This window comes from Heloderma suspectum, chromosome 6 (genome assembly GCF_057233095.1).
Source record: "Heloderma suspectum isolate Gila_16-S chromosome 6, 16-S_ref, whole genome shotgun sequence".
Taxonomy (NCBI): Eukaryota; Metazoa; Chordata; class Lepidosauria; order Squamata; family Helodermatidae; genus Heloderma; species Heloderma suspectum.
This window is the reverse complement of record NC_139463.1, coordinates 32,091,725-32,235,903: the sequence shown is the minus strand read 5'-3', so window position 1 is coordinate 32,235,903 and position 144,179 is coordinate 32,091,725. Positions and strand designations below refer to the sequence as shown.

The window sequence follows — 144,179 nt, the reverse complement described above, 5'->3', positions numbered from 1 at the left end:
CTGGTTCCTTTGGACCCTTGTTTCCCTCCTTAGGAAGCTGACCATTGCCAGAGACCACATTGGACCCAGCAGTATGACCCTCACATTCTTCTTCCCAACCAGTCAACCAGGTGACCTGTGTGCCTCACCCAGTCTGCTGTCCAGCTGCTGTTGATGGGCAACTTCAAGGCCCAGCTTTTCCTTCCAATCAGTGCCAGCTCCAGGTTTTGGAGGGCCCTTGGGAAAGACACCCTCAGTGGGTCCCTCTCCCTCAGTGAATCTACCTGGTCACCAGCATTGTCATCAGCTTCAGCAGATCCTCTTCCTCATGATTGTTCCTCTTCCTCATTGCCTCTCTTCAGGCAGAGAGGAAATGACTCTGGCCACCCACAATCCTGCAAACCCTCTTGCTCCCATTGCTCTACCAGAGGCAGCAAGCAGAAGAGAGGGAGGGAGCTCTCTCCCTGCTCTGGTGCCTGGTGTGCTGCTTCACAGTCTGCCCAGCACACATTCACCTGGGAAATGTAGTTTTTCCAAGGGCTACTGACATCCAGGGGCAGCTGGCTGGGTAAGAGACTAGGGTAAGACCCTGTTACACACCCCCAAACAATGGAGGACAGTTGCTCTGATTTTGGTGGGACTGTGCATCCCAATAGGTTCAGCACCTTGGATAGTTTCTTTACAGTTCTGGCTGGTTCTGACTAAAACCCAGAATGGATTTTAGTCCCCACCAAAATTGGAGCCACCAGCCTCCACTGCCCCCAAGCAAGGCTATGATTTATTTATTTATCTGAACTATTTTTATGCCACTTCTCAGCCAAAAAGACTCCTCAAGTGGCTTACGTATAATCAATTAAACAAGAGAGTCCCTGCCCACAGGCTTACAATCTAAAATAGGAGACAGCACACAAGGAAAAAGGAATGGGTATTTCCCTGACTTGTCTTGGGAAGCAACCATCACTAATGTTATGGGGCACAAAGGAGATACAGCTGTTCAAAACTAGAGAGAAGTCTCACTGCATATGGATTTAGTCTACACCCCTAAACACATCTACTAAGGGGTAAGCTTCAATGAACACAGTGGAACTTACTTCCAAGTAAACATGCATAGGATTGCACTGTTAGGCAAACAGTTCTGTTACATGGTCTTGAGAACCTGAGGCCAGATATAGATGTAGATAGATGATAGATTATTAGATAGATGACAGACAGACAGACAGACAGACAGACAGACAGATATTGTGCAGGGAGTAACTGTTGGGAAAGTAATCAAAAGTGATAGAAATTAGTCATAAAAATTAATAGTGCATCTAATGAAAGAAGTATGAACTCATTTGTTATTTTTTTGGGGGGGGGAGTTAATGTATACACAATACAAGTTGAATAAACACCAAATTAACACCCAGCCTGTCAGAGCTAAAATAATAACAAATTACTGTTTTCAGGATTCAATCTTGCCTCTTTAAGCAAACATTGTCCTTTGTTCAGCTTTAATTGAAAAAATGCATTGTTTTAAACCTAATGAGACAGAACACAGGCATTTATGTAGTCTAACATATTACCATGCTGAGAAATTCATTATAAGTTGTATCAAACAACAACATTTTATGACTCAGAGTTCTTTCCCTGGCAATTAGGCCAAGGAGCCTAATTAAAAATTAAATCAGTGTTCAAATAAGCATAATAGAATATTCTACTAAAAAAAAAGAAAAAGAAAACCCCTCTAAGCTAGTAAAACACTAACAGCTGGAATACTGTTTAGTTTTTCTATGTTTAAAAATATTGATGAAATGTTCAGTAAAATGTGCTAGATGTTTTTTTTTTTAAATAAAACTATCACCTTTGAATGACTTTCACTGCTTCCTTCAGGTTTTCTCTTTTGCAAAATGTAGAAAAAGGAAGTGGCATAGTTTAGGAAGAGATTTAAAAGCAAGGATCTTATGGTTCATAGGAACCAGTTGACTGGTTTGTACTAGGGCTGTACACTGTTTTGGTCCAAAGCCCGAATAACGAGACAAAGCAGGCTGATTCAGAGGTGCCTTGTCTGGCTACAAAGCAGATCAGAACAGCACTGAGGTTCCCCAAACTGAAGCGGGTCACCTACAAGGCGCCTCGGTCCACCTCGTATATTCGGAGCTCTTCTTATGCCTTCTGAGCAGCCCAGAGAGGCTGTCTCCAGAATGCATCAACTTGTGAAAGATCAAGCTGGAGGGGCCAAATGTATCAATTTGACAGAGATCCGGCCACCAGGAGGGACAGAAGATGAAGAGGAAGGGGGGAAGGGGAGGGGAGAGGAGGCAGAGGAGGAGGGACTGAGCTTTGCTGTGAGTCATCTTCCATTTGCTCATTGTGAGAGAGGTGGTGGTACTGGAGAGGAGAGGACTGTCTGAACATTATTTGGCTAGAGCAGTGGTCTCCAAAGTGGGGTGCATGCACCTCAGAAGGTGCACAAGGCGATCCATTGGGGTGCGTGAGCTGCCTGATAATTGAGTAGCCTCCTGCTGCCCTGACAAGCTGCCATTGTGTAAAATGATGGGGGGGTGGCGGTGGCAGTGACACAGTGTGATTTTATTTTTCCTATTTCTCTCCAAGTTATCTTTCTAATATCTGCTCATATCCACTTATATCTTCTACTATTGCCCTTATATCTTATATTATCGCTTTTATTAATTTTTCTTACTTCTTAAATCCACCTTTACTTGATTTTTGTCAATAAGGATTGCTTCTTTCTATAACTTCTCTCCCTCCTTCTAGTAGGTAACCTTGTAGACTTCAGGCACCACAATGTACTCTTGTTTTCTTTGCAATGTAACAAATGTGGTGTGAAAAGAAATAGAATGCAAAGTTTGACCCTGAATACAAGCCTGAATTGTAAACATCCTGAAATTAATTCTGTGACCCAAGACATCTGAGTATTAATTTAGAACACTATGAAATGTAAAAAGGTCAACATTCTAAACCAGTCCATGTCATGTGAATAGCCAAGATCAGGAAGGGAAGGTGTGAATGGAGAATTAATGGTTTTATTGCAGGAGGGCCAAATGGGGATGCTCTGCTATGTGCTGAAGACTGCCAAAGTATCAGTTACAGAAGATGGAAATGGGCCAATAAAAGAGAGGTATCAGTAGGTGTTTTGATAACAAGGACAACACTTGATGACCACAAAAGCAACCTTGAGAAATGTTGGGGAGTCAGAAGGAGGTGCCAGGCCGTCTACAACAGACGCCAGTCTTGGAAATTGGGAACATGATGTATTTATCAGCAAAGAACATAATGAACCCCTCTTTGATCTCATGAGCCCCAATGAGGGAAAAGGGTATAAAACCCCTGAATCCGCCATTGTTCAGGAGGGGCGTGGTTGCATCAGGATCATTTGTATGTGCACATACCAACAGTACCCTTGATCCACAGGACACATATTAAGTGCTCTGGCCAAGTACTTGATAGCGTTGTGGTGAGTATGTGTTGGGTAAAATTCAGGGAAAGGATTTTACTGTCCAGGGCTTAGATAAGGCACAGTTATCTTTGTTCTGTCAAACTTAACCGTTTGGGTTTAGGATATAAGACAGCAGACTTAGGCTTGTGCCTAGCTGACACTGTATCACTGTTGCCTCAGTGGGCCATTTGTGGTGTGGACTGATCTGGAGCTGAGCAACAAACAGGGGCTAACTGTATACTTAATCATTTAATGCACCACATTTGGGTAACTAGGTTTCTACCTAAGAGGCGTGCAACCTCTTAAGCCTCAGAGAAGGATGCAACTTCTTGAGGATTGTTAGTTTGGGGCTCTTATCTAAGAGGTGTGCAACCTCTTGAGCTTCAGAGAGCTTGAAACTCTTTGAGATTTCTTTGTAACTAAGTTTGCATCTGAGAGGCATGTAACCTGTTCAGCCTCAGAAAGCATGCAACTCTCTGGGTAGGTTCTACTTTTGCTTATTTCTTTTATTTCAATAAATCCCCTTTTCTTCCATCTACATTGGTTGTGTGCGTGTTTTTCTCCACCTCATAAGAGCCCAAACCTCTCAGCCTGATCAACTGAGTGGTTCTGGGTAAATTGAAATCCATATTTCACAGCAACAGGATGGGATGGGACCTGAGAGGGAGCTTCATGGCATTCCTCTCTCAGCTCCAGTCCTATCCTGCTTCTGCTGCAGCCACCGAGAGCAACTGCACCAGTCTCTGCCAGGCATGGCAGGAGAAGCCTTGGCACTGGAGCAGCTGCCATCTTGCTGAAGGAGAGCAAGAAGGAGATTAACCCTTCCCACTCTCCTTTGGCAGAACAAAGCCATGAAGAAACCATGTGCTATGACAGCTATGTTAGTGTCTCCCCACCCCACCCTTCTGTAATAGGTTTACTGATCATTCCTGTTGTTTGTTCCTTAAAAAACCCAGAAAATTTCACTGTGGTTGCTTACCTTCCCCACAGACACACACACACGTGCACACACGTGCACACACACACACATCTTTTCATTTCTCCCTCAACCATTAGTTTGCCCTTACTTTGAATCTGTTTAGAATTGATAGACAGACAGAACTTTCCTTGTTCTTGGCTCCCCTCCACCACCACCCTTCTCAATTCCTGTATTCCTTCTCTTCCCATTTTTGATCTCTTTTAAATTAAACACCCGTTTCTCTTCTGTTAGTCCCCCCCACTTGCTTGTAGTTTAGTGTTTGCTTTTCTTTTGCGTGTGTGTGTGTGTGTGTGTGTGTGTGCGTGCTTGTGCTGTGGTGTGGTGTGGTCAAGCAAACAGTGTATGTCAAAGGAGTACACAGTCCACATTTCCAAAAACAGTGGGCAAAGCACTACACACATCAACAGCTATTATTTAAACAATATAATACTACACTGTGTGTTGCAAAGCAAGCAAGCCCAATAGGAGACAGCTAGTGAGCTGCGGGGACATGCGCTGCTGTGCTGGCTCAGCTGACAACTAGAGAGCAGTGGGGATGTGTGCCTCACCTTCTCCTCCTGCCTGGGCAATTCACAGCGCTTTTTGCACACATAGACTTATATGCAAAAAGTGCTGTGAATCGGCCATATACTCAAGATTCACTGCATTTTTTGCATATAAGTCTATGTGCACATAGACTTCCAATCACCATGTTTTTTAAAAACATGGTGACTACGGCAGAGGGACCAGCGAGCAGTGCAGGGGCAGGGTGGGGCAATCCAGAGAACCCAGACGGGATGGGTTCTCACATCCCTAAGTAACACCACCAGAATGATCTCTGAAACGCAGCTGTTTTGCTCCAATTATTCAATCTCCCCCCCCCCCTCCACCACTGTCTCTGACTGGAGATTGCTGGGTTACATTCAGCCCTGATTTGGCTGACTAGAGTTTCTATTCACCAAAGCTCCCTCCCTCCCTCGTCCTCCTCCTCCTCAACCCCTTGCCGAACTTTCTGAAGTTGATATTTTTGGTGCTAGGCTGTCCGGGTTGCTCAGGACAAATCACCAAGTCAGATGAGGCGCTTTGTACACTGCTTCGCTTCGAGGTGCCTCGTTGCTAGTCTGCTCTGCCTCATACCACATGGAGGCACCTCTAAAGCAGCCTGCTTCGACTCATTATTTGGGCTTCGGACTGAAGTGGTGCACAGCTCTAATTTGAATCTAGCTTTCTCATATCTTCCCAACTATACTATGCATTCTATGCATTCTATGGGAAGCCTAAAACAAGTTTCAAGGATTCATCTTCCCCTTCCCTTCAATTAATGTCGATTTAATTAACCAGAATGGCCCTCAATTTAACCATTAGTTTCTACACTGCACCACAGAGAAACTGTGGCAGAAGACAATTTACCTGGCCATTATAGCCTTTTAAAGATTTTTTTTTTTACACTTTAAAATAAACATTGAGACCAAGTTTATTGAGGTTATCAAATCCTAATGTTCAAATGATTAAAGGACTGCATTTTGAGCTTTAATATTTATGAGGCATTAGTCAAGTGGGATTATAATTAACTCAAAATTAAAGGTGCAATTACAATCTTCACCATTGATTAAAGCGCCAACGTATATTTAGGCTCTAAAGCAAACACCAAGGCACCTGTGGCAGGTTAATAGGAAATCAATTAGCTGGAAGTAGGTTAATTGCCATACCTGTCTTGTTTCATTTTAGTAAAATTCAATTTCAGGAAGATAACCCTTTCTGAACACACAATTTTAATGTATTGACAGGAGTGTCAATAGACATTTGTTTCTTATACAAATGTGTGACCTAGTAGCAGGCTCCATCACCGCCTTTCTTTGGCTGAGCCAATTCCCATGTAGAATTGTTGCTGTTTTTCTCCCTCCCAAATATGGTTAAATGCACTCTGTGACCACCTATTATAACACCTGGTCCAGATGGGGATGGATGCATCTGTCAGTTTTGCTTTCTTCCCCATTTAATTATTTTAAAACTTTCCATCCCAAATATGAGGAAAGGTGCACATTTTGGTAAATTCTCATCAAAGGCTCTTGGAAAGGCTCTTCCTCCTCCACCATCAAGGGGGGTGGCTTTGTCAGCTCCCCCAGCTTCAATGCCTCTGCTGCCTCTGATGACAAGGATCCTGGAGCGGGGAGTAGGAATGCCAAGGGCCCTGCCAAACCTAGTGCTGTCCCTGATCCTTAATCTAAGATTTAACTACTTTGGGAAGGGATATCAACCCTGAAATAGGGATGTTGCAGAAATCGACAATGGATTCAAATGTCTTTGGATTTCCATGAATCTTTCCTGCAGATTCCGCAGTGGACTGGCTTTTTCCAAGTTGCGAGGATTCCACTGACTTCTTTTTAACTTTTTTTGGGGGGGATTTGTGCAAATACATATTAGCGCAAGTGCGCACTTGTGCTAATGCACATTTGTGCATGTGCGCTGTAGTGCTAATGCTCATTTGCAATCAGGAAAGAAATACATCCCTAGAAACAACTGGATTCCATCAATGAGCAGACAAAGGAACAAAAGATACCGGACAATCCACGAAACACAGACGGAATGGATTCAACAAAAACTGTTCATCCCTATCCTGAAGAACAGCAATTCCAGCTACTCATAGTAAACAATAACAAAGCATCCCCCAGAAGGCAAGCAAAAGCACAGTGATTTACTAGAGAGAAGGACCAGAAAATAGAGACTTGTCCCTGCAAGTAGGTGTAGAATGTATGTCCTTGGTGGAAGGGAGCACAACACCAGGCCCAGGGACCAAATCCAGCCCTCCTGGGGTCCTAATACTGCCATTTAGGGCTCCCGAGAAGGCTATCCCCTAGCTCTGCCTGTTTTCCCTTGACCACCACCACCAGCAACCACTGAATTTTGTTGCCCCATTCTAAAAGGTTGAAATGCCTCTCCTAAGGCTTGGTTACTGGCAGGAAGAGCTTTAAGCTACCCCAAAGTTGTGAGCCTTCAAACATTACAGCTATGCCATGGGATGAACCCAGAAAATCTGCTCTCACTGCAGGACTGTACCATGTAGAGTGCACCTGAGAGCCATGAGAAATAGAGAAGGGATACAATTCCAGTTCTGAGTAAATCAAATGGCCCCAAGGGCTCATCCATAAAAGCTTGACCAGGAGAAGCTGTCAACACAATAAGAAATGTAAAATCACTCTGGAAAGTGGAAGTATTGATTGGCCTGGTATAAATCCTTGATGCATTAATTTTCCCAACGCTGGATGGCTTTTGGTGAGTCCCCAGGTAGCTGCACTTGAGATTGGCCAGTCACAACTGCCTCGAGAGTTCCATTTGTCAAGGCTTTTTTCTCCTTGATTGACGAGACAGGCTCAGCAATAAGAAACTCCACCACATGAATAATCAAAATTTGGCCTGCCTTTTGATGGAGAAAATGATGCATTGATATGCAGTCTTTGCATTGACCTAATAACAGGATCACTAACCATCTGAGGGTTTAGCATTCTCCCTTCCCAAGTTCCAAGGGCAACCTTTTATGATAAAGAGTTGTGGGGGTGTAATTTAAAAAAATATTGTCATGGTACAGAGCAGGGATGGGCAACTTGTGGCTCTCCAGATGTTTTGGCCTACAACTCATATCATTCCCAGCCAGTCTTCCCAATGGCTGGGGAGTTGCTAGGCCTTGGTCTGAATCTATTCCCCAGGGCATTGTTGGGAATATTGCAACCTCATCTGCAAGTTATGGGAAGGGGGCAGTGTTTCAGTTAGTTAATGCATGGGAATTTGGGGCATAGCTAGCCTTAGGATCTCTATAGCCTACAGTGTGGTTTCCTGCTCCTCCCCTTCCTTCCCAACCACCCCCCTCTCTCTCTCTGACCTCCTCCATTGCTGGGAGTAGTTGTGTTTGCTTGCGCTCTTGCCTGCCATGTTATAGAACACAAAGAAATGGACTGACCAAACTTTGTCTGAAAGTCTACGCTGTACCTGCATTTATTTGCAAGAATATTGTGAGTAAACCATTTTACCTTTTCTTGACTAAACAAGGGTGTGGTCTCCTGTTTTTAGCCTTGTGTGTATGTGTGACTGGTAAATGTTCATTCTGTTCTGCCTTTTGTTTGTTTTTTTCTCTGCTAAACTGCCTTTACAACAGGAAGCATCAATAACAAATAATTCCCATCAGGCACCAGATCCCACAGCCTTGAGTGTCTATTGATACCAATGAAGATTTTCAAGGTTTGCAGCTGGGGAGTTAACTCTCCACTCCACATGCTGGAACATCCCACAGCACCCTCCTGCATGATAATTAAACTTAGGGGTGGGAGGGGAAACCCTTCTGTCTGTTCCAATGGAAGTTTTTCTTCTAAGTTTAGTTGCATGGGGTGAGGGGAAATTTTCTTCCAAGAAGCAAGGATGGGCAATGTCAGAGGGTACTGGGGCCAACTTCTGCCCCTTGGAACCCACGAGGGGTTGCATCACCACCCCCGCCATTGAAAAATCATTGCCAAATTGCCACCAAAAAAGCCACATTTTCACTTTAAAACAAGGCATGGGGGGGGTCATGCACCATGTTTTAATGCAAAATCACAGCCCCAGAAGCCCCTAAGTAAAGCACATTTGCATTAAAGCCAAGCACATGCTCCCCACATCACTTGCTTTAAAATGGAAGCGCAGCTTTTTTGCTGTCACTGAACTGCTGCTGCCAAATTTTGCCACAAATTCAGCAGCGGTGGCAACGTGGGGACAGTAGGGGTGCAAAAAATGCCATTTGAGAACCATTGGCTGCATGTTGCCCATGCCTGCCTAAGGGGGATAGAAGAAGAAGGGGAGAGAAGTAGATTGCAAATTAATTGTAACTGAAGGGAACTACCGATCTGGGATGATCTGGGCCAAGGTGCAAATTAATTGAAGAATTTATTTCATTTTGAGGTGATGACCGCTCCTTAAAAAAGAAAAGAAAAAGAACACCCAAAAAACTGAATTCTGGATAGCAGAAGCTGAAAAGAACTGGTCTAAGACTGGAAGGCTAATGTTTTTTACAAATTCTAATTAAAATAAAATGAATAGCCACTATAGGTCATTCATTAGTTTTTTCTTTTTTGTTTAATCAACTCTGTCTTCTAATTTTGTTGTAGATTTTAGCTCAAAGTGTAATTTAGCTTACTATTCAGACAGGGCAATGCTGTGCAGGTCTACTCAAAAGTAAGTTCCACCTAATTCAATGGGACTTACTCCCATGGAGCTATGCATAGTATTGCAACCTAAATCAGAAGACAGGACTAAAGTGAGAGTGATATTTTATTTTATTTCTCTCTCTCTCTCTCTCTCTCTCACACACACACACACACACGTTGATTTTTGACTTGATTACACAGATAAACAGTCATCCCAGTTTCACTTTACTGGTGATGCAGACAATGAGGTAGGAAGGACACAACTAGTAAAGTGCTGAATTCCTCAGCAGGCACGTCACGTGGCTGTTAACAAGCCGCAATTGCATGGGTGATCAATTATCCATATGAAAGAACCATTACAAGTTTTTCAGACTTGGCATTGTCTGATAAAATTCATTCTCACTGCTCGGCATGCACCTACACAAGGTTTTTACCATTATTCTTTCCTTTTAAAAAATCCACATCTATATTTTTACAGAGCTGAAGATATCATGTAGATGCTACGACGTGAGCATTTGCAAAGCAGTGCTCCTTGGGGCAAGCTATGCTAATTCCACATAGACTACAGCCCTGCTCATACCATCCCTTCTGCACATAGTCTCAGTGAATGGAAGGAAGCATGGGATCATGCCAGTGGAGGCTGGTGGCTCCAATTTGAATGGGGCTGTGAATCCATTCTAGGTTTCAGTCAGAACCAGCCACAGCTCTAAAGGAGCTACCCACCCAAGGTGCTGAACCTATTTTGGGGATAGAGTTCAGCACCTTGGATAGTTCCTTTAGAGTTCTGGCTGGCTCTGACTGAAACTCAGAATGGATTCATAGCCTCACAGAAATTGGAGCCACCACCCTCCACTGGACCAAACCAGTGGTCCTGACCCTGATGTCAACCCCTGTAGGCTCCCAGCTCCAACAGCTTCATGTTTGCTGGAACATTCGTAAAGGAAGGCCTATGTATGTGCAGCTTTAAGCACGAAGGGACTCCACTGTTGTGGGCTAGGACAAGGAGCTCTCAGAGATTGAAGGCTCCAGTGACAGTGACTCCAAGGAGGCACCAGATCCATGAGAAGCAAATGCCTACAGCATCCTCCCCCCTCCCAACCTGGTATCTCTTGATGTGTTGGACTACAACTCCTAGCGTGGTCGATCTGGAAGGCTGACCTACAGGAAAAGGCCGCTGACCCTTTAACAGCCAGATACAGCACCTGAGGGGGCGGAGCTTCCAGAAAGAGCCTCCTGGCCTGGCTATAAAACCCTGCCAGTTGCTCCTTGTCAGTGCTGGAGGAAGTTGTCAGTCCTTTTGCTCCAGGATTGTTGTCTATGGTCCTGAAATGAACCCCCAAGTCCCAGATCATGCCTCCTCACCTGAGTCATCACTCAGAGCAGACGATGGAAGCCTCAGTGGAGCATGATATCCACATGGGTTGGAACCCTGCATGATCAGGGTTCTGGGACACACATTAGCCCTGTTCATGCATTATTCATGTGAATGTGCTAACCGTGGTGAAAAGGGGCAGTAGGGCTGTGTGTTTAGCCCTGCCCCCAAAGTCACACCGCTCCTCTCACCCCTGAAGTTACTGTTGCCATGTTTGGGTTAACTTCTGCAGTAGTGTCCTCCTGTTCTCGTTGAGGCGCCTTCACAATTTAGAATTGTGCGTAGTCAGAGTTCTAAAGCATGCAAGGAGCTCCTGGTAGTACACCAGGCTTCCCACTGCAGAAGTTATTTATTTATTTGCTTGTTTGTTTGTTTATTACATTTCTATACCACCCAAGGGCTGCGGTGGCTTAGTGGTTAAGACGCTGAACTGCAGACTGGAAGGTCGGCAGGTCAGCAGTTCGAGACCCGAGTGCTGCGTGACAGAGTGAGCTCCCGTCTTCAGTCCCAGCTCCTGCCAACCTAGCAGTTTGAAAGCAAGAAATTGCAAGTAGATAAATAGGTACCGCCTCGGCGGGAAAGGTAACAGCGTTCCGTGCACCTCGGTGTTCAGTCATGCTGGCCACATGACCACGGAAGCGTCTTCGGACAGAGTTGGCTCTTCGGCTTAGAAATGGGGATGAGCACCGCACCCTAGAGTCGGACACGACTGGCTGGGGACACCTTTTACCTTTGGGCAAATACATGAGGGCCACATTTGCCAATGGCTATTATCATGGCTGCCAGCCTTAATGGCTGTATGGAATTTCCATGTTCAAAAGCAGTAGGCAGATGGATACCAGCTGCTGTGGGGAAACAGTGAAAGCGGGCTATTGCTTTCATATGGGGAGAACGCTGCCCTAGCACTTTGCCTAAAGACTATTTGAGCATGAGGGACATTGCAGCCAGGAGCAAAAGTTTCCAGGCAGTGAAGACTGGTGGCTCCAATGTCAGTGGGTGGTGAAGCTGCTTCAGCACCTTGGATAGTCCCTTAAGAGTTCTGGCTGGTTCTGACTGAAAGCTAGAGAGGATTCACCAGCCTACTGACATCAGAGCCACCAGTCTCCAATGGTTCCAGATGATGGTATGTAAGCTACTATCTTCTAACATAATCAGAGTTTCTAACCTATGCACCCTCTACTGTAATAGAATGAATAGGAATCACCCTCATCTGACTATGCAAAGCATGGGAACTCCATATATATGCAGATACTTTCCTGACCATCAAGTGAGCACCACCCTAGCTGAACCATCCACGTGGCAACTTAAATTCACCATTCTTAAGTCTTGGCAGGTATTATGTTCCAATCCTGGAGTATCTTTACCTCTGGAAAAGCCATTAGTAGTCATTGGAAAGCATCAAGGTTAAAACTCCTCCACTGGAGGCATGGCCTTGTCATGAATAATTGTCCAGCTGAAACTCAACCAAGAAACCAGATGTCTCTAGAAGGTTTCTGTTCACTCCAGGAGCCAGGCTATAGAATCTTTTGTTTGGCCCCAGCTCCAGTAGACCCAGAGTGGTGTTATCTCCCTTGTGTCCTTTGCTTATACCTTATACTCTCAGTGTGGTTGCAGGACCTGGAATAAACAGGAACCCCATTGCATTGACCTATGGTTCTGCTACGTCACCTGGCATGCTGTCCATTCCTTGTGATCTTCTTGTGGCACAGTTAGGGATGTATGGAACAGTTACCTGCCATTCCGGGACAGTTACCTGCCATTTGCATCCAGACTGGAGTCAGCATCAGCCAGCGATACGGCAATGGCAGCCGTATCACTGGCGCTCCGGAGCCAGTGGTGGGCAGGATCCAGCCAGCGAGGACTTCGATGGGAGGTGGAGGTAGGTAGTCCGATCCTCCATGGACTCCAGAGGCCGTATGCTTTTGAATATGGCCTCACTGGGGTCTGTGGAGGAATTCTCCATCATCCCTAGGCACAGTCCTTTACTCTGGGGCTGAACCTACTTTCTGGGCCAGAGCTTTCCTATTTGCTTTTGCCACTTGGCTGCTTTGTCTGCCCCGATAGAGCTTCACTCCATGTGAAACATCCGTTGCTGCAACTTCCATGTCAGTGGTGCTGCACACTGGGAGTTTGGCTATCCCCTAGGGTGTTCAGAGGGGTTTCCACCCTGTGTGTGCAGTCAAGTCATAATATTGGGACTTAAACCTTTGTGACTAGGCCCTCATGAAGCTAGAGGGAGGACTATGTCCCACAATGGGAGTAAGTAGAAGGATTGTTTTGAGTTGCTGGTTTTAAGGTCAGTGGAATACCTCTTCTGTGGACAAGCTAAGAGCCTAGGGCATTTTGACAAGTCATTGCTAGGTCCCAAGCTGGGCACCATTTCATGTTCAGCTGCATAGACTGTTCCATGGTGGTTCAGTCTGTCCTGCACCTAGCCAGCTTCCCTTCTTTTCCTCCTGTTCTCTGTACCCTTGCCTCTCCTCCATGTTTGTCACTTTCTAGATTAGTCAGGATCTGAATGGAAGCATTGTTTCATTTCCCTCCAGCTTAAGTTCTATTTAAGCAACTGAATTCTGCATCATGCAATCAGAAGCCTGTAGGAGCTGGGATGACCATTGCCCCCACCAAGTAACAGTGAAGACACAGGAAATGAAGTCGCTATCTCCCCACCCCCTGCCCGCTGTCACCAGAAATTCTTTGAGCTTTTCTGAACTTCTTTGAGCTTTTCTGCCTGAAGCATTTATTGTGCACTTGTCATTCCCTACACATGGTTGTTTATTGGTTCCTTAGATGATGACATGACCCATCAGTTTTCTTTCTGTTTTTAAACAGCACTTCCAGTGAATTTTTTACAGCAGGGAAAATGAGGTAGTCTTTGTGAACGTGAAAGAAATTGCTTTACCATTTGTGTAGTTGCACTATTCCACTATACCACAGTGCCACCTAGAGGTTATGTAGCAGAAAAGCAGGAAAGGAAATGCTCTTCATGTAGTGCTCAGATCTCAATTCTGCGATGAAACTGAAAGTAGATACTGCAGATTAACAGCCTCGTGTAGAAAAGGCTGTTTCTCTTTTTCTCTCTCTTTTGCCTGATATTGCTCTAAATCTTTCCATTCTGCCCCTCCTCTGGCCACTGAAACTGAAATTTTCCCATAAGTATAGACCTCCAAATACTACCCTGACATCACCCTAGCTCCCTTCCTGCTCTTTATGTGACAAGCCATAATTTACTATCTCCATCTTCTCTTGCTTTATTGCTACTGTTAGAAACCATAAGGCAGGGGTGTTGAACCTCTTTAAGTCTGAGGACCAAATTCCATTTCGGAGAAGCTCTCGGGGCTGCATTCCAGTGGTGGATGGAATTGAAGGCAAAATGGGCAGGACCAAAAACCAAAAAAGGGTGGGGGCAAAAATGCCAGTATATTTTAGCTTAAAGTGCTTACTGCCAATAAGCCTTAGAGAGGCATAAGGGAATCAGCTGCCAGTCCATGGTTAAAAGTGGTGATCTGACTAATCTTTTCTTTCTGTAATTATTTTGGATAAAATAAACATATTTTTTATTGCATTTATATCCTGCGTATTCTTCCTCCTCAAGGAACCCGAGGCAGCATACATAATCCTCCTCCTCTCCATGTTATCCTCACAACAACAACCCTGTGAGGTAGGTTGGGCTGAGAGTCTGTGACTGGCCCAACATCACCCAGTGAGCTTCCATGGCCAAGTGGGGACTAGAACTCGGTCTCCCGACTCCCAGTCCAACACTCTAACCACTACACCACACTGGCTCCCTTTACACTTAAGCTTTGGCTGTGTTTTTAGTCAGTTACCCTATGAGATCTAGTATGGGATATAGTCTGCTGTGTCTGTGCCATGCTTCTGCCCAGGATCCTTGTTTATAAGGATGTGCAAACCCACCCCCATCTGGGTTGTCCGGGTGCCCACCCAGTCCCTGCCCCTGCTCGCCATGGTAGGTGAGCAGCCCACACTCACCCCAGCAGTCTCATCGAGCTCCACAGTTGCCATTTTTTGACAAACAAAATGGCAATTGCAAAAATGTGCATATTTGCATATGCATGGCAATGTGCATTTTGCGAATGCACATATTGGTGTATGCGTGACGTGAAAATGCTTGTTTTTGCAAAATGCACATTTTTGCATGTGCAAATATGTGCATTTTTGCAATCATGGTTTTATTTTTCAAAAACTGGTAACCCCAGAGCTCAACGAGGCTGCCGGAGTGATTGTGGGCCGCTCACCGAGCACGGGCAGGGGGCGAGCAGGTGCAGGGGCTCAGCGAGCAGGGCTCGGGGGTGCGGGCAAAGGGGGTTCTGCCAGATTCCTGGACAGAAACAAGCGCTTGCACCATCCCTACTTGTATATCTTTGTTGGTCGAGTACATGTGACCAGATACGTGTGTATGCATTTATGTGTGATCGGGGACATGCAGTAACGTTGTGGCCTTTGTGGTAGGGATGCACAAATCTGTCAATGTCAGTTTCGAAGCCATCCATCTGCAGCCATTTCTCAACTGTTTTGCTATGGGCATGTTAGCAGCTCAGGTGAAGAAAGAATAATGGGGGAAAAGACCCTTCAGTTTCACAGCTGAATGAACCTTTATTGAAGATCCGAATTAATTCTGCTGCTCAGCTCCTCTCGTCCCCAAATACATGGCATTCAGGTACACAGACAGCATGGCTGGATCCTTTTCTCCCCTGCTTTTCCCCTTTTTAAGTCTGCTAGCAATTTAATCAGTCAAGTGGCTAGAGATGCCCTTGTTCTCCCAAGTCTGACTGATGTGTAATCAAACAAATATTTGCGCTTCAAAAATTGTTTGGCTGCTGCTTTCTCCCAAAGGCTATGGGGGAGTTTAACCCTCAGAACCTCTGCCAAATCAGTCTTACTGAACCGCCAATCCACCAAGCTCTGAATGTCAGACAAAACATAGGGGTTCTTTGAGAATCACAGCGATGGCCAAGCTGCATGAAATATCTTTGTTCTCTTAAGATACAAGAATGTTTGCAGAATTTGTCAGATTCACAGCATCCCATGCTATGACACAGATTATTTACAGGCTAAAACAATTTAAAAAAAAAATACCTGGCTGCAAGATTCCTCCAACCACCCAGGTATTGGCTAAGCTCTGCTAACATCACTTGAAAAAGCTGGGAAAACAGAGGCTGTAGATTTGCACGCTGGCTTGAATTAACGAAGGAAATATTTTGCGGCAGGTCACACTACCTGTTGGGAGTTTAAAAAACAAAACACAGCCTTCCCCAACCAGCTGTCCTCTAGATGTGTTGGGCTACATTTCCCATCATCCCTACCCAATGGCCATGCTGGCCGGGGATTATGAAGACAGTAGTCCAGCATATCTGGACCAGGTTAAGAAAGTTGGAACATTAGCACATCTAAGTCCCACTGTATTTATTAGTAGGGCTGTGCACAGACCCCCCCAATCCACTTCAGATGCCTCTTTGGAGCCTCTGAAGTGACCCCTATCTGCCTCGGATTGATTTGGACCCCCTCTGCTTCAACTTGGATTCAAATCTGAAGCGAGATTTGGATATCCGGATCACTCGTTTTTGGCATTTTCCCATTGACTTGCATGGGAAAACACAAACAGTCATAACATTTTTAGTTTTTTTACAATACAGGCATGAAATTTGGGGACCTCTCCACCCCCCTGGAGAGGAGGCCACCTGCAAAATTTCAGACAGTTTGGCCCAGTGATTTTTGTGCTAGGCGGAGTTAAACTCTGATGTTTTCCACAGAAACACAGAAGCAAAGAGCTGTAATTTCTCCCTGTTTCCACACATGCACGTGACATCTTGGCCTCTCCCAGCCCGCCTCGAGGGCATTGCACACACACACCCCAAAGTACAGGCAGTTTGGCCCACTGGCTTGTGTGCTAGGCGCAGGTTGAATTTGATATTCCCAGAAACTCAGTCCAAACTCAGAAGGGAAAATGTGTTGAAGGAGAGGTCACTATCCTTAATCTCTGCTACAGGTTTCTTTGAACTGCAAAACAACCCTTATTCAGAAGAATCACCAGCTCAGCCTATTTATGCCTGAATACACACATTACGTGGCAGGCAGGCTGGAAGTAGGGGTGTATGAAACCCCCTTACCTTGCATCCACTGGGGAGGGGGTGGGGGGAGGCGATCCGGTCCTCCCCCCCAGAATCCTCCCTGGCCGGCTCCGCTCCACAGTGAGTTCACGGAGCCGCCTGCCGGGGCCAGCCACTGCTGGAGTTCCGGCCACAGCCGGTCTCCGGACGCGAATGGCATCCAACCTAGCAGACGCCATTTGCGTCCTTTCCCCTTCTGTGATAGGCTACGTAAAGTTTGACGTAGCCTATCACAGAAGGGGAAGGAACGCAAATGGCATCCGCTAGGCCGGATGCCATTCGCGTCTGAAGACCAGCCATGGATGGACCCGGCCGGATCCAGAGCTGGCAGTGCCAGCCTGTCAGGTAGGATCTGGCCAGGTCAGACTTTGCAGGGTGGTGGGGTGGGGTTGTTAGAAAAAAGGAGACTCCATAACCGTTGGCGTCTCAAGTTACCTAAGAGCCCGAGTGGCGGGAAAATATAGGTGGAGCAAAAAGGGAATCATACTGACGCGCTCATGACTAACGGCTTGGTAAGCTGATAGTGACTGTTTATTGGATATTAACTTAGTGAGCCAATGTACTAACTGTTTCATTGGTTACTGGTAAGAACAATAGAAGCGATATGATATAAAGGGCTTTTGCACACGTGTCTCGGGGTCCAGACTGCTCTGCACCCGTTTTGCAAAACGTTCAATAAAATAGTGTTGGATCCACTGCTGCCTGCCTGGCATTCTTTTCTTCTAAACCGAAAGCAAGGACTTTTTATCTAACAATTTGGTGCCGTGACTCGGATCCTGCTTCGGGGCGCGTCCTCTTCGCGCTGAGCCGAGGGGCCGCGGAGGAGAAGTGGCCACAGGCAGTTGTTTTATACTGCCTTCTCACGACGGTGGCGGAGGAAGCACCTGGGGACCAACACCAGAGGAAGAGGGAGACGTGATCACTCCTTTTAGGCACCGGCAGTGGATCAATAAGCAGCTGGATGCAGCTGCGGGCGGGACAGAAGAGGCTTTTGGGGTAAGTGAAACAGCTTACATTAGGGGATAAACGCGGGACGGTGGTGTGTTTGTGATTGTGTGAGACGCCTACGGGCGAAGCGAGTGAGAAGCCCCGATCTGCATTTCCTTACCCCAGAGACGGGCTAGGTCAGAGGAGGGCGAAGTGCAAGAATTGCTGACTGAAATTCCCACCGTCATGGGCGGGTCCCAATCTAAGTCTGCGAAGAAGTCCCATACGCCCTTGGAGTGTTGTTTGCGCAATTGGTCACATTTTAAGCAGGATTATGGAACTAAGATGACAAAGGATCGTCTTGTCTTTTTTTGCACCTGGGAATGGCCAATATTAGAACCCAAATGGCCACCCGAGGGGTCTTTTGACCCAACCTTGGTATCTGATGTGCGAACAATAGTAGCACAGAGGGGAAGTTGGGACCAGTTCCCTTATATTGATTCATGGGCAACTTGTGTGCCCCTTGGCGGCAGGCCTGCTCCGTGGGTTGTTAAATGCATGTCCCTTGCCCTTCCCATGGTGGTCAAAAGGAAACCACCAAAAGAAGGACCACCCAGGGTCGTGGCCACGGCACCGGAGGACCTACTGCTTCCTCCTCCCTACGGGACAGCCGTCGCAGGGTGCTCATTGCAACCACCACCCTCTCCTGAGGGGCCCGCCCAGCGGTTAGATGCCCCCGAGAAGGACCCCTCTCATGAAATAGTACCAGAGGACCCCACCCCTCTAGTTGAACGCCAGGACACTCTCCAAGATCGTCTATATTCCCTAGAGGAAAGATTGGAGGTCCTACAGAGAGAGGCAAAAGGGGGACCTAACTACAACCTGCGAAAGGAAAGTTCACCTTCCCCATCAGAGAAGTCCCCGACCCTACCGCCCAACATCCTCAAGGGACGATGTTTGTTTATGTCCCATTCACAACATCTGATTTGTATAATTGGAAACAATTTAACCCCTCCTTTGAAGAGGATCCCGGGCCACTCCTGTCTCTGATGGAGAATGTGAGGCTTACTCACAACCCCACATGGGACGATACACAAATGCTATTGAACACCTGTTTTCTCAGCCAAAAGCCAACCATCCTTGCGGGGGCACGAGCCAAGTATAGGGAGGAAAATCCCCAGGCAACTGAGGAGGAGATGGCGGAGGTTCTGCCCACAGGGCAACCCAATTGGGGGGTGGCCACAGCGGCACATAGACGCTTACATGCTGACTATTTTCGACTCATTTTAGCAGGCATGAAGCAAGCCGCGAGAAGGGCCCCCAATTTGCAAAAAGTCCTGACTCTAAAGCAAGACAAAAACGAACCTCCTGCTGTGTTCCTCCAAAGGCTGAGGGAAGCCTTCGCTAAATATACTGACATTGACTTGAATGATCCAAATAATTTAAGGATCCTCACGACTCAGTTCGTGGGAAATAGCTGTCAGGACATCAGAAAGAAGTTGCAAAAAGTTGAAGGAGGGTTGGCAGCTGACCTAGGAGTTTTAGTTGAAGTAGCTCAAAAGGTTTATGAGAGGCGAGAAGAAGGAGAAGAAGGAAAAGAAAAAGACAAGAGGCAGGCCAAGCTCCTTGCTGCGGTTCTTAAACCTGACAAGGAGGGAGCTAGGAAGGGGAGAAAAGGGGGAAGGAAAGGATCTCCCCTGGGGAAAGATCAATGTGCCTTTTGTAAGAAAATGGGGCACTGGAAGCGTGACTGTGAGGCTTTGAAGGAGAAAGAGAGAGGGGAAAATACGGGAGAAGCGCAGAGAGTTCTGTATGAACAGGAAAGAGATTAGGACAGACCGGGGCCCGGCCCCCTCTTAGCCATCTCTGAGGCAAGACGGGACCCCATGGTCAAAATAAAGGTTGGGGGCCGCTCCTACAAAGCCCTTGTGGACACAGGGGCCGCCCTGTCTGTCCTCCCCCTCAGTGAGCCCCCAACGGGAGGTGGGGGGTTCACCACCATAATGGGGGTCGAGGGAAGGGCAACCCAAGTGCCCCTCTCTCGTCCCCTGTTCACCAAGGTTGGGAAAACACACCTAGAACATGCATTTGTCTGTACCCCCTCCTGTCCGGTGGCATTGCTAGGGAGGGACTTATTGACTAAACTCCAAATTGAGATTGCTTTTACTCCTGACGGAAGGATGGAGATACGGCTCCCTAAACAGCAGAGTAGTAACTACCAAATGGCCCTTTTGAAGGTTGCAGAAGAATCCACCCCAGAGGCCACTGAGGACTGGAGCTTAATAGAAAACAGAGTCAACCCTCTAGCTTGGGCCGGGATTGGAGGGGCCTCTCGTGCCAAGTCGGCAGCACCATACAAAATTCCCCTCAAGGAGGGAGCAAGGCCTATTCATGTGAAACAGTATCCCCTTTCCCGCCAAGGAAAGGAGGGCCTACAACCAGTAATAACAAAGCTCTGAGAAGAAGGCCGGCTCATTGAGATAATGTCCCCCTATAACACGCCCATCATCGCTGTGCCAAAAAGGGGAGGGGGGGCAAGGGCTTTCGCTTAGTGCAAGACCGCCGGCTCATTAATCAGCAGATCGAGGCCCCCCATCCTGTGGTCCCCAACCCACACACCCTCCTTGTAGGAATTCCGGAAGAGCACGCCTGGTTCACTGTCATAGACCTAAAAGACGCCTTTTTCAGCATCCCCCTCCACCCTGATTCAAGGCCTTTGTTCGCCTTTGAATGGGAAAGCCCAGGGGGGGGTCAAAAGTTCAATTAGCATGGACAGTCATCCCTCAGGGGCTGAATCTCTCACCGGTGGTCTTTGGCCAGCAGCTCCAAAAGGATCTCGAACCCTGGGTCCAGCAGCACTCAGAGGTGCATCTCCTCCAGTACTGTGACGACCTCCTGATTTCAGCCAAGGCCAAGAATGCATGCCTGAGTGGGACGGTTTCCCTCCTCAACTATCTAGCGGGGGGGGTATAAAGTGTCAAAAGAAAAAGTACAGTTGGCCCAACCAACTGTAAAATTCCTAGGCTACCACATAACTAAAGGGACTCGGAGCCTAGGGCAAGAAAGAGTTGAAGTCATCCGTGACACTCCTGTCCCTAAGTCCCCCCGCGAATTGAGGGCCTACCTGGGGTTGACCGGATTCTGCCGACTATGGATAGCAAACTATGGGGAGACAGCGTGGCCGCTGTATGAGGCGCTGCAGAAAGATAGACTGGATAAATGGAAATGGACTAAGGAAATGAATAAGTCTTTTCTCAGTCTTAAAGCTGCTCTTGTGTCACCACCCGCACTGGCCATACCAAATCCCAGCCGGCCATTTAGACTATATGTGCATGAAAATAAGGGCATAGCTTCGGGAGTGCTTTGCCAGCGAAAAGGGCCCTCTTGGAGACCAGTGGGATATTACTCCAAGGTCCTAGATGTCGTAGCACGAGGATGGCCAAGTTGCCTGAGGGCAGTAGCGGCAACAGCTCTGGTTTGTGCTGAAGCCGAGAAAATGACAATGGGAGGACCCATTGAAGTTTGGGTGCCGCATGGAGTGCCGCAAATTTTGGGATCAGGAGGAGGAAGCAAATTTCTCAACCCAGCCCGGCATTCCCGATATGAAATAGGTTTACTAACAAACGAAAACCTCACTTTTAAGGCTTGCTCCAGCTTTAATATCGCCACACTACTGCCAACATTACTGGGCACAAACGGATCAGGACTCCCAGATCATGACTGCCTTGAAGTATTAGACCTAGACACCAAAGGTCAACCGGACCTTGAGGATGAACCAATAGAGGGAGCCAGAGATCTGTTTGTAGATGGATCTAGCTATATGCTGGATGGAAGGCGCTACACAGGCGTGGCTGTCATTACTCTAGAGGAGAGTGTGCGTGAGGAAAGGCTGCCTCCTCATTTCTCCGCCCAATCCGCTGAACTGGTAGCCCTGACAAGAGCCCTGAAAGCCAGCAAGGGAAAGCGAGTAAATATTTATACCGATAGCAAAAATGCCTTCGCCATTGTGCATGCTCATGGGCAACTGTGGAAAGAGAGGGGATTCCTTACAGCAAACGGATCTCCAGTGGCTAATGGCGGCCTAATAGTGGATCTTCTGGATGCCCTCCAGCTACCCTCACAAGTAGCTGTTGTCCACGTCCGAGCCCATGGGAAAGAAAAAGAGGAAAAATGGAGACAGGGAAACCAGAAGGCAGATGAGGCCGCAAAAAGAGCAGCCAGAGAGGGAATCCAAGGAACATTCCTCATTCTACCCAAAAGAAAAGAGCGCCCCACATACTCCCCTGCTGAGTTACGGATGGCACAAGAACACAGAATAAGTCCCTGCGATGACGGATGGATCCAGATGACAGATGGAAGACTGCTTCTTCCACAGACCCTGCAGAGGGTTGTTCTAGAGCAAGTTCACCATTCTCTTGGACACCCTGGAGCATCAGCCATGATCGACTATTGCAAGAGGCTGTTTGTCTCCCCTGGCTTAACTGTATGCGCCCACTGACTAGCCGCAACCTGTGAAGTCTGCCAGAAAACCAACCCTCCCAGGGCACCCCCTCCTCCAAAAGGAGGGCGACCATGGGCCTACTATCCTTTCCAGAGGGCGCAGATTGATTTTGCTGAGATGCCACCATGTAGGGGTTACAGGTATTTGCTTGTAATAGTATGTCAAATGACAGGGTGGGTAGAGGCGTTTCCATGTAGGAACTGCCAAGCTAAAACTGTTGTTGCTAAATTGTTACAGGAGGTGGTGCCCCGGTTCTCCCTGCCCGAAGTTATAGAGTCCGATCAGGGCTCACATTTCACCTCAGTTATTACACGGGGGATGGCACAAGCTCTGGGAGTAGAGTGGCATTTACATTGCCCCTGGAGGCCCCAGGCAAGTGGACAGGTTGAAAGAATCAATCGGAGCCTCAAGGAGACTTTAACCAAACTCCAACGAGGGGTGAAGCTCACTTGGGTTGAGGCTCTGCCAATAGCTTTAACGAAGCTTCGAAGGATGCCAAGAAAGGACATAAAATTGTTCCCCTTTGAACTGATGTTTGGGTTCCCGCCTCGGGTACACTGCGGAAGGAGGGAGGAAGTCAAGTGGGAGGTGGGTGATCAGATGCTAAGGGATCAGTTGACTTCTCTACAGTCTGTTCTTTCACAGCTACGAGCTTATTCCGTTCCGTTTCAGAGACTGCCGTTAGATGCACCTATCCATCTCTTCCAGACGGGAGACGAGGTGTTGCTGAAAAAGTGGAATAAAGAAGCTTTAAAGGAAGGGTGGGAGGGGCCTTATTTGGTGGGACCAACCAGCCACTCGTGTGTAAAGCTTGTGGGTTCTAGTAAATGGACACATTGCAGCTGGATAAAGCCATTTAAGCGACCCTCGCTTCCTTCTGTCACTTGGAAAGAACAGGAGGACACAGGCAACGGTCCTTTGCTCCCTGGCACCCCTCTGGAAGCTGCCAAGGACACAGGCAAAGAAGCCATCCAGGAGCCACAATCGCCTGTAATATACAAGTCACAACATCTGGGAAAAGCTCGGGTTCGAATTACAAAAAACTTGTAATATGAAGCAAGTATTGTGGGTGGTGTTGGTAATGTTAGTTAAAGAAATATTAACGTGGATGGTGATACCTCAAGGACTTGGGCTTGACAGCTTTAAGATAAAACCCCGAAATGTCACACCAACACCCCTCAGACCACTTCTGGTACAGATCCCTGAGAAAGAGAGGCGTCCCTGGAGAACCAGGTTAGGGATCCCAATAACAGAGGAAACTGATAATGTGTGGTTAGAGTGGATAAAGTATACAGCCAAGTCTTTAAATAAGTCTGACTGTTTTGTTTGTGCCACAGGGAGATCTGTAGCAAAGGTGCTGCCCTTTCCACTGGGATGGGACAATCCTTCCCTCCTCACCTGCGTGATCCGTTTGTTCCAACACCCTGATGCATGGGGAGAGGAGGAATGCCAAACCCTCAATAAATTATACCCCCCACTCAAATCAAAGGATCGTGTCAGACCTTCCACAGTCTTCCTGCAAAGAAGAAACCATACCGGATGCATACACCGAAACCTTGCAGACACAGAGGGGCGTATAGGGAACCTGACGAGTAAAGTAAGATGTGTTAATTCCACCCGCTTTAGGAATAATTCCCTTTCAATCCCACGAGCTGATCTCTGGTGGTATTGTGGTGGCCTAGAGTTGTATGAGGTATTGCCCTCCAATTGGTCCGGAGCTTGTGGGTTAGTTCAGTTGGCAGTCCCCTTTTCAATTGCATACCATCCAGCAGAGAAGGCTGGCCAACCCCGGCAGAAACGATCAGTAACCCCTTTTGATGATCAAATATATATTGACTCCATAGGAGTACCAAGGGGAGTGCCAGATGAGTTCAAAGGAAGAAATCAAATTTCTGCAGGATTTGAATCTACCCTGTTTTGGTGGGTGACCATTAACAAAAATGTAGATTGGATCAATTACGTTTATTATAATCAACAGAGGTTTATAAACTATACTCGAGATGCTGTAAAAGGATTGGCTGAGCAGCTAGATGCCACCAGCCAAATGGCTTGGGAAAATCGGCGTGTTCTTGATATGATGTTAGCAGAAAAAGGAGGGGTTTGTGTCATGCTAGGTGGACGGTGTTGCACCTTCATCCCTAACAACACTGCCCCAGATGGCACGGTAACAAGGGCTTTGCAGGGTCTCACCGCCTTGTCTGAAGAATTAGCCGAGAATTCAGGGATTAACAACCCCGTGACTGACTGGTTGGAGAGATGGTTTGGAAAATGGAAACACCTAGCAGCCTCGATCCTTATTTCGCTTGTAGTGATGATAGGAGTTTTAGTGTTATTTGGTTGTTGCATTATCCCCTGCGCTAGAGGCTTATCCCAGCGGTTGATTGAAACCGCTCTGTCAAAACAGATGCTCTTGCTTTATTGTGCTGATAAAGAAACTCCGTTTTAAATGCTTTAAGACGTGAATAAAGACTTAAAGGAGGGAATTGTTAGAAAAAAGGAGACTCCATAACCGTTGGCGTCTCAAGTTACCTAAGAGCCCGAGTGGCGGGAAAATATAGGTGGAGCAAAAAGGGAATCATACTGACGCGCTCATGACTAACGGCTTGGTAAGCTGATAGTGACTGTTTATTGGATATTAACTTAGTGAGCCGATGTACTAACTGTTTCATTGGTTACTGGTAAGAACAATAGAAGCGATATGATATAAAGGGCTTTTGCACACGTGTCTCGGGGTCCAGACTGCTCTGCACCCGTTTTGCAAAATGTTCAATAAAATAGTGTTGGATCCACTGCTGCCTGCCTGGCATTCTTTTCTTCTAAACCGAAAGCAAGGACTTTTTATCTAACAGGGTGGTCCATTCCTCCACAGACTCTGGGGGGTGGATTCTTAGAATCTGGCCCCCCAAGAATCCATGATGGAATTCTCTGCCATCCCTAGCTGGAAGAGGTTGGTTTTTTATCTGCTTTTGTTTATTTCTAGCACACACTATGAGTATTTTGAATGTATCCTGAATGAACACGGTCAGGGCCTAGCCCAGAAGGGCCACTGATTTTTGAACGCTGGAAACCTCCACCTGGTGGACCCATACTTCCCCCACCCCACCTCCTCCATGGCGGCCTGCCTAAGCCTCTTGGGGGTGAGGGACGGAGAGCTTGCAGGAGTTCTGGAGGCACTACCAGCCTTGCACTTGCCCCTGCTGCCGGCCTGCTGGGATGTGGGGCCCTCTTCCCTGAGCAAGACCAGTTGGTGCTGCCTCCATCAGTGCAGGAGCAGGCTGCTGGTGCTGCAGTGCCCTGGCTGCCTCCCCCTGCCCAGAGACGCCTTGCAGTGGCGGCACACGGCACTGCTGGGATCCACTCCCACCTCAGATTTGTCCCACACAATGCTGATGTTTCGGAGGAGGAGGAGACACAGACTGCCTGCCTTGATTCTGGGGTGCACCGCACAAGCAGGGGAAACAACGGAAGAGGGGTCAGATGCTGGAGCCCTGCCTGCTGCTCCTCCTCCAACACACCCTGGAGGATCTCCCCCTCCTCGCCCTCCACCACACTGAGGACGTCGGACACCTCTGACCTAACGGCCATCAGCCGGCTCCCCTCTTCCACCACAGGAGGAGATGCTGCTCCGCCTTGGGCAAGAGTGCAACTACTGCACCTGCCTGCTCCAGGCTCCTTGAACAGTGGCCTCTGAGCACAGCAACTGGCCTCTGCGCTCTGCTGCCCTACTGCACTGGGGTGCACTATCTGGACTAGGGGACAGACAACTTGCCTAACGGTGCTGCAAGTGACAGCAGCACCTCGCCCACCTCTGCCCCGGCCAGCACCCCAAGGATGCCTCATATTGCGCTGGATCACTTTGTCACACAGTGGACTGTTATTGGAATAAGGAGGTAATGAATATGAATTGTATGGGTCTCGTGCTTTTTCCACACTGCCTTGAAATTTGGACGTATACTGTTGGTGGAACAACAACCTAGCATGCACACACACATGGACACAGACACACAAGAGCTAAAGAAAAGCAGAACTACCTAAGCAAATGATGAGTGTATTCAATTTATTGTTTTATATTTCATGTACTTTTATGGAAGGCAGCTTAACTTCAAGAAATACAGGATGACAGCGGAGGCAATAAGATAGGATCCAAGAGCAAGCAAACAATAATTTAAAAAACCCTTCCTTAATTTCTGTTTTGGGAGGATCAACACAGAGAAGATACAGATGGGTCACTTCAGCATGGAGTGAAGTGTGATTCAACACTACACACATAGGCCTCTCTTTAAGAATTTAGAAAGAAAAAAAACTAAATGGTTGAATATGACTTAAAAGTTGTGTGGGGGGGAACATGCCCAGAAGTCAATGTTAGCTTTAAAAATTGAAATAAGACTGGGTTTTTAAAAATCTAAAAGAGACGGAGTTGACAGACAAAAATGACAAGGAAATAGAATGGAGAAAGCAAAAGTAAGGGTTGACGTTACACAACAAACGCAGCCTTTTCCGGAGTCCAAAATCAAGATAAACAAACATAGGAATGACCGGGGGGGGGGCGTAGCAGCAACAAGTGAGGAAAAGCTATATTAGTTTGAAAAAATACAGAAAGGAGAGATTAATATATTTAATACAAATAACAAATGAGTCGGAGGTGGAAAGAAATAGGAGAAGGTGGCTGGAAGGGGTGCTGCAAAAGACACCATCCCAAAGGGGACGGTCGAGCAAGGAGCGAGGGAACGATACCACTACAACCAAACTGTTTCCTTTTAATTTAAATATTGAGGAAAGCCTAATGGTGATCAAAAATGAAGAAAAAGAAGGAACATCTCCAAGGAATGCATGTGCGTACATACACACATGTTCCTCTACCCATACACCAGCCCTCTCCCAAAGACACAGCTAGTGCAATAACTGAACACAGCCTTTCACCGAAGCATATATATACCCCCTTCCCTATCTCTCTGATAGGAGACAGCTGGCATTGGTTCTAGCTGAGAGTTCCTACTTGCCAAAGCACACTCCCTCCTCCTGCACTCACCTTCCAGCCTCCCTCCGCCTTCCCGCATCTGCTCACCTTTCCTCCCTCACCCTGTCCCTCCACATGAGCTTTCAAAAGTTGATACATTTTGGAAACAGCCTGTCTGGACTGCTCAGGCATTAAGTAGAGTTCCAAATATATGAGGCGGAGGAGGCGCTTCGGAGGGGGGCACTTGGGTACTGCTCTGACCCACCTCGTATCGTGAGGATTTTGCTCTGAAGAAGACTGCTTCGCCTCATTATTCAGGCTTTGTGACGATGGAGTGGACAGCCCTGTTTATTAGCAGACATGCTCTGAAGTAAATAAGCATAGGATTGCTGCCACTGGGCCCATTCTGAAGTCACCTTCACAGTGCAGGAGCTACCCTAGCATGGCTTATTCTTGTGCAGTTTGTAGGTCATGCCAGTGTCACTTCCCCTGAAATGCTGGTGTGGCAACAGAGCTACCATGTGGTACAGACCTCCTGACATGCTGTCTCCCTTTTTTTAATCCTTCACATCAGCTGATTTCAATGAAGTTTGTCATTCCCTGGCTCAGAATACGAAACTCGGCAACTCATAATGCTCATTTTCCAAAAGAATAGATGCATTAAGGCCCCTGCGTTCTTGTCCTGTTTGGATTTTCATCTGGGCCAGAGAAGAATTCCTCCCCACCTCACTCCCCCATGATCTATACCAGGGCAGCATGGGGAGGTCCAAGGGCCCCTGTGCTCCCTCCTCCCCCATGGGCCGCACTTTTCCACCACCAGCAGCACCCTATAGATTTCCATGGGGCAGTGGCAAAATAAAATTGCTGATTTGTCACTGGTTTTTGGTGGCAACAAGTGAAATTTAGCCATCAGAACATTCTGTAGTAGCTTGGTGCCAGTTTTTGGTGGCAAGTCGGTGGGGGGGTTTGCTGCCTCTATGCAGCCCAGGGTCTACATATTGCCTATGCCTGTTCTATATTGTGTCATGGCAATGTGCCAGGGTGGTTAGCAGTGGGGAACAGTTATTTCGTGGGCGAGGGTGTTCCACAGTGGAAGAGATTTTCCGTCCACAAATTCCATCAGTGGTATAACGTTTCACTGTGATCAGGGGAATGGTCAGGTCATGAAGGGGTACAGGAATCTGTGTAAATCCGCTTCTCTCTGAATGCACCATGTCCTGCCCACATCTCCACAGTTTTTTTTTGGCGGGGGGCCTGCTCCACTGACAGAGTTGCCCTGGCAAAATGTATATGCCAATGTAGTGTCACACCAGCTCTGCTGGTGTAGTGGGGCTTCAATCCTATCCTGTAGCCATGGTGTGCAAAAAGTGTGGCCCACAGACCACAGGTTCCCCCCCCCAGCCCTGTCTGGCAGGCCTTCAATCCCCAGGGGAAAAAAAAACAGCAGAAGAAAAGTGTTCTACAAATGGGCTCTATGGTTCTTGCCATAGAAACCTCATTCCTAAACCATCCCCAGAGTGTCCTAGGAAGCAGTGCTTAAGGGCTCCTGCCTGCTCCTAGGATGCTCTCGAAATGAGACTGCTATGGCAGGAACCATAGTAGCTTGTGAACAGAGGCTTCTGGGAGGAGTGTTGGTTTTATCTCATCAAAGAACTTGCCAGGCCTCTGAAATGCTGTTGGGAAGGAGTTGGATTTGAGTGTGGGGGGGTGCATGCGCTGTATGTGCATATGTGTCTGTGACTATGCATGTGCACAATGTTCACCTGCACACATGTATGGCCCCCGCCACTCCAGAAAACAGCCAATGCCACTTTCAGGGCTGATATGTTTGTGCACCCCTGCTATAACCCTTCAACTGGCATATCTCAAGTACAGGATTGCACTCTAAGGCAATCCTTGTTGTTGTTGTTTATTCGGTCAGTCGCTTCTGACTCTTCATGACTTCATGGACCAGCCCACACCAGAGCTTCCTGTCGGCCGTTGCCACCCCCAGCTCCCCCAGGGTCGAGTCCGTCACCTCCAGAATTTCATCCATAAGGCAATCCTTAGGCAATCCCAATTGCCACCCTAAGGCAATCCACTGCAGTGGATGTCATCTAGGGATGTTGGAGAAATCTGCAATGGTCAATGGACTCAAATGAGTTCAGATTTCTATTAATCCAGCCAGTGGATTCCACAGAACACCAACTTTTTCTCAGTCACACAGATTCTGTGGACTTCCAGACCGTTTTTTCACTTTGGGGAAGGATTTGCACTTGCACACTTTGACAAAAGCCCTAATGCACACTAGTTAATGTGAATTAGCACAAATCCCCCCCCTCAAAAAAATGAAAGACCTGCCTGCAACTAATGCGAATTAGCACATTTGCACAAGTGCGTAATAGCACTAATGCAAATTAGCACAAATAGAATTTGTTATCCTCATTCTGGTTAAAAACAAAACAATTCCATCACTGAGCCTGCCAATCTGAAAAACACAGGCAGAATGGATGTAACAAAATCCATACATCCCTGACATCATCCCAGCAACATGGTTGAACTCTGATGATATTGCAGGAATTTGGAACAGCAGCTGCTAAAGCACATTACTCAAATGTCCATTGTGCAATTTGCATGTTAATTGCAGTGGGTAGGAGGGGATAATAATCCAAATATTTAAGCATTGTTCTAGTTTGCAACATAAACTAAAATTAATTGGAAGCTCTGTTTGCCAGAAACACCTTCACGTCTGCCTGCTATTTACCCAAACAGACCATAGTAGTTATACAGACTCTATCTATAATATTGTTACTTCCAGGAGCAACATGTAACACCTAAGGAAAGAAAAGTCATGTTTCATTTTTTTCACCATGGGGACAAATTAGATGTTCGGTGTGGTCCCATAGTCAGAATTGTTTAGTGAAAGAACTTACAGGGATAAAGAATGACCGCAGAATTATTCTTCGGCTAGAACCTAACTACAGTTCGCCTAATAGTTATTTAATTGTATTAAATATTAAAATAAATTTTCAGTGGCAGAGTGGTAGAGCTGATCTGTCTGTTCCCAGATTTGTCCATTCACTGGAATAGACTCATGGAGTCCATGCAACTGAAGCTGTCATACATCTGCAGCTACTGAGTAAACCCCATATATACCTTGGAGTGGGGTGGGGTGGGGTGGGGTGGGTGGGTGGAGACAGACAATACCTGTCCAACTACTGGTGGGCACTCATCACATTTCAAACTCCTATAAAACAGCTATTTCTTGCCTTTTCTTCCTTGAAATTGGCATGGACGATCCTCAAGCCCACCTCTTTTAAAATGTTAATTTTCATATCAGTCTGCTGAGCCATTTCCTCATTATAAGCCATAGAACCTACTCCCCCCACCATTTCTGGTTATGATGGTGAGATTCAGTTGATTCACCCTTAATACAGGGCATTGAATTTAGCCCTATAATTACAGAGTTAGAAAGAACCTTAGAAATCATCGTGTCCACAGAACAAACTCTTGCATTCATTTCAGGGTTTTGTGAGGATAACTTTGGCCAGGAGGCCATGTCTACATTTGAAGGGTCTGCCCACAATGCCACATGCCTGTGGAGATAACATTGACAGTCATGTGATCTGTAAAGCAACGACAGCAAAGTTTCTTTGGGAAGATATATTTGATGACTGTCCCAGGTTTTGATGGGCTTTTCACCCTGAAAATGGAATCATATGTATTTGTCCCATGGGCATCATTGGGACTTACCGATCCATTTGGGTGCAGTTGTGAGAGTGTCTCTTGGCCGATTTGCAAACTTCCTTATGTGTACAACTTTTACTGGCAATATGCAGCTGGAAGTTAAATATTTTGGCCCTACCTAGTCCTTGACTTTTTTAGTACTTGATAGCCAGTGTGGTGTAGTGGCTAGAGTGTTGGACTGGGAGTCAGGAGATCCGGGTTCTAGCCCTCACTTGGCCATGGTAGCTCACTGGGTGACGTTGGGCCAGTCACAGACTCTCAGCCCAACCTATCTCACAGGGTTGTTTTTATGATGATAAAATGGAGAGGAGGAGGACCATGTAAGCCACTTTGGGTTCCTTGCAAGAAGAAAAAAGGCGGGATATAAATGTAATAAATAAATAAATGTCATGCTTTGCTTTCCACACATGCTTTGCTGGAATGTAGCCCAGTATATGGTTACTGGGGGGGAAAAAGTTGTCGGGTTAATATGTGTTTTGATCTCATGGTAGAACAGGAGTCAACTACCGAAACAAATACAGAAGTCTTACCCAAGGTGGTGCCCAGGATAGGTATACTTGGGCACCTGCTGAGGACACATGCCCCAGCAAGGGCCCACTGATTATTATTATTATTATTATTATTATTATTATTATTATTATATTTATTAATCACCCATCTGGCTGGTCACCCAGCCACTCTAGGCGATGTACAACATACAATAAAACAGTTTAAAACAATAAAATTATACAGTAAAAACATTTTCTAAAATTACCCTAGCCCACCCCAAATGCCTACCTGAACAACCACGTTTTTAATGCACGACGGAAGCTCATTAAAGAGGGGGCATGGCAGAGTTCCCTAGGGAGGGAGTTCCACAGAGTGGGGGCCACCACAGAAAAGGCCCTCTCCCTCGTCCCCACCAGTCTAGCTGTCCTGGCTGATGGGACAGAGAGAAGGCCATCCGAGGCTGATCTTGTTAAGCGGCCTGTCTGGTGCTGTTGGAGGTGCTCCTTAAGATAACAGTCCACCGGACCTGCTTCTCTTCTTCACCACTGCAACCTGCTTGTTCACATAAGAACCTACCTCTCTCTCTGGCTCAGACAACAGTGAGAAGGAGGGGCAGAAGATGCTGCTGCCTACTCGCTCCCTGGCTCTCTGCCTGCCAAGCAAGCAAGTGGCAGCAATGATAAGAACGAGGATGAGGAGCAATAGCAGCTAGTGACAAGGGGGGGAGAAGGTAGAGTCACTGAGGGAGGGGGGCCATTGAGTGTGTCTTCGGTCCAAGGACCCTCAAAAACATGGAGCCAGTATTTTAGACTACAGCGCCTATCATCCCCAGTCAGTATGGCAAGGGGTCATGGCTGATGGGAACTGTAACCCAAACCATCTGGTGAACACCAACTTGGGGAAGGCTGCCCTAGTGGTTTGCTTCTATCTCTGGCAATCAGGACCAGCTCAAGGTTGCAGTTGGTTTGCCTGCTTGTTGGTTTGCTCCCTAGACAAATTTAAAATATCACTCGCCCCTTTGCCTCTTATCATAGCATACTATTATTAATTATTATTTATTACATTTCTATACCACCCCATAGCCAAAGCTGTCTGGACAGCTTACAGAAGTTAAAACATTAAAATACAATATAAAGTTTAAAAGCCATTTACATTAAAGCGCACAGCCAATATACACAAACAACGTATAACTAAAAACAACTTTGAATAGTCAGTAATAACTAAAGACACATCCAGGACTGATTAAAACTCATCATGTGCTGCCAAATGCCTGGGAAGGAGATAGATGTTAACCTGGCACCGAAAAGATCAAAATGTTGGTGCCAGGCGGACCTCATTGGGGAGCTCGTTCCACAGATGGGGGGCCACCACTGAGAAGGCCCTCTCCCTTGTTGCCACCTTCCAATCTTCCCTCAGAGGAGGCACCCAGAGGAGGACCTGAGATGCAGAACATAGAGTTCAGAATTGAAGGGTGTATGTGTACAGTTAATGGGTGCATGTGTACAGAAATGAATACATTTGAAAAAAAATAAGCCACAAAAAAAAATGCATACAAATTTCTCTCTGTGTGTGTGTGTGTGTCTGTGTGTGTTGGTGGGGGGGCGGGATACATATGGAACCAAGCTTGGTAGTGGAAAAATGAGAAGTTTGATGGAATCAGGTTTGACAGATCAACCCATCCCTCCTAAGAAGGATGTTTTCAGTGGGACTTACTCCCATGAAAGTGCAGCCCAAGACTTAACCAGGATACTAATTTCTCATTATTATTTTTAATGGCTGTCATATCTTTTACTTCTTCTTTCTTCTAATAGCATTTCTGCCCTGGGTGGCCGATGGAGGTCAGAGGGCTTTTGATTGTGCCTGCTGGAATGCAGGAGATATCATGCAGCTCACAAGCTGCTAAACTGGCCCTGTGTCCCTTCTCGCAAGTGTGTATGCACTGGCTCACTCTCCCAAAGACATTTCCACAGCTGAGACAGGCACCTCTGGAATTTTGGCAGCCTAGGCAGTCATGTAGTTTGCCTTGCTGGCAGTTACAATTTTTATCTTCCCACTTGTGGCAATGTTAATTGGTCGTTGCAACAACACTCACTGTCACCTTGTTATACATGTAAAGAAAACATGAGTACAGATTAAAAATATTATTTGTCTTATCATCCCTTCTTTCTTTTGGGGTGAGCAGGTAGACTCAAGGGGTCTGGAATTGTGCATTGAACCAGAATGCAATACATTATGCAATTTGAATATATTACATAATTTAGGGTTCAATAATTAACCACTTTCTTTGTTTTGACAGCACTATTCGTTCTGTTTGTGTAGCATAATCTGGAAGTTCATTTTGTCATCGAAATGACTATAATAGTATAATGTATAACATTTGTGCCGACTTTTGACTGTAAAATTTGTAGGAGGAAAAGGTTAAACCACCCAGACTCTGGTATCCTTTGTTCCTGGGAGGTATGTTAGAAACATTCTCACCTTCAATCTGAATTTTCCAATCAGAAATCTCTACATTAATAGTTATAGCAATATGGTCTAATTATGTTAATATGTTTTATCAGAGTAATGATATAGAGAAGGAGTGCAGAACCTCTGTTCTGGGAGCCAAATCTGGTCTGCCTGGTGTCAAGTCTGAACCCCATCCCACCCCCAAGCAGGTGTGTAGTCAGAATAAGAAGTCAATCTCTAAGTAAATAGTCTTTATTATGCTAAACAATCAGTCCATCAGCAATTCAGGTTACAGACTTGGTCATCTTCAGACAACCCAATGCAAAGATCTGGATTAAGCTGACACCACTCTAATAACTTATCTAAAGACCCATTTTAGGGATGCACAATAATAGAAGAGACAATTGTGGCAATATTGACACTATGGAACTCCCTGCTTCTGGAGGTCAGGCAGGCACCAACATTGGGTTGTTTTCAGTGCCTGCTGAAAACAGCTCATTTGCAGGAAAACTTCCTTGGTTAACCAGCCTTGGTTTTATTGGCACTCCATTTTTTAAAGAACAATTTTAATATCATGTTTCATTCTTTTCATCTTTTGTTCATTTTATTTCTTGTTGTTCACCACTCCAGAATCTGTTTAGATGTGGAGCAATATACAAATGTTGTAAATAAATAGTCATCTACAGCACAGACCCTGAAAGGCTTTCTTAGTCCCACCCTCAGGATGGGTCTTCCCCCAGCGACCTCCTGTGATGAGCTAACCTGGTGGAATGCCTTACTTCCTTGCACCGCTCCTCCCTCTTGACTTTACATCTGACCCCTGCATCTGCCACACCCACCTCCTCCCCCTCTGACAGTTTCTGGGTTCCCACAGAAGGAGAAGTTATGGCTGGGCTTTGATCCAACTAATTAGCCTGCCCTTGGGAAGACTCTTCCCTGTCTCTGTCTCCTTTAGCTCCTTGAAGCTTAGGTTCCTCCCCTTTGTCCTCTGACTCAACTTCCACATTCTCTGCAAGGAGTCTGGGCCCAATCCTGGCACCTCGGGACCAAATCCAGCTCTCTGGGGTTCTGCAGAAAGCCACCCCCAGCTCCCCTGGCCCCACCCCCTTTCCCTCAACTGCCAATCGTTTTCCCAGGTTTTGTGCAGTTTTTTTTTATGCCTCTCCTAAGGCTTAATTGTTGGCAGTAAAAGCTTTAAAATATGCTGGTGGGGTGGTATTTTGGCCCCACCCCTTTTCCCTTCACCCCATCCACCACTGGAATGCAGCCCCCCAAATGCTCTCCAAAATGGAATTTGGCCCTCAGACAGAAAGAGGCTCTGCAGCCCTGATGTAGGCAATCAGACTGGCACAGGTGAAGCAGTTCTTAGTTCAGTATAATGTGTTAGAGTTCTTTGAACAAAGAGAGTTGTTGTTTCTTTAAGCATCCATCATGATTGCAAACTATAGTTTCTGCCATGCACAGCTGAAATTGTAAACTGGCTGTTCTACCCATCGTCATTTGCACAATCGCTCATGGCACCCATACATGTTTCAATGCAAAGCAAATTAGGCCCCAGCATTTCTTATGCCAGGCAAAGCACTTGGAACAAATTTGTCAGGAAGCAACGATTCAGCCAGCAGAGCAAAGGGAAATTTTGTTTATGAGACACCTGCCCAGAATCTACGTCCCTTTGTTCAACTGCTTTTGCAGTTGTTTCTGCAAATCCCAGTAGAACACATGGCAGCAGTAAAGAAGTATTTCCCTCCCATTTAAACAGCAGGGGTGCTCACTTTGAACACTTTGCTTGCATAGGAAATGAACCCTTTGATTTCTGTTGACATTTGCAGGCAAGGTGTAGGTGGTTCTGGTAACATTTTTTTTCAAAGCTCCTCAGTTGTGTTTGTTCAGACACTTCACGCAACTGTGAAATGCAATAACGCCAGGCAGTGGGTGCAGGGAATGGCACCATTGTCCCTCCAGGAAGCCACAGGTTTTAGACATCTGTGCATGGATAGACATTTCATTTCATTTGTCATTATAAATCCCCACTCCCATGCCAGAGAAGCTCCTGTATGCATAGTGCCGTAATTACCGAAGCATCGAGCTGTTTCCCTGTGTATTTTCTCCATATTTTAAACAAAACCACTAAATTGGCTGCTGTGGGTTGTAATTGCAAGGAGGTTCATAAGATAATGTGAAGGATGTTTCCCCCAGCTATCGCAGCAGCGGGAGGCTTAGAAAAGTTTCTAAGCTGATTCTCAAAACGATTCTACCAGGTGTCAGAGTATGTAGAAACCATTATCTCCTCTCACATTAGGTAAGCCAGTGAAGAGCATAACGTACGGAGGAACGTAGAAGACATTCTCCAAGATTATGTTTCCCTCTGTCACTGACTCATATGCTCCATTGTTTCATAGCTTGCAGGGGTAGTAACTATTTTGTGGTACTTGTCTGTGGTGAATCATCGCCATCCCTATTACAGAATCCTCAAGTTAAGAACATAAGAAGATCCCTGCTGGATCAGACCAAGGGTCCATGTAGTCCAACATTCTCTCCACACAACAGCCAACCAGCTGCCCACAGGAAACCCACAAACACGACAGAAGTGCAACAACATCCTCCTGCCCATGTTCCCCAGAAACTGGTGTACATAGACATACTGCTTCCAGTACAGGAGGCAGCATATGGTCATCAGGACTAGTAGCCATTGATAGACTTCTCTTCCAGGAATTTGCCTAACCCCCTTTTAAAACTAGGGATGTACGAATCCTTTACCTTGCCATCCACTGGGGGTCTGCCGGGGGGGGGGAGGCAATCCATTCCTCCCCCCTGGAATCCTCGCTGGCCAGCTCCACTCCACAGTGATTCCATGGAGCTGCCAGCCAGCTCTGAAGGGCCAGCGATACGGCCACCATGCCGTATCGCTGGCTGAAGGGGACGTGACGTACTGCTGCCACAAATGGCATCCAGGATGCCAATTGCAGCCGTAAAGGCCTTAGTTTAAGGTAAATGCAGCTGTAAATGACTGCATTTACCTTAAACTACAGCATTTATGGCCACAAATGGCATCCCAGATGCCATTTGCAGCTGCAATACGTCCCCTTCAGCCAGCGATACGGCATGGCAGCCGTATCGCTGGCAATCCGAGCCGGAGGATCTGGCTAAAGAGGATTCCATACTGAGGCAGGGGTAAGCAGTATGCAAACCAAGAACTACTGGAAGTACAAGCTGGGTTTCGAAGAGGCAGAGGAACTAGAGATCAAATTGCCAACATTCGCTGGATCATGAAGAAAGCAAGAGAATTCCAGAAAAACGTCTATTTCTGCTTCATTGACTACGCTAAAGCCATTGATTGTGTGGATCACAACAAACTGTGGCAAATTCTGAAAGAGATGGCAGTACCAGACCACCTTACCTGTCTCCTGAGAAACCTGTACAAGGGTCAAAAAGCAACAGTAAGAACCAGACATGGAACAACCGATTGGTTCAAAATTGGGAAAGGAGTACGACAAGGCTGCATATTGTCACCCTGCTTATTTAATTTATATGCAGAGTACATCATGAGAAATGCCGGGTTGGATGAATCACAGGTCAGAATTAAGACTGCCGGGAGAATTATCAACAACCTCAGATACGCAGATGATACCACCCTAATGGCAGAAAGTGAAGAGGATCTAAAGAGCCTCTTGTTGAGGGTGAAAGAGGAGAGTGCAAAAGCTGGTTTGAAACTCAACATTAAAAAAACGAAGATCATGGCATCTGGCCCCATCACTTCCTGGCATATGGAAGGGGAAGAAATGGAAGCAGTGACAGATTTTATTTTCTTGGGCTCCAAGATCATCGCAGACAGTGACTGCAGCCATGAAATTAAAAGACGCTTGCTCCTTGGGAGGAAAGCTATGGCAAACCTAGACAGCATAGTAAGAAGCAGAGACATCACCTTGCCGACAAAGGTCCGTCTAATCAAAGCTATGGTTTTCCCAGTAGTAATGTATGGCTGTGAGAGCTGGACTATAAGGAAGGCTGAGCGCCGAAGAATTGATGCTTTCGAACTGTGGTGCTGGAGAAAACTCTTACGAGTCCCCTGGACTGCAAGGAGGTCAAATCGGTCCATCCTAAAGGAAATCAACCCTGATTGCTCATTGGAAGGACAGATACTGAAGCTGAAGCTCAACTATTTTGGCCACCTAATGCGACAAGAAAACTCTCTGGAAAAGACCCTGATGCTGGGAAAGACTGAAGCTAAAAGGATAAGGGGACGGCAGAGGATGAGATGGCTAGATAGCATCACCGATGCAATGAATATGGACTTGAGCACACTGTGGGAGAGAGCGCAGGACAGGAAGACCTGGCATGCTATGGTCCATGGGGTCACAAAGAGTCAGACATGACTGAATGACTGAACAACAACAAGTCTTCCATTCCGCCACGGACTCCGGGGCGCCAGGTTCTTTAGAATCCAGCTTCATTGGAGTCCCTGACAGAATTCTCCACAATCCCTATTTAAAACCATCCAAATTGGTGGCCATCACTACATCTTATGGGAGCGAATTCCATAGTTTAACTATGCACTGTGTGAAGAAGTACTTCATTTTGTCTGTCCTGAATCTCCCACCATTTAGCCTCATGGGATGACGCCGGGTTCTAGTATTACGTGAGAGAGAGAGAAAAGTCTCCCTATCCACATTCTCCATGCCATGCATAATTTTGTAAACCTCTATCATGTCTCCCCTTACTCTCCTTTTTTCTAAGCTAAATAATCCCAGCTCCTGTAACCTTCCCTCATAGGGGAGATGCTCCCCAGCCCCTTGATCATTTTAGTTGCCCTTTCCTGCACGTTGTCCAACTCTACAATATCATCTTAGATGTCGTCTCCATCATGGTGGCCACGGGCCCCAATGTGCCCACAGACACCTCCCTTGAAGCCTGCTAGGTTCATGGCTCCTCCTGGTTTTTCTTTTATTTTTAAAGATAATGATGATGACTTATTTTAACTGGGAGGCTAGCATGCTCCAAAGTGAAGTGCCACCCTCTGCCATCATCATTATTTCCAAGAATAACTGAGTCCCATGTGGGCCCCAGAGGCATTATTAGAAAATAAAAAGAGCCAGTGTGGTATAGTGGTTAGAGTGTTGAACTGGGAGCTGGGAGATCCGGGTTCTAGTCCCCACTCAGCCATGGAAGCTCACTGGGTGACTTTGGGCCAGTCACAGACTCTCAGCCCAACCTACCTCACAGGGTTGTTGTTGTGAAGATAAAACAGAGAGGAGGAAGATTATGTATGCTGCCTTGGGTTCCTTAAAGAGGAAAAAAGGTGAGATATTAATGTAATATATAAATAAATAAAAATGGTGAGTGGTAGCAGCCTAGCACTTCATTTTGAAGCATGCTCAGCCATGGAAAAATGAAAAGGGGGTGATAGGGGGTGTCCTGGGGGGGTTACAGGGGGACAGGAAGAATCTGGGGTGGGGTAGCTGGTTTGTTTGTTCTGGTGTACTGTATGTTATGTCTGGTTTACATGGGGGGGGCGGGGAGGCTGCGTTTCCCTGAACATCACCAGTTTGCATTCTGAGAAATAGGTATTTTGTTGTGCTTTGTGGGGGCAAATATGTGATTGGCATTTGGGACTCAGAAATAGGAATGCTGAAGAGATTCAAGACGTACTAAAATGAGCTTGGATTTCTAAGAATCCAACCAGCAAGAATCTGCTGTGGAGCAACACGCTCAGGCCGCAGAGTCCGTGGACTTCCAGATAATTTCTTTTTACTTTCCTGAAACTTACACATATTTATTCGTAGCAAAATACACACGTTCCTGTTGAGGAAAAGTTGAATGGAATGGGAGATAATATGCTAAATGTTACGTACTAAAGTTAATTATGTAAATTCTTACGAAACCTCTTATGTAAGTATTTGAGTATTTTTATGCATGATGGAAGAAAAATATTCGCATCTGTCTGTGAGTGGACGACAGAACAAAAGGCACCTAACAATCCACGAAATACAACCAGAGCAGATTTTTTACAGTCCGTACATCCCTACTCAGAACCCACCCCTGAGTTGTACTCAGTTTCTTGTGTATGACCCTCCTCAGTTTCCTTCTGTGAAATGGATGTTGGAGCAGAAAACTGTGGGTTCAAAAGAGTGGTTTGGTGTTTTGGAACTCAGAACCACCTCTACCTTGAGTTCTTCAGCAAGTTACTTTTCTTTTAGCCTCACCCAGCTTGGCTTCTGGGAAATGGGTGTTTTATGTCTGGCCACACCCACCATGGCAGCCATTTTATGAATGGGAAAGCCCACTCCACGGCAACCATTTTGTGAGATTGCCCACAACTCTCTCTCAAAATTCCAAATTTGCTCACTGACCCAAAACATTTGGAGATCCCTGAATGGCAACTGACCATCACTTGCTTACATACAACAAAACATCCACATAATGTTATACTCTCATTTTGTAGCTTCACTCAAAACCGCCTCTCCAATTTGAAAACCTTGCAGGTGATTTTTTTTTAAGTCTGTATCTTCATTAAACAAAGGCCTAGCCTTTATTATGCATGCAAACAACAAATTATTTGATTTGAAAAAGCATCCACAACTGCTCTCAGCATGGCACATGATTCCAACAATAAGCATCCTACTATGCCCCCTACAGCCATGCATGAGTTGTAAAGGCACCATTGTTACTACCTTCCTGCCCCTTGGAACAAAGAGGCATCCACTCACCTCCCCATTTGAAGTTTTTGCTCATTATTGAAATCCAAGGGAATACTGACATCTACTGGCCATCAGCCTCATTACAGACGGTTCAGATGTTTCTATTACTTCCTGCGCCTCTCATGTCACATAAATATATTTTAACCAAAGCAGATGAGGGATCTGAGTCCTACCTACCCAGATTAAAATTGCTAGTACATTTACTCTTAAAAATGTAACAAAGGAAAAGAATCATTCATTGATTTGAATTAGGGCAGTTTCTAGGAAACATCACTACAGTAGAACATTGGTTACCATTTACTTTTCAGAAATGAAGTACACGTCTGATTCAAAGATGAAGAACCATGAGAAGCAGGGCCAGTGTCAAAGGTCAGCATAACCGGGCACCTACCAAGGGCCCACAGCCTAGCAGGGGGCCCACTGACAAGAGCCCCTGCAGCCTGCTCGTTCATCTGTCTCTTGCTCTGGCTCAGGCGATGGTGGTGGTGTGGTGTGAAGGAAGAGCAGCTGATGCCACTGGCTGATAGCTCATTGCCTCTCTGCCTGATGAGGAAGAAGCACAGTAATGAGGAAGAGGAACTGCTGCAGCAGAGGACCATGCTGGTAAGCAGGTTGACTCACTGAGGGAGAGGGGCCCATTGAGGGTGTCTTGCCCAAGGGCCCTCCAAAACCCAGAGCTGGCACTGATCAGAAGGAAGAGCTGGGCTTTGAAGGTCATAGAATCATAGAATAGTAGGGTCAGAAGGGGTCTATAAGACCATCAAGTCCAATCCCCTGTTCAATGCAGGAATCCAAGTCAGAGCATCCCTGACAGGTGGCTGTCCAGCCTCATCTTGAATGCCTCCAGCATGGGACAGCCCATCACCTCCCTAGGTCACTGGTTCTATTGTCGTACTGCTCTAACAGTCAGGAAGTTTTTCCTGATGTTCAGCCAGAATCTGGCTTCCTGTAACTTGAGCCCATTATTCTGTGTCCTGCACTCTGTGATCATTGAGAAGAGATCCTGGCCTTCCGCGTGATGGAAAAAAAGTTGCCCATCAGCAATGGCTGGACAGCAGATTGAGCAAGGCACAGAGGTTACCTGGTCACAGCCTTCCACACTGTGGTGAGATAGACCATTTTTCTATTAAAAATTGGAATATTTCTAAATTTGCATTTGTACATATAAATTAGCATATGCAAAGGGTATGCAAATCCAGCTCCTCTTTCATCCTCTTTTGGGGGGGAGACATAATTGGCCACCCTACATTTTTCCAGGAATGGTTGCAAACAGTGAATCAGCAAAAGCTGAAAATGAGGGAATCAGACTACAGAGAATACCGGGGCATCTATCCACAAGGCCAGATTAACAGCACTCTTATGCCCCAAAATCAGTCGTTTAGGGAGAGTGCAAACACATCTTCATCAGGCTGAATTGCTGTTCATTGATCAGCTCTATAACCAGCTAAACATACTTTGGTCTTATCTGGATTGAGCTTCAGTTATTCTTTTCAGCCTTGCCTGAAGTAGGTTGGAAAAGAGATAGAGCTGTGGGTCATCAGCATACTGACGCCGTTTCACCCAAACCTCTCAATTTATTTATTTACATTAACATCCCACTTTTTTTCCTCTTGCAAGCAATCCAAAGCAGCTTACGTAATCCTCCTCCTCTCCATTTTATCCCCACAACAACCCTGTGAGGTAGGTTAGGCTGAGAGTCAGCCTAAGTCACCCAATGAGCTTCCATGGCCGAGTGGGGACTAGAACCTGGATCTCCTGAGTCCCAGTCCAGCACTCTAACTACTATGCCACACTGGCAATGGATAGCCTCCCCAAGCAGTTTCATGTGCCTATTACATAGTATGGGGAAGGAAACAGGACCCTGTGGAACTCTATGACATAAATGCCAAGGGGCCAAAGAAAAGCTCCCCAGAAACACCTTCTGAAACATGCCACCCAGCCATGACTCAAACCACCAATACATGTTTGCTTTTAATTCACTGCTGAATGAACACTGCCCTGCTTTACTGTTCTAGAGCATAAGTGTTTAATTTGCAGAAGGGGGGGGATTTTTAAAGTGGCTCAAACACAACTCCCAGATGCTCTGCTCCCTCATGAAGTTCCATTGATCTTCACAGCCAGCTGGGCACTGCTAAACCAGCCTCCCACTCAGCTTCTTCAAGGAGATGTTTCTCCCCTTCTTCTTGCACCAGAGCATAACATCCCATGGCTTATATATAAAAAAAAAACCTTCCTCCCGCCCCAAGATCCATGTCACTGTTCCCCGCATAGGCAATTCAATCCTATGCCTGCTTACTCAGAAGTGTTTAATGGAGATTATTGCCTTGTAAATACATTTACGATTGCGGTCTAAGTGTATTTACCCACACACACTACACACACACCATTTAGGCAAAAACGTAGATGGCATCTTGCAGCATTAGCAACATACATGAATGGTGCTCTACAGCACAAACCCAGCTGCAGTCTGCAATGATTGATCAACAGGATAATTGCTGAAACACCAGTGTAGCAGTCCCCATGCGTGAAATTAACGTTCCTATTAATTCCTGCTATTCTGTGCCGTATGCAGAGAGACAATAATGATTTGTCTTTGTCATCCAGCAATTCGTCACCAAAGTTAGTCTCCGAGCAATTGCCTCCAGTTGCCTAATGGCTCAAACAAGTGCATGTGCCGTACACACTCGTGCACGTACACATTAAGCCATGCTGTCAGGAGAAGGAGTCTCAAGGTAGCTCTCCTTCTTCCTGTAAGATCATGTCCTGCTCTTTGCATGTGCTGTTCACACATTCAAAGGTCAGAACGGGACTTACAGATGAAAGAACGCTGTATTGAACTCTAGCATTTGTGTCAGAAGTACGGTATCAAGATGTAAAAGGAGACAGGCCGCCTGCACCTATAATAGTTGTGCAGAAGAGGCTATTTCAGCAGGTGTAGCCTTGTCCTCTTTTGCAACTGGTCACCCTCACCACAAACAGGGATGTGCGAATCAGCAAACCTCAAGCTCACCAAAGTTCCCCGAATTCTGTCTCGAAGCGCATTCTGACTTGAGTCTGTATCAGATTTGTCTTTCTCTTTTCATGTGAAAAGCCATGCATGTTTTCCCAAATGTGCACATCAATTGTGCGCATCTTTAAAATGTTCTCATTCTTCTTCCATTGATTAAAGAGTACCTGTGCACATTTTTCAAATGGATGCATTTTTTTCATGCACGTTTTTCAAATGTGCTCATGCTGTTGAACACATTTGGGGTAGTCCTCAAATCACATTGCAAGTTTGGAATGAATGGACTTCAACTGCAGATTGTGTGAGAGTCCTTGTTCAATCCAGAAGTTGTGAACTGGGTAAATACTGGACAAAAATGAACTGAAGCGAATGTCCCATACATCCCTAGCCACAAATGGGTCTATTGCTATCAAAGGTGCAGGGAAAAACAGAGACCAATTTCTGGCCTGCAAGGCCACACGAGGGCATGAGAGAAGAAGGACTTCAATACAAAAGCAGATGTCTCTTGCAGGAGTTCATAAAAATGCAAAGGCAGAACTTTGTTTTGGAATCCAATTTCACTGAAAAAGAAACCTGAACCAATGGGTAAAGACAGACATCATATTCAAGTTGGAGCCACAGCAGATTTTACATCCCCCACCATGACCCTCGGTTTGTCACTTACATATATTAGGGATGTACAAAAGTCACTTACCTTGAACGAAATTTGATTCGCGGTGGGAGGGAGGCGCTCCGTCCCTCCCCCCTGAAATTCTGGCAGGGGGGAGGCGCTCCGTCCCTCCCCCAAAAAATTCTGGCCGGGGGGGAGGTGCTCCGTTCCTCCCCCCCGAAATTCTGGCCGGGGGGGAGGCGCTCCGTCCCTCCACCCCCGAATCCTGGCCAGCCGGGCCACAAATGGCGGCGGCCATAGCCGCCGCCGTTTGCGTCCCTGCAGTCAGCCGTGATAGGCTACGTAAATGTTTACATAGCCTATCACGGCTGAGTAAAACAAACAAACCGCGCGTACGCAAATGTAGGGATGGACGAAAGTCCCTTACCTGTTCTCGAAGCTTGCTTCGCGGTGGGGGGGGGAGGCGCTTCGGTTCTCTCCCCGAAGTTCAGGCGAGGGGGGGGAGGCGCCCCGCCTCACCTGGCCGAAATTCAGGCCAGGGGGGAGGCACCCCATCACTCGCCAGTGAAATTCAGGCCGGGTAGAAGCGCCCCGTCTCCCTGGCTGCGAAAAAAAAGTAAAACACACACACACACAAACACCCGTGATAGGCTACGTAACCATTTACGTAGCCTATCACGGCTAGATTTCCAAAGTCAGCCATGATAGGCTACGTGAATCGTCATGTAGCCTATCACGGCTGACTTTGGAAATCTAGCCGTGATAGGCTACGTAATCGTTACGTAGCCTATCACAGGTGTGTTTGTTTGTTTTTACTTTACTTTTTTTTTTGCAATGGCGGCGGCGGCACGTCTAGTCTATGTAAACATTTACGTAGACTAGGGCGAAAATAAGGGGAACGCAAATAGTGTACATGCTACGCTATTTGTGTTCCCCTTATTTTTGCCGTAGTCTACGTGAATGTTTACGGAGACTAGACGTGCCAAAATAAGTAACACAAATGGCGGCGCCCATGGGCGCCGCCATTTGAGTACACACGGTTTGTTTTGTTTTGTTTTTTACTCAGCCGTGATAGGCTACGTAAACATTTACGTAGCCTATCATGGCTGACTGCAGGGACGCAAACGGCAGCGGCTATGGCCGCCGCCATTTGTGGCCCGGCCGGCCAGGATTCGGGGGTGGAGGGACGGAGCGCCTCCCCCCCAGCCAGAATTTCTGGGGGAGAGGGACGGAACGCCTCCCCCCTGGCCAGAATTTCGGGGGGGGAGGGATGGAGCGCCTCCCCCCCGGCCAGAATTTCTGGGGGGGAGGGACAGAGCGCCTCCCCCCCACCGCGAATCAAATTTCGTTCAAGGTAAGTGACTTTTGTACATCCCTAATATATGTAAGTGACACGCGTACGCGCGGGGGGGGTTTTACTCAGCCGTGATAGGCTACGTAAACATTTACGTAGCCTATCACGGTATTTTTAAAAGATTTAGCTGTGATAGGCTATGTAAATCTTTACGTAGCCTATCATGTTTTTTTGGTGTGTGTGTTTTTTTACTGGAAATGGCGGTGGTGGCAACCAGTTGGAAGACCGGCCGCCGCAGCCCCCGCCGCCGAACCGCCACCGGAGCCGCCGCCGCCAGGAGGATTTGCCCAAAGTAAGTCCTGTCCCGGGGGGGCGGGGGGGAAGACCGTTTCACCACCAATCTCGGGGGGCCGAATGCACTGGCATTCGGCCTCCCCGAGATTCGTGGCAAAATTCTCTGACATCCCTACATATGATACATTGTTGTTGTTGTTCAGTCGTTCAGTCATGTCCAACTCTTCATGACCCCATGGACCATAGCACGCCAGGCCTTCCTGTCCTCCATTCTCTCCCAGAGTGTGCTCAAGTTCATATTCATTGCATTGGTGATGCTATCTAGCCATCTCATCCTCTGCCGTCCTCTTCTCCTTTTGCCTTCAGTCTTTCCCAGCATCAGGGTCTTTTCCAGGGAGTTTTCTCTTCACATTAAATGGCCAAAATATTTGAGCTTCAGCTTCAGTATCTGTCCTTCCAGTGAGCAATCAGGGTTGATTTCCTTTAAGATTGACTGATTTGACCTCCTTGCAGTCCAGGGGACTTGTAAGAGTCTTCTCCAGCACCACAGTTCGAAGGCATCAATTCTTCGGTGCTCAGCCTTCCTTATAGTCGCTCAGCCTTCCTTATAGTCCAGCTCTCACAGCCATATGTTGCTATTGGGAAAACCATAGCTTTGATTATACGAATCTTTGTCAGCAAGGTGATGTCTCTGCTTCTTGCTATGCTGTCTAGGTTTGCCATAGCTTTCCTCCCAAGGAGCAAGTGTCTTTTAATTTCATGGCTTCAATCACCGTCTGTGGTGATCTTGGAGCCCAAGAAAATAAAATCTGTCACTGCTTCCATTTCTTCCCCTTCTATATGCCAGGAAGTGATGGGGCCAGATGCCATGATCTTAGCCTTTTTAATGTTGAGTTTCAAACCAGCTTTTGCACTCTCCTCTTTCACCCTCAACAAGAGGCTCTTTAGATCCGCTTCACTTTCTGCCATTAGGGTGGTATCGTCTGCGTATCTGAGGTTGTTGATAATTCTCCCGGCAATCTTAATTCCGACCTGTGATTCATCCAATCCGGCGTTTCTCATGATGTACTCTGCATATAAGTTAAATAAGCAGGGCGACAATATGCAGCCTTGTCGTACGCCTGTCCCAATTTTGGACCAATCGGTTGTTCCATGCCTGGTTCTTACTGTTGCTTCTTGACCCACGTACAGGTTTCTCAGGAGACAGGTAAGGTGATCTTGTACCCCCCATTGCTTTAAGAATTTGCCACAGTTTGTTGTGATCCACACAATCAAAGGCTTTAGCATAATCAATGAAGAAGAAATAGACATTTTTCTGCAATCCTCTTGCTTTCTCCATGATCCAGCAAATGTTGGCGATTTGATCTCTAGTTCCTCTGCCTCTTCGAAACCCAGCTTGTACTTCCGGTAGTTCTCAGTTCACATGCTGCTGAAGCCTAGCTAGTAGGATTTTGAGCATCACCTTGCTGGCATGTGAAATGAGCGCAATTGTACGGTAGTTTGAACACTCTTTGGCATTGCCCTTCTTTGGAATTGGAATGTAAACTGACCTTTTCCAGTCTTGTGGCCAAATGAGTTGGCATATTGAGTGCAGCACTTTAACAGCATCATCTTTTAGGATTTTAAATAGCTCAGCTGGAATACTATCATCTCTGCTAGCTTTGTTGTTAGTAATGCTTCCTAAGGCCCACTTGACTTTACTCTCGAGGATGTCCGGCTCAAGTTCAGTGACCGCACTATCATGGCTATCAGGGACATGAAGATCTTTCCTGTATAGTTCTTCTGTGTATTCTTTCCACCTCTTCTTAATCTCATCTGCTTCTGTTAGGTTCCTGCCTTCTTTGTCCTTTATCATGCCCGTCTTTGCACAAAACGTTCCCTTGAGATCTCCAATTTTCTTGAAAAGATCTCTAGTCTTTCCCATTCTATTGTTTTCCTTGATTTCTTTGCATTGTTCATTTAAGAAGGCCTTCTTGTCTCTCCTTACTATTCTCTGGAAATCTGCATTCAGTTAGATATATCTTCTCCTTTCTCCCTTGCTTTTCGCTTCCCTTCTTTCCTCAGCTACTTGTAAAGCCTCATCAGACAGCCACTTTGCTTTCTTGCATTTCTTTATCTTTGGGATGGATTGAGTTGCTGCCTCCTGAACAATGTTACGGACCTCCGTCCATAGCTCCTCAGGCACTCTATCAGGTCTAATCCCTGAAATCTATTCCTCACCTCCACTGTATATTCATAAGGGATATAATTTAGGTCATACCTGAATGGTTTAGTAGTTTTCCCTACGTTCTTCAATTTAAGCCGAAATTTTGCAAGAAGCAGCTCATGATCTGAGCCACAGTCAGCTCCAGGTCTTGTTTTGACTGACTGTATGGAGCTTCTCCATCTTTGGCTGCAAAGGACATAATCAATCTGATTTCGATATTGACCATCTGGTGATGTCCATGTGTAGAGTCATCTCTTGTGCTGTTGGAAAAGAGTGTTTGCTATGATTAGCGTGTTCTCTTGGCAAAACTCTATTAGCCTTTATCCTGCTTCATTTTGTACACCAAGGCCATGCTTGCCTGTTATCCTGGTGATTTCTTGACTTCCTGCTTTAGCATCCCAATCCCCTATGATGAAGAGGACATCTTTTTTTGGTGGTAGTTCTAGAAGGTGTTGTAGGTCTTCATAGAACCGATCAACCTCAGCTTTTTCGGCCTCAGTGGTTGGGGCATAGACTTGAATTACTGTGATGTTGAATGGTTTGCCTTGGATTCGTACTGAGATCATTCTATCGTTTTTGAGATTGTACCCCAGTACTGCTTTTCCCACCCTTTTGTTGACTATGAGTGCTACTCCATTTCTTCTAAGGGATTCTTGCCCACAGTAGTAGATATGATGGTCACCTGAATTAAATTCGCCCATGCTTGTCCATTTTAGTTCACTGATTCCACCAGCAAATCTAATGCCAAGAGGTCTCAAATTCAATGAAACCACAATAACACTCCTGGTACCCAATTGAAATGAACTGCCCCATTATTCCTAACATTCCTGCCCCATGGCCTTGTTTAGTTGAGAACCAGCATTTCTGTTGAGTCTCTGATGCCTTATTCAAAACTGCTCTATGGATCTGATGGAAGGTGGAGGGTTATGACTGGCTCTAGCCCATCAAGCAGTGCTGGGTCCAGATTTTTGAGGGTCCTTGGGCAAGATATCCTCAATGGGCCCTCTCTCTTACTGAGTCTACCTTCTCACTGTTGGATAATAGGAACTCTGCATGCTTCCAGACACTAGGAGGTGATAGAGAATGTCCCTGTTGTCTGATCAATTCCTTTTTACTTGCTCCTTCTCCTTCCTCTTCCTTATTCCTCCTTCTCGTCTTGCCTCTGCAAAAAGAACCATGCAGCCTTCTCCCTGAAGGAAGCAAGTAACCATATCTCCTGCCTGTGCTTACTTACACTCATGCACCCAGCTTTAGGAGTCGTTCAACAGTGTTAGCCTTCTCTGACAATGTGTATAAAAGCACTAATAAAGTAAGTTGATTCGAACTTCTTCAAAACTGGCTCTAGCCTGTGTTTATTGCCTCCAGTACTACATGCTGTGTTGCCACACTTTCTCTCTATAAAGCAACTCTCCCATAAGTCACACCAGATTTTCCAACATCACCGCCATTGTCACCAGCTGCTATTGCTCCTCCTCTTTTTCATCATCGCTACTACCACTTGCTTGCATGACAGGCAAAGAGCCAGGGAGCAAGTGGACAGTGGCGTCTACTACGTCTCCTTCTCACCACCACTATTGTCTGGGCCAGAGTGAGAGGCTGGCAAACAAGCCAGTTGCAATGGTGAAAAGAAGGAACAGCTCCAGCAGGCTTTTGTCAGTGTGCCCCTGCTGGGGTGGGGGCGTTGGCAGGTGCCTGACCATGCCTGTCCTTGATACCAACCCAGCTATCAAAGATGTCCACAGCCAGCTTCTACTGCTGGTTTCTTCATTGCTTGATGCCAGAAAGGGAGAGGTATGTCTGAATTAAACACAATTAGAGCTCTTCTGAACTAGCCCTATAAACATTAAATGTTCATCCTCAGATAAATAGCTAGAACAGCTGCCTGTTTCAATTCCAAATTTCTGCCAGTAGAATACAGCTAGCAGCTTGAGAGAGAGAGAGAGAGAGACCCATGTTTGTCTATAGATGTCAGCATTGCAACAGAAATGCAAACTGAGAAACAGTATTTGGAAGAAAAAATAAATAAACGAGGTCAGCAATTCCCAAAGCACAGTGAAATGGTTACCCTCATGAGGCTGGTATATGCAGTGTTCCAGTTCCTATCATGAAACCTGCAACCTGTAAAACTGCAGTGACCATCCCTAACTATTTCAACAGGGTTCTCCAGATGGAAAGGTCCATGGGACCAGCCACTGCTCAGGACCAAAGCGTAAGTCAGAACCACAGGACAAACCAGAGGCAGGACTGTAGAATAACCAAGGATACAGGAACACATCACAGCTCAGAAAGGCCCTGTTGCTGAAGCAATCTTCAACTGCAACAGGAAGCCCTCCAGTACTCCACTGACAGGCTGCTACCTGTAGTTCAGTGGTTCATCTCATGGGGGAGCTCCACACAGATCCAGCAGCTCCTGATGTTGTTAGCAATGCTCACAGATACAATGGCCATCTGTTTTCCTGATAGGACACTTGCAGCTTTTACAGATGCTTGACACACAGAAGAGTCAAGATTTCCCATCGCCATCTTCACACCAGACAAAGCCTTGGCTGCTAAATTGCTGACTGACTGATACAGGACTGTGTTCAAGGCAACAGGGAGAGATTCCCCCGCCAAAGCAACCTAGACCTGAATGTCTTGGAGATTTATTTTCGAAGTTGTGATCGCCAATGTCTCTTTTAGCTACTTCATCTGCAAATATGGGCTCACAGAACCCAATATATGAAGAACCAGAGGATCTAAGTGCCCAATGAAATGCAAATACCAACATTGGTATCTTAGTATATATACTAAGACAATTGTGTATTGAATTAAGCTATCCTATGGAAATGGCCAGAAACTTTCAAAGTTAGCATGAATTCATATCCCAGACAGGGACTGGGTTAAATCAGCCACTAAGCTGATATCCATGATAGGATTTTTGTCTGTTTTGGGCTTTTGTTTTGTTTTGTTTTTTGTTAACTCAGGGGGAAAACAAAGCTTTGGAGGCAGCATACTTTGGATTTAGATTTCCAAGAGTTGTTTGTGGAGATTAATATCCAAAGAATGTTCCCCTTCTAACCAAGACTAACTGGCAGCAGTTTCCTTCTGCCATACATAATGGAGAGAATCTGTCCATTTTTGTTTCTCTCAGTTCCTCATTTTTCAGCCTTCAGTTCATCCTCTCCCAATTTTGTATCAGTTTGCTGTATAGTTTAAGTCTTCATGGAAATTCGTAAGGATTTTTTGTACACATTTCTCCTGATCTATGCATTTTTCTACACGTTTTTGCCTAATACATGTGTATGTGTAAGCACTTTTGGCCACTATAAACATTTTTTTTTTTACAAGTGGTTTTCCCTTAAATAATGCTTTTTTGTACATTTCTTCCACCAATATATTCATTCTTGTGCGCACTTGCCCTTAATATGTGCATTTTGGGTTCAGAATACTGCATCACAAAATCCAGAGATGTCCCAGTGCCAAAGGATAACTGTGTTCTGGTTCACATACTGATTTGAGAAGTGACAATCTGGTAAGTTCATGTCCATATGCAAACCAAAAGGAATTTTCCCCCATCCTTATATATCACAAAATGTACATACAATGCCAAAGATTAATCACCTTGGCAAAAATAAACTTTCCCTTCTGTGGTTATGTTAGGATGGTTTGGGGGGATTCCCTAAAGGAGCACTGTTGTGTGAACAATCTGCAATGGGAGCCCTGGAACATATAGTGTTGCAATGCAGTCTATATAGTTGCCCCAGACCTGGAGGCTCCAATGAACTGCCTATGGGCACTAATGTGCCAATGGACAACTCTCTTGGCATCTGCCAGGCTCCCTGCCCCTCCTGATTTTTAATTTATTTTTAATTTAAAGAAAAAAAATTGGGAGGCTGACATGCTACAAAGCAAAGTGCTGCCATCCAGCACCATCTTCATTTGGATTCCAAAGAGTGGTTTTATATCTGGAGCTCAGGAGTCAGGACCCATCTTTGCATTGTACTTTGGTCCTTAGGCAAGTTATGTTTCTTTTAGTGTTACTAATTGTCTTGTAGTAGCCATATCGGGGGTCAGACTAAGTAGTCTCATGTTCTTGCTGAGCTACTATAGTTTAGCAAAATAATAATATAAAAATTTCCTAACTTATCAGCAAGGCTAAGGTTAAGTCAAATTGCATACCATGTTCCTGTTCTTTACTTATCGTGCCCTATGACCCATTTCCTGTATCATAAACAACTGAGTTAACTGAAAAACTGCAAGAGAAGGGGCGGGGGAAAAATTTGTCTGTGTGTAACCATATCTATACACAGACAAATTTTTCCCCCGCCCCTTCTCTTGCAGTTTTTCAGTTAACTCAGTTGTTTATGATACAGGAAATGGGTCATAGGGCACGATAAGTAAAGAACAGGAACATGGTATGCAATTTGACTTAACCTTAGCCTTGCTGATAAGTTAGGAAATTTTTGTGTGTAACCATATCTATCCCCTTCATGGATCACTGCCTTGTTGTGGCGAAGGGGCTTGCGTAACTCAGTGAAGCCATAAGCTATGCCGTGCAGGGCCACCCAAGACGGACAGGTCATGGCAGAGAGTTCTGACAAAATGTGGTCCACTGGAGAAGGAAATGGCAACCCACTCCAGTATTCTTGCCAAGAAAACCCCATGGAACGTATCACAAGGCTAAAAGATAAGACGCCGGAAGATGAGCCCCTCAGGTCGGAAGGTGTCCAATATGCTACTGGGGAAGAGCAGAGGGTATTTCCAAGTAGCGCCAGAAAGAGTGAAGCGGCTGGGCCAAACCCGAAAGGACACTCAGCTGTGGATGTGTCTGGCGGTGAAAAGAAAATCCGATGCTGTAAAGAACAATATTGTTTAGGAACCTGGAATGTCAGATCAATGAATCAAGGTAAGCTGGAGGTGGTCAAAAATGAGATGGCAAGATTGAACATCGACATCTTGGGAATCAGCGAACTCAAATGGACAGGCATGGGCGAATTTAATTCAGGTGACCATCATATCTACTATTGTGGGCAAGAATCCCTGAGAAGAAATGGAGTAGCACTCATAGTCAACAAAAGGGTGGGAAAAGCAGTACTGGGGTACAATCTTAAAAATGATAGAATGATCTCAGTACGAATCCAAGGCAAACCATTCAACATCACAGTAATTCAAGTCTATGCCCCAACCACTGAGGCTGAAGAAGCTGAGGTTGATCAGTTCTATGAAGACCTACAACACCTTCTAGAACTACCACCAAAAAAAGATGTCCTCTTCATCATAGGGGATTGGAATGCTAAAGTAGGAAGTCAAGAAATCACCGGGATAACAGGCAGGCATGGCCTTGGTGTACAAAATGAAGCAGGACAAAAGCTAATAGAGTTTTGCCAAGAGAACATGCTGATCATAGCAAACACTCTTTTCCAACAGCACAAGAGATGACTCTACACATGGACGTCACCAGATGGTCAATATCGAAATCAGATTGATTATGTCCTTTGTAGCCAAAGATGGAGAAGCTCCATACAGTCAGTAAAAACAAGACCTGGAGCTGACTGTGGCTCAGATCATGAGCTGCTGCTTGCAAAATTTCGTCTTAAATTGAAGAACGTCGGGAAAACCAATAAACCGTTCAGGTATGACCTAAATCATATCCCTGATGAATATACAGTGGAGGTGAGGAATAGATTTCAGGGACTAGACCTGATAGACAGAGTGCCTGAGGAACTATGGACGGAGGTCCGTAACATTGTTCAGGAGGCAGCAACGAAATCCGTCCCAAAGAAAAAGAAATGTAAGAAAGCCAAGTGGCTGTCTGACAAGGCTTTACAAGTAGCTCACGAAAGAAGGGAAGCGAAAAGCAAGGGAGAAAGGGGAAGATATACCCAACTGAATGCAGAGTTCCAGAGAATAGCAAGGAGAGACAAGAAGGCCTTCTTAAATGAACAGTGCAAAGAAATCGAGGAAAACAACAGAATGGGAAAGACTAGAGATCTCTTCAAGAAAATTGGAGATCTCAAGGGAACATTTTGTGCAAAGACGGGCATGATAAAGGACAAAGAAGGCAGGAACCTAACAGAAGCAGATGAGATTAAGAAGAGGTGGCAAGAATACACAGAAGAACTATACAGGAAAGATTTGAATGTCCCTGATAGCCATGATAGTGCGGTCACTGAACTTGAGCCGGACATCCTCGAGAGTGAAGTCAAGTGGGCCTTAGGAAGCATTAGTAACAACAAAGCTAGCGGAGATGACAGTATTCCAGCTGAGCTATTTAAAATCCTAAAAGATGATGCTGTTAAAGTGCTGCATTCAATATGCCAACAAATCTGGAACACTCCACAGTGGCCACAAGACTGGAAAAGGTCAGTTTACATTCCAATTCCAAAGAAGGGCAACGCCAAAGAGTGTTCAAACTACCGTACAATTGCACTCATTTCACATGCCAGCAAGGTGATGCTCAAAATCCTACAAGCTAGGCTTCAGCAGTATGCGAACCGAGAACTACCGGAAGTACAAGCTGGGTTTAGAAGAGGCAGAGGAACTAGAGATCAAATCGCCAACATTTGCTGGATCATGGAGAAAGCAAGAGAATTCCAGAAAAATGTCTATTTCTGCTTCATTGACTACGCTAAAGCCTTTGATTGTGTGGATCACAACAAACTGGCAAATTCTTAAAGTGATGGGAGTACCAGACCACCTTACCTGTCTCCTGAGAAACCTGTACGAGGGTCAAGAAGCAACAGTAAGAACCAGAGATGGAACAACCGATTGGTTCAAAATTGGGAAAGGAGTACGACAAGGCTGCATATTGTCACCCTGCTTATTTAACTTATATACAGAGTACATCATGAGAAATGCCGGGTTGGATGAATCAGAGATCGGAATTAAGATTACCGGGAGAATTATCAACAACCTCCAATATGCAGACGATACCACCCTAATGGCAGAAAGCGAAGAGGATCTCAAGAGCCTCTTGTTGAGGGTGAAAGAGGAGAGTGCAAAAGCTGGTTTGAAACTCAACATTAAAAAAACTAAGATCATGGCATCTGGCCCTATCACTTCCTGGCATATAGAAGGGGAAGAAATGGAAGCAGTGACAGATTTTACTTTCTTGGGCTCCAAGATCACCGCAGATGGTGACTGTAGCCATGAAATTAAAAGACGCTTGCTCCTTGGGAGGAAAGCTATGGCAAACCTAGACAGCATAGTAAGAAGCAGAGACATCACCTTGCCGACAAAGGTCCGTCTAATCAAAGCTATGGTTTTCCCAGTAGTAATGTATGGCTGTGAGAGCTGGACTATAAGGAAGGCTGAGTGCCGAAGAATTGATGCTTTCGAACTGTGGTGCTGGAGAAGACTCTTATGAGTCCCCTGGACTGCAAGGAGGTCAAATCGGTCCATCCTAAAGGAAATCAACCCTGAGTGCTCATTGGAAGGACAGATAATGAAGCTGAAGCTCCAATATTTTGGCCACCTAATGCGAAGAGAAAACTCCCTGGAAAAGACCCTGATGCTGGGAAAGACTGAAGGCAAAAGGGGAAGGGGACGGCAGAGGATGAGATGGCTAGATAGCATCACGGATGCAATGAATATGAACTTGAGCACGCTCCGGGAGAGAGCGCAGGACAGGAAGGCCTGGCGTGCTATGGTCCATGGGGTCACGAAGAGTCGGACACGACTGAACGACTGAACAACAAACCATATCTATAAAAGCAATGTGTTAATGTGGCTCGGGGCTTTTGGCTCTTTGGAAGTGATTCCAGCCATAAAGCCCACGCGTTAAATAAAGAACTCTTTTTCCTTCACTCCGTGGTCTCTCTGACTCTGATTTCTGCAACAGTCTTAGGGGAAATGAGTATTTTGCCATGGCAGCCATTTTGTAAAATGGATCTCAACATTACACCTTGGCCACTGACCCAAAAGGATTGGGGACCCAGGCCCTAGACAGAAAAGTATAGCAAAGTGGTTGGGGGATAAAAGGGACTGAATAGGAAATGACAATGTACTAACAGATCAGACCCACAGAATTATATTTGATCTAGCTAGCCTTCTAGTTTTGAGTTTCTCTGTTAAAAAGGAATGGGTTGAATTTCATATGACCAACTGACAGCACAATTTAGAATGAAGGACAATGAAAAATGTCAGATGGTAGGGGACTGACCATTTTGAATGGGTAGGGTCTAGCTTTATTCGTTTTTGTAATGGGTGTGGAGATGTCAGAGAAATCCATAAGGAACCAAATGAGTTCAGATTCTCATGAATCCAACCCACGGATTCCGCAGTGGATTGGCTTTCCCACTGTCAGGCAGGTTCCACGGATTTGTGAACTGGTTTTCTAACTTTCCTGAATTTTGCACACATTTCGTCATAGAAAAATATACAATTTTTAAAGACATGTCCCAGAATGTGCATTTCCCCCATAGGCTTAAGTGTGAAAATGCACATTTGGGAGGAATTTCCACACGTCCACATGTGCAAAACTGCGCAAATGCAAATTTGTGCAAATTAAAGAATCAAAAAATCCAATTCCGGTGATGGGCAGATGACAGAATGAAAGGCTCCTGACAATCCTCAAAACACAGACAGAACAGATTTTACACAACCCATACATCCCTAAATGGGTGATAAAGTTTTTAGTATTATAAAAGGTGTGGATTTTGGCTATGTTCTAATTCTATTTCAAGTGGTACTGTTTATTGTTCTAGTGAACTATTTGAATTTGGGAATGAAAAGCAATTACTGTTTAGACACCAGAGGTGGCTGTTACTAGTTAAACGATGTTGTTGGTTCAGTTGAAAGACATCGATTAGAAACTGTTTACAAAACCCAGCTTTTTCTGTACATGATTATGTATAGACCAAATTAGATAATATGTTAAATGCATGATTGCATTGAATGTATCTGTGTTATTGGTTTTAAGCAACTGCAGTAGGGGAATCAGAATCGAATTACAGTATGTGTAATTACTGACCCAGGATCAGGGTAAACACAGCAAGGACTCAGGAACAGAAGTCCAGAATATAAAAAAGATACAACTCAATTGTAATTCACAATACTATAGTTATAAAAATTTGACCTCAAAGCTACCACTCACAATGGGGGATAATTACCAAAGAATGAGGATTCAGTGGCAACCTAACATACATCTTCAGCACCGATGGCTAAGTCTCCAAACTTAAGGTAGAAACAAAACCCAGACCCTCTCTGGTCAACTGAGGGCAAACCAGCAGAACAGGCAGACTGATCTTGGAAGCTCATCTTGGCCAAAGCTACACCCTCATTAATAACCTTTTGAGTACTGCACTGTATAACTCAATCCCTTAACCGTTTTTATTGTAATGGCACACATTTCCTGTTCTGTAACGTTCCTGTTTTTTTGTTGTAATGGTATGGAAAGGCACACCACGGTATATCTGCTATTTGAAACGCAACCTTCAGGCTTCTCTGATTGCCGCCATTGGTTGCTCCTTTACTCATAATGTGAACGAGGCACCACCCCCTTTTTTTTCTCTTTTCACTGTCCTGCCTAAGTGCGCTCCTGTGAACCCTAGCAGGCGGTCCATTTACATATTTCCTCAGTAAATTTCATGCTAGACTGAATCAATTTCATTTCCCTCTAAACACCATGGATCCTGCCTGGAACTCAAGTGCCCTCATTGAGAACACGGAACTAACTGTACTCCTTCTGAGTTTTATATGTGCTGCCTATCGGGCCTTGACTCTCATTCAGGCTCAGCGAGCAAAGCAGAGACGATCTCAGCTGCTTGTGCTCAGGTTTTTCCAGAGCCATCGAGATTATTTTTCCGCAAGACTGCAAACTAACCTGAACATGATGGTCGACTGTGTTGCCCATGTGAGAATGCCCTCAATCTTCTGCCATTACTGGGTTTGACCTTCAAGCAAGGATTGGTGGGAGAACTTCATTCTCAAGGTCTGGAACGATGCACGTTGGATAGAACACTTCAGGATGTCTCGGGGCACCCTATTTGAGATCGTGTCTGAGTTGGCCCTAGGGATGGGTGGAAAGCTTACCTCCTGGTCCGGGGGGGTGTCCGCGGGGGGGGAGGTGATCCGTCCCTCCCCCCGGAATCCTAGCCAGCCAGCTCCACTCCGCAGTGATTCTGCGGAGCTGCCGGCCGGCTCCAGAGCACCAGCGATACGGCCGTCATTGATTGTCATATCGCTGGCTCGGCCTTGCTGGGTGGATTGACTGTGGATGCAAATGGCATCCACTACACCATTTGCAGCCGTAAAGGTCTTAGTTCAAGCTAAATGCAGCCATTTACGGCTGCATTTACCTTAAACTAAGACCTTTACAGCCGCAAATGGCGTAGTGGACACCATTTGCATCTGCAGTCAATCTGCCCAGCCAGCAATACAGCAATGGTGGCCGTATCGCTGGCACTCTGGAGCCGGCCAGCGGGGAGGATCCAGCCAGTGAGAATTCCTCCCGGAGACAGAGGTAAGTCTTCCAATCCTCCACGGACTCCAGGGGGCCGGATTCTTTTGAATCCAGCCTCACTGGGGTCCATGGAGGATTTCTCTCCCATCCCTAGTTGACCCCTGCACTACAAGGGGAGTGCACAGCTATGCAGGTTCTGGTCAGTGTTGAGAAAAGGGTTGCTGTAATTATTTGGAAGCTGGCCAACCCTTGCTTCTACAAGAATGCTGCTGAACAGTTCAGGCTTGGAAGATCAACGGTGGCTGAGATTTTTGTGGAGCTTTGTCTTGCAATGGAACACATTCTCCTTTGATGTAGTTTTCCTTGGAGATGCCAGGAAAGTAAGTGATTCATAGCTATGTCCCTGTTCGTTCTCCAGTGCAAAACCTGCCCCTGCTTGTGCGTTCTTATGTCTGTGTATGTCCTTCCCTGTGTGTGTGTGTCCACGCATGTGCATTTGTGAACATTCTCCAAGTATGTACTTACTTGAAATACATTTCCTTTGAATTCTACCCAGAGCTAACTATTTCCTCATTTTATTATCTCCCTTTCCACCCTGCCCACAAACAACTGCGACACAACACAGATCATGGACGAATTTGATGCTCTTGGATTCCCTCATCGTGTTGCCGCGGTGGATGGCACACATGTTTGTATCAAATCCCCAGTTCGGCAAGGCAGTGACTTCATAAATAGGAAGAACTACTACTCCATGCTTCTCCAAGGAACAACAGATCATTCCGGGCTGTTTGTGGATGTTGAAATTGGCTGGAGCAGAAGAAATCACGATGCCTACGTTTTCAGAAACTCAGCACTGTTCGAGGTGATGGAGGCTGGAGTTTTTGTTCCAGGAAACCCCACCTGGACTCTGGGGGATGTAGAAATACCGCCCCCCTAATAGTTGCAGATGGAGCATACCCCATTCGTTCCTGGCTAATGAGACCTTACAGAGGGCATCTGGATGGAAAGAAGTCTTACTTCAACTACTGTTTAAGTAGAGCCAGGAATGATGTTGAAAGGGCATTTGGAAGGCTGAAAAGCAGATGGAGGTGCCTTTCGGGATGACTTGATGTTGCAGAGGAGAATGTGCCCTTGGTCATCTGTGCCTGTGTTATATTACACAATATATGCGAGACCAAGAGACGTGCCCTATCTGAAAATCTCCAGGAAGGCAATACCATTGTTCTTCCCACCTTGGGTCTGCCCTACCTGGATGATGGCAGTGTTCAGTCTCAGCAGGGTAAAGCGGTCAGGGATGCATTAAAAATTTCCTGTTGGAAAACAGGAGGGCAGTGGCGCGATGACTGTATTTGTCTCCCAAAAGCGGTCTGTGAATTTTACATGTTTGCCTCAGTTTGTCATAGTTTCCAGATTTCAATAGGGATGGCAGAGAATTCTGTCAGGGATCTCTGTGAGGCCAAATGCCAGTGCATTCGGCCCCCCAAAATCTGTGGCGGAATGGCCTGCCACCACACCACCACCCCGCGGATCCCCCCCGGGACGAGACTTACCTGGGACGGATCTTCCGGGCAGCGGAGGCTCCGGCGGCTGGTCTTCTGACTGGCTGCCACTGCCGCCATTTGCAGACTTGTGGTGGGTTTTTTTGTTTTTTTTTTCAAGACGTGATAGGCTACGTAAAGATTTACGTAGCCTATCATGGCTGCTTAAAAAAAAAAAAACCGCGTACACAAATGGCGGCGGCTATGGCCGCCGCCATTTGCATTCCTTATTTTTGGTGTCTTAGTCTATGTAAATATTTACGTAGACTAAGATGGCGAAAATAAGGGGAACACAAATAGCGTAGCGGGCACTATTTGCATCCCTTTTTTATTCGCTGTTTTAGCCTACATAAATATTTACATAGGCTAAAATGGTGAATCAAACAGGGACGCAAATAGCGCCTGCTACGCTATTTGCATTCCCCTTTATTTTCGCCGTCATAGTCTACGTAAATATTTACGTAGACTAAGACGGTGAAAATAAGGGGAACGCAAATAGCGTAGCGGGTGCTATTTGCATCCCTTTTTGATTCACTGTTTTATCCTACGTAAATATTTACGTAGATTAAGATGGCCAAAAATAAAGAACGCAAATGGCGGCGGCCGTAGCCACCGCCATTTGCGTACGCGGTTTTTGTTTGTTTGTTTGTTTTTTACCCAGAGACCTCCGTGGCCGGAAATCCGGCTGCGGACAGCTCTGGCCTGGGCCTGGATTCTGGGGGGAGGGACGGAACGCCTCCCCCCTACACACCATAAACATAATCCGCGGAAAGGTAAGTACATTATGTACATCCCTAGATTTCAAAGTATGTATGTTTCTCTGGTTCTAAAGTGTTCATAATAAACAATGGGTTGCCCTTCTATCCAATTCCTGTCTCTGTTGAGTGATGATGCGCATATACGCATGCCTGTCAGGTGGTGGCACTGTAGTTTATTTTAACAGAGCTGTACTCTATGGTTCCTAGATGATAAGGTCCATTTCTCTTCCCAAAATGGCTTCCCCACCCCCTGTGTTGCATACTGGCAGGACAGGGAGATAACGTTCCTTCTTGCCTCATTGTTATGGAGCGGGGAGGCAGAGCAGATCATGCGCAGCTCCAGCCTGGCCACCATCCTTATTTTCAAAAATGCTGCGAGAGCACTCACCGAGAAGGGCTACTGGCATACTGCAGTGCAGGCTAGAACAAAATTCAAGGCCTTGAAGGTGGGCTTCTTTGAAGCCATGGAGAAGTTCTCAGGCGCCTCTTCTAAAGAAGAAGAACCAGCCTATTTTGGACGGCTCCATGAACTCTGGGTCAGGTTGGCTAGAGAGATGACCTGCGAGTGAGTAGACTCTCTAGAAATTCTGAGAACAGGTGATATAACTGTCTCAGATCTACAGGTCTGTCCTTATAATACAGGCTCCCCTACTTCTTAACTTCCCCTGTCTTCAAGACTAAAATAAAAAGGACATTAAATCGCATTCTGGTCTTAAGGGCGATGTGGGACATGGAAAGGAACATATGGGATATGCACGTTGGTCAATATCTATTGGGAGCAGTACAGCACTTATCAAGCCAAGGAGCGTGGTATTGCTGAGCAGTGCTGTCAGGTGATCAAATATTTCAACGGGCTTTAGGATAACGGCTGTACTGCTCTCAAAAGAGTCATACTGGAAGCGTTATTACCACATATTACCACATATGCTGCATAAGCGTGCAGCAATGCACTTTTCCTCAGGGCATTCTGTGGTCTGGTGTGTGTGCAGCATCAAGTGTGTAAAAAAAAGGTCCTGTGGGGAAAGGAACAGTGTTGTACAAGGATATCCATTCCAAGGAGGGACATGTTCAGATACCTATTCAATACTTTCTTAGAGTACATAATGCTCAGGGAAAATGCCACTCAATGTTATTTATTTATTTATTTATTTATTTATTTAATTTATTAATCGCCCATCTGGATGGTCACCCAGCCACTCTGGGCTATGTACAACAAAAGAACAGTTCAAAACAATAAAATAATACATTTAAAAAATCATTTTTCTAAAAATACCCTAACCCACCCCAAATGCCTGCCTGAACAACCATGTTTTTAATGTGTGGCAGAAGCTCATTAAAGAGGGGGCATGGCAGAGTTCCGTAGGGAGGGAGTTCCACAGAGTGGGGGCCACCACAGAGAAGACCCTCTTCCTCGTCCTCACCAGCCTAGCTGTCCTGGCTGATGGGACAGAGAGAAGGCCATCCGAGGCTGATCTTGTTGAGTGGCCTATGTGGTGTTGCTGGAGGCGCTCCTTGAGGTAGGCTGGGCTGGAACCGTACAGGGTTTTAAAGGTCAAATCCAACACCTTGAATTTGGCCTGGAAAACAACTGATAACTAGGGATGTACAAAAGTTCTGCCATGGATCTCGGAACTGCCCGCCGCCACCCCGCCACCCCCCGGGATGGGACTTACCTGGGGCAGATCTTCCTGGCAGTGGCGGCTTCGGTGGCGGCTCCAGCGGCGGTTTGGCAGCGGCGGCTGCAGCGGCCGGTCTTCCGACCGGCTGCCACCGCGGCCATTTCCAGGTTTAAACAAAAACAAAAAAAGTGATAGGCTACGTAAAGATTTACGTAGCCTATCACAGCTCGATTTTTAAAAAAACACCGTGATAGGCTACGTAAATGTTTACGTAGCCTATCACGGCTAATTAAAAAAAAAAACGCGCGTATGCAAATGGCGGCGTAGATAGGGAGGTAGTAGGCTCTCCCACACTGGAGGCATTCAAGACGAGGCTGGACAGCCATCTGTGCGGGATGCTCTGACTTGGATTCCTGCATCGAGCAGAGGGTTGGACTCGATAGCCTAGTAGGCCCCTTCCAACCCTACTATTCTATGATTCTATGATTGTGCACATTACAGACGGAGTGCACATTACAGAGCAGAAGGAGAAAGTTCAGAAGCATACAGCCTCATGTGGACATGGGAGAGGTGATCAACCTTAATCTGTTTCAGTACTTTTACAGTGCTGTCCAAAACTCATTTCTCTTCTTCTAAATCTGGGCGCAACAACCACACCTTTTCAGCTGAAATAATGCTGTGGGTATGTAGGGCTGTCATTACAGTGTCAATGTGAACCTATGCTCCCCCAAACCAGCCTGCCAGTTTTCCCTCTTGAGCATTCAGAAGCTCTTACACAAGTACTACAATGACATGGTCACAGCAGGCAGTGCTGGGCAGTTCTGTGACATGGAGAGAATCTTTCCTCGACCAATATAAGTGGGGGGTTTTCCAGGAAAAGTTGAAGAAAAAATCTTACTGCATGCATTACAGTAAGCTATTGGGCGGTATAGAAATAAATAAATAAATAAAATAAATAAATAAATTACAAAAACTCGTGCAATCTATCCCAACAGCTGTACTTCAGGAAAGGTTTGAAAGTTCCTGCTTGGGGAAAAGGATGGCGTTACCACCTTTGATGCTAGAGAAAACTGGTACGAACCAAGCAGAGACCTGGAGACGCAGTTCTGGATGGTATCAATGCACTACAAGCCTCTGTTACAAAGACACGCAAGTCTTGTGATGTCACATGCTTGCAATCGTACCAATCTTCAGGGAATAGACTTAGGGAACAACTCCCAGCATGCCACAGCTAGCAGGGCTGGGTGGGGAATGCTGGGAGTTGTGGTCCTTTTCTTTCTGTCTAAACATGAATAGGGGTGCACCCTGAATGTATTTTCCCCTGTTGCAGTGCACAGCATCGAGAGAAGACTCACCAGGGTGGAGAGACATGTGTTCTCTGAGAGAGAGAAAAACCCACAGCTTGAACTATCAGCAGAAAAGCATGGTAGCTCGATGGAATGTCAGCGGCACAAGATGTCCAGTTTTAAGTTGTTTTTAAGTAAAATATTTGACATGGTTTCTTTCTATCAGCATTTTAATAACAACTACAGTTGAGATTTGAACACTTTTTTTCTGTAAATAGAAAGGTGTGATTGTTTTCTTTACTTAAACATTAACATGAATGCTGAAAGGAAGTCAAAACATAACATAAACACAGTTGTTGTCTACATCATCTGTCTAGAGTCTTTACTTCCCCACTGACAAGGTTACTGTAGAGGCAGTTTGAGGAGAGAACAGAGCCCCATTGCAGAAATAGATCACAAAGTTAGGATTCACTTTGGTCTAGATTCTTCACAGCGCAAATTTAACAGGAATAACCACAATTAATGACTAGCATGAGAAAGCACTCCAAACACTGAGACGTCACTATAGGGTTGTCTCGAGAACTCGATCACAACTGGAAGAAGAGACAGTAACAGAGGTGAAACATAACACCATGCACGATTAAGGTAAAAACTGCTGAGGACACTTGAGCCTCCGAGCAGGTCTGACCCAAAAGACACCCTGTCTCTTTGGAGAGCTTGTGACTGCATCATGCATCGCTGCTGGTTTTGGACTTAACCGGACATCACTGGAGGGCCTGGGATGCACCGGCAAGTACTGCTGTGAAATACTTACTATCTCATGTCCCGGTTCTGTTCTTGGGGATTATTCAATCAGGCAGCTTAGCCAAAATTGCTTTAAGAACCGCTGTCTGGGTGCCTTATCTTCCCTCTGTGATCGGCACACATACTCTGCAAAAATCTCAGAATCCCTGAGCATTGCAGAGAGGATGCAGTCATTCCCTTTGCTGCAGTGATGCATGATTCTATCAGCAACATCATTTGCCCCCCGACGTTTCTTCCTGCTTCTGATTATTGCCATGCGGGTGGCTGGCAACAGAGTGGCTTGTGGGTTAGCAACTGCGGGGTCTGTTAAGATAAATATAGAAGACATAGAAACAGACATAACATTAGCAGATGCAAGACCTACGGGGGCACTTCGTATGTACTGAGACTTTTGAGGTGTTGGGCAGCAGATATGTGCACTAGCAGAGTTCAGGAGAAGATCACTATGGTATAAGCGCAATACTATTACTGCATAACCTTGTGTCGCAGAGCTCCCAGCACCCATGGCGATACAGACCTTTTTATGTGATGGGGTGCTTATCCTCAGCCTGAAATTGCCTTTGCCAGTGCGAGTAGATGGTTGCAAGGCAAAGAAAAGAATCCTGGGTAAATGCAAATGTCAACCCAGTATATGGGTGGGGGTGGTAATGGGCAGATAGGTACTGTCAGTGGAATCTGCTCAGGTGGCAGATGAAGTTGAAGGGAAGTGGCAACTTATAGGGTACGGCTGTCCCACACAGCCACACAGCCTGGTTCAATAAACCCCCACATAACAATACATGAGAGAAGCATATGTCAGCCTGGAAAGAGGTGCAGCATTTATTACTCAGAAATAAGTACTTGCCCACAAATCTTTCTTCATCCCCAACCAAGCTTTCAGTCATGGATGTGCTTTGTGCTTCTATTCCTGAAAGAATGACAGGACATAGTACCTTGGTCATGTTCAAATGTAATTTAACACATGATCCCATCATTCCAATTACACTGTGAACGCACTTACACACGCTCCATATATGAACTATAAACCCACAGCAATTCCTCAAGGCCATCTTTAGGTTTCAGTGCAAACTAAAGATGGGATTGGAGACATTGGTAAAATGCTAATGGAAGAAAGGGACCCGAGTTTGCCGTATACGCCCATCTCCCGGAGACATCAACTTCTGAAGTCTGAACAGTTCTCTGTTTTGAATTCTGCTCAGAGAGTGGGTGCTGCCATAGATACACATCATCTAACGCAGAGCACACAAGGAGATGCGCACCAGTACAGGGCACCATCGGTCAATGCATATGCAACCTGGGAGTACTCACCTTGTCCTTTGACTGTTTGTTGAGACTGTGTTGAAGCGTCATCTGCTGCAGTCTCTGCTTCCATGTTGTTTTGGTAGGGCTGACCTAGAAAAATAAGATAGAAGATTTCAGTTACAGAAAGTGTTGTATATATTCAGCTGAAAAACAAAAATGAGAAAAGCCATCGTTGGGCAGAGAAGCACCGCATAGTTTGTGCTGCACCCAGTACTTGCATCCACTAAGAGCCAGATGTTTGGGGGGCAGTGTTGTCAGAGAGGAGAACTATCAGCACTAAGAACCATATCTGGTGCCCGAACAAAACATTCCAAGCATTTCCAGGGCACACAAAGTCAGAGGGTAGAAATTCCTCAGCCACAGCATGGTAACAGAACAGGTATTCCTGACATTGCTTGCACTTGAAGGCATTGAGAAGGATGGGTTAAAAAGAGCAGCTGTGACTTACCGTTGGGAACATTGTCATAGCCCAGGTATTTCTCCACACTGATAGAGCGTAGGTCCTGAAATGTATGTGCACTGAGATGGAACTCATTTTCTGTTAGAGTGCTGTCCTCCGATGTTTCACTGCATGCTTCTGTACATGTAATTTTTATACTGCTGGAGACACTTTTGGGTCTAATAGTAGCATCTCCACACAGAATGCTATGCAGTTCTTGGAAATAAGGATAGGTTGTTGCATTGCTCCCAGATTTGGCATTATGGTTCACAACTTTTCTACATCCGAAACACATACTCTTTGTCTTTGACTGGCACTCAACACCAGTGCATTTGTGGCCATGCTTTTCCATCTCTTGAGATATACTTTCAAAGAAGTCAATATTCCTGTGACTACTTCTCAGCTGTTGCTGGATTTTCTGCTCTCCCCAGATATCAAGAAGGTCAATGATTTCCTTGTGCCTCCAGGACACACCTCTCCCCTTACTTTTGCTTGACATAAGGGCAAGGAAAGAACAACACAGAGACTGTGTCAAAGCAGTTACAGGGAGATGTGAAGGACATGCAGCATGCAACACAGGGGTCCTGCAGAGGTAGAAAGTATAGAAACAGGCATGACATAACTCAGAAAGAATGGGGATTCAGTGGGGTGGTATTGCTCCCACTTGAAATTATTGGTGGGATCTCATAAACAATGGAGCTATTGGGATGCATTTGCAAGCAATAAAGTGCAGGTTCAGACACTGTGTGCCAGAATTCGTTATTCATTTGAATTAGTTTCATGGCTAACGCCTCTATGTTGTATGCATTGGCCACCATTGGAGCCATGCAGTTACTCCCTAGAAATCTCTGCGAGAAATATCGTACAGGTGTTTATGGCGACAGGCATCAGCAATGCATTTAACGGAAATTGCAACTGGCACCACTTCCAGGCAGGATTGAGTCAGACATACCAGAAACCCCGAGAAGTATTTGGGAATATTTCCGGACTGCACGGGCTCTATTTGGCTGCACCGGCGTCTGCCAATCTGCAGTGGCAGGGCCCCTTTATCATAGCACCAAGTGAAAGGACAATGTTTGGTTGCCCAGGGGTGGGTCTTGTGGCAGACAGATGTCAAATATGCTCTTTGAAAGTCCCCTCCTTTTAAAGGAAAGTATAAAGATGAACTTTCTGGTGGGTGCAAAGATGGCGGATGGGGAAGCGGAGGAAGGATTGGTGGATGCATCGCATGCACTAACATTCCGCCATGATTCTTGAAAAGCACTGGCCATTGCCAGACCATAACTTCAGGCTTCTAAATTGCCTGTAAGAAATACTGCATCACTATTATTGCTCTGACACAGGAACCACCTAATAATTCTTTTAAAGTTTAATATAAGGGATCACACATAGAAATGAGACAACGGTCAAGGGGGAAATGGAAAAGGAAGGATTTGCTTGTACATGCCCCACCCTTGCATTTACATTAATTAACAAGCAATACCAAAAAAAAAGTCCAGATATTCAGTCAAGAAAGCGGCATTAGCACTGCATGGGAGAAACCAAAGAGTCAGAGTACGGCTAACACGGAGACACAAGGAAGGGATAATGCAGCAAAGACACAGCCTGAAACAGAAAATAAGTTCATGAAAGGAGAGAAAACATACTTTGTATCAACCGGGTCAGGAAAAAAAGGCATGCCTTGACCAAAAGGGAAGTGGTTCTTACATTTGGATACATCGAAAAACAGTGTTACATTCGAGGAACACACATTGTTGCACAACATTAGTGCTGGGAGAGGAAGAGGAAAGGTACAGGCTCTTGGAAAGGAAGTGAATAAATCTGAAAAATGACTTACCTTACTTGGAGTGATGCTTCACGCAGCACAGCACACTCAATATCCTGGAAGTGGAAGCTCTCCAATGGACCTGCGCAGATGATGCTACCGGGGAAAAAAATTAAAGGAGGGGCTGCCGAGTGATGAGTAGCAGGCTCAAAAATGGCGAAGGCCACACAACTGAACAGCCAGATAAAGAGAACCCGCTGGAAAAGGATATCATGCCCACAATGCTGCTATTGGCTGTGCACTGTACTGCAGGTGGGGGCTGAAGAGGGGAACACCAGCAATTAAAACGGAAAGAAAAGCCACATCGCACTGTATACGACGAGGACAAAATGACATAAGGGGACTTATGTTGGAGGTTTAGTAACGGATGTCAACTCTTCCATAACAGAGTAAAAGGGAGTAATGTGCCCATAACAGTTATGAAAATTGCTTGAAAATGACATATTTATGCTTCTGTAGCTTCAGCCCTTGTCTGAGGGCCAAAACAGACATCATTTTAACTGTGTATCTCGCACTGCATCTCCCCCCGCCCCCACTTCATTTTAACTCTAGAGTAGGTGTCAGGGCCCCAGTCTGGATCAGGACCCTAGCATGGGGAATAAAGTACTTTTAAGATCGGGGGTCCTATGCCTACTCTTGAGTAAGAACAAAAACACATACCTTTAAAGTAACATCTGTTTTGGCTCAGCTGGAGCAAATTGTGTTGGAGTGTTCTGGTTTAATTTCCCCTTTGTTTCTCCTCATTCTTCTACCACCTCCTTTTTCTGTGGAACTGTGCCCCCACTCTTTCTCTTACACAAGTGCACAAATGATTACTGACATCATCCTAGCTTTGGATAATCAGCGTTCCAGATCACTTGGAGGGCCTCTCAGATAGAGGAGGCTCTCTGCTTTGGTGCAGAAATTAGAGTCAGAGAGACCACAGAGTGAAGGAAAAGGAGTTTTTCTTTATTAACGCGCAGGCTTTATGGCTGGAATCACTTCCAAAGTTCCAAAAAGCCCCGAGGCACATTAACACATTGCTTTTATAGATATGGTAACACACACAGACAAATTTCTCCCCCGCCCCTTCTCTTGCAGTTTTTCAGTTAGCTCGGTTGTTTATGATACATGAAATGGGTCATAGGACACGATAAGCGAAGAACAGGAACATGATATGCAATTTGACTTAACCTTAGCCTTGCTGATAAGTTAGGAAATTTTTATATTATTATTTTGCTAAACTATAGTAGCTCAGCAAGAACATGAGACTACTTAGTCTGACCCCCGATATGGCTACTACAAGACAATTAGACAAGACAAGACTCCTTCCCCTCCCATGTGTAGCCTATTCAGGTTTAGCATGCCTGAATAGGGCTGAGGTGTGCTCCCAATGTCTGCTCCCAGTTACTAACTGAGATGGGATTAGGACAGCTCTCTGGGTTTTCTGAAGTACAAAAACAAGCAACAAGCAAAGTACTGTGCAGTATGGCTTTGTGGTAATCAATCCCAAAGAGAATTACCAGCTGATTACATAAATGCACACAAAGGGATAATGAAACAAAATTAGGAGACTGTTTAATACACAGCAAGAGCTTAGAAGGAGAGATGAGAAGAGAATCAGGCAGGCATGTCTCTGCTCAGGCATGGACATGAAGCAAGGGAACAGATTAATCCCCATCTCCACGCAATGCAGTCCCAGCGGGCTGCTTTCTAACAACAAAAACCAGTTGGTTACCCATGAACACAGTTTGCAGAGAAAAATCAAATCTAACGAAAGGTTTAACTTAACTAACTGCATTTATTGAAACATTCAAAGTGTTACATCCTTTATCTTTACATAACTTCCTTAAATGCAATGTTCTTGATGTGAACTCCAGGGTGGCCACTGTAACGTCCTTGTTCTGATCCATCAGCAACTTGAATCTTGAGGTTTGCCAATGAGTGCACATGACTCATGGCAACATAGATCCCTTCACGATTTGTTTCCAGGCCATATGTTACTGGCATATCATTGTACTTTGGCCTGCACTTGTGTTTATAAAAGCGTACAGAGACCTTTTTGTGTTCATATTTGATTTTGCTCCTGTTTGCAATAAATTATGTTTGTTTTATTATACTTGACTTTTTTGATATTAAAAATAAAACTTTATAGTACATTGTTATAGAAGACACCCTAATTCTTTAAAAAGAAAAAAAGAAAAAAGCATTATGGACATAAATAAACTCCCAACTTTGAATTATAGTGAAAACTGTTGTTATTCATGGAATCTGTGTGTCAAGAGCTTTCCAATGAGGTGTGTTTCATGACAATCGGTCAACTGGAAAGCAGTCAAAAAGGGATTGTTAACGAACACCCACCTATGAATCATATATATAAGATCAGATATGTTAATTGTATGCATGCATTTAACATATCATCTAATTTGGCCCTCAGTGTACAACTATAATGGGCAACCAGGAAACCCACAAGCAGGATCAGAAGGTACTAGCCCTCCAACGCTGATATCCCTCAGCAACTAATATCTCATGGTGTACTGCCTCTGAATTTGGGGTTTTCATATTGGAATCATGTCTAATAGCCATTAATATCTATCATAAATCTGTCAAATCTCCCTTTAAGCCATCTAAGACAGCAGTATCACAACGTCTTGTGGCAGTGAGCTCCATAAATTAATTCTGGGTTGCATGAAGAGCTACGTTCTTTTACTTGTTCTGAATGTACTGCCAATACATTTCATTGGGTGAATCCAAGATTGAGTATAATTGGAGAGGGAGACCAAATTAACTCCATCCAATTTCTCCAAATGATGTATCATTTTATAAACCTCTGTCTTGCTCTCTTTTATGCTGCAATCCTATGCACACTTACCTGGGAGTAAGTCCCATTGAACTCAAAAGGATTTCTGAGTAGATGCACATAGGATTGTGCTGTTAGTTGACTTTTTCCTAAACTAAAAAGCCCCAATTCCTTTAGCCTTTCATTCTAAGGAAAGTGTTCCAACTAGTGCTGAGCCAAAAAAAAAAAAAAAACCACCACCACATTTCTTGAAAAAATTTCCCCACACACAAAAAGGAGGTGTGATTTTGTACTGCTTGTGGGAAAGACAGGAAATTGCTTAGAAAATGGGGGGGTACCTTAGTGAAAGGTTGGGCAATCAGTAGCCCTCCAATTGTTGTTGACTACAAATCCCATCATCCCTCACCATTGGCTAAGCTGGCTAGGGCTGAGGGGAGTTGTTGTCTGACATCATCTGGAGGGCCACCCCTGCAGAAGGAGGTAGCTGAGGGTCTCCCCACTGGCACCTTTTTCAATTTAAAAAAGGCCTCATCATGTCCACTTGTAGAGACCGGCAAAGATCTCTGGCGGTGTTTCTCAAGGACTGGGCCAGAAGAATGTCTGGGCATGTGCCATGTAACATAGCATATGTAACATACCATGTTCCTAGGCATTTTTCTGGCCCACCCCCAGGAAATGTAGCTGGGAAGGAAGCAGCACAGATAGCCATATCACCCAGGAGTGAATGCAATGAGGCTTTTTTGAAAACTGTAAAGCAGGGGTGTCAAATCTCTTTCAGCCAGCTTACTTTAGCTTAAAACCTTACTGCCAGTAACTAAGCCATAAAAGAGGCATTTCAATCTTTTAGAATGGGGGCGGGGGGGGACAGCACAAAAGCCAGGAAACCACCAATTGATCAGTGGTCAAGGGAAAGGGCCGTCCTTCAACACTGCTGTAAAGTTTGTAAACCGCTTGAGGCTACCGCCATTTCCTTGCCATCCATTGAATAAGAATGTTGAAAATGGAGCATGCAGCTTCTGAAAGGGACACTTGATGCAAGCTTGGCTGTGGAAGAGAAAGGATAAAAGCAGCCTCATTCTATTCAGAACTGTCCACCCTGATACTTTCTAAGGCAGGTGTTGGAGGATTCCAACTCCCAAAAGCCCCAACTGACATGCCCAATGGTCAGGGCTGGTGGGGTTTGTAGTCCAACAACATATGGATGCCCACAGGTTCTTCACCTCTTTTCTAGGGCAAAGGACAGCAAGACATGGGTACATATTCCAGCAGTATTTAACACCAAACTCCTGCGTCTCTGTGACCATTACGGCAAGAAGGATGCATCTGGAAGTCGTTCCGGCTGTAAATTAGTGGTGACATGCCAAGTGGGAATGCATCGTAATTTCCCTTAGGCTGGCATGCCAGTGCCTGATCTCCCTACAACAGTTATTTTCTCCACTCAACAAGACTTTGCTTTGGTTGACACACCCTCTGCAGTAGAGCAGAAGAGTGAGGTTCAGGATTGTGAATCCCTACACACACTGACCTCACTGGTTACAGTTCTTCCTCCCCCACCCAACCATACATACTCTATATATACCTGAAACTCTCACAAACACTCCTGCATCTGATGAAGTCAACTATCATCCATGAAAGCTTATGCCACAATAAATGTGTTCGTCTTTAAGGTGCCACAAGACGTTTTGTTGTTTTTACACACACTAAATATCACGTTCTCCTCCTGAAGGAGTGAAGAACACTCCTGAAGCTCTACCATTCGGCAGAGCAAGACAGCTGATTTTGTGTGTCATGAAAGGGCAGCAAGCTGTTATTTAATTTGTTGTTGTTGTTGTTGTTATCGTCATCGTTTTAGTCCCACGGAGAAGCACTTATGGGATTTTCTCTCTCAGGTCGGCCTTGAGTACTAGGCACCTTGACTTGGGGTGGGGTGGGAGTGCCACTTATTCCTCTGTTTCAGGCAGCAAAATGTATTGACCCTGCCCAGCATAAATGTGCATAGCATGCTTGTACAATCCTTCTGCTGCTTTTGGGTAGCAAATGGATCACGTATAACGTGTGTTTACAAGCCTCAACTCATGCCTAATGTTTGTCCAATTCCTATGGTACACTCTGAGCTTGCATAAGCAAAGCCCCAGTGTTCCCTGAATTATACTCAACCATCTTTTCTTCTATTTATTTAAATTGCTAAGAAACACTTCCTGTGGGCTGGAACAACCCAGCTACTTTCTTTTCAGAAAGAAGCTTAAACATTCTACTCCTCTCTCTCCAAGCAATCTCAGCCTCACTCCAAAGCCTGATGGAAAAGTTTTTAACCATTCCCTGCCCTGCTTTTTCACACTGCAGTGCTGCAGTACAGATGGGTGCCTGGATTCATTCAGTTCTTTTATAGTGCAATCCTATATGTGTCTACTAAAATGTAAGTCCCATTGAGTTCAATGGGGTTTGTTCCCAGGCAAGCAGGCATAGGACTGCAGCCTTGTTCTTCTGTGGATTTGCATGGCCTGCCTGCATTCTGCTTCGTCTTTACTTTTGCTTTAGATTTGAGAATGTCAGAAATTAATCTTGGAATTGCCGCATACGCAGTGTAGACTGATAGGGTTTTAAGAAGTCGTGGCTCTTGCTGAGATGTATGCCATGCTGGAAAACATATGCCAGGAAAAGTCAAACAGAATAGGGGGACAATATGCTAAATGTTATATACTAACAATTGTTATGAACCCTCTTATGGAATTATTTGTATATTATTTATAATTTGTATTTTTTCTGCACACCGGGGAAAAAATTGAATCTGTTTGTGAATGGATGCTGGAATGAATGACACTACACAATCCATAAAACACACATGGGACAGATTTCACAAAATCCAGACATACCTACTGAGATCAGGTGATGGAATTGAGGGGTGGCTAAGGGCGCAATCCTATGTTTGCGAAACGACAGAAACAACCACGGAGCCTGTGCTCTGAGGTCGGTTCCCGGAAAACTGCCTCTGCGCTCCCTCCCCCACTGCCTCGTAGGTGGCACAGATCGTCCTCGGGCTCCACACTCAGAAGAGCAGCATGGTGCAAGGCAAAGGGGGGTGCTCCCAGGGGCAGGGATGGGCGGGGAGTGCTGAAGTGCTGGTACAATTCTTCCTAAGCACTGCCGGTGTCCCACCCCGCACCCCCCACCTCCGCCACCGCTCTGAAGTCCCGCACCTAGAGATCCAAAATTGGCCATCTAGCCACGAATGCAGGGCGGCCAGACCGTGGAGGAGAAGATCCCCTCCACGTTCTGCCCACCTTGCATTGGATAGACAGTCACCTCCGAGTTCAGAGGTGGCCGTCTGTCTCCATAGGATTGCTCCCTAAGTCAGGTAGACAGGCTCAGAGGTCCATCTAGATTATTTTTATTTTTAAGGAGGAATGGGACACAAAATTGCCTCTGTCATTCCTTCTCTCCTGCCTGGCTCTTGCCAGCAAGGCTTTGTATAGATGGAGGGTGCTCTGAGAACATTCTCTATTTTATTTATTTATTTGTTTGTTTATTTATTTCTATACCGCCCAATAGCCGAAGCTCTCTAACTTACAATGCAATCCTACACATGTCTACTCAGAAGTAAATCTCATTGCATTTAATGGAGGGCACTACCAGGTAAGTGAGTATAGGACTGCAGCCTTAAACCATGTTATTAATTCCCATTAGAAGTGTTTGCACAACCAAGGGCTACAAGTAACCATTACTAATGCTAAACATCATCTTTCCTTCTATTTCTGGCATTCAGTCTGTGAGTGCTGTTCCATATGTAACCCAAACAGCACCACCTGTTTGAAGAAGTACAAAACCCTAAGGGGGAGAAAACCCCAAGAATAGCCTAATGGTGACTGAGTTTCTTCAGTGGCCACAGAATAGGTTTGCATTGCTATTCAATACTACTACTACTACTACTACTACTACTATTGCTTTATTATTCTTTTTTAATACTCTTTCTCAAATGATCCTGAGCACAATCCCATAAGTATGCATTGAAAGAAAAGGATTCACTTAGGGAATATTCTAAAAGTGACTGCAACATCTATTTATTTTTGCCTCCTGATTTAGCCAATTGTACCTTGTGCTCTTGCATTCTAAGCAGTGGAGGCTGGTGGGTCTGATCCCAGTGGGGCAGTGAATCTGCTCCGGGTTTCAGTTTTACTGTGACACCGGAGCCACCAGCCTCCACTGATTCCAAGGGTCAACTTACATGTAACATCAAGCAAGCTTTTGTTTTGTTTTTAAAAAAACTGTTCTTAACGCTGTTCCTTTTATCCAGAAGGAACAGCAGCTTTGCCAGGCCCAGATCCAGTTGGAACATTCTGCACAGCTGCTGGTTTCCTGGTGAAACAACACCACCACCACTAGCCCTGGCCCACAGACTCTCACCACTGAGGCTGCTGCATCGTGTCCCCCCATCACACACCACTCTATCTATCTATCTATCTATCTATCTATCTATCTATCTATCATCTACCTATTTATTTATTACATTTATACCCCACCTTCTTTCCTCCTAAGGAACCCAAGGTGGCGTACATAATCCTCCTCCTCTCCATTTTTTCCTCACAACAACAACCCTGTGAGGTAGGTTGGGCTGAGAGTCTGTGACTGGCCCAAAATGAGCTTCATGGCTGATTGGGGACTAGAACCCAGATCTCCCGGCTCCCAGTCCAACACTCTACCCACTACACCACACTGCCTCTCACCTTCCCCGTACCTTTGGCACCACCACATCAGCTCTTCCAGATGCGGGGTTCTCACCAGAGCTCAGCTAGCCGGGTCTTGTGAGGGTCCTGTGGTTGTTTCTTTCAACCACAGGGCAACATAGGTGAAGGCATGTCGCAAGGGAAACAGAGGGCCGGCAGACCAACCGGTTGCCCTCTCGCTGGGGCAAGTGCAGTGGCAGCGGGCCCTCCTGGCAGGGCAGCGGGGTAGGGATGCAATTTGCCACCCATCCCGCTCTGCCGCCTGATGTGGGTGCCTCACCCTGCTTCATCCCAGGGCTGGCCCTAACCACCACCGCCACTGCTGTTTGCCTCCAGAGGTGCTGTTTACTTTGGGGGGAAATTGCAACCATGGGGATAATTTAAAATGAGAGGCAAAGAGCCATGCAGCATGCTCCCAGTCTGGATTTGGGCCATTCTCAGCTGCTTTTCCTTCAGAATAAAGGCAAGAGTGTTAAGCATGCTTTTTGAAAAGCATGCTTGATGTAACATGTAGTCTGTCCCTAATACTTAAGGATCATGGGTGAAATATTGGGAGGGGGGATTCTGTTTTTCCCCTAGTTGCTGTGGCAGCCCAATTTCCTTTCAGCACTCATAACAAAGCACCCCTTTTAGCAATCCTCGGAATTGCTGCTATTTTAGTTTCAAAAGAAAGTCAGCTCCTCACTGTTTCTTTCTGGGAAATGGTCACATGGTCATGGACAATAAGCCATGCCAATGTCTGAAAGAACAGTTTGATCTTATGCTTCAATTCCAACAACACAAATCAGAGACGCAGCCAAAAAAGATGCTCAAAGAACTATTTTGTGTGCTCAGAATCTGTCTTCTCTAATATGTTTTGGCTGCTCACTCGTGCTTTGCAACAGAGTAGCCAATTGTTCACCAACACGTACAGAAGCCAACTATGTCAGTTACTGATGTATCATGAACTCGGCGTGCAGGTCTTCCTGGGCTCCAGGAATCCCTAAGAGAAAAACATATCTGAATGGAGCTTTTCACATGAGTATGAAGTCCCATCCACAAGCTACTAAGCATACCCACAGTGTCTTCATCAGCAGAGTGCTGTTTCTATGGCAGTTGCCATAGAGACATCCTCTGTACAGGTTTGGGAAGTTATCCATGGGCTTCTTACTGCATCGTTATGCCATGACCTAATTGGAGACTATTTTAGCTCTATCCTTAAGAAGCTTATCTTCTTTCATGGAAGAGCATTTGATGCATAGGCAGCACTGAAATACCTACACAGAGAGCATCTAAAATCCTGCATTTATAACGGGGCATTCCGCTTCCGTTTTAAATGCAGGATCACGATGACTCCCTTTTTCACGTGCTTCCTTTTCCCCCAGCCCCTTCCCCCTCTTCCTCCCAGTATCTGAGTCTTCCATTATCTTTCATTGATCTCGCTCCTCTTTTTGCCGCTTTTACTCTTTTCATGGAGGAAACTGAAGCGGAACACAACAGGGTAATTTGATAGCTCATTATCTGCGATCTATTTAAAAATGGAACAAAGGGAATTTAGTTCAGGAGATGCCTTGAATGATCATGGCGTCATGAAAAGAGCCTGCAAAAATCCATGAAGGAGCTATCTCAATTGCAGGATAAAAGCTCAGTGTGAAGCTGCTCAGACTCAGGCTTATGTGTTAACAAGAAACAAGGGTTAACGACTGCGGATAAGACCCTGACCCCATACAATGCTCTGTGTTTTATTTCTGACATACATAACCAGAAAGTGCATTTGATTACTGCAGAGTGTTCCACGTGGGGCTGCCTTTGAAGACTGTTTGGACACTTCAACTATTTCAGAATGTGACAGCCGAGTGATTAACATGGGACCCACTGGATGAGATACCTTGATATGCTGTGACCAAGCTGTTTAGAGCAGGGGTGGGCAGACTCTATGCTTGTGGGATCTACTTTGTTTTTCACTAGAACCCTGAGGTTCCCCAATCAGACCCAGGTGCAAAACAGTGGATCAGGAAGACAGACACAGAATTGTAGAACAAGGTGTCTCTGAACACATGCACAGTCCCGGAATTTGTTTTCAGCTCCAGAACTTGAGCTCGTAAATGAATCTTTTCACACACAAATCTACTCCCGTGTTCCACACCCCAAGTTTTCTCGATTTCATCAGCCTAATTTAGGAGAATAAAGGGGCTTGTTGTTCTTGTTGTTAAGCCATTGGCTGATGTACTGCAAATCACAAGGAGATCCAGGTCTGTCTTTTGCCTCCCCCCCCCCACTCCTATTCCAGCACTTTGAACTGTGGTTGGAACCAATTGAAACCCGTGAAAGATCTCTCAGCTGTTAATCACTGTTTCCATAGCTTGTGCCAGCAATTTCCTTCAGTACATCACTCAGTTTTCTTTTTGCTGGGAAATTCCTCCATCAACAGCCAAGTGCTATGTGGTGATGAAAGTTCAGTGACTTCCTAACAAAGATTTCCTCCTCCTCTGAGTTCCAGTAGGCTCTCGGAGAGGTTTCTGTGGCTGACCTCTTCTTTTCCCCTTCTTGTATCATCATCACCAGATTCCTGTTTGGCAATAACAGAGATGTGAATGCTTCAAAGATCACTCACGACTAATGTATGAGCACTTCTGTGGCCAGTTAACCCCCCCCTTTTTTTTCCCCACAAATTCAAAGTCTGTTCTACTAAAATAAAGGAGAGTTTTGCTGCTGCATTCCATGAAATCAGGTGATTTTTTTTTCTTGTCCTTTCCATACCCTACAGACTCATTAAGTCCAAACATGACCATTTTTTCAAAAACATTGCAAGATTTACCTGTTTCGGACTGTGTTTGGAGGGCTCTCAGATTTCATTTAGGAAAGTGTGGGCCATTTCCGATGGATTTGATTACATTTTAATCTTTTCTACTGGGGAATTGTTGCTTTTGTTCACCTCTCTTGAGCTTTTGGAACAAAGCAGACTCTTCACTGAGATGCCAGCATGGTGCAGTGGTTCAAACAGGGGTGTGGGTTTCCCTGCTTGTGTGTGTGTGTGTGTGTGTGTGTGTGTGTTTCCTGTTCTAAAAGGTTGAAATGCCTCTCCTAAGGCTTATTTACTAGCAGTAAGAGCTTTAAGCTAAAATATCCTGGTATTTGGGGTAATTTTGTGCCCACGCCTTTTGTCTTCAGCCTCACCCACCACTGGAATGGGGACCCTGAGAGCTTCTTCAATATTGAACTCAACCCTTGGACTGAAAGAAGTTCCACACTCCTGTCTTAGAGTGTCAGACTGGAAGTTCTTCCAGATGGACAGCTCCTACTACTGCCAATCAAAAGGCATTGTGCAGCTCTTCCATCTTTTCCTCCTTAATGGATTTTCTGTGGTAAGAAAAAAGACAGAAGAAGCAGTGGGAGGAACAAATGGGAGGGTTACAAATGGGAGAAGCCATCATCTGGACCCCCATCAAAATCTGTGAGGCAGAGTGATTGCACAATAAAAGCCTCCCATGAAAGCACCCTAGGATTCTAACCACTAAGCCATGAAGCTTACTGGGAGATCTTAGGCCAATAACTATCTCTCAGCCTAACCTTCCTCGCAGGGTTGTTGTGAAGATAAAAAGGAGTGGGGGAGAGCCATGTATGCCACCCTACCTGAATTTCTTGGAGGAATGGTGAGAAATTGATGATGGTGATGATGATGATTTTACTCAATCCACTGTAAGTTACTCATTTCATGGTCACAGTGAAGCCAACACAAAACACAGTTCACTTATTCCAATGGTTTTTTCGGCTACCCTGGTGGGCTGTCGTTTACATTCATAGCTCCCCTCCCAGGTTTACCTGGCAATGGAGGTGGCATTCAGCTTCCAAGGTTGTCTGGGGGCTGCTATTTTAATTTCCCACAATGCCCTGGTGCACCCAACATAGCACCACTCCAGCGCATTGTGGGAAATTAAAAGGGAGGCTCACAAATCCCACTGCCTGATGTAGAGGGCCCTAGGACACATGTTAGCACTGCAAATGGGCCCTGCTGGGCCACTGTGGCCCCAGAAGCCATCCTAGATTCCCAGGTGCTGATGTCAAGACTGCTTCCGGCCCTTATTCCCCCCCACCAAATAGACACTCTTGAGATAATAAATTTTGTTGATTTTGAACCCAGCTGGCAGGTGAAAGTGCAGAATTAAATTAAAGCAATGCTTCCAAGTCAAGGTTATGTGTCCGGGGGGGGGGGGATGTTTACAGGCTGGGGGCTCAGCTTGGTGTACCCATTATTACCCTATTTTACCCCAACTGTAAATGGCCTGGGCTAATTTACACACCCACATGGGTCATCCCGCGTGCACCCCCTGTTCCAGCAGGCCTATAACAACTCCCAGCTCTTGCCAAGTTCATCATCTGACTAATGCAACCTAAGGGATGGAGCAGGTGAAACAAAATAATATTTGGGTGAGTGCAGGGGTTATCTCAAGAGACATGATTCACATAGCCTTAACTGGGTTTTAACTGGCTGATGTGTCTTCACCGGCTTAGAATCCTGCGTCATTTCCCTCTCTCCATCAGGAGGAAAACTAATAGAAATGCTAATAGATTCCAATGCTAGTGCCTTGCACTCTCTTCTCACTGCTATTTTGGTATACACAAAGCGCAAGACAGCAGAAAGTCATATTCACACCTGCCGTAAGCTCTGCATACAATACCAAAGAGTTCCCAGCTTTCTTTTGCAGAACAACTGCATTGCCACTTCTGCCCTGTGGCTGGATCCCATCCTGTTCCAGTAACGTTCACTGTAATTTGCACATGCAACAGAATGAGGTGGTAAAATCCGGAGATACTAGAGTGAGCTAGACCATTATTTCAGAGTACAGGTGGAAGATACCGTTGGGGTGAGGGATCTCTCCCAGGTAAAACAAACAAAAACAAGACAGTCCTTTAAAAGTGTTTAAGGGTGCAATCCTATGCATGTTTAGACAGAGAAAAGGCCTACAACTCCCAGCATTCCCCCGCCAGCCTTGCTGGGGAATGCTGGCAGTTGTAGGCCTTTTCTCTGTCTAAACATGCATAAGATTGCACTCTAAAACAAAGATTCTAGTCCATCCTGTTCCCTCGTATACTAGCTTTCAGTCTGCAGGGAGTCTTTCACACAGAGAGATATTCAAAAATGCAATCCCCCAGCTACAGTCTGCTGCATAATCTGCTGCATTTGTAGGCCAGGCCTAAGAATAATAAGACCACCGGGGAAATGTTGTGGTGATGGTGATAGTTCTTTATATCCCACCCATGCATCATGATTTCCCCACCCTCATTTATCCTCAAGGCAACCCTGTGAGGTAGGTTAGGCTGAGAGATAGTGACTAGCCCAAGGCCACCCAGTGCATCATGGCTGGGGATGATGGGAGTTGTAGTCCAGTCAATCTGGAGGATGCAGGTCGGGGAAAGCAACTGTAGCTGATCATGAGATTGCCAATGGTAGGGTGGAACTGTACTTCATGTGCAACTTGGAATGGCTGGGCTGCTATGTCACACTCTCCACTCTCCCCTTAACATATAGCAAAGCAATACTCATTAGTGCTGTGCCGGAAATTTCTCCCACATTTTTTTCAACCATTCTCATTCAATTTGATAGAAAAGAAATTGCTTCCAAACAGAGCCAGCATGGTGTAGTGGCTAGAGCACTGGACTGGGAGCCAGGAGATCCGGGTTCTAGTCCCCACTCAGCCATGGAAGCTCACTGGATGACTTTGGGCCAGTCACAGACTCTCAGCCCAACCTTCCTCACATGGTTGTTGTTGTGAGGGTAAAATGGAGAGGAGGAGGAGGAGGAGGAGGAGGATAATGTAAGCAAGAGGAAAAAAGGTGGGATATAAATGCAATAAATAAATAAATTTCAATGGTGAAGAAAATTTCAGAGAAATTCTCATGGTTTGGGCTTGGTGTTCTTGTGCTTTCCTTACATAGGAGGTAGCCAAGCAGTGTGCCCAAATGTCCTGTTTTTATTCTACAATCATCTCTCCAGCAGCCTGTAGCCTTCTCAGCTTCAGTTAAAATCCAGAGGAAGACATCATGAGGTAATTCCTCCCATAAGGCTTTTTCAGATCAGGAAGTGCAAGGGATGCTGCAGAGCAATGGAGAGATGTGTCATAGAAAGAAAACACAAACACAGCACCCTCGGCCACCTTGCAGTAATTAGGTGAGCTCAAAAACACCACAGAAATAAATTTAAAAACACCCTGAGAATGAGGCTGAAAAATGGAAGCCTCTTTCATAGGAGACGAGAACTTTCAGGAAATTTTGGCTCAGCTCTCGCTCCACCTCTTCCCTGGATCTAGACACAACAATTCCCCCTGCATTGTGGCAGATGCAAATTGGGGGCCAGCACAGCTGGTGCTGTTGCCACTTGCAGTGGGAGCACACCCAAAGCCCCTTATGAAAAAAGAAGTTGTGCTACAACCCCTTCCAATGGTGAACCCTAACTGTGAGAAACTGCTGAGAAGTTCTCTTCCCCCTGAAGAAATTTGGTGAAATTGTCCCCTCAATTTCTCTGCCCACAAAAATGGTGAAGAATTTTGAGGAGCTATTTGCACACAGCATCCTATCCCCAGTGCTGTTTAATATCTACATGAAACTGCTGGGTGAGACCATCAGGAGTTTTGGGGCTGGGTGTTATCAGTATACTGATGACACCCAAATCTCTTTTGCCCTAACATCCTTATCCAAGGAAAGTATGACTCCTCTGAATGACTGCCTGAAGTCAGTAATGGGCTGGATGAGAGAGAACAAGCTGAAGCTGGAGCCAGGCAAGACAGAGGTGCTCATCGTGAAGGGTCCTAATTCAGGTATTGAGGTATGTCAACCAGTTCTGGATGGGGTTGCACTCCCCCTGAAGGAGCAAGTTCGTAGCTTGTGGGTGCTTCTTGACCCAACCCTGCTCCTGGCATCCCAGGTGGAGGCAACAGTGAAAAGTGCCTGTTATCAGCTTCAGCTGATATGCCAGCTATGCCCATTCCTGGGATATGTGGATTGCTGTAATGTGCTGTACTTGGGGCTGCCTGTATATTTAGTTTGGAAACCCCAACTGGTACAAAATATGGCAGCCAGGTTGGTGTCTGGGACACCCCATGGAGACCATATTACACCAGTTTTAAAATCTTTACACTGGCTGTCAATTTGTTTTCAAGCAAAATATGAAGTGCTGGTTCTTACCTTTAAAGCCTTACTTGGTCTAGGTCCAAGGTACCTCAGGGAGCTTACTGTTTTTAAGCTGTGTTGTTTTAATTGTTGGATTTTTTGTTAAACTGTTTTTAGCTCCAAGTTGTTTTTAGTTATATGTTGTTTGTGTATTTTGTCTGTGTGCTTTTATGTAAATGGCTTTTAAACTTGATGTATTGTATTTTAATGTTTTAACTTTTGTAAACTGCCGAGAGAGCTTCGGCTATGGGGTGGTATAGAAATGTAATAAATAAAATAATACTTATCCTGTGTCATGGGCTTTCTTCACACGGAGCTTTTATCCTGCAATTGAGATTGCTTCTTCATGGAAGTTTGCGGGCTCTTTACATGATGCCGTGAACCTCCAGGGTGTCTCCTGAACTAAATGCCCTTTGTTCCATTTTTAAGTAGATTGCCGATAATGAACTATCAAATTACCCTGATGTGTTCTGCTTGAGTTGCCTCTGTGAGAAGAGAAAAAGCAGCAAGAAGAGGAGCGAGATCAGTGAAAGATAATGGAAGACTCAGATATGGGGAGAAGGAGGGGGAAAGGGGAGGGGGGAAAGGAAGCAGGTGATAAAGGGAGTCGTTGTGATCCTGCATTTAAAACAGAAGCAGAAAGCCCCATTTTAAATGCAGGATACATCAAGTTTTAGGCTGGTGTAGAGATGCCCATGATGTTAAAATGTTATGCATTTTCCTGCCCCCACCAGCAGTAGCCATAATGTAGAACAGCAAGAAAGAAACATACGCAACACACAGGTCATGATGACGTCATGACCCAGAATAAATGTTACTACACATTACTAGGGTGAGAGGGCAAGGACCAAGCATGGGAATGCTGTGTGACAGCTGCAGACAGCACACGCCTTTCTCAGACACATTGCTGGTTAAGAGTCCAGGTTCTTTGGTTTCTGTTTTATGATGTTACAACTGTACACTTCATGTTCCATCTAACCATGGTGTAGGTACTGTTTACCACAGCTGTGATCTTTAGCCTTTTCAGACCCATGACCCACCTTTAACCCAAACTAAAGTGCTGCTGTTGTGGCATGGGTCACCATGGGTCCTAAGATCCTGACCCACACATAATACCCATGTATTACAGCAGGGCTGGGCAAATTCAGGGGCTCTGGGGGGCAATTTCAATCCTGCAGACATCCCCCCTCCCCAGGAGCCACACTACATTTTGTGATGCCGAATTTTGGTGACAACCCATGATGGAGACCCAAAGAGGACAAATTTAGCTGTAAATGTAGCTCTCTCATTTTAGGCCACAGTCATGGTTTGCTGCCAAAATTCAGCGGCAGACTGCTGGTTGTTTTGCCACTGCTACCACCATCACAACAGCAAATTCAGCAGGGACGGGGTGTGCAGGGGGGGCACACTTAAAGCCAGGGGGTCGCATGCAGCCTGCAGACCAGATGTTGCCCACTCCTGTTAGAAAGTGTTAGCCCTTTAAATGAAGGAAAAAAACTTTATACCACAGCAGAAAACGGACTCTGGGACAAGCCTGAAGCCTGGCATTAGCATGTGGCAATGTCAGGGAGCTGCTGGAGCTCCAGCAAGATCCATCCTTGTCCTAGAACACACACACCCCTTTGAAAAACAAAGCAGTTGTATCCAGAAGATGCCATTTGATTTCCCACAGTGCCCCTGATACTGAGGCTGCTGGCTCCAGTTTCAGTGGGGCTTGTAAATCGGCTCTGGGTTTCAGTCAGAACCAGCCAGGACTCTCAAGGAGCTATCCAGGGTGCTGGACCCAATCCCCAGCATGGGTTGAGCACCTTGGATAGCTCTTTTAGAGTTCTGACTGAAACCCAGAGCAGATGCACAGCCCCACTGAAATAGGAGCCACCAGCCTCCACTGCCCCAATGTAGAACCCCTCTGCGACCAGCCACTTGCAGTGGCTGCTACCACCATCAAGGAAGCCGGCAGGCCACAAATGTAGACGAGGACACTCTACTGAGGGCCTTCTCTCAAACCTGAAAGGGCCCTGATGGGCCCGCTCTGCTTGTGACCCACTAAACGAAAAACAAGTCACTAGTTGTTTGCATCACCCTGTGGAAGGCTTGACAGCTCCCCTGCATGTGAAGTCTCTTAAGCAGGCCACAAAAACAAGAGGTTTATTGAGCTCTTGGAAGGCCAGCGAGTGCAGGGGAGAGGGTGCGCGCACACATTCGGCTTGATGGATCACATGTTCTGCCAGCTTGCTCCGGAAATGTTGGGTCTTGAATCTCTGAGTCAGTGGAAGAAAACATTGACTGGAAGCAGCGAAGAGACGGCGTGGGAGCATCCAGGAATCTGCACAGCATACTGGCACTGCACGATCTCCACCTCTTTAATTACAGCGACTGCTCTGATTCTGGCTGAGTTCCCATGCATGCCGGGAGAGAGCTGTTAGCTGAGGCCACAGCATGTGGCCAGAGTGAGAGTCAGTGTGGTGCAGTGGTTCAAGTGCAGGAATGGGACTTGGGAGATCCAGGTTCTAGTCCCCACTCGGCCATGGAAGCTCACTGGGTGACTTAGGGCCAGTCACAGACTCTCAGCCCAACCTACCTCACAGGGTTGTTGTTGTGGAGATAAAACGGAGAGGATTATTTATGTGCACCACTTTGGGTTACTTGGAGGAAAAAGGCTGGATATAAATGCAATCAATCAATCAATCAATCAATCAAACAAACATGTGACCCGCCAAGGCATGAATGGATAAATATCATTCTCGGAAACACATAAAGGACAACTGAAATTGTCTACCAGGCAAGTATGACAATGTGAACGTACTCAGCATCTATTTAATTCTATTATTACACCCTCTTGCAAGGAAACCCAGGCGGCTTACATGGCTCCCCTCCTCTTCATTCTATCCTAACCACCCTGAGAAGTAGAGTAGGCTGAGAGTCGGTGACTGGCCCAAAGTCACCCAGTGAGCTTCATGGCCAAGTGGGGACTAGAACCCAGGTCTCCCCAGGACCAGTCCAACCATCTAACCACTACACCACACTACCTCTCCGCATTGGCACTCATGAACACAAACAGCAGCCTTACCCAACCTTGTGCCCAACACATCTGTAGTTGGAGAGACAGTGTGGTGTAGTGGTTAGATGGTTAGTTTGGGACTCAGGAGACCCAGGTTCTAGTCCCCACTTGGCCATTAAGCTCACTGGGGGACCTTGGACCAGTCACTATCTCTCAGCTTTATCTACCTCACAGGATTGTTGTGAGGATAATATGGGGGGTGGGGGTGGAAGAAGCATGTAGCGCCTTGGAGAAAAGAGGGGATAAAAAAGTAATAAATAAATTTATGTATTTATTAAAATACACATACTAGTGTGAATTGAGAACCATGCTGGTGATCACAAGAACTGTCACTAGTCTTGCACTACCCTGACAGGCAATAGCACACAGACATGGTCTGGGTTTATTAACAGTGTAATTGTATACATGTCTACTCTGAACCAGGCTCCACTGAGTTTAATGGGGTGTGCTCCCAGGTAAACGTGTATAGGGGCAAATAGCCATGGAAGAAAAATTGATGTATCAACTGAAATTAGCTAAAAACAAAGTCAAAAGATCTGATTTTTATACAATACGGCAAATATTTTTATTGATTTCTAAACATTATTTCATATATAAATTGGAGACATATGCAGCAACATGCGTCAACCATTTTCCTCAGACTAGGGAAAGCAATCCTATGCATGTTTAGGCAGAAAAAGAAGCCCTACAACTCCCAGTATCGCCCAGCCAGCCATATTGGCTGGGGCACGGGAGAAGATGCAGAACTGTTTTCTGCTTTAACATGCATAGAATTGCACCCTAAGGGTGCAATCCTATACCCACTTACCAGCAATTAATCTGCATTGAACTCATTGGGCCTTATTTCTGAGTTAGCATGTATAAGATTTTTTAAAAATAATATTTTTATTTGCAACACAATGGTAACAACAACAACCCCCCCTCCCAAGACAAAACAAGAACATATCAATATACAGTAATCATTAACTATCAGGAAAAGAAAAGAAAAAAGCAAGCCCAAGGAGGGGGAGAAAAAGAATTAGCATTTCCATTTCAAATACATATGTATGTATGTATTTAATTTCTATACCACCCAATAGCTGACACTCTCTGGGCGGTTCACAAAAATTAAAACCACAGAGTGCAGCATAAAACAATATAAAATATGAAAGTTTAAGCCACAATATAACAGTACAACCAGAATAAAACCTAGCAGCAATGCAGAAATTTAAAACACAGATTTAAAACACCAGAGCTAAAAGATTAGGAAGCTAAAATGCTAAAATACCGGGAAAATAAAAAGGTCTTCACCTGGCACCGGAAGGAGTACAACTTAGGCACCAGGCTAACCAATCTAGGCAGCTCATTCCACAGCTGGGGTGCCATAGCAGAAAAGGCCCTCTTCCTGGTAGCCACCTGCTTCATTTCCTTTGGCGGGGGCTCCTGGAGAAGGTCCCCTAAGGATGATCTTAGGTTCTGGGCAGGCACATATGGGAGGAGGTGATCCTTCAGATAACCTGGCCCCAAGCTGTTTAGGGCTTTGAATGTTAATACCAGCACTTTGAATCGGGCTCAGATATGGACTGGCAGCCAGTGCAGCTGGAAAAGTACTGGTGTAATGTGATCTCATTAGCCAGTCCCTGTTAATAATAATAATCTTGCTGCTCCCTTTTGGACTGAAGTTTCCAGACCGTTATCAAAGGCAGCCCCACATATGACACATTGCAGTAATCCAGACAAGGTTATCAGAACACAGATAACTGTAGCTAGGCTATCTCTGTCTAGATAAGGGCATAGTTGGTACATCAGCCTAAGGTGATAAAAAGTGCTCCGTGACACTGAGTTCACCTGTGCCTCAAGTGACAGTTCTGGGTCCAAGAGCACCCCCAAACTACAAACCTGCTCCTTTAGGGGGAGTGCAACCCCCCTTATATGCATTAATATAAGCAGTCCATATATCTAAATAAGTATCCAGATGACTTTGATGGTTGTAGGAGATACGCTCAAATGTAGGAAGAACAATAAGATCTTCAGTCCACTGAGTGATAGGTGTGGGTGTTTTTCCTTCCAAGCTTAGAGTATAAGGGTGCAATCCTATGTGTAGACAGAAAAAATGTCCTACATGCTATGTAAATGCTATGCTATGCTGGGGCATGCTGGGAGTTGCATGACTTCTTTCTGTCGGAACATGCATAAGATTGCGCCCTAAGTCTTGTTGCAACTGTAAGGGCCCTCAGTATCCACTTCTGCTGTCCATCTCTTAATCCACACATCACGGGGGTGTAGCTTAAAAGTGCATGTGCATTCACTATTATCACAGATTTTTCAAGAACAAAATGTATACAAGCAATGACTTCCAGCCAAAAAGAAGCCACTGCAGGTCATGCTCACATCACATGCTGCTGCTAGCCAGCTTCTTCTTAGCAAGCCTCTGTGGTGTCCAAGAGACACAAAACATCCATTTTTGTTGAACCAATCTCAATTTTAAGGCAGGTACAGGATTGCACTCCAACAGTACAATCTTATGCATGTCTAATCTCAGAAGTACGCCCTGTAGAATTCAATGGGACTCGCTCCCAGGGAGGTGTGCATAGTATCGCAGGATAAATAAAATTTTCTGTTACAGAGAAGTAGAAAGACAATCTCCAAGCAGTCAATGGATTCCGCCAGTATTTTTACCAGTAAAGTCAAAGGTAGAGCAGTAGTACCTTCAGTCAATAAATAGATTTAAAGTTGATGTGGTTTTCTTTTTTGTTTAGAAAAGTATTTACCACATTAATTATTCAGGAAATTAATAAAATGCGGGGGGGGGATTTCGTATAGGATCGCCGGCTAAAGCTGCAATCCTATTATACGTACCCACCTGGGAGCGTATAGGAAAACAATGGGAATTACTTCCTCTCTTTTCTTTCTTTTTTCCTTTTGAAAATACTTTTTATTTTTTATCATTATAAATGAAATAAACAGTACCAACAACCTAATTGGTAGCTACAGTTTCCCAACAATACAATATTCTTAAGAGGACACAACAATATCAGAAAGAAGCAACAAAAACAAAAAAGGGGAAATTATTTAAAAGGATTAAATATAAACTCCAGTACACACGGGCTTCGAATTCCATTAGCTTAAAAATTATATCTATAACACTGATAAAATTGAAATTCGATTGTATTTATTGTTTATTCGCTCAGTCGCTTCCGACTCTTCGTGACTTCATGGACCAGCCCACGCCAGAGCTTCCTGTCAGCCGTCACCACCCCCAGCTCCCCCAAGGTCGAGTCCATCACCTCCAGAATATCATCCATCCATCTTGCCCTTGGCCGGCCCCTCTTCCTTTTGCCTTCCACTTTCCCTAGCATCAGCATCTTCTCCAGGGTAATCTGCTCATGTCATCAGTCTTATAACAAGGAAGCAGGCCTACAATTCATTTCCAGTGACCATATTGTTGTTGTTCCGTCATGTCCGACTCTTCGTGACCCCATGGACCATAGCACGCCAGGCCTTCCTGCCCTGCGCTATCTCCCGGAGCGTGCTCAAGTCCATATTCATTGCATCAGTGATGCTATCTAGCCATCTCATCCTCTGTCGTCCCCTTCTCCTTTTGCCTTCAGTCTTTCCCAGCATCAGGGTCTTTTCCAGAGAGTTTTCTCTTCGCATTAGGTGGCCAAAATATTTCAGCTTCAGCTTCAGTATCTGTCCTTCCAATGAGCAGTCAGGGTTGATTTCCTTTAGGATGGACTGATTTGACCTCCTTGCAGTCCGGGGGACTCGTAAGAGTCTTCTCCAGCACCACAGTTCGAAAGCATCAATTCTTCGGCACTCAGCCTTCCTTATAGTCCAGCTCTCACAGCCATACGTTGCTACTGGGAAAACCATAGCTTTGATTAGACGGACCTTTGTCGGCAAGGTGATGTCTCTGCTTCTCACTATGCTGTCTAGGTTTGCCATAGCTTTCCTCCCCAGGAGCAAGCGTCTTTTAATTTCATGGCTACAGTCACCGTCTGTGGTGATCTTGGAGCCCAAGAAAATAAAATCTGTCACTGCTTCCATTTCTTCCCCTTCCGTATGCCAGGAAGTGATTCTCAATAATATTAATAATGAGAGAAATTAAAAAGGATAAATAATGCTAACAAATCACTAATAAGTTTTATAATGTTATATGATAATAAAGGTTAAAAACAACCTTACAACCATCAGGAATATATTTTATCCTAGATATATAAATGGGCGTGCACGTTTCTATGCACCCTTATGAGGGCAACGGGAATTACTTCCGAGGGGAGATGTACGGGGTCGCACCGTGACGCTGCAATCCTATCACCCCTTCCCCGGGGGTCGGCCCTATCGAAGCCACCGGGGCTCGCTTCTGAGCAGGCAGGCATCACGTCGCGGCGGGACCAACGACGCAACAGCGAGGCCGCGTCTCTTACGCGGCGGCGGCTGCGCCCCGCCTGCAGCCCGTAGCTGAGCCGGGAGCGCGGAGGGCGCAGACTAAGAGGAGCGCTGCGGGTGGAGCTCCTCCTCCTCCTCCTCTCCTTCGTTCGCCGGCCCCGGCGCGGGGGCCCGTCGTCTCACCGGCAGCGCGGGGCAGCGGCGCCTGGCAGAGCGGAGTCGCGCGGGGAAAGGCGCGCGCGGTAGAGCCCCAGGAGACGTGCCCGCAGCCAGCCGGGCCCTCGCCGCCCTGCGCTGGGCGCTCGTGGGAGGAAACGCCCAGGTGGGTGCCGCAGGAGCGGCAGCGTTGATCGTCTGGGCCGGGAAAGGGGGCGGTGATGGGAAGGGGGAGTTTGGAACCAGAATCCGGGGGGTGGCGCGGCGAGCGGTGGCGGGCCGCCCAGGAGCGCGGGGGCGGCGTAGACTTGCAGGGGCCCAGAGTCCAGCGCCTTTGGGGTTCCCGGCACAGCTGGCCCGTCGACTAGCGAGGAGAGATGGGGAGGGGCTCTAGGAAGGGGGCGTGAGGAGGGCTTCTCGGTGGGCGTGAGGGCCCGCAGAAACGGTAAACGCCCCGGCTCAGCCCGACCCGACTCAATGCTCTTATTGTTAAGACGGCTAAAAATACGCCCCTGCCGCTGCCATCCGCCGCCAGCCCGCGGGCCAGCCGTGTGCGCAACGCGACCTCAATGGAGAAACGCGAAGCCTGCCAAAAAAACACGCCTTTCAGTCCCTGGAAGGAGCGATGTGTCATCCGTGAGCTTGAGGGGGTAGCAAGACAAATAGGACGCTGCGTGGAGAATTCTGCCTTTCCACCATCCCCCACAACCCTCCCCATCCCCCCCCCCCAATAATGCAATACTTGCCTCTTCTCCAAAAGATGGATGGAATGGAACCTTGCTTTGGACTGCCAGGTATCTGGGGCTGATAGATCACTGCCTTTATGGCTTCTTGGGGGGGGGGGGGAGAGCAGTATATAATGTTAATAGTAAATAAATGACAGGTACAATAATTCAGTGCCCCCGCAATATTTTCCTTAAGATTAGGAGGCAGCGTCCATGTATGCCACTATGGGCTGCCCTGGCTAAAGATGTACGGATTTTGTTGAATCCATTCCATCTATGTTTTGTGGATTTTCAGGCATCTTTCATTTCCTGTCAGTGACGGAAGCATATTTTTTTAACCAGAATTTTGTTATACTTGTGTTAATGCGCATTAGTGCAAATCCCTTCCCCCAAAAGTGCAAAACTTGCCCACAAGTCTGTGAAATCTGCATGACTTAGAAAAAGCCAGTCCACTGTGGAATCTGCAGGTCAGATCCATAGAGATCATATATGAATAAATATGAAGATTATAAGAGTGCAGTAGTCACATCACATGTCATGTTCATATGTGATATATATCACATATCATCATTTATCATATTTTACATATCATATTTTACATATATCATATCAGATATCATATTTTACAGTGTAAAACTGTAAAAGTAAAGGGAAGATACTGGGTGGGATCACTCCTGGCAGGGGGTAACCACTGCTAACAGAAAACTGTGTCGGTTGTTGTTTGATTTGTACCCTTCTTTTCTGCCCAAAAATAGCACTCAAGGCAGTTTACGGGCACAGTTAACACTGAATAAAACAATTCATTAAAAAGCTATAAAAATAAGACAATTACAGAATAAAAATAATAAAAACAGTACCCGACCTACAGGCCTTCTTGAATAAAGTGGTCTTTATCTGCTGGCAGAATGACAGCAGAGAAGGAGCAAGCCTAGCCTCCCTTGGGAGGGAGTTCCACAGCCTGAGAGCGGCCACTGAAAAGGCCCTCTCTTGGGTCACCAGTAAATACACCTCTGAAGGCAGTGGTTCCAAAAGAAGGGCATCTCCAGAAGATCTTAAGAACCAGGCAGGCTTGTGTGGGAGAAGGCAGCCCTTCAGGTGGCCTGGTCCCAAACAGGATAGGGCTTTATAGGTCAGTAAAACTACCGTAACAAGGGAGTTGTGTGCTCCCTGAAACCAGCCCTGGTCAATAGTCTGGCTGCAGCATTCTGGACCAGCTGAAGTTTCTGAACAGTGTTCAAAGGCTTCCCCACATAGAGCATGTTACAGTAGTCTGAACAGGATGTAACTAAGGCATGTGTAGCCATGGCCAGATCAGTCATCTTTAAGAATGGGCATAGTTGGCGCACTAACCTCAGCTGTGCAAATGCACTCCTGGCCACCGCCAAGTCTGGGCATTTGCTGCTTGTTAATAAATGTTTTATAGTATAGTCTATGAGCAATTATAAAGTAACTGTGCTGAGTATAAAATGACTCAGTCCTTCCCAGAATCAGAGAAATCATATTTCTCTAAACCGAGATAATAGACAGGAAGTAAAAGCCTTCCTGTAAGAGTAAACCAGAGATCTGCTTTTGTATGTTTAAAGTATATCTCCTACAAAATCTTTCTTGGCCTTGGAAAGATCCTGCAACGATTCTGAGAATTATGTCACAACCATCGACAGCATTAAAAAAAAAAAAACGGGGGAACTATTGGTTGTGCAACCCTCTTGTTTGTGGAGCAAGGAGGATTGCTTGTTGACGTTTGCATCGCACCCTAAAATCATTTGTAAGAGGAACGAGAAAGCTGCCTAAGAGAGTTGGGTGTTGCCTGCAAAAGATCATGCCAGGATAAACGCTAAGGTGCCAGAACATGTTTTTGTTGTTGTTGTTCAGTCGTTCAGTCGTGCCCGACTCTTCGTGACCCCATGGACCATAGCACGCCAGGCCTTCCTGTCCTGCACTCTCTCCCGGAGTGTGCTCAAGTTCATATTCATTGCATCGGTGATGCTATCTAGCCATCTCATCCTCTGCCGTCCCCTTCTCCTTTTTCCTTCAGTCTTTCCCAGCATCAGGGTCTTTTCCAGAGAGTTTTCTCTTCGCATTAGGTGGCCAAAATATTGGAGCTTCAGCTTCAATATCTGTCATGAGCACTCAGGGTTGATTTCCTTTAGGATGGACTGATTTGACCTCCTTGCAGTCCAGGGGACTCGTAAGAGTCTTCTCCAGCACCACAGTTCGAAAGCATCAATTCTTCGGCACTCAGCCTTCCTTATAGTCCAGCTCTCACAGCCATACATTACTACTGGGAAAACCATAGCTTTGATTAGACGGACCTTTGTCGGCAAGGTGATGTCTCTGCTTCTTACTATGCTGTCTAGGTTGGCCATAGCTTTCCTCCCCAGGAGCAAGCGTCTTTTAATTTCATGGCTACAGTCACCGTCTGCGGTGATCTTGGAGCCCAAGAAAGTAAAATCTGTCACTGCTTCCATTTCTTCCCCTTCTATATGCCAGGAAGTGATGGGGCCAGATGCCATGATCTTCGTTTTTTTAATGTTGAGTTTCAAACCAGCTTTTGCACTCTCCTGTCTCCTCTTTCACCCTCAACAAGAGGCTCTTGAGATCCTCTTCGCTTTCTGCCATTAGGGTGGTATCGTCTGCATATCGGAGGTTGTTGATAATTCTCCCATCAATCTTAATTCCGACCTCTGATTCATCCAACCCGGCATTTCTCATGATGTACTCTGCATACAAGTTAAATAAGCAGGGTGACAATATGCAGCCTTGTCGTACTCCTTTCCCAATTTTGAACCAATCGGTTGTTCCATGTCTGGTTCTTACTGTTGCTTCTTGACCCTCGTACAGGTTTCTCAGGAGACAGGTAAGGTGGTCTGGTGATCTAATTAGTGGAACTTCGGGATCATCACAGGTGTAGCAAGGGATGAAATGCCCATTTATAATAGCTCTTCCTTTCTCTGGGCTTGAGAAGCGAGCTCTGTTTTCCAGAAGCTGCAGGGTTAAAAAGGCACGCAGTTCCAAGCCAAGAGCTTTGCCTGTTGTTCTGCACATCCATAGGGAACTGGTTAGTCAAGGGAGCCCCTCCCACTCTGCTGTGACGCTGAATACTTCCCTGGAGAACATCCCACAGTCCCTTGCTAGAACACTCTCTCCCACAGTCTCAAATGCTCTATGTTTAAAACAAGGTCGGAAGCATTAATCAGATTGATTCATCAAGTAATACATGCACCATAGATTTTGAAACAGGGGATTTAGGTCAGAGCTGTCCAGATTAAAGAGCTGTTCAGAGCTGACTTTGTACATCTCCTGATTCGAGCAGTTCTTCCAAAGCGTGGATAATTTTCTGCATCAATTCAGCAGAACCAGTGCAGCATAGTGGTTAGAGCAGGGATGGGAAATGTATGGCCCTCCAGACATTGTTGGACTACAATTCCTATCAACCCTCACCATTGGCTATGTTGGCTAGGGCTGATGAGAGTTGCAGTCCAATAGCATCATCCCTCATCCTTGGATTAGAGTGTTGACTAGGACTAGGGAGACCAGAGTTCATATCTCCACTCAGCCATAAAGCTCATGGGGGTGACCTTGGACTTGTCACTACCTCTCAGCCTAAGCTACCTCTCAGGGTTGTTCTGAAAATAAAAATAGGAGGGGGGAACCATGAACGCCTTGGAGGAAATGAAGCATATAAATAAATAGGATGGTTCCCAGCTCAAGTCACTCACTTGATGCAACAAGAGTTTTAATCATGAATTAATATGTGCCCCCCAATTAATTGATGGAGGTGATAATGAGCAAAGGTGGCAGGACCAGGGGCCCGTGGCAGGCTGTAATTATAAAAACTATACATATGCACTGTCTCCTTTCTCTGAGCCATATTTGATGGAAGTGAAAGAAAACTCAAAGATGGCTGTTCTCTCAAGCTTGAATGCAATGCTAGCGCATAGTTTGCACACAAGATGAAAGGGCTCTAATTCCCCTGTAATAATAAGAACCACAACCAACTTAAGGAGGCAATGGTCAGTTGAAATCTACTTCAGTGCATCTTTTGAACTTTGATCTTTTACACTACCGATGGGCCTTGAGTTTGTATATGCCTTACTGTAATTTGGCAACGCTCACCAGGTAACTGATAAAACCTGCAAGCCTAAATGCCTGTACTGCAGAGTAAACCCCATTTGAATGCAGTGGGACTTCCGTGCGAGTAAACATGCATAAGATTGTGCTGTAAATCTGATGACTGAGCAAATATTGAAGGGAGCCTTTCCTTCTAACAGTGAATGATAACTTCATTTATTAGATATCAGGTTCTCTCATGCTTTAGGAAAATGTTGCAGTGTGGAGTGCCTCTGTTTAGGGTTCCATCTTGCCAGCCGGCCATGCCCTCTTCCACGATATTCCAGTCCATTCCTCTTCCCCCCAGCTGTTCTCCCCACCAACAGCAACAACTATCAGTCAGCATTCTGTAGCCATTGAGCATGCTCAGTCTTCATTGGGCTGTTTTAGGGAGGGTTCGGCAATTGGGCATTTAATTTTCTCAACATTTTGTGTACTTCTGCAAATCTTGGGATTCCCCCAAGCCTACTGATACTTTCCTCTTGTGTGTGAATGGTGCCATTTTGACTACATAAGGATCCACGCTCAGAGAATAAGGGTACAATCCTATGCATGTTTAGACAGAAAAAAAGTCCTACAACTCCCAGCATTCCTCTAGCCAGGCATGCTGACTGGGGCATGCTGGGAATTGTAGGACTTCTTTCTGTCTAAACAGACATAGGCTTGCACTCTAACTTATAGTCTCAAGTAATCATAGAATCATAGGGTTGGAAGGGACCTACAAGACCATCGGGTCCAACCCCCTGATTCCCAGGTGGGGTCCCATCCAAGTACTAACCAGGCCTGACTCTACTTAGCTTACGAGATCAGACGAGATCAGGCGCATCCAGCATTTAACACAATGTGTAGTTTGGCCCTTGTACATTTCTTAAAGGCACGCTATGATTGAAAACAAGGACACATTTGCTTTCCTGAAGAAAGGGTTTAAATCTTAAATTTATATATTTGTGGAGAACTGCAGTTAAAGGGCTTTTATAGTAAAAACAAAAGCAAACACTCCTTCTAGCACGCACTGGTCATGCCATCTGCTTTTTGCCTGTCACAAAATACCACGTCTCGGAGCTATTTTTACCCACTGTCTCTGCCTTCATGATCACTGCCCACCCTTGGCAGGTGATGATAGGAAAATCTAGCAGTCCTTCTTGGCAATGAAGGCTTCAATCCTGCTATGGTTTAAAAGATTCTGCCTGGTGCTTTAAACTACAGGGATTGAGTTCCTTCATGTCCAGTGGTACATAGTGTGCTGTCAGTCTCCCTGCTGAGCTAACTTCTGTGCAGGAACACTGCTGCCTTATGTAACTGTACCAAACCATCCTCTGGAAAATGGAAATCTAGGTTGAAAAGTTTATGTACCAATCTGCTTAGGTGAGGTATGTGCTACACTCATTTAAAATATATTTATGAAGGAGTATTTGGGTCCTTAAGCCATTGGTGCTGATGCAGATTTAATGCTGCCATTTCCTGTATTGCTCAATAGCATACTGAGTAACATGACAGCGATATACTACCACCAGTATTGGCGGCAGTATGCCTCTGAATATCACTTGCTGGGGAACATGAGCATGCCAGTGCTATTGCACTAAATGTCCTACTTGTGGGCTTCCCACAGGTGGCTGGTTGGCCACTTTGGGAACATAATATGCCTTTGGTCTGATTCACCAGGGCTCTTCTTAGTTAAGTTCTTAGGTTGTTCCTTCTGCCGTGAAAATCCTAGCACTAAACAGTTCAGATACCGGTGTCCATGAAAAATTCAAGCCCCTTTCACCGGCCATCTTCGCACATCACAGTACGCTGGAATTGCTGAGAATTCTGGCTTACTATGACTGAATAAGCATGCTGGTGCACACTACTCAATCTTTCCTGCTTGGCTTGTCCTGCCAACAGGAGCAGGTAAACAAACCAGGGAACGTCCATCCGTGGCTTCCTTACCATCAAAGAAAAAGGGAGAGGAACCCTCAATTGAAGGCTCAGACAAGATCAAAAGGACCCAAAAGGTGCAATAATGTCAATTAGAAGGCTATTAGTGTTTGTGTGGAGCAAAGCATAAATATGACATACACAAGCCGCTACAAACCTCCTACATGCTCGGCATTGAAGTTCAGGAATAATATATAGCCAGGAACATACTAGGGCAACACAAGAAAGTTTCATGTTGGAGCCAACAAACTTCAGTTAAAATGATTTGAAGCGCTCCACTCTAATTTTCCCTCAATAATTTTCAGCCCTTCATTCAGCGTGAGTAAGAGAGGAACACAGTTTGGCTGTACATCAGACATTTGGGTCACACAATCAGTTTTCTGAAGTGCAGAAATGATACCACATTCTGGAGTTGTTATCGTTGAATAAACAATTGTGTTGACTTTACTTATTATGTGTTACCACCTTTATCATTGTCTGATATTACTTTGAGACAGCGTGATGTATAAGTATTGTTAAATATCATTTTGAGACAGCGTATTCACCTAAGACTATTTTGGTTTAAAAGATATTTTAAAAAGGTATTTACCAAGTATGATTGCTTTCAAATTGTCCAAATGTACTTTCAACAATTTTGGTTGAACCATTAATTGTATAGACTTTACTAGGCGTGATTGCCTTTATCCTTGTCAGAAATTATTAACCTGAGACAGTGTGATATATAAGTAAATCTTGGAATCGTTTTTTGAATTTGTATATAAACCTTGGAACAAATCTTGTGTATTTCATATTTATGCTTTGCTCTGCACAAGCACTAATAGCCTTATAATTGACATTATTGCACCTTTTTTGTCCTTTTGATCTTGTTTGAGACTCCTTACCATTAAGTCTGAGCTGGGATCTCTGGCTTGTTCCACTCCTAACAAGCTGGAATCATAACCCAGGGTGTGCTCTTTGCTTATTCCGGCTAGAGAACCCAATTCAGACATAACAGTCAAGAAACCGCAAACAGAGGTTCCCTGGTTTGTTTAGCTGCTCCTGCTGACAATAGGAGCCATGTGGGAGGGACTGAGTAGCATGTGCCAGCTGAGAAGCATGCAATTCCTGAGAATTCTGGCTTACCATAAAGAAGCATAAACATCCCTTGTTTATGGTAAACCAGAATTCTCAGGAATTCTGGCTTACATCTCAACTGGGCCATAATTCTCAGAATCTGCTGGAAGCTTAAGGAACCATGTGGGAGGGATTGAGTACCATGCCCCAGCAGGCTTGCTTGTTTATGGTAAACCAGAATTCTCAGGAATTCTGGCTTACATCTCAACTGGGCCATTGGATAATCCTCAAAATCTGCTGGAAGCTTAAGGAACCATGTGGGAGGGATTGAATACCATGCCCCAGCATGCTTGCTTGTCAGGAATTCTGGCTTACATCTCAACTGAGTCATTGGATAAGACTCAAATTCTGCTGGATAGAGGTGAAGCAATCGTTCTCAAATGTAACATGTTTTGTTTTGAAGCATTATACCCATGTGCCTTGCATTGCTGATTCTTCCAATCAAGACTTTCAAAATGACAGTAAGAGGAAATAAGATCAGAGAGCAGCAGTGATTTTTGTTTTTCTCCTGCTAGCCTTGAACTTGGGCTGATGCTGAACAAATAATCAGTAAAATTTTAAAAACTGGCCACAGCTGTATCACAAAGCTAAAACTGCGGTGTGTGTGTGGGAGGAGCGGGAGAGATTTCTACATTAGCCATCACAAGAATGGTCATTTCTATCTCCTTTCTGGCATCATATGTTTGGGATTTTAAGTACTTCCCACACCTTTAGGATCCTGCTGCTAAATTTTCCCTCTGAAATCAGGGTGACTAGAAGATCTCTCTCATAGTTATGGAAGTATAAATTCATATTTCACTATGTGACATCATGCACAAGCCACTTAAAAGCTTACTACAGTATGGAGGTTGTAGTTAGATTGGGTATGTTCATCAGAAGCATATGACCATGCAGTTCAACATATATTTCCCACCTGATAAATCTTCACTAAGCTCAAAAATTGTATGGGAAGAATTGGCGGAGGTATTGAACCTCTGTGAAGTACAGTTCCCTGAAGCAAGCATAATGGTCTGTGGTGATTTTAATGCTCGTGTTGGCTCAGGACCTAACGAAAATGGAAATGCCTTTGGTCTGGACTGTAGTGATGTATTTCCACATGATTGCTTAGAATCATAGAATAGTAGGGTTGGAAGGGGCCTACAAGGCCATCGAGTCCAACCCTCTGCTCAATGCAGGAATCCAGGTCAGAGCATCCCTGACAGATGGCTGTCCAGCCTCGTCTCGAACGCCTCCAGTGTGGGAGAGCCCACTACCTCCCTAGGTCATTGGTTCCATTGTCGCATTGCTCTAACAGTCAGGAAGTTTTTCCTGATGTTCAGCCGGAATCTGGCTTCCTGTAACTTGAGCCCATTATTCCGTGTCCTGCACTCTGGGATGATTGAGAAGAGATCCTGGCCTTCCTCTCTGTGACAACCTTTCAAGTCCTTGAAGAGCGCTATCATATCTCCCCTCAGTCTTCTCTTCTCAAGGCTAAACATGCCCAGTTCTTTCAGTCTCTCTTCATAGGACTTTGTTTCCAGTCCCCTGATCATCTTTGTTGCCCTCCTTTGCACCCTCTCCAGTTTGTCTGCATCCTTCTTAAAGTGTGGTGCCCAGAACTGGACACAGTACTCCAGATGAGGCCTAACCAGTGCTGAGTAGAGGGGAACTAGTACTTCCCGGGATTTGGAAGCTATGCTTCTATGAATGCAGCCCAAAATAGCATTTGCCTTTTTTGCAGCCACATCACATTGTTGGCTCATCTTCAGCTTGTGATCGACAACAATTCCAAGATCCTTCCCGCTTGTAGTGTGGTTGAGCCACGTATCCCCCATCTTGTATCTGTGCATTTGGTTTATTTTTCCTAGGAGCAGAACTTGGCATTTATCCCTATTAACTGTCATTCTGTTGTTTTCTGCCCAGCGCTCCAGTCTATCTAGATCACTTTGAATTTTGTTTCTGTCTTCCAAAGTATTAGCTATCCCGCCCAATTTTGTGTCATCTGCAATTCTGATCAGCATTCCATGCACCTCCTCCTCCAAGTCATTAATAAAAATGTTGAAGAGCCCTGGGCCCAGGACTGAGCACTGTGGTACCCCACTCGTTACCTTGCCCCAGTTTTAGAAGGTCCCATTGATAAGCACTCTGAGTCCGATTCTGTAGCCAACTGTGGATCCACCGGATCGTTGTTTCATCTAGCCCACTTTGAGCTAGTTTGCTCATCAGGATATCATGGGGCACTTTGTCAAAAGCTTTGCTGAAGTCGAGGTATATTATGTCTACAGCATTCCCACGGTCCACAAGGGAGGTGACTTGATCAAAAAATGAGATCAGATTTGTCTGGCAGGACTTGTTCTTGACAAATCCATGTTGGCTTCGAGTAATCACTGCATTGTTTTCAAGGTGCTTCCAAATGGATTGCTTTACAATCTGCTCCAAAATTTTCCCAGGGATTGATGTCAGACTAACTAGTCTGTAGTTCCCAGGTTCCTCCTTTTTTACCCTTTTTGAAGATAGGGACAACATTAGCCCTCCTCCAGGCATCTGGCACTTCCCCCGTCCTCCATGATTTCTCAAAGAGAATAGACAGCGGTTCTGAGAGTTCTTCTGCCAGTTCCTTTATTACTCTAGGATGCAGTTCATCTGGCCCTGGAGATTTGAACTCATTCAAAGTAATGAGGTGTTCCTTGACCATATGCCTATTGATCTCAAGCTGCAATCCTGCTCCTTCAGCCTGTACTTCGCCTTTGCCAGCGGGGTCATAGACTCTCTTTTGGGAGAAGACTGAGCCAAAGTAGGAATTGAGTACCTCTGCCTTTTCTTTGTCATCTGTTATCATTTTGCCATCCTTATTTAATAGCTGAACAACCATTTCTTTCCTCTACCTTTTACTATGCATGTAGCTGAAGAAAGCCTTTTTGTTGTTTTTAGCATCCCTCCCTAACCTCAGCTCGTTCTCAGCTTTAGCCTTCCTGACACCATCCCTACAATTCTGTGCTACCTGCCTATACTCTTCCTTTGTTACTTGGCCTTCTTTCCACTTCCTATATGTGTCCTTTTTTGTTTTCTGGTCATCTCTAAGCTTTTTGTGAAGCCACACTGGCTTCTTCTGTTGTCTTCCACCTTTTGTTCTTGTTGGAATGGTTTGTAATTGTGCCTTGAGAATTTCCTTTTTTAAAAGCTCCCACCTATCTTGGACTCCTTTTCTCGTTAGAGTCGCTTGCCATGGGACCTTACTTATCATTGTTCTGAGTTTATTAAAATCAGCTTTCTTAAAATCCAGGGTACACGTTTGACTACACTCACCTTTTGCTTCCCATAGAACTAGGGATGTACGAAAGTTCCGCCACGGATCTCGGAGAGGCCGAATGCCAGCGCATTCGGCCCCCCGAAATCGGTGGCAGAACGGCCCGCCACCCCCCCCACCAGCCCCCCCAGGATGGGACTTACCTGGGGCAGATCTTCCTGGTGGTGGCGGCGGCTCCGGCGGCCGGTCTTCCAACGGGCTGCCACCGCCGCCATTTCCAGTTTTTTAAAAAAACTAAAACAAAAAAAGTGATAGGCTACGTAAAGATTTACGTAGCCTATCATGGCTAGATTTTAAAAAAAACACCGTGATAGGCTACGTAAATGTTTACGTAGCCTATCACAGCTGACTTAAAAACAAAAAAACAAAAAACGCGCGTACGCAAAAAAAAACGCGCGTACGTAGACGCTACGCTATTTGCGTTCCCCTTATTTTCACCGTCTTAGTCTACGTAAATGTTTACGTAGACCAAGACATGCCAAAATAAAGAACGCAAATGGTGGCGGCCATGGCCGCCGCCATTTGCTTACACACATTTTTGTTTGTTTGTTTTTAATCAGCCATGATAGGCTACGTAAAGATTTACGTAGCCTATCACAGCTGACTGCAGGGACGCAAATGGCGGCGGCTACAGCCACCGCCATTTGCGTCCCTGCTAGCTAGCGGCCGGATGTCTGGCTGCTGGCGGAGCCGGCCAGCGGCTCCACAGAATCGCTGCAGACCACAGCCGGCCGGCCAGGATTTCGGGGGGGGGGGGAGGAACGGAGCGCCTCCCCCCCCGGCGAGGATTTCGGGGGGAGGGACGGAACGCCTCCCCCCGCACCATCAGCATAATCCCCGAAAGGTAAGTACCTTTCGTACATCCCTACGTAGAACCAAGAACTCAAGTACAACATGGTCACTTTCCCCCAGAGTTCCTGTAACTGCTACTTTATCCACTAAGTCATCTCTGTTGGTTAGGATCAAGTCAAGGATAGCCAATCCTATAGTTCCTTCCTCTACTTCCTGTAGGAGGAAGTTATCCGCCACACAAGTCAGGAATTTCCTGGAGGGGCCATGTTTTGCAGAATTTGTCTCCCAACAAATATCGGGGAAATTGAAGTCCCCCATTACTACTACATCATGCTTCCTTGACACATTGGCTATTTGCTTTTCAAAAGTTTCATCCTCAGCTTTTCACAGGATAAAATAGTTAATGAAGAAGATCGGTGACTAGATGAGCTAATGTCCTCTTTCCAGTTGATATGCCTTCAGGATAACTCTAACAGGTATTTACATTTCTTAATAGTATATCAGGTGGTGTTACAGACTACATCTTTTGCTCACCAAATTTATTGTCTTATAAGGTGAGCTATAATATTGGAGATCAACCAGAAAGTGATGACTTACCTATACTTTGGCTCATCTTTATACAAGCTCTCTAATTATATCCCTTACCTATAGACACAACAGAGGAAACAATCATAAGTGGGAAATGTTTCGGATGGTCTACCTCTATTAGCCAGTCAGACCTGGATCATTTGAATACTCCCTACCTCTTGGGAGTACACCAAAACATTGCTGAAGGACACTTAGGCAGTTTGAATATAGCCAATGCCTTAAGGCCATCCCTAATGAGAACAGTCCATCAACCTGGATTGATCTCCTATAAAGTTGGGTGGTATGACACAGAATGCAGGCAAGCTAAAAAGAACCCATCTCAGTTAACTAGGAGGGCAAGGCAGCTGAAGCGGGAAGTCGATTTGGAAGCATTGGCTTCTGACTTCGATTACAAGAACCTTTTAGAAAGAAAAAATGATGTTTATGATGGCTCAGTGGAAGGAGCTGGGTTTTGCAGCCATGAAAAAGATTGAGAGAAAGTTTTGGGACTTCATTACTAGAATAGATAAGGGATCAAATCCCACATTAAAGACATGTATTTCAGCTAGGACTTGACATACTTATTTTAGTAACACCTCTGGAAATGTTACAGGTACTGGCAGCAGTGGTTCAACTTCCATCCAGGTCTTGGCAGCATACCCAGAATGGCCCCCAGTCACGGGACAAGAAGTGGGCAAACATATCCATGCCTTAGCAGCGTGCAAAGCACCTGGAGAGGATATGACCCTGCCAGAGGTTTATAAGAGTAATCCTGAATGGTGGGCACCTCTGTTACCAAAATTGTTTTTATTATTATTATTATTATTATTATTATTATTAATAAATTTATTAATCGCCCATCTGGCTGGTCACCCAGCCACTCTGGGCGATGTACAACATACAATAAAACAGTTTAAAACAATAAAATTCTACAATAAAAACATTTCCTAAAATACCCTAACCCACCCCAAATGCCTGCCTGAACAACCACGTTTTTAATGCACGACGGAAGCTCATTAAAGAGGGGGCATGACGGAGTTCCCTAGGGAGGGAGTTCCACAGAGTGGGGGCCACCACAGAAAAGGGCCTCTCCCTCGTCCCCACCAGTCTAGCTGTCCTCATTAATACTATTGTCTTTTCTCATTAATACTATTGGAATCTTTACTAGAGTACAATATTTCCAATTTATAAGAAGGGAGATAAATCTAAACCTCAAAACTATCAACCAGTAAGTTTACTGGATATCGGCTCCAAGATCTTTAGCCATTTCCTCCTCCAGAAGTTGTCTGACTGGGAAGACAAAAAACAACATCTTACACCAAGAACAAGCTGGGTTTAGGAAAAGCCATGGTACAGGGGACCATATTTTCATTTTGCACCATCTGATTTGCAGAGATACCATTGGTCCTTCCAAAAGGCGATTTGTCTATTTGCCTTCTCCTCAGCTTTTGAGTCAATCAACAGGAGTCACTTGTGGGATAAGCTTGCAGGGATCAACAGTTGATAAGAGACTGCTGTTCCTGATTTGGGAATTCTATACAGGGAATCCTATACCCTTATGAGGGTAAGGGTTAGCACAGATAGGAGATTGTCGGAAGAAATCTGCACGACCAAAGGAGTCAAGCAAGGATGCCTCTTAGCACCTTTCTGTTCAATCTTTACATTAATAATATTGTGAGTTAAATTGCCCAGAGCACTCTCCCCATCCCCCCATCCCCTTTGCCACAATAGGCAACTGTAAAGTTGCAATATTAATCTATGCAGATTACTTGGTACTGCTGTCCATGAACAAAATTGGGCTGAGGAGAAGTTTGAACAAATTTTATGATTTCTGCCAAATGGAATGGCTCATAATTAACTATACCAAATCTAAGGTCTGGTATAACTGGAGGCTAGGTGGAAATAAGTTTGAACAGGTTTCTGCCTTCAAATACCTGGGTGTATACTTCGATGAGACAAGTTCTTGGAAGTTTCAGCTCCAGAACAGAAGACAACTTGAGCTATCCTGAATTTTTTACTATTCCAGAGGAGGCACATTGGTGGCTCCAGCACTGAAAGTGTTTCTTGGAAAAGGGGTTGCTCAAATCCAATATGGTATTGAAATTTGGGGGTTAAGTTGTAGGCTGTTTGTCAAAGTTCCTGGGATATAGACTGGCGGTACCCCCAGGGACCCCAGCTCTCTTCCTCAGGGTAGGGACAGGCTTGGTATCAGTAGAAACTAGGACTCAAAAGACCTTCTGTATTATAAGAGGGTCTTGGATGTGCCTGAAGACCACCTCCCCGAACTTTGCCTGAGAAAACAAATGAAGAAGGGTGGCTGGGCTAAGTCATGCCATTTTCTCCAAAGAAAATCTTCCACCAGATATTTTCACCATACTGGGAGCCCAAAACAAATTGTGAGATTACATATATGGAATAGATAATAACCAGGACTTAGATCTAATTAAATTTTCATTTTTTTCTCGGTGTACTGCCTGTTTAATATGGATCATGAAAGAGCCCAATATCTACCAGCTCTCACTTTTGCTTCCTTGAGAACTTTATTTACAGATCTATGCTTCTAAACCACATCCACCGCATTCTTGGATGGAAGATATAGGCGTGTTCCAAGAAATGTACAGTTCTGTATCTGTGGTATGGGAGAGGTAGAGGATACCTCACATTATTTACTGTGTTGCTATCTATACCAAAACCCCAGGGAGAGATTGCTGGGACAGATTTTGGCATCCTCACAGGGTAAACTTATCAATGTGAAGATTTGCTGGTTACTGTCAGATTACGACTCTTACATTATCCACAAAACAACCCTGTTTGCTAAGGCCGCAAAGCATATTCGTGCAATCGCTCTGTATGCTACTGTAGTTAGCTGTGCAGGTGACTTTTTAACTCTGAATGCTATTGCAGTTGTCTGTGCAGGAGATTTGTTGATTTATGTCTATGTTTTGTTATTGCATGATATATATTAAGTTATGTTGTTTGTCATGGCTATTAGTGAAATACAATGAAACGTTCTGAGGCCAAAACATCTGGAGGGCCATAAATTGCCCACCCCTAAACAATAACAAGAGGGAAACTGAGTCCATTGCTTAAATGTAGATTTTTGTTTTTTAAGACATGTCCCCAGCTGTGCAATTTGAGACTGTGAGCTAACTGTAGGCCTCAGTTATTGACAGTTGGTTATGGAACCACTGCTGACTGGGGAGGGGCAGAAACCTGTTGCCACTGCTGCTCTCTTTCCTGGTCTTCTCTCAGCTTCCTCAGGTCCCCTCTTTTCTGTTTCTGTCTCTCCCTCTTCACAGTTTCCTCTGACACTTCCTTCCCAATCTCCGCCATGCACTTCTTTTCTCTCCTCACAGTCTCCTCAGAGTCTGCCCTTCTACCATAGCTCCTCATGGTCAAAAAGGGTTGAATCACAGGCATTCCACCAGAGGGTTGCAGAGTTGCACTGCTTAATATTTGCTTCATATGATGTATAGACCAACTTTTACACTGCCTGCCTTAACCTTCAGGCTAGTCTTTATATAATGAGGCTCCTCCTCCCTTTTGGTTTGCAGAATCACCATCATGGGAAAGTACCTGTCGACCTGCTGGCTAGCAATTCTCTTTCTCCTGCTTCTGACTGAGGTCTGTCTTTCCAAAAAGAAGCCCAAACCCAGTGGTGGTGGCTGGAATACAGGGGGGCAACGTCATCCAGGCTATCCACAAAACCCTAGCTATCCACAAAACCCTGCCTACCCCCCACGCAATCCAGGCTACCCTCAACAACCTGGCTACCCTCATCAGCCTGGCTATCCACAGCGCAATCCGGGCTACCCTCAACAACCGGGCTACCCTCAACAACCTGGCTATCCACAGCGCAATCCTGGCTACCCTCAACAACCTGGTTATGGGGGAGGCTATGGAGGTGGCAGTCAATATGGTGGCAAGCCATGGAAGCCTAAGCCACCCAAGACCAAGCTCAAGCATGTGGCAGGAGCAGCTCTTGGAGGAGCTGCAGTGGGAGCCCTCGGTGGCTACCTCCTAGGCAGCGCCATGTCCAATATGAACTTTGGCTTCCACAGCCGTGATGAGGAACGGTGGTGGCACGAAAACCGCAATCGGTATTCTGACCAGGTCTACTACCCAAAGTATGACCAGCCTGTTTCAAAGGATGTCTTTGTGAGAGACTGCACAAACGTCACGGTGATGGAGTACATCGAGCCCAGCGGGAACAAAACAGCAGATGAGATGGAAACCAGGGTTGTGACAAGAGTGGTACACCAAATGTGCACAGAGCAGTACCGGTTGATGTCGGGTGTTGCTCTGCTTCTCGCCAACCCTTCCATATTGTTGATCGTCACATTGGTCATGTGTTTCCTGATACACTGAGGTAGCACTCTTCAAGAGTCCACCTTGTTGATTTAGCAATGTCAAGAAGGGATAAGATCTGTATGAAGCAACAGACGTAAGGGAGAATACATTCTCGCTTATCCACCTTTTTGGTGGCGTGTCTTCAAGAGCTGTTTTATCTGCTAAGTATTAATGAACATACAGGTGTCCGCCAAGCATACTTACTCCTTTTGCAGTCAACTTTGATTCTGTTTTTAGTGGTATAAAATAGTTTGTAGGGTAATCAGACAAGGGATAATTTTGTTATGAAGGGAAAAACCCTAACCATTGATCAGATCCCATGTTCCTTCATAGATAGTCGAGCTAATTTGAACAAAATATGCCTATGAACATAATGACCAAATGGAAAAACATGTACTTTGCTAGCTTACTCCCATTACATTGGCTTCTTAAAGAAACCTTATCAGCAAGGTCGTTTTTTGTTTTTTTAAAATCCAAGGAATCATTCATATTAAACAAAAGGCTAGCTTTGAGAGAAAGAAAGGATTTCCAGTTGTTACTTGAGTCCTGACAATGGAAAGTGTGCATGGTGAAGGGGGATGGGGGATCAGACGCACAAGTAACTCATGCTTCCTGTTCTCCTCAGTGAAGTCCAATGTGAAATCTTGGCCACCCCTGCATTAAGGTCAGTTAGCCCTACTCTGGGAATACATGCATCTCCCAATGGAGAAGGAAGAGGTACATGGAAGTACCATTTTGGGTACTGCTAAAAAGTGCAGAGAGCCCTTTTTCATATTGTAAACTGCCTTGAGAGTGTAGTTGAGGCCCATAAAGAAAGAGAAAGGTGGAAATTCCCTCCCATATTACATAAATTATGAAGCTTCTCTGATGCTTCTAGTGTGATAAAATTCCAGAAGCAGTCATGTTCGCCTAAAACCAAGAAGACAAATAGTGGTTGGCTGGAATTTCAAGATGAGACAGCAAGTCCCCAAAGAAGAATCATGCACACCTGATTCAGTGTTTTAGCAAATGGGGCTGCCACGTTTAGAGAGATGTATCCTTGTGGGCTGTTCGCAGATGCCGTGGACCTCGTGATCAGGTGGATTAAAACAGAATAAGTTTTTTTTAATTACTCATTTCAGAACTTATTCTGCAAACCACCTTCTTCAGTTCTTAGGTGAACATGCCGTACTATTTGATCCATTGTAGCCTGAGCTTTTTGTAGGCTGCTGTGTATGTAGTTATAAGCTTGTTTGCCTGTGGACCACAATTGTTGCCTACCCAAGGTCATGCTGCAGTGAATCAGTTTGCCTCTAAGGTTGCACAGCACTTTGGTTACTGTTCATTGAGGCAGAGTTGGTCTTGTGTTGGGGAGGTGGACTATGGTGAATATCATCTTGGTCCAGCAAAATCTCCCATCACTTGCTGCTGACGACACCCTATATCTTACTCCTTTTGGTGAAGAGGAATTTGAATGAAATATCATTTTCATGGAGAAATATTTTATTAATACTGGAATCAATATAAGGTTGGTAGGTCTATCGATAAGTTATTAGCGGTCACAATAGCACATAAGATTTCACAGATTGCAAAAGCATTCCTGCTTACTAGCATGGTAATATGGAATATGCATGGCATATTTCTGCTTTCATACATGAGGGGACCTTTAGTCAGGAAGCCTTCTGTTTTACCTCCTAAGGTTCACATATGTCACTGCCTGATAACTTTATTAGGAACGGTGTATTTTTGCATGAGAGTAGAATTCCAGCTCATTGACTTTTGAGCTCTTATATGCGCAAACAGTTTAGCTACTGCCATTGATCTCAGGTAACGAAATTAGTAGGGACCTGTTGTATTGATCCTGTTGAACTTTGCAACCAACTTTAAGGGGAAACTGTAGGCACTACAGGCATTCCAAAGTTTGCATCTATCGATAAGTCTTGTGTGTGAACTCAAAGCACACAAATGTAACTCACAACGGATCACAACAGACATTACTTTAAATCAGTATCTTGCAGTTACACTTTTTTTTTTCATTTTTACTCTAGAGTTGGAGCAGGGGGCCTGATCCAGAGCTTAAAAGCCCCCCATCCCCTTGCTAGGGTCTGGATTAGGTTAATTGCACCTACTCTAGCATGAAAAGGGGGCGGCTTAGCTGCTAGATGCTGATTTAAACTAAGGTCTCTTTTGGCCCAACAAGTCTTGTGAAGTTGAAAACAGGCTTTAGATCTGTTGGAGAATCAAATTGTATGTCAATAATTCACTGAACATTTATGCAGGAAATAGAATTGACTCCCATATTGTCAAGACTAATGTCTAAATTGAACCTAACAGTGCCATCCTAAAAGCAGTTAAGCAGCATGGAGTGATCCCTTTGTCTTCAACAGGAATCTAGAGTGAGCACTTCATGGACTGATGCTTAACTGCTTTGGGGATAATAGCTTGAGCAGTGTGAGTCACAGTCCTAAATATATTTACACAAATCTCACTGAGTTTGTGGGACCAGCTTCCAAGTAAGCATGCATAGGATTGTGGCCTTCTCCTATGAGTCTGCGTGAAGGGCTGATGCTTAGCAGTTGGCATCTGAGTGAGGAGGAAATAAGATAGGATTGCTATCACACATTGCCACACACATCCTGCTTCTGCCACACACTCTCTTTGCCCACATCTGATTTGTGCAAGATGCTCCACACCTCCCCCCGAAATCCTAACCCAGCTGGCTCCGCTCCGTGGCAACTCCGCGGAGCTGCCGGCCAGGTGCATTCGCAGGCGTCTGGAGCCTGCAAATGCAAATGGTGGCGGCGGCTGCCGCCGCCATTTGCATTCATGTTTTTGGCCATGATAGGCTATGTAAATATTTACATAGCCTATCACGGCGAAAGACAGGGGCACAAATGGAGGCCACTACACCATTTGCGCCCCTGTTTTTTTACTGTGATAGGCTACATAAATATTTACGTAGCCTATCATGGCAAAAAAAACAGGAACACAAATGACGGCGGCTATGGCGGCTGCCATTTGCATTCCCTTTTTTTGCCATGATAGGCTACATAAATATTTATGTAGCCTATGACAGCAAAAAAACGGGAACACAAAGGTCCATCTAATCAGAGCTATGGTTTTCCCAGTAGTAACATATGGCTGTGAGAGCTGGACTATAAGGAAGGCTGGGCGCCGAAGAATTGATGCTTTCGAAATGTGGTGCTGGAGAAGACTCTTACGAGTCCCCTGGACTGCAAGGAGGTCAAATCAGTCCATCCTAAAGGAAATCAACCCTGACTGCTCCTTGGAAGGACAGATACTGAAGCTGAAGCTCCAATATTTTGGCCACCTAATGCGAAGAGAAAACTCTCTGGAAAAGACCCTGATGCTGGGAAAGACTGAAGGAAAAAGGAGAAGGGGACGGCAGAGGTTGAGATGGCTAGATAGCATCACTGATGCAATGAATATGGACATGAGCACACTCCGGGAGAGAGTGGAGGACAGGAAGGCCTGGCGTGCTATGGTCCATGGGGTCACGAAGAGTCGGACATGACTGAACAACAACAACAACAACGGCAGCCGCCATTTGTGTTCCCTTTTTTTGCCATGATAGGCTACATACATACTTACATAGCCTATCACGGCCTCCACAGGGACGCAAATGGCATCCCTGCGTCAGGCGTGATAGGCTACGTAAGTATTTATTTACGTAGCCTATCACGGCCTAAATGGGGAAGTGAATGGCAGCCGCAGACACGGCTGCCATTCGCAAAGCAGCGCGAACAGCACCAGGTAAGTGCTCTGTTTCACGCACCTTTCGTGGGGTGGGGGGGCTTCGTTCCACCACAGATTTTGGGGGACCGAATGCACTGGCATTCGGCTTCACTGAGATCCGTGGTGGAATTCTCTGACATCCCTAGTTAAGAGAGTGTGTGTACTTGATCTCCATTTCATTTATACAGCCAGATTGGGTTCTTAGGAGCATACTAGAAGTTGGTGGGGTTTATGCATTTCAGCAATTTAGCTGATTGTGAGAATGCCATATTTAACCTTAAGGCAGATACTCTCATGGAAGAATACATTTTGGATTGTATTAATTCTGTCTGTCCTACCATTTATGGCCTGTTGTATTTATAATGGGTATTTTTTTTGCTATTCTGTATTTCAATTGACTTGCTGATGACATTGTGTTTGTATGAGAGTATAGATTTTTAAGTGTAGTCAAAATGTAAAGAGTATGCAGTTATCCTTCTGAATATATCTAACATATGCTGTACATTTTGCTAAATGATTATTGCACAGACTCACCTTTAAATATTAATGCTTCGGTGCAATTGGAAGACAGCATACAGTGGGGAAAAATGGGGGACTTTGAAGTGACACATTGTTTGGGGAGCATTTCTGTAGCTTTGTAATTTTGCATGTGTTTAAGTTTTATTTTCAAATGCTTTTTTAAATAAGTGTTTAGTAAAAATAAAAATGGGAAATAGACATGTGTTTGTGTTGGGTTTGTTTTTAACATTGTAACTTTAGTTTACACTCTCTCTCCCTCATATGCGCACACAATGAGTATGTGTTTTCTCAGAGACCAGATATGTTCAGGGCAGAACACATTATTTGTATGCACATGATACCAGGTTCAGTACCTGGCATCTTCAGTTAAAGACAGAAGAGTTAGGTATGAGATCTTGAAGCAAGCCTGGTGACAGCAACTGGCATGCTTGGGCAGCTATTTATTTATTTAAATTTAATTTTAGGATGCCTTTAAGGGTAGAACCCTCTTAGGATGGCATACAAGATAAAAACAATGCCAAACAAATACAAATTAAAATTCAATAGAAAAGTGTTGAATTAATATAGAAAGACTTAACAATAAAGTATGCGGCCCATGGACTATGAAAAGGCCAACAAACCCAGGTGGGTTTTCAAAGTCTTCCTGGGGATCTAAAAAGAAGAGGCCTGATGAAGCCCTGATGGAAGCTGATTCCAGAGTGTGGGGCCACCACTGAAAAGGCCCTCTCTCTTGTACTCACCTTGGTGGCAAGCAGGTAAGAAGGACCTCTTCTTATGACCTCAGAGTGTGGGCAGGCTGGTAGAGGAAAAGGCAGTCCTTCACGTAACTTGGGCCCAAACCATTTAAGGCTGTAAAGGTTAGTACCAGCATTTTAAATTGGCTTCAGAAATGCACTGGCAGCCAGTGCAGCTGGCATAGTAATGGTGTCTCATGAGCAGACCCACCCCCCAATATCTGGGTGGTTATATTCAGCACCAATTGAAGTCTCCAGGTTACTAAGCCCCCGTGTCTCAACAGGGCTCTCTGGCACTGACACCTGCCCTGGGTCTGCAACCTACCATTTTAAATTTCCCACAGTGTTCCAGGGCAACACCATGTCACATTCAGTGTGGGACATTTAAAATGGAGTCTCCTAGCTGCCCCCCACCACTGCCCCCAGGTCAGCCTGTGATCAGGGGCCTGCTGACATAGGAGGGGGCCCAGTAGAAGGCACTTTGCTGAGGGGCCCTCTAACCTAGACCTGGGCCCTCTCTGAAAAGCAGCTGCTTTTGGTAATAGTAAATAATGCTGACTTAGATGGACCAAGAATCTGGTTCAATATAAGGCCATTTCGTTTGTTTCTTACTTTTATATTCTGCCTTCCTCCAAGGTGCCCAAGGCAGCATACATGATCCTCCTCCTCTCTCCCTTTTGCCCTCACAACTCTGTGAGGTAGGTTAGGCTGAGAATCAGTGACTGACCCAAAGACATCACGTGAGCTTCATGGTTGCGTGGGGACTAAAACCCAGGTCTGCTGAGTCCCAATCCAACACTCTAACCACTGGCTATGTTCACAGTGGGCATGACTGTCCAACTTTGTAGTTTCCCCTCTCTTCTCTCCAGCAAACTAGTGGCTAAAAATAATATTAGGCTATGCATCCTCATAGAAAGTATTTACATAAGAAAACAGTGTGCAAGCTTTGGGGTTTTCCAGAGTTCTTCATCCATTTTGTTGGGAAACAAAGCAAGGTGGGTGGAAGGGGAAAAAAAGTGGCTGATGTTGAAGCTGTGGAGTCTGCATTTAGTCACGAAGCTTTAAGATGGAATGTGGGAGGAGGTTGCAGACTTTCAGATTAGGCTCAGTGTGAGCCCTATTCAGGTGTTCGATAAAGTGTGTTGTTTAAACACACAAGGAGAGGGAGTGCTCCAGCCCTGCCCCTCTTGTCCATCACCCTGTATGCCTGGAGGGCAGCTGTCAGAAGCAGAGAGCTCCTCTGTCCATGGATAATCAGTGTTCTGGATCACGTGGATAGCCCCATGGCCAGAGGTGGCTCTCCTCTTCACAAAGTCAGCACAATGAGAGTGACAATGGGGGAGGCAGGACTAGCACACACCCCCTCGAACGCCTGAATAGGGCTTACGTGCTGTGATGGTTTCAGGTTGCATGTAGAACTGTTCCCAGGACTTAAGTAATGTTTGCAGTCTCCTCCTACATTCCGTCTTAAGACTCTGACAAAATGCAGATCCCATAGCTTCCAGCATCGGCCACCTTTTTTCCTCCCCCTCTCCCCTGACTTTGAGAAAACACAAAAGCTTAGACACTATTTTCTGAACTTTGAGTTGGCCTAATAAAGATTTTGACCTAATACGGATTTTGGACTTTTCTTATAACACAGCTACCTTTGCTTCTGATTTATTTAATGACATTGATACCCTACTTTTCCATTACTTATGTCCAAGGCAGCTATTTTAATTATGGGCCAAAATCTTGTCTGCAGTGCGCTCAGGCAGAATAATATGTCTTCAACCTTCTTATTGGCAATACGCAGCAGCACCCTTTCTCTTTCTAAGCCTTGGTGCTCATTCTAAGCCAGTGTAGGAGTTAAAGAGTGTTTGTCTAGGATCAGGAAGAACCGCATTTAGAACTCCACTAAACCATGAAGCTCAATAGGTGGTTACAACTGTGTTAAAACAGCTGGGATTGTTTAGAAAAAGGAGGGTAAGGGAAGACATGATTGAGGTCTACAAAATTATGCATGGTGTAGAGAGGATACGGAGACATTTTTCTCCCTCTCTGAAAATTTTAAAACCCAGGGTCTTCCTATGAAACTGATTGGTGGGAGATTCAGGACGGATAAAAGGACTTCTTCACACAGTGCATAGTTAAACTATGGAACTTGCTACCACAGGATGTAGTGATGGCCACCAATTTGGATGGCTTTAAAAGGGGGTTGGACGAATTCCTGGAGCAAAAGGCTATCAGTAGTTACTAATCTTGATGGCTATGTGCTACCTCCAGTACCAAAGACAGTGAGCCTATGTACACCAGTCACTGGGGAACATGGCTGGGAGGATGCTGTTGTGCTCATGCCCTGCTTGTGGGTTCCTGGCCAACAGCTGGTTGGCCACTGTGTGAACAGAATGCTGGACTAGATGGACCCTTGGCGTGATCCAGCATGGCTCTTCTTATGCTCTTATGTTCTTATAGGTGGTCTTGGGCCAGTCACTGTGTCTCAGCTTAACCTACCTCACAGGGGCTAGATCTACACTACTGCTTTATAGCGGTATTGAAGTGCGCTAACTGTTGGGGCACATTACACATTCGATATACCGCTTTTGTAGTGTTATTTCCTGCTTTTTATTCCACATTATCCAATATACTGCAACAAATGTCATTGTGTGTCCTGTGAGGTATAAATGCGCAAGAGGGATATAGCGTTACCATGATGGTACCGTCATATGACACAAAGTATAGATCTGGCCTCTGATGATAAAATGGAGGAGGAAGAGAAAGAAAGGATGCTGCGGTATCAGCCCCAGTGCTATTCCTGGGCCTTTTTGCCGCTGCCCCCCTCACCTGCAGTAGCATGGGTGGGTGAAACGTGAACCCGTAATGCACAGAAAGCAATCAAAAGGTAAAACTGAATTTGTTGTAGGAAATCAGAGTTTCCATGGCATGAAATATAAAAAAGAATGGGTGGAGGGGCAAAGCATAACACTGCAAGCTTTTTGAACTGTCTGACCCATGGTGTTGTCCGAGTAGGAGGTCCAGCTTGGTTGCAGAAAAAAAAACTCCTTTGCTTAAGCCTTGGCTGAATCTACACATAGGTTATCATACCGTTATCATAACTATTGGTGTCCATTGGTGTCATGTGTACCAATAGTTAAGATACCAGTATGATAACGGTATAACTGCTATGTGTAGATTCAGCCCTTCTCTAATGATGGAGGTGAGCTCACTGGTGGTGTCTCAGACAAAGGATCCAAGAAGCAGGAAACCAACCCCTGATGGAACCCATCCCTTCTCCTCCTGGAATCTCTCAGCCAAGAGCAAGCTCTTCTAGGCCAGACTTCCCCAATCTTCTGCCCTCCAGATGTTCTGGACTTCATCTTCCATCAGCCCCAGCCAGCATGGCCAATGGTCCAGGAATGCTAGGAGTTGTATCCCAACACATCTAGAGGGCACGAGGTTGGGGAAGGCTGTTTTAAGCAAATAAAAGCTTTCTTTGAATCTTCTGGACTCACCTTTTTAATAAACAGATGTAGTCTGACAGGCAGGTGGAGGGACAAACCCATTTTACCGGGGCTAAACCCTGTTGGCCATTGCTAGCAGAGATGAGGTTTATTCCAGCCAACCAGAGTTGATCATTCAAAGGCGAGAAATGAATTTAGTTCTAGCCCATCAAGATTGCTTCACACACCCTGATATCAGACATTCCTTCAGCCTGCGAGCTCACTCATACTTGTTAATACATCGCTTATCCATCATGGATGATAAGGCTATGAAAGGCTACTAGTCATGACTGCTATATGTCAGGGGAGGGCAACCTCTGGCCCATGGGCCAGGCTGGAGCCCAATCTGACCCAGAGAAGGTAGAACATCCTCCACTGGCCCCACCCCCTGCTCTCCTAAAACCCCATCCCCTCCCAAGGCCCCACCCCCTGCCAGAGAGTTATCCCCATGCTATCTCCAATCTGAGTTAAGAAAGGGATTCCCCTTTGTACCCCTCACCCCCCATCAGAGGGCAAGCGGCACAATGGGGAAAAGATCAGAGATAAACTGGGGATTCCTCCATACTACTCTGTGGGAGCTTGCAGGAGCAGGCAATCGGAACCCCCAAATGGAATGGGAGTGGCATGGGAAGGAGCACCCCCACTTGGGGGTTCCTGCAAGCCCTGGCCAAGTCTCTTTCTCCATGCAAAGAGAGGCTTGGAGCTCCAGGCCTCTCACTGCACCAACAATGGTTTTTTGTTTTTTTTTAAGTAGGTGGCATGGATGCTGTCATGGGCGAGGAGGGGTTTCAAAGTGGGGCCCTGCCCCTGGACTTCATCTGGCCTGCTGGCTTGGTCAGGGTGGGGGAGAGGGATCCAGCCCCTGAACCAAAAGTGTTTGCCCTCCCTCCCCTGCTATATATTACCTCCATTGTCAGAGGTAGTACACCTCAGTTTATGCCAGTTGCTGGGGAACACCAGCTGGAGGATGGTATTGCACTCACGCCGAACTTGTGGGCTTCTCACAGGCAGCTGGTGAACTTTGTGAACAGAATGCTGGACTAGTTAGAGCTCTGGTCAGATTCAGTATGGGTCTTCTGATGTTCTTATGATGAAAGGGGAAGGATTTAGGAGGTGTCTGCTTATGAACGACAGACTCGGTTTACAAAGAGAACAGCATGTGCCACACAATTAAGTCCAAGACCCCAAAAGGTGTTTCTGATGAGGTTGTTTTAGTCCTCTGAAATAGGGTGCAATCTGTCCTCTTTTACAGAGCACAGTCCTCTATTTGAAGGGCTGTCTGAGGACTGTCCTCTATTTTGAAGGTGTCCTGTATTTGAAGGGCTGTCCAGTCCAAGTCCAGTTTAAATGTAAAGAATCATCAGAAGGAAGAGCTGGGCCTTGAATCATAGAATCATAGAATCATAGGGTTGGAAGGTTAGAAGGTGCCCATCTACAGCATCTGGTTAGCAGACTGAGCAAGGCACACAGGTCACCTGGTCACAGTCTTCCACTCAATGGTGAGCTGTACCGTATTTGTATTTGAATCATAATCCTTTCTAAAATTGCATCGACACATATAAATTAGCACAGGCAGATTTTATGCAGATTAGTATCCTTTTTGGTGATTCGTAAGTAGCCACCCTGCTCTGAAATATACAGCTGGTCAGGCTAGATGACCAAAATTTCAGTCCCTGGCTAATCTGCAAGACAGCACCAAAAGTAAGACAAAAATACATTGCTGGGATGTTAAACAAGGCATGGCTTTATTTGGGGCTTTTGCAGAAAGTTAAAGGAATGTAAATGCATCAAACAGCCATAACAAATATGCAATAACAAATTCTGCCCTGGTCCTCTGGACGGCGTCGCCAACATCTTATAACTGAACCCCTGAACTCTTCTTCCCCCTCTACACATTGGCTGTGTTTGGATGTAATAATAAGCCTGAATTCTGGCTTTTTGTTCATGAGCAACGTACTCATGCAAACTGCCCAATCACCCCTGCATGGCTTCTTCCACCAGCAGACCAGGTCAATTAACCAGAAACTAATGAGGAAACAGAAACTTTCCATTCCATCTGAACCTGGTCTCCTGGTTTGTCACTTGCCTACCAAAACAGTATCTGAAGCCAAGGTCTGAAGTTAGTTTCTGGTTCCTGGTTTCTTTGGGGACTAACAAGTCAGGGTTTGGATGTAACAGGAAGCTTTTGCTTCCTCATTAGAATCTGGTTAGTTTAGCCACTCCCACTGGTGGGAGGAGCCAAGCAGAGGAAGCCAGCCAGAATTCTCAGCAATTTTGGCTCGTCATTACATCCATCATGTCTGCAAATGTTTTTAGGATTTGCACTGACCTAAGAGGATAGTTATGTACTCTCCTCAGTTCTCAAACAGGGAACTATAAGCTTCCAATTATGTGAGACAGAATGGATTCATCCCCCATACTGAGCTGTTTACATCCTTCAGGAGAACACAGACCCACCAACTCTACTTTGGCCTGCCAGTTCAAGTGCTGAGGTATTTGAATTCAAACCCAGCCTTCCTTCTTTCTTCCTACCCCACACTGTACCCAGACCCATGAATGACAAACATAGAGAAGCAACACTCACAACAGAAACGGTGAGAACTTCACCACCACCACAGGGCATTTGGCAAATCTGAAGAGGTGAGGAGAGACCAAACAACCGACACACATCAAGAAGCCAATGATAGGAGAGACCAAACAACCGACACACATCAAGAAGCCAATGATAGGAGAGACCAAACAACCGACACACATCAAGAAGCCAATGATAGGAGAGACCAAACAACCGACACACATCAAGAAGCCAATGATAGGAGAGACCAAACAACCGACACACATCAAGAAGCCAATGATAGGAGAGACCAAACAACCGACACACATCAAGAAGCCAATGATAGGAGAGACCAAACAACCGACACACATCAAGAAGCCAATGATAGGAGAGACCAAACAACCGACACACATCAAGAAGCCAATGATAGGAGAGACCAAACAACCGACACACATCAAGAAGCCAATGATAGGAGAGACCAAACAACCGACACACATCAAGAAGCCAATGATAGGAGAGACCAAACAACCGACACACATCAAGAAGCCAATGATAGGAGAGACCAAACAACCGACACACATCAAGAAGCCAATGATAGGAGAGACCAAACAACCGACACACATCAAGAAGCCAATGATAGGAGAGACCAAACAACCGACACACATCAAGAAGCCAATGATAGGAGAGACCAAACAACCGACACACATCAAGAAGCCAATGATAGGAGAGACCAAACAACCGACACACATCAAGAAGCCAATGATAGGAGAGACCAAACAACCGACACACATCAAGAAGCCAATGATAGGAGAGACCAAACAACCGACACACATCAAGAAGCCAATGATAGGAGAGACCAAACAACCGACACACATCAAGAAGCCAATGATAGGAGAGACCAAACAACCGACACACATCAAGAAGCCAATGATAGGAGAGACCAAACAACCGACACACATCAAGAAGCCAATGATAGGAGAGACCAAACAACCGACACACATCAAGAAGCCAATGATAGGAGAGACCAAACAACCGACACACATCAAGAAGCCAATGGACGGACACCATGATAGGGGAGATCCAGGATCAGGCTCATCCACAGGTTTTGTCTGATGGATGGACAAATAGATAAGATAGATGATAGCTTAGATGATGATGATGATGATTAGATAGATAGATAGATAGATAGATAGATAGATAGATAGATAGATTAACCCTCTTCATGTATACAGCATAGTTTAACTTAGGAACTTAGAGAGCTGTCTTATACCAAGTCAGACCATCGGTCCATCTAGCCCAGCATTGTCAACACTGACTGACCTCTCTGGGGTTTCAGGCAGGAGTTTTTCCGCCATATCTGGAGATGCCAGGGATTGAACCTGAGACCTTCTGCATGCAAAGCAGGTGCTCTGGCATGCGAGGAAGGGGAGCCCTCCATGAGGTGTGCAGGGAAAAGCTTCCTCTCTGTGTAGAGGCTTTCTCTGCAGTTCAGAACCAGGGGAAGAGCCTAAACTGGGGATGTCAGGGAAATCCACAATGAACCCAAATGAGTTAAGATTTTCATGAATCTGACCCGCAGATTCCTCAGTGGACTGCTTTTTCCCCTTTCCGGTGGATTCCACAGACTTGCGGACTGGTTTTCTAAATTAGAATGTTATGCAAATTTTGTCGTAGAAAAATGCACATAATTTAAAAAACCTGGCCAAAAATGTGCATTTCCCTCATACGCTAAAGTGTGGAAATGTGCATTTGGGGGGAATTTGTGCAATGTTCGCACATGTGGAATTCTGCAAATGTGAATTTGCGCAAATTCAGAAACAAAAATCTGATCCCATCTGTGGGCGAACGACAGAACAAAAAGCACCTGACAATCCACAAAGCACAGACAGAATGGAATTTACACAATCCATAGTCTCAATAGACAGGCTTTCCCCTGCGTAGAGAGAATTACAGAAAGAGGAGGATTTTCCCTAGTATAGAGTCATCCACCACATGTAGAGGGCAACGAGAACGGCAACAGAGAGGGTCAAAGCTAGTGCACTCATCTCCATTTTTCCTCCTAAAATGCAGAGCTGAGAGAGAGAGACAGACAGACAGACAGACAGACAGATGCTAGATACATAGACAGAGATAGACGGATGGACGGGCAATTAGCCACTCCTTGCAAATGTTTGAAAATCAGGAATGTGGCATTATGGGGTGTGGAGGTCAATTCCTTCCTACCATGCCATTTCTCTAACTTAAATCCCATCCATCACCAATGCTGCTATTAGATTAAGAGAGGGGGAGAGAACTGTATGTTTTCCCTCATGGGGCAGGTAACATCTGGGCACAGGGAGGTTAAATTGGGGAAATAGCATAGGAGGAAAGGGTTAACCCTCTCCTCTGGTGCCAAAGACCTGAGCTAATCCACCTACCCACACACCGACTAAAGGGCTATTATCAACTTTAAAAAAAAAGAAAGAAAAGTGGGCGATCCAATCATGGTTTGGTCTTTATTCATGCAAAACATGTCTCAGTCAAGAAGGAGAAGGAAGAGGAGATACAGTAGTAGTACTGCTGGAGAATGTTATCATTCATCGGTTGATGAATGCTTTATGCACCTCCTGTTGTTTAACTATGCTCTCAATCTGCCCATCTTTCTTTTGTACCTCTATTTATATGGCTTAAGACATGGAAATCACAGTAGACCAATACAATTCTTTAGGTTAAGTTTCTTTCAGTTTTACTTTACAGTCAAGAAAATGAGCTGTCCTTACTGCAAGTTATTATTATTTTACCCTAGGAAAGACACTTTTCAACAGTTGATGCTTTTGCTGAGGCCCAGAAAAGAAGCCCCCATCCTGCCCCACACAGGAACTTGGATACCCATGTTCTGTCAGACATCAGGTACTGTCACAATTAGAATGTGGAGCAGCAATATGCCTGAACAGGTTAATTAAGGTGGATTTTCACCGTGCTCAATTTTCCCAATAACATAACTTTTCCCAAGGTATAAAGTGCTGTGTGATCTTATAGGGCAAACACAAGCCTCTTCTGGGAAAATGTATGTGCCACAGACAACCGGTTTATTATCAATTGGCCAAAGCCTATGAAAATGGATCATGCAGTTTGTAGGGCACATTCAGGTGATGGCTTTTATGGCTCTGATGTGGGCTGTTCCATGCGTCCTATCCCCATGAGCCTCACACAACCCACGATGTTCCCCATCTCTCTGCCCAGCAGCCACATTTGCGAAGGGTCTAAAATGGGAGTGCAGCATCCCCTGTCGTGGACAAAGTCTTCCATCCCCACCCCAAATTTTAATCACTTTGAGCCTGGTTGCATTAAGCTAACAAGACTCTTCTCCTTGAATTTTATGAAACAAGGAGCGCCCAAGTGACTTCACACATTTTGTAATGTGAGAAGGAACTTGTACTTCCACTTATGCGTTTAATAGCCAGCTTCTGCTTTTTTTTCTCTTTTGTTTGCTTAAACCAGCACACAAAGCAGCTTAAAATAGGGGGGGGATTATCCACCCTTCTTAAGAGACGCCCATAGTGGAACTTTCACATCTCTCTTTCCCCATCGTAGTGAGATGCATATGCTCTGAACACGGGGCAAGCTTGCACAGCTCGCTGAAGAGGCAGGCATGAACATTTCACATTGTGCTGCATTGTGGACAACAGCAAGCCTGAGTCACTTGTGTTTCCTCTTCCCCCACCCCTTACACATCACTTAATACTGGAAGTCACTCAGCAATGCAAGATATGGGAAATCCTTTCTTTCTCTTAAAGCCAGAGGAATCATGCAAAAAATGGCATACTGCATGATAAAACATGCCCTTAAAGATAATCACGTCTGTGCAGTGGGAATTAGTTGGCAAAGGATATGTTTTCCAGTGTTTCCATTATGTTTTCATGCTTATGTTCTGTTAAATTAGGCTTGATGAGCAATGAATATGGACATTGTTTTGATTCATATTGGTTTGCGCCCGTCACTATGAAAGTGGCCTTTTTCCCTCCAATTTTGAAACAGCAGGCAGTCTGAAGGCAGTTCTAAAGGAGTAAGCGAGCATGGCAGCCTCAGTTCGTTCATACTTAGCACATGTAACAGCTCTTAAAGACACTCCACCAAAGAGAGAGAGAGAGAGATACGGAAGCAAGATGTATTCTCCACAAATCTGTTGCTTTATGTAGATCTTATGCGTTCTGGACATTCGCTAGATCAACAACACAATGGAGGCTTAAGGAGTACAACCTCAGGGTATCAGGAACACGTGAACAACATGAGGAATATAAGTACAGAAGGGCTGGAGAGACATAGAGCATTAACCACATTAAAATAAAAATGCATACTCGACATGGCACTGTTGCGCTGGTAGCCCCCATAGGGCTCGGCTGCAATGCCTGTGATAGCTCCTCCTGCCACATGCTTCATCTCATGTTTGGCTGGTGGGGTAGGCTGCTCTGGCTTATTATTAGAATTGACGAAGCTGCCTTCATCTGCAAGGCTTAAGTAGCTATGGTACAGCTCGGTGCACATTTTATGTACGACTCGTGTCCCAACCGTGGTTTCCATCTCATCTACTGATTGGTTCCCACTGGGCTTGACGTACTCTTGCACTGTGACATTCACACAGTTGCTCACAAAATCATCCTTTGAAAGAGACTGGCTGTTCTTTGGGCTGTAAACTTGGTGGGTAAAACGATCACGGTTTTCCTTCCACCACCATTCCTCCTCGCTGTCATTAAATGGAAAATGCATCTCAGACAAGGGGCTGCCCAAGAGGTAGCCTCCACCGTATGCCACCGCGATGCCTGTGACGGCTTCTCCTGCCACATGCTTCATGCCAGGTTGGGTTGGCTTAGGCTCCACTGGGTTACTATCATGACGGCCAACGCTGCCTCCTTCGGCATGGCTTGAGAAGCTATGATACTGCTCGATGCACATCTGACGTACCACTTCCGTCACAACCCTGGTTTCCATCTCATCTGCAGTTTGGTTCCCACTGGGCTCGATGAACTCTCTCACTGTGATATTCCAACAGTCTCTCACAAAGACATCCTCTGGAACAGGCCGCTCATATCTTGGGTAGTAAACCTGATCAGAATAACGGTTGCGGTTTTCATGCCACCACCGTTCCTCCGCACGGTTGTTAAAATGAAAATGCATATTAGACATGGCACGACCTAAGAGGAAGCCACCGGCAGCACCCACCACAGCACCCGCAACGGCTGCCCCTGCCATATGCTTCATCTTGGACTTGGGTGGCTTTGGCTTCCAAGGCTTAGCATCATATTGGGCCCAGCTAGGGTTTTGGGGGTCACTGGGATTGCGTTGGGGATAGCCTGGGTTTTGTGGGTAGGCAGGATTATCTGGGGGGTTCACAGGATTGCGTGGGAGGTTCACAGGATTATGTGGGTGGTTCACAGGATTGCGTGGGGGGTTGGCAGGATTATATGGTGGGGGGTTCACAGGATTATGTGGCGGGTTCACAGGATTATGTGGAGGCTTCACAGGATTATGTGGGGGGTTCATGGGATTATATGGTGGGGGGTTCACAGGATTATGTGGTGGGTGAGCAGGATTATGTGGGGGGTTCATGGGATTATATGGTGGAGGGTTCACAGGATTATGTGGGAGGTAGGCAGGATTACGTGGGGGGTTCACAGGAATATATGGTGGGGGGTTCACAGGATTATGTGGGAGGTAGGCAGGATTATACGGTGGGGGTTTCACAGGATTATGTGGGGGGTTCATGGGATTATATAGTGGGGGATTCACAGGATTACGTGGTGGGTGGGCAGGAATATGTGGGGGGTTCACGGGATTATATGGTGGAGGGTTCACAGGATTATGCGGTAGGTAGGCAGGATTACGTGGGGGGTTCACAGGAATATATGGTGGGGGGTTCACAGGAATATGTGGAAGGTAGGCAGGATTATATGGTGGGGGGTTCACAGGATTATGTGCGTGGTAGGCAGGATTATACGGTGGGGGATTGGCAGGGCTGTGAGGAGGCCGGACAGGTTCATTGCGTACGGGTTTGTCTGGTACATATACAGGTTTGTTAGGGCGATATGCAGGTTTGCTAGGTTTCATAGGCTTATATACAACTCTTCTAGGCTTACGGTGGCTCCCTGTACTACTCCTACCACTGGGTCTGCTGCTTCCTTTTCTGGAAACGGAGACAATGACATCAGTCTGCAGCAGAATAAAGAGAATTGCTATCAAGCAGGTCACCAGGTACTTTCCCATAATGATTATTCTGCAAAACAAAACAGTGAAAGAGTCTAGTTAGAGTAGAAGAATATGACACAAATGAAACAAAGTAAGTAAAAAAAAAAATACAAATTTGAGAGCCGATCATGATGGCGCTTCCAAAATGGTTCTTCTGTTCTTGATATATTGAGGCAAATGCTGGATGTGCCAGTAATGCTGTATGAGGTAACAGGTATCAAGAGACGGGAGAGACTGTAGCTCAGTTCTTTGCATAGAAATGGTCCCCAGTTCAGTCCCCAGCGCCTCTAGTTTCAAAAATGATCTGGAAGCAGATGATTTGCAAGATCTCTTCCAGAGGGCCACTGATATTCAGAATATTAGCTACTAGGCTAAATGGACAAATAGTCTGACCTGGGGTGATTCCAAATGAACAGCTCCTAGCACTTGGTAAAAGCTGATAAAAGGCACTCCTAGCCACCAAGCCCACCTGAACCTCCAGTGACAAAATTGGATCTAGGAGCACCCCTAGTTTACACACTCGTATGGCGAACCTCAGAGCCACACAGAAGCATAAAAAAATCCTCCTTCTGAGGATCACAATGACCAGGCAAGGACATATGGGGTGCCCCAAGTTGTTTAAGGCTTTATATGTTAACAGCAAAACCTTAAACTTGGTCTGGTAGTTTATGGCAGCCAATGCCATTCTTTTAGCAAAGGTGTAACATGCTGTTGAAAGGAGGTCCATGTCAGAAGGCCTGCATTCTCCACCAGCTGCAGCTTTCGGACCCAGCCCAAGGGTAATAACGCACACAGAACACATTACAATATCCCAGCCTTGAGGTTGCCTATGCCTGGAGCACGATGGTCAACCTATCAAAGTCCAGGAACAGCTGCAGCAGGAACAGCTGGTCTCGGACTTGGTGTTGAGGACCCCCAGGATGATGGTCCTGGGGGATCTCAACTTCCATGCTGAGGCCGCTGTATCCGGGGCGGCTCAGGACTTCATGGCCGCCATGACAACCATGGGGCTGTCCCAACATGTCATCGGCCCAACGCCTATAAAAGGACACACGCTTGATCTGGTTTTCTCGACTGGGCAGGTGGATGGTGATCTGAAAGTGGAGGAATTAACATCTGTCCCTTTGTCATGGTCAGATCACTTCCTGCTGAGGTTTAGACTTCTGGCCGCCTTTCCCCTCTGCAAGGGTGGGGGACCTATTAAAATGGTCCGCCCCTGGAGATTAATGGATTCCGATGGATTCCAGAGGGCTCTGGGGGATTTTCCTGCTGGTATGGCTGGTGCTCCTGTCGAAGCCCAGGTCGCTCTGTGGAATGCAGAGATGACTCGGGCGGTTGACACGATCGCGCCCAAGCGCCCTCTCCCTCTGAGCAGAGCCCGGCCAGCTCCTTGGTATACACCTGAGCTGAGGGCAATGAAGCAAGAGGGGAGACGGCTAGAACGCAGGTGGAGGAAAACTTGTGCCGAGTCTGACCGAACACAGGTAAGAGCCCACTATCGAGCCTACTCTGTGGCGGTGAGGGTGGCAAAGAGGCAGTTCTTTTCCACCAGCATTGCATCTTCTCAGTGTCGTCCAGCGGAGCTTTTCCGAGTGGTTCGCAGCCTGTTACATTCTGGGCCAGGGAGAGAGACGGTGGAACCCTCGGTAGCACGCTGTGACAAGTTTGCACAGCACTTTGAGGATAAAGTCGCTCAGATTCGTCATGAACTGGACACCACCATTAATGCAGTTCCATTGGTAGAGGCGTTCAGAGCACCGTCTGGTCCAGTTTTATTGGATGAGTTTCAGTTACTGAGGCCTGAGGATGTGGACACGGTGCTTGGCCAAGTCCGATCGACCACTTGTGTGCTTGACCCTTGCCCTTCATGGCTTATTAAATCAAACAAGGAGGGGTTGTCTGGCTGGGTCCAGGAGGTTGTAAATTCCTCCTTGAGAGAAGGAGTGGTGCCTGCCGCTTTAAAAGAGGCAGTAATTAGACCACTCCTGAAAAAGCCTAACCTGGACCCAGAGGATGTTAACAATTATAGCCAGTGGCCAACATCCTCTTCCTGGGCAAGGTGCTTGAGCGGGTGGTTGTAGGACAGCTCCAGGCACTGTTGAATGAAACGGATTATCTAGATCCATTTCAATCGGGCTTCAGGCCTGGTTTTGGAATGGAAACTGCCTTGGTCGCCCTGTGGGATGACCTCTGCCGGGAGAGGGACAGGGGGAGTGCGACCCTGTTGATTCTCCTGGACCTCTCAGCGGCTTTTGATACCATTGACCATGGTATCCTTCTGGATAGGTTGTCTGGATTGGGAGTTGGAGGCACTGCACTACAGTGGTTCCGCTCCTACTTGGATGGCCAATTCCAGAAGGTGGTGCTGGGGGATTATTGCTCTGTGCCATGGCAATTGTGCCATGGGGCTCCACGGGGCTCTATTTTATCCCCCATGCTGTTTAACATCTACATGAAACCGCTGGGGGAGGTTATCCGGAGGTGTGGGCTGAGGTGCCATCAATATGAGGATGACACCCAGCTCTACCTCTCTTTCTCATCAAAACCAGGTGAGGCAGTGGCTGTTCTGAACCAGTGCCTGGGCACTGTAATGGACTGGATGAGGGCTAATAAACTGAAACTCAATCCAGACAAGACGGAGGTACTGTTAGTGGGTGGTTCGTCTGCCCGGCTAGGTGATATTCAACCTGTTCTGGAGGGGGTTGCACTCCCCCTAAAGGATCAGGTTCGTAGTTTGGGGGTGATCTTGGATCCAGAACTGTCACTTGAGGCACAGGTGAACTCAGTGGCACGGAGCACTTTTTATCAGCTTAGGCTGGTATACCAGCTACGCCCTTATCTGGACAGAGATAGCCTAGCTACAGTTATCCATGCTCTGATAACTTCACGTCTGGATTACTGCAATGCGTTATACGTGGGGCTGCCTTTGAAAACGGTCCGGAAACTTCAGCTGGTCCAAAATAGGGCAGCAAGATTGTTAACAGGGACTGGCCTGCAAGCTCATATTACGCCAGTACTTTTCCAGCTGCACTGGCTGCCAGTCCATTTCTGGGCCCGATTCAAAGTGCTGGTGTTAACATTTAAAGCCCTTAACAGCTTGGGGCCAGGTTACCTGAAGGATCGCCTCCTCCCATATGTGCCTGCCCAGACCTTAAGTTCATCATCAGCGGCCCTTCTCCGTGAGCCCCTGCCAAAGGAAGTGAGGCGGGTGGCTACTAGGAGGAGGGCTTTTTCTGTTGTGGCACCCCGGCTCTGGAATGAGCTCCCTAGTGAGGTTCGCCTGGTGCCTACATTGTACTCCTTTCGGTGCCAGGTGAAGACCTTTTTATTTTCCCAGGCATTTTAGCATTTTAGCTTTCTAAATTTTTATCTTTGCTGTTTTAAATCTGTATTTTAAACTCCTGTACTGCTGCTAGGTTTTATTGTGGCTGTATTGTTATATTGAGCGCAGGACAGGAAGGCCTGGCGTGCTATGGTCCATGGGGTCACGAAGAGTCGGACACAACTGAACGACTGAACAACAATTGTTATATTGTGGTTTTAATGTTCTATATATTTTAAATTGTTTTATTGTGTGTTGTTTGGTTTTAATTTTTGTGAACCGCCCAGAGAGCTTCGGCTATTGGGCGGTATAGAAATGAAATAAATAAAAATAAATAAATAAATAATACCAGCAGAAGATGGTAAAAGGCACTCTTTGCCACTGAGGCCCCTTGAACCTCCAGTAACTAAAATAAATCTACGAACACTCCCAGATTATTCACCTGTTACTTCAGTGGTGCAACCACATCCAGAACAGGCAAACAACCAGTTCCCCAGACCCGGGATTCACCTGCCCACAGTGCCTCTGCTTGCCAAGATATAAACTCAGCTTAGTGGCCTTCATCCAGCCAGCCCATCATTGCATCCAAGCAGAATTCCAGAACCTGAATAGCTGCAGTTGAAACAGATGTTACAAAGAAATAGAGCTGAGTGTCTCCGCATACAGAGGACACCTTTCCAAATCCCCAAATGACTCCTCCCAACAGTTTCATACAGATGTTAAACATCACTGGGGACAAAAAAGTGCCCTGCAGCACCCCATAACACAAGTGACAGGAGGCTAAAATGCACTCCCCCAATACCACTCTCTGTACGTAGGAACAGAACCACTGAAGTACAGTATGCCTGATACCCATCCCACAGAGCAAATTGAGGAGGGACCATTTCTGATAGTATCAAAAGCCATAGAGAGATTAAGACTGCACTCCCCCTTTACCCACGTTGGCCCCCAAACAAGGCCTGAACTCAGACTGGAAGAGGTCTAGATAACTGGTTTCATCCAAGAATACTTGCAGTTGCCCTGCCACAAATGTCTCTGTTAACATTCCCTAAAAGTGGGGTGCTCATGACAGGGCAATAGCTGTCATAAATTCTTGGGTCCAGGTAGGGATGGGCAAATGAGCTATGTTCAAGATTGTTAGGATTCTCAGAACATCGTCTCACCTAGGGGTGTCAGAGAAATCCGCCACGGATTCAAATGAGGCCGGATTCTTTGGAATCCATCTTCAGGAATCCACAGCAGATCGGCTCCACTTACCTCTTCTCCTGGAGGATTCCGTGTGGGACAGCATGGCCGCTGGTTGCACCGGGAGCCAGTCGCCTCCGCGCCGATCGCCATTTTTTAAAAAATGGCAATCGGCAGGATGTCCCCATAGTCTTATACGCAAAATAGAGCCTTGAATCTTACGTATAAGTCTACATAGACTTATACGCAAGATTTATGGCTCTATTTTGCATATAAGTCTATGGGGACATCCTGCCAATCGCCTTTTCTTTTCTTTTCTTTTTAGATGGCGATCGATGCGGAGGCGAAGGGCTCCGGTTGTTTCAGGACAGGTAAGCGGTAGCGGCCCTCAGCTCTGCAGAATCCTCGTGGAGTAGAACCACTCTGCAAGGATTCCGGGGGGGGGGGAGTTTGCTCCGCCCCCCCATGGATTCCCCACTGGAATGGACAGTGGGGAATCCGTACATCCCTAGTTTCACCCCTCTTCTACTGTCCGATTCATGTTCGCTGCTCACGCTGTGTGAATGGGAAAATAAGAGCAACTTGAGCAGCAATCAAATGTGAAGTCTGTGCAAATTTCCCCAAATTTGTTCAACTTTCCTAATTTGCACATCTTTCTTCCACAGACTGAAGCAGGGCTGATTCAGTGTATAGGGGAATTTGCACTAATTGAGCAGCTTTCCTCCATAGACTAAAATGGGGTTGATTCAGTGTACAAAGGAATTTGTGCAAATTAGGGAATTTGCACAAAATCAAACTGGAAAAGTTGCACAAATTTAATGCAAGCACATGTTCTGCAATTTGCAAAGATTTTCAGCAGAAACTTGCTTGCGATTGCATTTGGGGTTTTGGACAGGGCATGCTCACATGTTTTACAAGCAAAAACTAAATTCTCATGCATCCTTAGGTCCAGGGTGGCCTTCTTCAGGAGTGGTTGCATTCAAGATGGCAGGCACCACACTGCCATGCAAAGATGCAGTAACCACAGCCTGGATCCACCACGTCATACCCTGCCAGCTAGCCTCAATTAGCCATGAAGGGCAGGGATCAAGAGAACACATGGAGGATGGCCATATAACTGCAAGCAACTTCTCCATGCCACCAGGCTGCATTCACTGAAATTCATTCCACAAAACATGGCTAGGTGAGGAATACTTCGATCTACCATAACTGGGTAGCTTCAGAGCCAAGCAACTTTATCCTCAACATGCGTTGAAAAAGCACCACAGGAAACCTCCGAGGGCTCTAAAGAAGCTCACTTGGGGTTGGGCAATTTCAAGCCCATTCTGAAGAGTTCCATTGGGTGGCTACTCAAGGATGCAATGGAGGCAGCGAAATAAGCCTTTTTTGTTGCCAACAATGCTACATGTAGGCACAGTTATGCGCTCTAACCAGTGTTAGGTTGGATTCAGTGTCTGTCTTCTACTACCTGCGCTCTAGTCATTATCTAGCCTGTCTGCAGCTCTGCAGAGTACCAGGGAGCAAATCGGGTTCTACAACACCAGAGAGGATTAACCACAGAATGTGACAAAGGAGAAGGGGAGAACTCAACACTTGGAAGCCATTTTCAGCAGAATCCTTATATTGAGTGCAATATAATATAACCTTCCACCCAGAACCGAGTGGTAGACTCCATGTTCAAAAAGCAAGCTCACACAATTGCTGTTCTTTCAAGTTACCCGATATCTCTACATCACAGATTCTCAGACTTTCAATCCACTGGGCCTGCTTGAGAAAGCTGAAAATGACTGAGGCCCACCACTCACAAAATGATGACAGATTGAGGTTGAGTTTGGCATAATCAGCTGACAATTGCTGATGATCAATTTATATTGATATCTCATCCCTCTTCAAAAATTGCTAAATTCTTTGCCACGCCTCTTTCCTTGTAGCAGGGAGTTCCATAGTTCAGTTTTTCTCAAGTTAAGTCCAGACGTTGGCTCTGGAGATGTCATCACTCACCCTCCCCATTTCAGGAAGACATTGCTGATCTACAGCCTCTAAGTCTGGGTTTCCAATGGCACCAATGCGCCCACAGACACCTCTCTTGGAGCCCACCAAACTCCCTGCCTCTCCTGATTTTAATTTTACTTCTTAAGATGATTTTAAATTATATCTTTTAACTGGGAGATTGCCATGCTGCAAAGCAATGTGTTGCTCTTTATTTGTGTTCAAAACCTTTCTTTGGGTTCAAAAGTGTGGTTTTCTATTTTGGAGCTCAGACCCCCATCGCTGCCTTATATTTAGGTTCTTCGGCTAGTTACTTGTCTTTTAGTCTCACCATTTGCCTTCTGGGAAATGAGTGCTTTGTGTCTACCCATGCCCACCACAGCATTTTATGAATGAGCAAACCTCTCTGTGGCAGCCATTTTGTGAGAATGCCTATGGCACGCTCTCAAAAATTCCAAATGTGCCTACTGATCCAAAAAGGTTAGGGCCTCCTGCTCTAAGTAAAGAAAACTGTTTATTTTATATTGGTTTTGTCCTGTCCCTGAAGCCATGCTTCTCAGTCTTCTTATCCATCTCCTGTCCTTTGTTCTCCACTTCTTTTTTCATACTTAACTTGTACCCTACCTCCAACTGCCAGTTGCTTTCATCCCTCCCTCCTGCTGCTTTTACATTCACTTTCTCTATAACAGCTTCCCTCTCTTACCCCTTCCTCTTTATTCTCAGTTCAAAAAAATATTATCATCATCTTCATTATTAGAAATATTAGCTTTGCTCTCTAACCAACTCCCTTTGCCACACCTGCCTATGCAGTGTGCATGGCACAGCCATGGCACAGGGTGGTTGGTCAAGCAAAGAGGCACTGTGCAGTCAGTAGCACTGAGACCCGCCTGAAGGTTGGCTGAGACCCACTGGTGGGACCCAACCCACAGTTTGAGAAACAGTGCTGTAGATGCATCATGCTTCTAGAGCTCATTGTAAAATCCCAGGCCTCATCCCTACAGGGGCTGCTCTTAGGGCTCTTTATCTTGAAATCAGACTTGGACTGGACAGCCTTTCAAATAGAGGACTGTCTTCTCACAGCCCTTCAAAAGACTGTCTTCTGTAAAGTAGGATACATAGCCGCTGTAAGTTATGACCTTTCACCAGCTCACAAAGATTTCTTTCTTTTGGCAGGCATTTGGCTTGCCAAACTCTTGATGTTTTGAACTCCCTGGCTTGGGCTATTGTTTTTGTCTTTAATCTGCTTTTTCCTGGTTATTTTTAAAATCTTTTATCTTATGGCTTTATCTTATGTAAAGTTTGAATGTTTGCTACTTAAGACAACAGGAATCAAGCTGTGAACCTCAAACTTTAACGTGCTCAGAGCCTGCAAAATGACAACTGTCAGTGGGATTTTCTGGCCCTGGTATACAAAATGTATACTCAGCTGCAATCATGCCTTCTCAGTAATCCTGACTCTTGTTTACATCACGGGATTAAAAACATAAGGAGCCGCTCAATGCCAACTAAGAGGCAGGATCCATTTGTACTGCTTTCCACTCGAATGTAAACTTTAATGCTGACAAATAACACATAATATAAAGATATACCAGAATCCTGGCTTAAAAACACACACAAGAAGAAGAAGGAGAAGGAGAAGAAGAAGCATGCTTTAAATGAAGCCATTTCTGCCTTATTGCTCGAACAACCAAACACTCTTACATAATGCTTTTTAGCCCAGAGGAGAAAACCCCACCCAGCTCTGCAGGTGCAAATACAGATGTGATTGATCACAACAGATTAGGGAGATCAGAGTTTTATTTAAATGTTTATAGAGAGTTCTCTATTTAGAGAGTTCAACTATTATTTAAAAAAACCAAACCCTCTCATCTGAGTATTTCTTTCCCATTGCTGGATTGCCTGAAATACAAAACCGAGACCCTTACATTTCTCCTCGTTTTATTTTAATTGAAGATATTGCACTCATGTTCCTGGTTCTTTTAAAATTCATGATCGTCTTTCCCATGTAAATATTTGACCTACAATAAATCATGTTTGTATATGTACTGCAAAGAGACAAAGGAAAGCAGAGAGACGATGAGGGACAAAGCAAAGCAAAAACAAACAAAAAACCCTGTAGTAGAAGGACTCAGAGTTAGACACACACCAAAAGTTCATCTAATGATCTATTTAGCTATATGCATTCATCAGTGTAACCGAAAAAGGTTTTGTTCATATACATCCCTTGTAATATTGGCCTCTCCTTTCCTTTGCCCCAAACACTTTCCTCCATTATTTAAAGTTAGATTGTACGTCCCTCAGATCAAGGGTATGGTTTGTTCTGTTTTGGTTATTTGTTGCATATTTTGGAAAATTCCATGTACATCAGTGATGCTATATTATTAGAATTATTCCCTCGAATACCAAACTTGGGTAATCAAGTTTGGAAGCAAAACTGAGCCACCCAAAAATAAAGTGGGGGGTTTCTACACACTTGGGCGGTTTCCCAAATATGCAAAAATACATTGGTTTGTAAATCCAAAAGAAAATAAATGTTAGGAAACCATCAACACAGCCTGACAAGACCCGTGAGCTCCAATGTATCTGTAGAATGTCGACCACAGTACAGCCACAGAATGTTCAGAAAAATGAAGAAAACTGAGGGAAGTTGAGAAATGGCCTGTTTGAGTAGCTAACAGCATATAGGAAGTGCACAGGAGATTAAGGACTATGCTCTCTTTGACTCATGAGTAGGAATTAGGGGTTTCCTTCCCCTACTTAATTCTTGGTGGCTTTAGGAGGAAGGAAAGGCCAACACATACACACACTCCAACACTTTTCCTTTCCCCACTCTCCAGAAACTTCACACCCCATCCCTCAGTATATTGCAATAAAGCACTCAAATTCAGGGTTGGCAATCCGCTCCAAACCTGAGCCCTTTAATATTTCATAGCACAGCAGGAGAAGGTTTCAGGACAATGGGAATGGGTGTGTCTTTTCCTCTTCTTGAAACTCTCCACTCTGAGCTCCAAACAGTGCAGTAACTCTTGAGTCTTGAGACTGGCTGAAATCCTGAAGAGGAACACCCCTCTTAGGGGCTATGGGTACAATCCAACATTTTGTTGCCCCTCATAATAATTATTATTGTTAATATTGTTTTACTGCAATTCCACAATGAGTGCATTGTGACAGGGGCTGGAAGAGCAAATCCATCCTACAAAGATAGTTAGCGATCATCACCCCATGGTAATTGTCAGTGCTGTATTTATCAGCAACCTACAGATGCCAAGGACCTGCATACAGTTTTTGTGTTATCCCTTGACTAATGTTTGGACTGGTTAACTGTGGTGTAGCTGGAAGCAGCTACCAGCTCAGCCATAAGATGGGAATAATTCATATGAGGTGATTGAGAATCTACCAGAGAGTTAGAGAAGCCCATTTCATATAATATGTTTACCGGTGCATTTCTGAGCCCAATTCAAAGTGCTGGTTTTGACCTTTAAAGCCTTAAATGTTTTGGGACCAAGTTATTTGAAGGACTGTCTACACCCATATCAGCCTGCCCGCACTTTAAGATCAGAAAGAGAGGCACTTCTCATTTGCCCACCTGTGAGAGCAGTCAGGTGGGTGAAGACACGTGACAGGGCCTTCTTTGCAGTGGCCCCACAGCTTTGGAACAAGCTGCCATCGGAGGTCTGCCATGCTCCCTCACTGCAGTCTTTTAAGAAGGCCTTGAATACATATTATTTTACCTTGGCCTTCTACTGATATAACTGCTACTGTTGCTGCTGTTAACATCATTGTTGGTTTTACTGTTGGTTTTAATTGTTGGCTTTTATTGTTTTTACATTTTGTCACTTTTAATATTTTAATTTTTATGTATTTTATTGTTGTAAGCCACCTTGGGAGGTCTTCTGCTCTGAAAGGCGGCCAAGAAATATTTTAAATAAATAAATAAAAATAATATGGGGACAGGTGGGAAGTGGCTAATTTACTCTAGAGTAAATGCCTCAAATATACCATGTGTTCAGAAGCCATATAAGCCAACGAGGGGATGGATTCTGTCACTCCGGTGTCCTATATAATGTATAACACTCAATTGACAGGAAAATAGTAAGATTCACCATATAATGGTATTAATAATGCAAGACCGCAGTGCCAACTTTCTCCCATTTTCACAAAATCAATATTAATGGATGGAACAATTTTACTCAGTGGAAATGGGGATCTCTGCCTCTCAAAATATGTAGCAATACATAAAGTATGTTCACTGTCTAATGTGCCCAGTTATAACAATTACAATGCCAAACACTGCAATATGGTGTTGCTACCTTTCTCCCAGTTCACAAAACCAGTATTAGTCAACTGATTTGTTATTCTTAACTTATTTCCATAACTATAAATGAAAAAGAGTAGGATTTTTCTCTTTCCCTGTCGTTTGGAAGCAGCTAAGTAGGCAGATTTTTTAAAATCTGAACAGAAGGGATCAGGAGAGCAAGTTCAGAATTGTTTTTGTCCTGTGGTTCATGTTCTTTTCTCGTCTTCCATTCCCTCTGGATATAAAAGGAGTTTCCCTTTGCTGAAGTCTCTACACTTGTGACTTGTTTCAGAAATGTCTTGCCTCCCATCAATCTAACCAAACAACCTCCACTCTCCGTGCAGCAGAATCGCAACATATGTTTAGAATTGCTTGGAAAGATGATGCGCGCATATATATATATTTATTTATTTATATATACACATATACATATGCTGTTAAAAGCTATTTTAAAAGCTGGCTTGTATGCATGTTTTGGATTGCAAAGCACGCTCTGCAGGAGAAGCCTCAGATGGTTTATCTGTTGCATTATGCAATGAAATACGTCAACCTCAAAGTGAAAGCCAAGGCAATTCCTTTTGCCTCCAGTACTCATCTGGATCCTTATTGGATCATAAACCGACTCTGCATCCAGCACCCTGATCCCAAGCATAGGACGTGAAAACGGAAGCTCCCTTCTTTACAGAGGACTTCCTTCCAAACAGTGTGTCCATTCAGAGCAGCTTAAAAAGAACTGCAAATTGACATCCATGGCTACAATTTATGGAACAGAGCAGCTATCAGCATTCTACTGAATTTAGTCAGATTTAATCATCATGGGAGTAACTTACCCTTATTTAGGCAGGTTTGACATCGGCTTCTCAGAGGCTGTCTTCTTTAGAAGGGCAGGTCTCTTTCTGTTCTACAGTCTGTTTCTCTGCAAGTATAAAGCAGGAGGTGGGGCATGTTGTATGCCTAATATGGGTCGCTGTTTATCTTGGAGCCTACGCCATAAGGGAGCAGCCTCTGAGTCAGCCCACCCTTGTACTAAATGCATTGAGAAATGAGACTTTTCTCCAGCAGGGGAGAAACCTCAGCAGCCAGCCACAGGCTTCCGGCCAAAGCTCTGCTTTCTGCATAGTTCTAGGGTTCACAGATGTTGTTGAACAAAGCACATCTTTTATCAGGAATTTTCAAAATAGGGCTATTTTTTAGTGCAATGCATGACCACTGATTCTGGAAACGGAGTAGTTTTTAATGTCTTGACAGTTTTTAGTGTTCTCGCTCTTATTGTTGCAGGGTTTTATTGTTTTAAATTGTTGTACCTCGCATTGATGGCTTTTTAGCAGATAAGGCGGTATATAAATGTTAATAATGTATAAGGGCACAATCCTATGCATATTTAGACAGAAAAACGTCCTACGATTGCCAGCATTCCCCAGCTAGCATGGCTGGCTGGGGAATGCTGGGAGTTGTGGGACTTTTTGTCTAAACTTGCATAGGATTGCACCCTAAATAAACTTAATCCCCCCCCCCCACTTTCTTTCTTACTGTCTGTCTGTCTTGTGTTTTGTTTTGTAATTTATGGGGTTCTGGTGTAATCCTGCCTATCACAGACTGATTACATAGGAACACAGGAAAGTACCTTATACTGAGTCAGACCCTGGGTCCATCTGGCCCAGTATTGTTAATACTGACTGGCAGCATCTCTCCAGAGTTTCAGGCAGAACTATTTCCCAGCCCTACCTAGAGATGCTGGGGATTGAACCTGGGACCTTCTGCATGCAAAGCAAGTGCTCTGCCCCTGAGCCACGGCCTCTCCCATTCATCAGCTATTTGTAGCCGTTTTAGCCTGGGGACACGTTTTGAACAGAAGCACAGCTTGTTTTACATGTTAGTACACTAGGAAGGACCTTTCCTGCTGTTCTCTATCAAGCATGAACTGACCCATACACCACGTTCAGCATCTAAGGAGGGAGGCTCGGAGAGTGGCAACAAGGAAGAGGGCCTTCTTAGTGGTGGCCCCCCAATTGTGGGAATCTATTCGATGGGGCTCTCCTTGTACCATTATTGTTATCTTTTCGGTGCCAGGTTAAAACTGCCCTCTTGTCTCAGACTTTTGGCAGTATATGATGAGTTTTTAATCAGGTCCTGGATTGCCTTTGGTTGATTGTTTAAAAATTGTTTTTAGATATAAGTTGTCTGTGTTTGTACTGCCTGTTTATATGATTTTAGGTAAATGGTTCTGTACTTTGTAAATTCTTAAAGAGATGGGAGTACCAGACAACCTTACCTGTCTCCTGAGAAACCTGTACGAGGGTCAAGAAGCAACAGTAAGAACCAGACATGGAACAACCGATTGGTTCAAAATTGGGACAGGAGTATGACAAGGCTGCATATTGTTGTCCTGCTTATTTAACTTATATGCAGAGTACATCATGAGAAACGCCAGGTTGGATGAATCACAGGTCGGAATTAAGATTGCTGGGAGAATTATCAACAACCTCAGATACGCAGACGATACCACCCTAATGGCAGAAAGCGAAGAGGATCTAAAGAGCCTCTTGTTGAGGGTGAAAGTGGAGAGTGCTAAAGCTGGTTTGAAACTCAACATTAAAAAAACGAAGATCATGGCATCTGGCCCCATCACTTCCTGGCATATAGAAGGGGAAGAAATGGAAGCAGTGACAGATTTTATTTTCTTGGGCTCCAAGATCACCGCAGACGGTGACTGTAGCCATGAAATTAAAAGACGCTTGCTCCTGGGGAGGAAAGCTATGGCAAACCTAGATAGCATAGTAAGAAGCAGAGACATCACCTTGCCGACAAAGGTCCGCATAATCAAAGCTATGGTTTTCCCAGTAGTAACGTATGGCTGTGAGAGCTGGACTATAAGGAAGGCTGAGCGCCGAAGAATTGATGCCTTTGAACTGTGGTACAGGAGAAGACTCTTACAAGTCCCCTGGACTGCAAGGAGGTCAAATCAGTCAATTCTAAAGGAAATCAACCCTGACTGCTCATTGGAAGGACAGATACTGAAGCTGAAGCTCAAATATTTTGGCCACCTAATGCGAAGAGAAAACTCCCTGGAAAAGACCCTGATGCTGGGAAGGATTGAAGGCAAAAGGAGAAGAGGACGGCAGAGGATGAGATGGCTAGATAGCATCACCGATGCAATGAATATGAACTTGAGCATGCTCCGGGAATAGCGGAGGACAGGAAGGCCTGGCGTGCTATGGTCCATGGAGTCACAAAGAGTCGAACACGACTTAACGACTGAGCAACAACACTTTGTATAATGTATTTTAGTGGTTTTAAATTTTTGTGAACCACCCAGAGAGCTTCGGCTATGGGGTGGTGTCGAATTATAATAAATTAAATGAAATGAAAATGAAGCCATGCCCCAATGATTCTCCTCAGAAGGTATTATTCCAAAGTCATACATGTGAGTCAGGATCTGCATTTGTTGTGCCAGGGTGGTTGATGATGTCCCTCTGTGAATCAATCAGAAATTAACAGCTTGCTCCTCATAATCCCACTGCTTCTGGGGCAGGCATTCATCTGTATGAATGCAATTCATAAACTGGACAATCACAGATGAACCTGGAAGCAACTGAATGGATGCAACCACTGTATGATACGTAAATAGATTGAAGATGATAATATATGCTTGTCTACTTTTAATAGTTATATTCTTTAAAAAAACACTTCTGATTCGAAGCACTCAGGGCTTCTTCACATGGAGCTTTTATCCTGCTATTGAGATGGCTCACTCACAGAAGTTTGTGGGCCCTTTAGATGATGCTGTGAACCTCTAGGGTGTCTCCCGTACTAATTGGCCTTTATTCCATTTTTAAATGAGCTATCACATTACCCCACTTGAGTTCTGCTTGAGTTCCCTCCGTGAAAAAGGAAAAGCCGCAAGAGGAGGAGCTAGACCAATGAAACACATGGAAGACTCAGATAAGGGGGAGAAGGAGCGGGAAAGGGGAGGGGGGAAAGGAAGCCCATGTAAAGGGAGTCTGTTGTGATCCTTCATTTAAAAGGGAAGCAGAAAGCCCCCTTTTAAATGTGGGATTTTAGGGTGGTGTAGAGATGCTCCCGGTGTTTGTGGGGTAATGCAAGGCATCGCACAGGAGTGTTACACCTCAGGCCCAAGACCTCCACTCACTTTCCCCTCCCCACCAATCATTTGGTGGTTTCCTGGCTTTTGCATTTTTTGTGTCTCGTTCTAAAAGGTTGAAATGCTTCTCCTACGATTTAGGCTAGATCTGCACTACTGCATTATAGCGGTATTGAAGTGCGCTGATAACTGTTGGGGCACATTACACATTCGATATACCGCTTTTGTAGTGTTATTTCCTGCTTTTTATTCCACATTATCCAATATACTGCAACAAATGTCATTGTGTGGCCTATGAGGTATAAATGCGCAAGAGGGATATAGCGTTACCATGATGGGATCATAATGATATGACACAAGGTGTAGATCTGGCCTTAGTTATGGGCAGAAAAAGTTTTAAGATAAAGTATTCTGGTATTTTTGGTCATTTGGCCCTGCCCCTCTGGCCTTTGGCTCTGGCCACCACTGCACCGAGAGTTTGTCCATAATGGAATTCAGTCCTCAGGCTGAAAGAGGTTTGACCAGTGGAGGCTGGTGGCTCCGAGGTCAGTGGGGCAATGAATTCACTCTGGGTTTCAGTCAGAACCAGTCAGAACTCTAAAGGAGATATCCAAGGTGCTGAGCCCTATCTCCAAAATAGGTTCAGCATTTTGGATAGCTCCTTTAGGGGTCTGACTGAAACCCAGAGCAGATTCACCACCCCACTGACATTGGAGCTGCCAGCCTCCACTGGGTTTGACAACCTTGATGTAATAAATACCATCGCTACATCCCTGCAGGAAAGGAATAGGAAAGCGTTGCTCCCATGCCTTGAACGTCAAGTGTGATGGCTAGTCAGATTCATGTTCCACACATACAAACGGGAACGTAACGAAAGCAGGCTTGATTTAGCAATCAACCCATAAGCATGCTGTTTCACTATGCTCAGCTAAGCATTGTTGTATGTAAGAGCAAGGCTCAGGTTATGCTCAGGTATGCCTCAAAATTACATATGCAAAGGCAAGAGCAATTCTTTGAGATCTTGCACAACATGCAGACATCATGAGAAGACATCTTCCTGGCCATCTTTGGACAGAGACCTCCAAAAACTCTTTTACATATTTATTTCTGAAGGAAATACACTCAGCACATGCTCAGAAATGTCCTCCTTCAGTACAACTTCATAAAATTCAAGGACAAGCCCTGGAAAGTGTTTTGTGTGCACGTTGTTGCTTTTTAAAGAAAAGGTGTGAAGTATCTGAGTAGATTCTGTAAGGAACTCTTTTGTGATTGTGGTTTTCTTTCCTGAAAGTAATCATTTTGGAAATGCCGTTTAAAACAAAACCAAACCTTGAGACTGAATTTCCAGCCTTTCATTGTCAGCTTTTTCTAGCTCATTAACTGATGTACATTTTCCTAATTGAAACTAATAGGAGCTAATCTTTCCAGAATGAGTTTGTGTGGTACTTGTAAAGTTTGTAATTACACTGAAAAATGTAATTACCCTTTTATTTTATTTTATTTTATTTTTAAAAAAATTAAATAGCATTTAACAGTAATTTCTGAGATTACTAAAGATTTTAGTTCTTGGAAGCACACACATTTCTTTTCAAGTGTTTATGGAGGTTTTATAGGGGGAAAGCACTGGATAACATGAGGACAGCTGTTCCATCCGCATTTCCTTGTTGAAAAAACAAGATAAATTGTTTACATTTGAAAAAACAAGATAAATTGATAACATAAATTACCGTTAAATATTTGGCGTTTTTAAAAATTATATTGTGTAATTGTACAAGTATTGCAGAAACAGCTCTAATACTTGCAAAGACTAGCTAATGGGCTAGAAATGCTAACAATGAAAAGTTGGAAATTCAATCATATGTTGTTGAGTTATTGTTGATAGGGCTTTTGAAAGTAAGTCACAAACACAAATATGTTACTTATTTATTTATTCATTCATTTCATTTCTATACCGCCCAATAGCCGAAGCTCTCTGGGCGGTTCACAAAAATTAAAACCAAACAGCACACAATAAAACAATTTAAAATATATAGAACATTAAAACCACTCTACTTGTAGAGACAACAAGCAGGCTTGAAACTGAATTTTGCAGTGTGGCATACTGCTGTTCCAATCAGCCAGCCATGGTCTGCTTTGTGATAGACCATTCCATTCCCCCTCCCACCGATTTCCTGGTTTCCTTCCTCGATAATCAGCATTCCATGGTGACTGAGCATGCAGTTTGGGGGTCGTCATCCCCTCTTAGGATTTTTTTCTGAAGGTTCTTTTCTTTCCCCCTTACTCCTGCAAACTTTGGGGTTCCCTCGAGCCTGTAAATAAGCAACGGCACTTAATGCCTCCATATCAGCGGAATATGTGTGAATATATCGATCCAGCTTGAGGCCCAAGACAATGCAAAGTTCTGCTCACAGAATGTGTGCAGCGGTGACAAAGAAGGAAACCTCTGGGTTTCTGCAGAGTGCATTTCTGTCCCAGCCAGGGAATCACCACCTGCTCCCTGCACATTTGTAATGAACAGATCTACTGTATCTCTGGTCAGGTCAGGATTGATGGCTAGTGCCTGTTTTTTAAAATAGATCACTATTATCAGTATTTATTTATTTATTTATTTATTTATTTATTATTTCATTTCTATACCGCCCAATAGCTGAAGCTCTCAAAAAGGTTTATGTAGCACTTAAACCAGAACCAGAACCAGCAGTTTTAGAACTTGTAACTGGAATCCCAAGGCAGATCTGCAGAGAAATGGCTTTCAAGAACAAGATATCCCTATTATATAGACTCATAGAATAGTAGGGTTGGAAGGGGCCTACAAGGCCATCAAGTCTAACGTCCTGGTCAATGCAGGAATCCAAGTCAGACCATACCTGACAGATGGCTGTCCAACCTCGTCTTGAATGCCTCCAGTGTGGGAGAGCCCACTACCTCCCTAGGTCATTGGTTCCATTGTCGTATTGCTCTAACAGTCAGGAAGCTTTTCCTGATGTTCAGCCGGAATCTGGCTTCCTGTAACTTGAGCCCATTATTCTGTGTCCTGCACTCTGGGATGATCAAGAAGAGATCCTGGCCTTCCTCTCTGTGACAACCTTTCAAGTACTTGAAGAGCACTATCATATCTCCCCTCAGTCTTCTCTTCTCAAGGCTAAACATGCCCAGTTCTTTCAGTCTCTCTTTATAGGGCTTTGTTTCCAGTCCCCTGATCTTCTTTGTTGCCCTCTTACAAATGTCTTACAAATATTGCCTTATGCTGAAAGATCTTTCAGAAGAAAAATTGCTGGACGTATTGACAAACATGCAGAACAGAACACAGTACAGCAGAGCAGAAACTTGTATTGCATGCATCATTGTAAACAGGGGTGCCTCCTTGTTCAGTTCAACTGATCCACAGTACCCCCTGGTGTTCAGAGTGATTTTTAGACATTTAAAAAACTATTATAGTATCTTTCCCTAAGCAGCTTTTCGGGATGCAATACATCATCTGTTAGATCCGACCCCACCCTCCTTTGGAGTCAGTGGGCGCATTTGGAATTTTAAGGAAGTGTCACAGGCACTCTCACAAAATGGCTGCCTGGAGGTGTCCATTCATAAAATGGCTGCCATGGTGGTCACAACCAGTGAGAAAACCCTCGTTTCCCAGAAGGCAAACTGGTGAGTTAAAAGAAAAGCAATCTGCCCAACAACCTAAGTACAAGGCCGAGGTAGGGTCTGAGTTCCAAAACACAAACCCTCTCTTTTGAACCCAAATAAATATGGCACTGGATGGCAGCACTTTACTTTGCAGCATGCCAGACTCCCGGTTAAAAAAAAAAATTAAAAAAATGTTAAGAAATAAAATTAAAATCGGAAGGGGCAGGGAACCTGGCCAGAGCCAAGAGAGGTATCCATGGGCATATTAGTACCCACAGGCTCTACACTGAATACCGCAGTGTTAGATTATTCAGTTAAAATGCATAAATAGACTAAAAATGATTAACCAGGCAGAAGATAGATTGATACAGATATATAGGGTTGGTTCCAGACGTTGTCATACTTAGTGTAGACCCTTTGAAATCAATGGGACATACATTTTAATACCAGTACTTATAAAAATACCAGATGACCATCTTCATCATAAAAGAGGCATTCCACCTTTTCTCTGCCACAGGAAGAAATGCCTCTCCTAAGATTTGTCCTCCAAGGAACCCAAGGCAGCTTACATGATACTCATCTTCTTCATTTTATCCTCACAACAACCCTGTGAGCTAGGTTGGGATGTATATAAGTGTGTATGTGTGAGTGTGTGTGTGTGTGTGAGAGAGAGAGAGAGAGAGAGAGAAAGAGAGAGAGAGAGAGAGAGAGAATGGGTGGAGATCGGAGATGTGAGAGAGAAAGATATGGAGGAATGAGTTGGCTGGCAGAGAGAAGGGAAGGGAGAGAAAAAGTGGTTGCCATCTGTAAAAAAAAAAAAAAGTTTTCTGTTGGCACAGAAAATTGTAATTTCAAAGGACTTGTTTTTTGTGTTAGGACTAGACTTCACCTCTGCCTTGTACTTGGTCTTTTGGACGGTTTACCTGCCTTTTGTTATTATCCATGCCCCCCACAGCAACCATTTTGTGGTGGTGCCCAGGATAGTTTCTCAAATTTACAAATGGGCCCATGGGCCCAAAAAGGTTGGAGACCCCTGCTCTAGCTGTATGGTGGTTTTCCCATCTTGAATGCTACTGCAAAATTACCACACAGTTAAAAGTAAAAAAAAATCCACTGTGAAGAGACTGTGCTTGAGGTGTGCTTTGCTGTCAAGCATCTACTTGGCCACTGGAC

The 144,179-nt window shown here is 45.3% G+C and overlaps 2 protein-coding genes and 1 long non-coding RNA gene across 4 annotated transcripts; 1 reads left to right on the top strand and 2 right to left on the bottom strand.

The window, feature by feature from the left end:
- Positions 1 to 63,999: 63,999 nt before the first annotated feature.
- On the bottom strand, positions 64,000 to 69,151 carry LOC146340628 (uncharacterized). The gene is made up of 5 exons (XR_014784079.1): positions 68,811 to 69,151; positions 68,163 to 68,246; positions 65,893 to 65,976; positions 65,429 to 65,491; positions 64,000 to 64,887 (listed from the first exon to the last, which is right to left on the bottom strand). It is a non-coding gene; the product is annotated as an uncharacterized LOC146340628 (long non-coding RNA).
- Positions 69,152 to 90,232: 21,081 nt separating this feature from the next.
- On the top strand, positions 90,233 to 111,696 carry LOC146340627 (major prion protein homolog). 2 transcript variants are annotated; one of them, XM_084803930.1, is made up of 3 exons: positions 90,271 to 90,550; positions 106,449 to 107,263; positions 110,352 to 111,696. In XM_084803930.1, the coding sequence occupies exon 2, from the start codon at positions 106,459 to 106,461 to the stop codon at positions 107,260 to 107,262; it is 804 nt and encodes a 267-aa protein (XP_084660056.1). In that variant the 5' UTR covers positions 90,271 to 90,550; positions 106,449 to 106,458; the 3' UTR covers position 107,263; positions 110,352 to 111,696. The 2 variants fall into 2 exon arrangements, with proteins under 2 accessions (XP_084660055.1, XP_084660056.1); XM_084803929.1 differs by having other exon boundaries at positions 90,233 to 90,550; positions 106,449 to 111,674.
- Positions 111,697 to 117,437: 5,741 nt separating this feature from the next.
- LOC146340626 (uncharacterized) lies at positions 117,438 to 124,362 on the bottom strand. Its single transcript, XM_084803928.1, has one exon. The coding sequence runs from the start codon at positions 124,344 to 124,346 to the stop codon at positions 122,511 to 122,513; it is 1,836 nt and encodes a 611-aa protein (XP_084660054.1). The 5' UTR covers positions 124,347 to 124,362; the 3' UTR covers positions 117,438 to 122,510.
- Positions 124,363 to 144,179: the final 19,817 nt, after the last annotated feature.

Coding starts and splice junctions, on each gene's coding strand:
- LOC146340627 (XM_084803930.1), top strand. CDS start 106,459: ATGGGAAAGTACCTGTCGACCTGCTGGCTAGCAATTCTCTTTCTCCTG.
- LOC146340626 (XM_084803928.1), bottom strand. CDS start 124,346: ATGAAACCTAGCAAACCTGCATATCGCCCTAACAAACCTGTATATGTA.